We start from the raw sequence: 144179 nt of genomic DNA on the forward strand, positions 1-144179 counted from the left end.
ATTACATTGACTTTGAGCTGACCTAGGTAGCAAAAGATGAACATATTTGCTTTGTAAATTTGATCAAGTTTGAGGGCAAATTTTACTTACAGCACAAATGACTTTAATAATATTGAAGCTAATGAGGTTTGCCTTCAAGCTTTGCCAAATCTTTAGAGTCAACTTTTAGCAATGAAGTTTTCTAACTATAAAACACCTTTGGATACAAATGTCAGCTGCAGATAAAGCACAGCTGCCAGAAGAGTTTGCCACTAAAAGAGTTTGACTCAGTCATTATATTTCCAGTGATTAATACATATTAGTTTTATTTATGTGCACACATATGCAAATGTGTATATATAGACATATGTGCGTCAATATTTTTGATTTTATTCTTGTACTTTAGATTTCAATTTTCTATTTTGAGTGTATTTTTATTTTTTATTTTTTTATTTTTTTAAATTTAAATTTATTTATTTTAATTGGAGGCTAATTACTTTACAATATTGTATTGGTTTTGCCATACATCAACATGAATCCACCATGGGTTTTTTTATAAATAGAAAAAAAAAGTATTATTTTAATGCATAAGACAGAATATTTGAGACTTGTGGAAGTATATCAGTTGTGGAAACACGAAGTACAGAATCTTACTTAGTGATATTTAAATACAATCGTTTCTTTTTGGAAAGGGCAACTCTAATGTCATTAAGCACTTTAAAAAATCCCAGCAAATCGAATTAAACACTATCTTCTCTCTAACCAGAATTCTTAGATAGTACCTTAGTAGAATTTTTTTTTTTTTTTTTTAATGTGTACTAGGAAATTTGTACGGGGATTTGTCTATAGTGGCACTCCTGCAAATACAAGTATCTGGACACTACCCAAATTACTGTCAATAGAAAAATAAGTAGATCACCTCCAGGACACATTATTGTGCAGTGGCAAAGATGAATTCACTTTAGCTAAATTCAGCCAGAGAATGATGAAAAGTGAAAAGAGCAAGTCATGGATTTTATATGAATCCGTTTATACAATGTTTAATATATACACCACAAAATATATCATTTAAAATACCAATCTATGCAGTTAAAAATATTCAGAAGTCAGAGAATGATAAACAAAAGATTTAATAATAATGGTTAATGGAGAGAAAAGGAGAAGAAACTAGATTAAGAATCAGGGAAGTTTACACAAGAGAATACACATGTAAAGTAATTTTCTCCCTTAAATTGATGCATGTTCCTGTATTGCTAGCCTTGTACTTTACACATAAGTTGTAAGCAGTTTTTGTTTGCTTAATATTTATAAATATTTATGTAAAAATCTTAAATAATTAAAACAATAGGATCTGTGGGCATATACTAATTGGGTAAGATGCAGTATTGTTTAAATATATATTTTTTACAATTTTGACCCCAAAGCCTTAACTGTTATTATTTTCATTTTTATTTTCCACTGTTTTAGAAGATTTTTGAGTAATTAAAAAAAATGTTTTGATAGTGACTTTGGGATTCAAGTTCTATTATATGGTAGTACAAAAATGCAAACATATTTGCCCTTGAAAATTTATCAATATATTTCTTTTAGGTTAATACATGGTCACATTTCCTATATTTTTCCATGAGGCTATTATTATGGGGATACAAAATATATTTTATATACTTGTTAAATCAAATTTTATTATATTTCCAGATAATCTCCATTTATACTTAATTTTGAAATCAATTAATGCTCAGTGAAATATTCTAAGACTTCTACATTTATGATTTTTTTAGTTTCTTTTCATATCTAGCACTTTTAGATATTTATATATTTTATTGATATATGCATAAAATTCATGACTGTTACAGCATCCTCTTGTATCTTACCATTTGTCCTTCTTTTATGTTTAATAATTTGATCTTAATTCTAAGGCAGCTGTCAGTTATAGACACCATTTATACTTTTCCTGCTTATTTCTGTTTGTTCCTATTTATTTTTGCTGCTGCTAAGTCACTTCAGTTGTGTCCAACTCTGTGCAGACAGACGGATAGATGGCAGCCCACCATGCTCCTCTGTGCCTGGGATTCTCCAGGCAAGAATACTGGAGCGGGTTGCCATTTCCTTCTCCAATGCACGCATGCATGCTAAATCGCTTCAGTCGTGTCCGACTCTGAGACGCTATGGACAGCAGCCCCCCAGGCTCCTCTGTCCCCAGGATTCTCCAGGCAAGAATACTGGAGTGGGTTGCCATTTCCTTCTCCTATTTATTTTTACCATTTATAGATCAGTTGCAGTTCAGTTCAGTCCCTCAGTCTTGTCTGATTCATTGTGACCCCATGGACTGCAGCATACCAGGCCTTCCTGTCCATTGCCAACTCCTGGAGTTTACTCAAACTCACGTCCATTGAGTCAGTGATGCCATCCAACCATCTCATCCTCTGTCATCCCCTTATCCTCCTGCCTTAAATATTTCCCAGCATCAGGGTCTTTTCAAATGAGTCAGTTCTTCGAATCAGGCGGCCAAAGTATTGGACTTTCAGCTTCAGCATCAGTGCTTCCAATGAATATTCAGGACTGATTTCCTTTAGGATTGACTGGTTGGATCTGTTTGCAGTCCAAGGGACTCTCAAGAGTCTTCTCAAACACCACAGTTCAAAAGGATCAGTTCTTTGGTGTTAAGCTTTCTTTATACTCCAACTCTCACATCCATACAGGACAATTGGAAAAACCATAGCTTTGACTAGATGGACCTTTGTTGGCAAAGGTCTCTGCTTTTTAATATGTTGTCTAGGTTGGTCATAGCTTTTCTTCCATGGAGCAACTGTCTTAATTTCATGGCTTCAGTCACCATCTGCAGTGATTTTGGACCCCCCAAAATAAAGTCTGTCACTGTTTCTATTGTTTCCCCATCTATTAGCCATAAAGTGATGGGATGAGATGCCATGATCTTAGTTTTCTGAATGTTGAGTTTTAAGTCAACTTTTTCACTTTCCTCTTTCACTTTTATCAAGAGGCTCTTTGGTTCTTCTTTGCTTTCTGCCATGAGGGTGGTGTCATCTGCATATCTGAGGTTATTGATAATTCTTCCAGCAATCTTGATTCCAGCTTGTGCTTCTTCCAGTCCAGCGTTTCTCATGATGTACTCTGCACATACGTCAAATAAGCAGGGTGATAATATACAGCCTTGATGTACTCCTTTTCCTATTTGGAACCATTCTGTTGTTCCATGTCCAGTTCTAACTGTTGCTTCTTGACCTGCATACAGATTTTTCAGGAGGCAGGTCAGGTGGTCTGGTATTCCCATCTCTTGAAGAATTTTCCAGTTTGTTGTGATCCACACAGTCAAAGGCTTTGGCATAGTCAATAAAGCAGAAGTAGATGTTTTTCTGGAACTCTCTTGCTTTTTTGATGATCCAACGGATGTTGGCAATTTGATCTCTGGTTCCTCTACCTTTTCTAAAATGAGCTTGAACATCTGGAAGTTCATGGTTCACATACTGTTGAAGACTGACTTGGAGAATTTTGAGCATTACTTCACTAGCGTGTGAGATGAGTGCAATTGTGCGGTAGTTTGAGCATTCTTTGGCATTGCCTTTCTTTGGTATTGGAATGAAAACTGACCTTTTCCAGTCCTGTGGCCACTGTCGAGTTTTCCAAATTTGCTAGCATATTGAGTGCAGCCCTTTCACAGCATCATCTTTTAGGATTTGAAATAGGTCAACTGGAATTCCATCACCTCCACTAGCTTCATTGGCAGTGACACTTCCTAAGGCCTACTTGACTTCAGATTCCAGGATGTCTGGCTCTAGGTTGGTGATCATACTATTGTCATTATCTGGGTCTTGAAGATTTTGTTTGTGTAGTGTGTGTATTCTTGCCACCTCTTCATAATATCTTTTGCTTCTGTTAGGTCTATACCGTTTCTGTCCTTTATTGTGCCCATCTTTGCATGAAATGTTCCCTTGGTATCTCTAATTTTCTTGAAGAGATCTCCAGACTTTCCCATTCTATTGTTTTCCTCTATTTATTTGCATTGATCGCTGAGGAAGGCTTTGTTATCTCGCCTTGCTATTCTTTGGGACTCTGCATTCAAATAGGTACATCTTTCCTTTTCTGCTTTGCCTTTCACTTCTCTTCTATTCACAGCTGTTTGTAAGGCCTCCTCACACAACCATTTTGCCCTTTTGCATTTCTTGTGGATGGTCTTGATCCCCAAAATAATAAAATAAATCAGTTTATTGTAGTTTAACCTTAAATTGACATTTTTATTTGAAGAGTGAATCATAAATTGGATTCTATGCTGTTTCAATTTATGTTCATTAAATCTATCAATATATTCTTAAGTTTATAGCATGTAAATTTCAACTTTTTCTAGCATCCATTGTAAGTTTTCTATTTTACCTTTCCTCTCTACTCTTTTTGTCAAATCATTTGGGACTTGAATTGTACATATCCATAAATATTAAGCAGACTGAGGAAAATCCAGTACAGTGCATGACTTGTATTTGGGTATCCACTTCATTTGCTGGACACTGTGTGCATTCTGGAATATTTAAAATATTAATCTTGCCTCAATTACCTGGATGTAGACATGTAAGTATTATTTCAATTATGATGCCTTTGAGACAAAGTTTAATTACATACTACATATCAATACTGGATTCATGACTCAATCATTAGTGGCTATTTCTTTGACCACAATGTCTAGTTATTTATTTTTCAACTTAGTTTTCTTGAAGACAGCTCTTATACTTTGTAAGTCTTCAGAGGAGCATGCTTTTTCCTCCACCAAATTTCCCTTTCTTCTTGAGTCTTTCTCAGTTGTCCTCTAAATGTATCCAGTTATTTTAATAAAGACAACAAGCCTTTTAACTTTCTCTAATTGCTTGCCCCACCCTGTTCATATGCCTGTATTTATGCTTTAGGCTTCCTGTTGCTTTAAATTTGGTTGTTTGAATCCATAATCTACAAAGATAAGGGCCACATCATTCCTTTGCTTGGTAGTTTACCAAGCTGTGTTTGGACTGATAGTGATTTAGATGGACTAAGTAAACCGAATTTCTGGCAGTGGGAATCAGATTCCTCTCTCTCATCTCTGTCTCTACGTCTACTTCTGTGTCTATCGTCTCTTTTCTCTCTTGCCTTCTTTCCAGACTCAATTCCCATTCAGACCACGACCCATATGAATTGATATTAGATGCCCAAGGAAACATCAAATATGGCTTATTGATATGCATTCCAAAGTGAATCTAAAGACTTCAGGAAAGCAAACCTTTGTCTTTGATTAAGATTCTAGCCATATAAATCAATGAGAAAGAGAAAGATCCAGAACTTTTATGGTGTAGCCTTCTTCACAGAAATGAGAAATGGCTGCCAACCTAGCTGGAGAGTGTTGCATAAAGCAAATTGAACATTTTACTCCTCTAATTTTATACTTCACTTCAATAATCTATTAAAAAAAAGGACCTTCTGTAGCAAGTTAAGTGGAGCCACTATGGTCACAGTGTGGCCTGGCATGCTGCAGTCTATCAGGTCATGAGGAGTCAGATGGGACTTGGTGGCTAAATGACAACATCGACAACTGCTATAGTCACTTAACGTGTTTAGTGTCATTTTTAATTGAAACTCTAAAGTAGAAAATAGTTGACTTTTTGTTAAAAGGTACAATATCTTAAAATGTAAGGAAAATAAAGAAATTAAATATAGCTAAGTATAGATAACTCTTCACATTACAAAATGATGAATTAATGTGTGCTTTCCCTCTTGACCTATGCAACCTCTGTAGTGACATTAAACTCTGCCAAAATTAATTGTCCCACTTGATGTTTACAACTTATATATTGAGTTGTAACAATACATCCACAGTATATTGACAAGCTTGTCACTTGCATCTCTGCTGAACAGTGTATAAAGCCTTTAACTAATCCTTCTGAGCTCTGAAGAACAAACTGCAAAAAATCAGTCAATATTTTGTCATTTCAATATTAGTACATTTGCCCACAAAATCCTACACAGATGGAGATAAAAGCTCTACTACACGCAAAGAGGGCATTTTTTTCCCTTTGCCACAAAATATTGATGAAGTGCTTTATTGAGGTGGAGATCTCATTAATTATTTGATTTACAGAAAAAGAAGGCAGAGGGAAATGAGTGCCCTGGCTAATACCATGATGTACCATCTTGAGACTTAAGATCTTTTTAATGTATTCATCAGGGGTACATCTGAAAGAGGAAAGAGTGAGCTGAATGGGTCCATTAATTTAATTGAAGCAAGCTCAAACAAGAGATAAAACATCCCAGCCGGCTTCTTTTCATACAGCATGAGTGCTGTAGTAAACAGGCAGAGATCCAAACACACCAAAAAGAAATAAAGGTACGTGGAGACTCTAGAGACTTCAAGGCCACATAATATCAACAGATGCAGAGGTGAATACACCCGGAAGAGGCTCTCTTTTCATATACCACCATGTCAGTGTTCCGCGGGCACTGTCTAGGCTTTATTGTGAAACTCTGAACGACTCTGAGGTTACATGTAAGTAATTTAGACTTCCTAAGGCAAAGTTGAATTTGTTCTTTTTTTTTTTCTCAAACTTCTGAGAAGTAGACTCCGTCTTCTGCTCTTGATGGAAGCGGGGAAATGGATTTCCACTGATCTCAGAAGCAGCTTTAAATGATGTTGCTCTCTTTCAGCTATATGTTTTGGAAATGTAGCAGTCAGAAAATTCTTTTAGTCCTGAAGAGGTTGGGGCCTCTCAGCGCACTCAGCATTTGTCTTTCAGTGGTCAGCGTGATTGTACACAGCACGTTAATTCATTCCCTGGCTCACTCGAGAACACAAAACAGTTGAGGAGAGTCTCCCAGTGAACAAACACAAAGCCTGTCTATCGTAAATTATTTCATCTGATAAAAAAAACAATTTAGTGTGTTTAATCAAAATTTTATTACATTCAGATATCCATACAAGTCTTTAACATCATCACTTAGAGGCAAACCATGATATATGCATGAAAAATCATCATTGACTATCAGACTAAATATATAGTTTTCACAAAAGTGTTAGAAAAAGTTACCATTAAAAAGTGCTGCCAACTAGTTTTCAATGTGTGAAAATAAATGAGCAATTTGTAAGAGAAATAGTGTCTTTTAGTCAAATTAGATTCTACCTAATAATATAATTTTAATGACAATAATAAGCATGATGAATAAAAAAGCTTTGGTGTGTTGCATGCAAATTTAAAATAGTGACAAAGCATTGGCATATTCATCAAACAACTAAGGGATATTTTAAGACCTCTAAATCATGATTAAATTTTGGATACCAATTTTACAACTCAGTAAAAACAGTAGAAATCCTGAAAAAACAAGTAGTTTTAGGAAAATGGGGTGCACTATAGTGATTAAAGTTATTGATTTTTCATATTTTTTAGTGTCTATGAGGCATTTCAGTTTTTGTTTTTAATTCTCCTTATCTCTTTATTCTTCAAATGTGGATATTATATTTTCCCTAAACTTTCTTGTTTAGAAATTTATCTTATTATAATTGATTTTTTTCTCAAATAAATGTTTATGTGGATCATTAGTACATAAAATAGTTGAAAATAATATTTTCATGGGATTATATAAATGTATTTGTTAAGTTTGGTAATGTTACAAGGGAGTTCTAATAAGTTAAATATATATTTTATATTTGGGTGTATAAGTAACTTCTCAAATGAGAACCAAAGTAAGAAGCAGCTAATACCATGTTATTTTAGACCTAGATGGGGTTTAGCAGAATCCTGTCCCAGGACATGGGAGGAACAATACCTGTGCAATGCTGCCCAGAGCAAGTGTACCCACCCCTTCCAAATGACACTTCTCAGGACCAAGCAGCTTCCTTCTCAGAGACAGAACCACTGAACAATTCTTGGTAGATTTTATACTAACAGTTATTTTATTCATATTGGTGGTTCCACTTAAATATAAGATTTTCTTCTACCTAGCCTTGAGTCACCAGAAATTAAAAAAGAGAGAACACCTGTGCATCCATATTAAAGTTAGCATATATTTAACATTCATTCAATATTGCATTTGAGAATGAAATAAGGAAATATGTTCTATAAGTAGCATAGCTTTTGTTACTCATAAAACTAAGGTATTTAATTTGATTTTATGAAATGTAAGAATAAATTAGTAACTTAGTATTGAGTCACTAGTACAGATTCTATACTAGATGAGGCAATAGATGAAATATCTTAGTAAATCTTTTCTTTGTTCACAATTCTTTAAATAAGTATTTTTGTATATAGCTACTTTCTAGAGAAAATTATATTTAAAAATAAATTTACATAGATTTCTTGTTGATAGCTTGTAAAGATTATTGTGATAAATACATATTAATAAAAATATGACTACTTTAAGACTGAATCAAGACTATGAGTTATTTTCATTATTTGCACAGTTAATCCAGTCTGCTATAAAACAATGTGACTAGAGCACAGCAATGAGCATTGGCTGAATAAATGTCCAAAACATACTTCTCTTTGGACAAATTCCTCCTAAATCATCAATGTCATTATCATAATATGTACTAATAATAGATGTAGAAGAAAGCAGTCATTTTTATATTGCCTAAATATTTTTTTTATTGTTAGATATTTTGCCAAAAAACAATACAATGTTTAAAAGAATAGGTCTTATAATCAGTCTGTCTGGGTGAAAACTTGACCAAATTATTTAGTTTTTGTGTATCTTAGTTATCTCATTTATAAAACAGTAATTATGTTATATACCATATAGGATTCTTGTAAGGATTAAATGAGGTGAGGAATGCAAAATTTCATGGCTCTTTTTTATGGAACATACACACACATATTCACACATACAACACACTCACACACACACTCGTTCTTTGGGTTTCCATGACACACTAAAATGCTGATTTTAAAATTGTTTTGTTATGAAAACTCTATAGTGATACATTATTAACTATTTTTGTTTATATATTTTTACTCCATACCAAGAAATGAGTGTATTTGCTTCCACAATATTTAATCTATACTTTGTAAGAAATAATATTATACTTAATTTGGAAAAGACAAATCACAGAAGATATTTTGTCAATATACATATTTATTATTATTATTATTACTATTAAACCTCTGGCCAAGTTTATCATTACTTTTATAAGACTGTGTGTAAATAGAACTAAAAAGCAGAGCAGTAGAGCAGTTAGGTGCATAAACTTTGAAGAAAGCCACCACTTATTAACTATAGAATAGGTGAAATTTAAAGTGTCTGTTATCAAAATAATAATTCACGTAGTCAATTGGATTTATTCTTCTGGGACTTAGGAGAAAACTCTGAGCAGGAGATACAAATTTGGGAGTGCTTTGCAAATGGATGACATTTAGAATGAAAAGCTTGGACAGGGTCACCAAGGGAGTAATTATAGAATTGAGTGCTGAGACTTTGGTTACTCCAACATCTAAAGGTTGGAAAGAATAAGAGGAATGAAGGAAAGAAGACTGAGAAGAAATTGTAGGAGAAGTAAACAAAGAGAAGAAGGTATATGAAAGAAAAGATATCAGCCCATCTAAACATTATTATTAATAGTAGGGACAGAAGAAGAATGGCTAGTGACCATTAGATTTAACATAGGAATATTATCTGTCACTTTGACAAAAGAAATTTTGGTAGAATTTTACTGGTGAAAATTTGATTTGATTGAGTTTAAGAGTGAGTGTGTGAGGGATAAATTAGGAGTTTGGGATTAACGTATACACGCTACTATATGTAAAATAGAGCTTCCCAGGTGGTGCTAGTAGTAAAGAACCCTCCTACCATTGCAAGAGACTTAAGAGACATGGGTTCAACTCCTGGGTCAGGAAGATCCCTTGGAGGAGGAAATGGCAACTCACTCCAGTATTCTTATTTGGAGAATCCCATGGACAGTGGAGCCTGGTGGGCTACAGTCCATAGGGTCACAAAGAGTCAAAGACGACTGAAGTGACCCCACTCATATACAAACAGATAAACAACAAGGACCCACTGTATATCACAGACACTATGTTTAATATCTTGTGATAACCTACAGTGGAAAGAATCTGAAAAATAATGCAGATATTCTTTCAATATATATTCAATAAAAGTTTTAAAATTTTGAAATGTAAAATCTTACACTGGCAGCTTTGCCGTATCCAATTAAATGGCCGTAAAAAATGAAAAATAAACAGTATACATGTACAAAAAAAGAGTGATAATGTGTGTAGATAAATACTTTAAGGCAATAGAGTTCTCTTTACCAAAGCAAAACAACAAAAACAAACACAATAAATAAAATACCCAAGAGTAAAAATTTAATTATTGCAATTGAAATAGGGCTATCCTCTCAGCACTGGTACCTGATATCATTTTTTAGTTTTAGCAAAGCAGTAAGAAAAGAAAGTGAAATAATTAACAAAACAATGGTGAAGAAGATACAAATTTATTTTTGTCGTGATATGACTAAATCCCTGAAGACCCAAGATGTTGCTATAGTCTAGCAATTAGCACTCAAAAATGTAAATAGAAAACTTATTTATAGTAATTTAAAAATTAATAAAGCAAATAGAGATAATTTTAATTAAAAAATGACAGCATCTCCAATAAAGAAAACATTTAAAAGACTAAAGTATAACTAAAAAATGGAAAGAGAGACCGTAATCTTAGAAAGGAAACATCATAAAGATGACAATTCTCCAAAAGATTTTAGCATAACATTTTTAATCAAGTATATTTTTTCAAGTTCCTAATAAGAATAATTTTTAATGATTTTCACTGAAGAGAAACCACAGCTATCGGGTCTTTATTTTAGCAGGTAATACTATAAAGCTACTATATAATGTTCTATTTGATATTGCCATTGATTCTAGGAATAGAGAGAGACTATAGCAACAGATCCCATTGTAAGTAAAAATGTACATGGTCGTGAAATAAAGCAAGAACATTTACTATTCTCCTTTAAAATCGGAGGATAAAGGAGATATTCAAAATGAAGTCTGGAAGCTATGTAGAATATGTAATGTATATAATTTTGTATGATAAATGACAGCATTAACAGATCTCATAGATAATGGATTTGGAGGGAACGTACCTGCAACATACTGAGAATTTCAGTGATAACCAAAAATCTTTTACAAATTAGATAAAATACAGAATACAGAGGTAATAAAGAAGAATTTTACAAAGGAGGAAATACAAATAGCTAACAAACATTTGAAAAGCTATTCAAATGCAAAACCAGCCAGGGAAACACAAATTAAAGAAAGACTGAGGTATTAACTTATAGACAGTTTAGGAGAAAGTGAAGTGTTATTGGTACAGATGTGAGGAAGTCAGCATTCTCATAAATTGATACTAATGTGTGTTAAGAAAATTTTTTAAAATCCCAGTTTAAAAATGTCTATGGCAGTTAGCCATGTAATGATGTAAACAATTTTGACCTGTCAATCATACTCCTGGGAATCTATATCTCAGAAATAAAAAACTATTAGCACTCAATCACAAAAGGCAAGTATGGTAACATTTTTTGTGGGAGCACAAGTGGAACACATGAGCCCAAATATACACATCAAAACCTAAAATTAAAAGATTTGGGAAATATCTACAACATTCACACTATGGAATAAAAGGCTGCCATTAAAAAGAATGAATTGCAAATGTCTGATAATTTGGAAATTTTTCAACAGATATTGTTGAGTGAGGAAAAAAAGTCACAAAATGTGTATGTGATAAGGCCCCATTCTGTAAAACAAACTGACAGAAATATTACTGGTATGTGTCATAAATAAATTTAGAGAACAATTATGAAGGTTATTAACACAGGATTACAGATAGAGCAGTGAAGCAAAGGAAGGCTGTGTTTTTATTGTTGTTTTAGCAGAAAAGAATGAAAAAGTCAGAACTGCAGCAATGTTTAATATGATCATATTAATTCAGCTTTGTAATAATTTTTAGTAAATGTATAGACAAGAGTTTTTTAATAAAATGAAATAAAAACTCTGTACCTGATTAATTGATGCAGTTTGAACTATATTTTACCTCTAACCCTTTAAGAATTTTATGAGACAACTATTGTTTTCCTTATAAATCTGCTTGATCATGAAGATAAAAAGGTTATATTAACCTGGTTTTGTGGAATTATCTTGAAATTGATTGAAAATATACTTTTTAACCATTTGTGTAATGCAACATTGGGATTCCTTTGGCTCTGATTTCTTTGGCAGTTTTTTAGCACAATAATTCTCAGAAATCTGGATTATTCATAGGCTAAAACATTTTTAGCCAATATATAGATGCTATTATTAATAAATTAGTGCCCTGTTAGGCTGCTATTACAAACACATGGAGTGAATAATTAAATTATAATGTTATAAACAATTTTTCTTTTGCTCTCTTTAGAGTATCTCCAAAACTTGGGACAATTGACTAGTTTTAAGACTGTATATGAAATAACCTGGTTTCTAATTTCCTTTCTACTACCAACCAGCTATGAACCTGGATTCTAATTCTCCTTCTACCACTAACTAGTTAATTGTGTCAATTAATTTTTCACCTTTATTGGGCAGGATTACTAATATTTAAGCTACGTAAGTTCACAGGGATTTTTTTGGAGTGTGGCATCTTTGAAAAGGAAAAGAAATCTGGTATAATTCTTATAAAATTGTTATCGTAATTAGTCATAAAATTAAAAGTAGAAAATGTATTTTTAACAGCAAAAAACATGTGTTCAAGTAGACAATATTATACTAGCAAAGGTGATTTTTATATATTTTATTTTTATAGAAAAATGTATGATCTACAGTATTTTATAATAAATTTTATATAAAGCACAATTTCTCTGGGATATTAGTTAGATATTTATGGTAGAGAAAAAATGGCTTGTAACTAAATATATTTACACTAACTCCTGAGTATATTCATATTGAATAGACATCATTTTTGTAGGAAATCTCTGAATTATTATACTTTCTGTTATTTTCTCAGAGGAGACTTGAGGATGTACTTCACAAACCTATTTCATTACCAAAATTTTATCCTCCAGAGTTTCCAGGTTAAGCACTCTTTAAAATGACATATGAGGAAATGTTGAGCAAGATGTCACATTTTCAAAGTAAAATGTAAAGTAAATAGAAACAAACAACAACAAAAATACTTTTTAAACACTGAAATACAATCCCAAGCTGTTTCCTTATTTAAGAATAATTATTTCTGCAAAGTTACACATTTTAAATAATATCAGTTCCTCTACCAAAACATCACTTAGTTTTTTAACTTCTATGCAAAGATAGAGGCTAAAAAATAAATAGGAGTAGTTTCACATATTTTTATAAATCACTTCTGTGAGAGAAAATCTTTCACAAATCAACCTAGATATTTAAAATTCATTAGTAACTTTACACATTGTTTTTGTTATCCAGAAATATTTAACTTAACAGACCTCATAATTTATACCTCACATGTATTATAACCCAGGGTTCCACATAAAGTTTTAATAATGAAGAACCTGAATATTATAAAGATAAACTAACATTTTGACAATAGAATAAAATATTGTTAATTTTTAATTAAAAAGAATATTGCTGACTGCTATAATTATTTACTTAAGGAAATAAAGATAACATAGTCATACTTTAAGTAGGTTAGGAGAAAATAGGAGCAGTACCTGTGAGAAATTTAAATTTATTTTCTACACTTAGAAGTATTATATGTAATGGATATTATTTGGAATGGAATAGCTTAGGGGAAAAGATTCAACCACCTGGGACCACAACTTTTCCTTACAATAACTGCTTTAAAATCATTTTAGGAAAAAAAATTATGGATTAATTCAAGGTATTTCTTCTTTATTTTGAAAAGTGTCTTTCAAAGATAGTGGGGTGAAACAGGGATCATAATATTGAAATATAAAAAGCAAGTGCATGCATGCTAGTAAATTTACCTCTTGGAAATGTAATCATCCTCTCATCTGGCATTTTTGTTTCAGCTCTTATGTCTTCAATTGTTTCACTATATTTTTATATCATGTACTGTTTGTTCTAAAGGCACTGTGGGTGCTCAGAAAGTCATGAATAGCTGTAATAAGAAAATTAATAATACAGAATAGATTTTTATATAGGATAAACCATGAGAAGGAATCAATGTATCAATCAATCAGATCAGAAATAAAATGTATCAGAATTATGAAGGCTTCATTTTGAAAAGAGAAGAAATAAACCAGTCTGTGGTACTTGAGTTATCTCATTTAGCATCAGTGTTGAGAGGTCCAAGGCTGGAGATAGCTGCTTGGAGGAGGATGTTGAAGCTTACCTTTCTAATATAATCTGTATTTAAGGCCCTGATAGCTCAGTTGGTAAGAATCTGCCTGCGATGCAATGAGGGAGACCTGGGTTCGATCCCTGGAGACCTGGGTTTGATCCCTGGGTCAGGAAGATCCCCTGGAGAAGGGAAAGGCTACCCATTCCAGTATTCTGGCAAGAATTCCATGGACTATACAGTCCATGGGGTCACAAAGAGTCGGACACGACTGAGCGACTTTCACATACTTAAGGCATGGGGTTAGGCCCTTTTGTTAACCAGGTGCTGATGGAAAATCTTCACATATCCTTGGTGCATTCTAAAAAGAACGAATTGTTACACCGTTAAACATAAACCCTAGCAGAACTGTATTCACAGTAGCATTATAAGGAATATATGTCAGTGAAAGTCACTCGGTCATGTCTGAATCTTTGCGACCCCATGGACTATATAGTCTATGGAATTCTCCAGGCCAGAATACTGGAGTGGGTAGCCTTTCCCTTCTCCAGGGGTTCTTCACATCCCAGGAATCAAACCCAGATCTCCAGGGATTGAACCCAGGTCTCCCTCATTGCAGGCAGATTCTTCACCAGCTAAGCCACAAGAGAAGCCCAAGAATACTGGAGTGGGTAGCATATCCCTTCTCCGGTGGATCTTCCCAACTCAGGAACCGAATCAGGGTCTCCTGCGTTGCAGGCAGATTCTTTACCAACTGAGCTATCAGGGAAGCCCTACAGTGGCATTACTAGTGAACATTTTCATTTTCAGTATTGTAATATATTGAAAGTAGATGCCAAGGCATTGATATAAAGGCGTGTTACTATTAAATGAGCATATCATGTAGTTCATTATAGTCTTTTAAAAATGAAATTAAGCTAATTTTCCAGTCTTATTATTTTCTTATGAACATTTTAATTTCCTGTGCTGTGAGTATATTGAAAGTGGATGTCAAGGCATTGATATAAAAGTGTGTTACTATTAAATGAACATATTATGTGGTTCATTATAGTCTTTTAAAAGTGAAATTAAGCTAGTTTTCCAGCCTTATTATTTTCTAACAAACTACTAATTTGGAGATAGCATAGCTAAAGATGGTAGAGACAGCATCTGATCATTAGAAGAGGGCCTCATAATGACACAGATGCTCAGAGACTGAGAATGGCCAGTTATGGGAGTTGACAAAGACATGGAAAGGGATATCATAGGACATGTTAATGGGAGATTTTTTCATGAAATAGTATTTAGTTTTCTCTTTTTATTTTGTATGTTAAGATGTATTTAAAGTTTTTGTGTACTACTTTAGAATATATAGCCTACAGTTATGGTCCCGAATTTATATTTCTGATTTCATAAGTAAACAAACTCCATGTGTATGGCTCAGTGTTAGTAGCTCAGTAGTGTCCAACTCTTTGTGACCCCATGGATCGTAACCCGCCAGGCTCCACCATGCATGGAATTCTCAAAGCAAGAATACTGGAGCGGGTTGCTGTTTTCTTCTCCAGGGGATCTTCCAAACCCAGGGATCAAACCTGGTCCTCCTTCATTGCAGGCAGATTCTTTACCATCTGAGCCACCAGCATGGTCCATCAAAATGTTGAATTGTAGAACATTTTTTATTTTGTTGTGATTTTGAGGCATTTTCTTTGCATATTAATCTTACTGGGAGGGGTAATTTTTGATGGGAGTAGGGCAAGTTTTTGGTGTTTGTCTAAGATCCCTTGTTTATATAAGAAAGTAGTAGTAGTGTTAGTCACTCAGTCATGTTCAAATCTTTGCTACCCCACGGACTGTAGCCTGCCAGGGTCCTCTGTCCATTGGATTCTGCAGGCAAGAATACTGGAGTGGGTTGCCATTTCCTTCTCCAGAGGATCTTCCCAAACCAAAGTTTCTATTAATTTTCAAAGAATAATTTTATGTGGTATTTCATCAATGTATTGAAAAGTTTTATGAAGTATTATGTACATTGGAATCTATAGCCAAATGTCTTAATGTTTATGTTTCAATATTTCCTTGAACTGAATAAACACTAACTCCTTAATCTTGGGAGCTTTCCATTTGCTTTTATTGATAACGACCCTTCTAATGAGAATCCATCACATTCTCACAGTGAATACGACATTATGAATTAAACTACTGTTTTCTTGAAACGCAGTTTTTGGAAACTGTGTTTTATTTATCCAAGCACCAGACTGTTCTGAGATCTGGAAGTTAGCTGGTTGTTAACAGACCTAGGATAGACTCTGCTCGAATTACCTGGAAGACTTGAGCGTGTCCCATGTGCATCTCTCCTTCCAACAGGTAACTTCGGGGTGTCCTCATTGTTATGGCAAGAAGTAAGAGAACGTAAGCTCAGTTATGCAAGAACTTCTCAAGAATCTACATTTCCTACCATTCTATTGGCCAAAACAAGTCACATGACTGAATCTAGAGTTAACATATGAGTCAGGATGCTCCACTCCTCTCATACTACACAAGGTGCTACACAGTCACTTGAAAAATGTTCGTCTATTCAAGGCTATGGTTTTTCCTGTGGTCATGTATGGATGTGAGAGTTGGACTGTGAAGAAGGCTGAGCACCCAAGAATTGATGCTTTTGAACTGTGGTGTTGGAGAAGACTCTTGAGAGTCCCTTGGACTGCAAGGAGATCCAACCAGTCCATTCTGAAGGAGATCAGCCCTGGGATTTCTTTGGAAGGAATGATGCTAAAGCTGAAACTCCAGTACTTTGGCCACCTCATGGGAAGAGTTGACTCATTGCGAAAGACTCTGATGCTGGGAGGGTTTGGGGGCAGGAGGAGAAGGGGACGACAGAGGGTGAGATGGCTGGATGGCATCACTGACTCAATGGACATGAGTCTGGGTGAACTCCAGGAGTTGGTGATGGACAGGGAGGCCTGGCATGCTGCGATTCATGGGGTTGCAAAGAGTCGGACACGACTGAGCGACTGATCTTATCTGATCTGATAGAAAGTAGTGAAGAGCTTGGGCCATTTGCGCAAGTTACTCCAACTCTTCTAGTTTTACTTCCTTCATGGTAATTTATAAAAATCAGATATTAGGATTAAGGTTTAACTAATATGTGTTACGTTCTTCCTGGAAGAGCATTTTTTTCCTCAAAATATAAGTATTTCTAAAATACATGCTAAATATACACTTCTTAGATATACACTTAAAAATAGTAGTTATTGAGGGAAAGAATTCCTGCCTTTAGATATCCATATTGACCCTGCTGCTACTAAAATGAGTATACTGTTATCATAACATATTACTATCTTGTTAAATGGCTAAAATAATGATTTTCAAATTTTAAACATTAGTTCAATGCAAAAATATAATATGCAAGATGAAAGCAAAGACAGACAAGTAAGAAAGTATAAGATAATCAACAGGAAAGATTATTCTTTGACACATATGTGGTTAAGTCACTTCAGTCGTGTCAGACTCTTTGCGACCCCATGTAGCAAAGTAACTCTGCCAGGCTACTCTGTCCATGGGATTCTCCACCTAAGAATACTGGAGCAGATTGCCATTTCCTCCTCCAAGGGATCTTCCTAACCCAAGGATTAAATCCCAGTCTCTTATGTCTTCTTCATTTGGAGGTGGGATCTTTTACCACTAGTGCCACCTGGGAAGCATGAATATTAATACAACAATTTACAGAGTAATTTTCACTCATTGAATAGAACATCAATAAATTTGGTGTCATACAAATGGTATCTATTTTTATATATAAGTGCAGCAGTAAAGCATGCTTGAAAGAAAGTGAAGTCACTAAGTCGTGTCCCACTCTTTGTGACCCCATGGACTGTAGCCTACCAGGCTTCTCCATCCACGGGATTTTCCAGGTAGGAGTACTGGAGTGGGTTGACATTTCCTTCTCTAGGGGATCTTCCCAACCCAGGGATCGAACCTGGGTCTCCCACATTGTAAGCAGACGCTTTTACTGTGAGCCACCAGGGAAGAAAGCATGCTTAACTGGTACTAAATAATTAAAATTAAAACTATGTAAGCATAATCTATCATGGACTATTCTGCCATTGGAGAAAAATAACATGTTCTGTTGGAAGACTCTACACATGGACATCACCAGATGGTCAACACTAAATCAGATTGATTATATTCTTTGCAACCAATGATGGAGAAGCTCTATACAGTCAGCAAAAACAAGACAGGGAGCTGACTGGTTTAGATCATGAACTCCTTATTGCCAATTTCAGGCTTAAATTGAAGAAAGTAAGGAAAACCACTAGACCATTCAGGTATGACCTAAATCAAATCCCTTATGATTATACAGTGTTGTATTTACAAAGTGGAAGTGAGAAATAGATTTAAGGGACTAGATCTGATAGACAGAGTACCTGATGAACTAAGGATGAAGGTTCGTGACATTCTACAGGAGACAGGGATCAAGACCATCCCCATGGAAAAGAAATGCACAGGAGCAAAATGGCTGTCTGAGGAGGGCTTGCAAATAGCTGTGAAAAGAAGAGAAGGGAAAAGCAAAGGAGAAAAGGAAAGATATACCCATTTGAATGCAGAGTTCCAAAGAATAGCAAGGAGAGATAAGAAAGCCTTCCTCAGAGATCAATGCAAATAAATAGAGGAAAACAACAGAATGGGAAAGATCAGAGATCTCTTCAAAAAAATTAGAGATACCAAGGGAATATTTCATGCAAAGAAGGGCTCAATAAAGGACAGAAATAGCATGGACCTGACAGAAGCAGAAGATATTAAGAAGAGATAGCAAGAATACACAGAAGAACTATACAAAAAAAGATCTTCACGACCCAGATAATCATGATGGTGTGATCACTCACCTAGAGCCAGACATCCTGGGATGTGAAGTCAAGTGGGCCTTAGAAAGCACCACTATGGACAAAGCTAGTGGAGGTGATGGAATTCCAGTGGAGCTATTCCAAATCCTGAAAGATGATGCTGTGAAAGTTCTGCACTCAGTATGCTAGAAAATTTGGAAAACTCAGCAATGGCCACAGGACTGGAAAAGGTCAGTTTTCATTCCAATCCCAAAGAAAGGCAATGCCAAAGAATGCTCAAACTACTGCACAATTGCACTCATCTCACACGCTAGTAAATTAATGCTCAAAATTCTCCAAGCCAGGCTTCAACAGTATGTGAACTGTGAACTTCCAGATGTTCAAGCTGGTTTTAGGAAAGGCAGAGAAATCAGACGTCAAACTGCCAACATCTGCTGGACCATGGAAAAAGCAAGAGAGTTCCAGAAAAACATCTATTTCTGCTTTATTGACTATGCCAAAGCCTTTGACTGTTTGGATCACAATAAACTCTGGAAAATTCTGAAAGAGATGGGAATACCAGACCACTTGACCTGCCTCTTGAAAAACCTATATGCAGGTCAAGAAGCAACAGTTAGAACTGGACATGGAACAACAGACTTGTTCCAAGTAGGAAAAGGAGTACATCAAGACTGTATATTGTCACACTGCTTATTTAACTTATATGCTGAGTATATTATGAGAAACGCTGTGCTGGAAGAAGCACAAGTTGGAATTAAGATTGCCAGGAGAAATATCAATAACCTGATATATGCAGATGACAGCACCCTTATGGCAGAAAGTGAAGAGGAACTAAAAAGCCTCTTGATGAAAGTCAAAGAGGAGAGTGAAAAAGTTGGCTTAAAGCTCAACATTCAGAAAACGAAGATCATGGCATCTGGTCCCATCACTTCATGGGAAATAGATGGGGAAACAGTGGAAACACTGTCAGACGTTATTTTTCTGGGCTCCAAAGTCACTTCAGATGGTGATTGCAGCCATGAAATTAAAAGACACTTAGTCCTTGGAAGGAAAGTTATGACCAACCTAGACAGCATATTAGAAAGCAGAGATATTACTTTGTCAACAAAGGTCCGTCTAGTCAAGACTATGGTTTTTCCAGTAGTCATGTGTGGATGTAAGTTGAACTGTGAAGAAAGCTGAGCACCAAAGAATTGATGCTTTTGAACTGTGGTGTTGGAGAAGACTCTTGAGAGTCCCTTGGACTGCAAGGACATCCAACCAGTCCATCCTAAAGGGGATCAGTCCTGGGTGTTCATTGTAAGGACTGATGCTGAGGCTGAAACTCCAATACTTTGGCCACCTCATGCAAAGAGTTGACTCATTGGAAAAGACCCTGATGTTGGGAGGGATTGGGGGCAAGAGGAGAAGTGGACGACTTCTCCTCTTGAAGAGGATGGGATGGCTGGATGGCACCACCGACTCTATGGACGTGAGTTTGAGTGAACTGCGGGAGTTGGTGATGGACAGGGAGGTCTGGCGTGCTGCAGTTCATTCGATCACAAAGAGTTGGACACGACTGAGCGACCGAACTGAACTGATGACATTTTTATCTTATGTAAAATATAAATGTTTAAAAATCTACAAAGACAGTTTGATAGTGTTTATTTGTAAAAGACTACCAAAGATAAGCGACAAATAGAACAAAAATTGGTGATAGTTAAGGATGACTATTCAAATTATTATAGAGAGCCATAATGAGTATACTACCCAAAGCAATTTATAGATTCAACGCAATCCCTATCAAGCTACCAACAGTATTCTTCACAGAGCTAGAACAAATAATTTCACAATTTGTATGGAAATACAAAAAACCTCGAATAGCCAAAGCGATCTTGAGAAAGAAGAATGGAACTGGAGGAATCAACCTACCTGACTTCAGGCTCTACTACAAAGCCACAGTTATCAAGACAGTATGGTACTGGCACAAAGACAGAAATATAGATCAATGGAATAAAATAGAAAGCCCAGAGATAAATCCACGCACATATGGACACCTTATCTTTGACAAAGGAGGCAAGAATATACAATGGATTAAAGACAATCTCTTTAACAAGTGGTGCTGGGAAATCTGGTCAACCACTTGTAAAAGAATGAAACTAGACCACTTTCTAACACCATACACAAAAATAAACTCAAAATGGATTAAAGATCTCAATGTAAGACCAGAAACTATAAAACTCCTAGAGGAGAACATAGGCAAAACACTCTCCGACATACATTACAGCAGGATCCTCTATGACCCACCTCCCAGAATACTGGAAATAAAAGCAAAAATAAACAAATGGGACCTAATTAACCTTAAAAGCTTCTGCACATCAAAGGAAACTATTAGGAAGGTGAAAAGACAGCCTTCAGAATGGGAGAAAATAATAGCAAATGAAGCAACTGACAAACAACTAATCTCAAAAATATACAAGCAACTCCTACAGCTCAATTCCAGAAAAATAAACGACCCAATCAAGAAATGGGCCAAAGAACTAAATAGACATTTCTCCAAAGAAGACATACAGATGGCTAACAAACACATGAAAAGATGCTCAACATCACTCATTATCAGAGAAATGCAAATCAAAACCACTATGAGGTACCATTTCACACCAGTCAGAATGGCTGCGATCCAAAAGTCTACAAATAATAAATGCTGGAGAGGGTGTGGAGAAAAGGGAACCCTCTTACACTGTTGGTGGGAATGCAAACTAGTACAGCCACTATGGAGAACAGTGTGGAGATTCCTTAAAAAACTGGAAATAGAACTGCCTTATGATCCAGCAATCCCACTGCTGGGCATACACACTGAGGAAACCAGAAGGGAAAGAGACACGTGTACCCCAATGTTCATCGCAGCACTGTTTATAATAGCCAGGACATGGAAGCAACCTAGATGTCCATCAGCAGATGAATGGATAAGAAAGCAGTGGTACATATACACAATGGAGTATTACTCAGCCATTAAAAAGAATACATTTGAATCAGTTCTAATGAGGTGGATGAAACTGGAGCCTATTATACAGAGTGAAGTAAGCCAGAAGGAAAAACATAAATACAGTATACTAACGCATATATATGGAATTTAGAAAGATGGTAACAATAACCCTGTGTACGAGACAGCAAAAGAGACACTGATGTATAGAACAGTCTTATGGACTCTGTGGGAGAGGGAGAGGGTGGGAAGATTTGGGAGAGTGGCATTGAAACATGTAAAATATCATATAGGAAATGAGTTGCCAGTCCAGGTTCGATGCACGATACTGGATGCTTGGGGCTGGTGCACTGGGAAGACCCAGAGGGATGGTATGGGGAGGGAGGAGGGAGGAGGGTTCGGGATGGGGAACACATGTATACCTGTGGCAGATTCATTTTGATATTTGGCAAAACTAATACAATTATGTAAAGTTTAAAAATAAAATAAAATTAGAAAAAGAAAAAAAAAAAGAAAAAATTCAGATGATAAGGAAAAATATAAGCCATACACATGGAGTGATTTTCTTATTATAAAGTTTCATTAAAAAATTTTTTATCTTATAAAACATCTCTGGCTCAATTTAATTTATATCTAGGAAAATTTATATATTTTCTCTTTTAGTCATTTTTGGCTTCACATATGCCTAAGCAGGGTTGAGTCTAATTATGTTCTCTGGTTTCAATCCACATTAAACACAATTACATTGATTATATTATCTGTCTATATCTACTTATACCTTGGACAAATACACATCATAAAAGAAACTTATCCAACATAAATAAACTTCTACTGCAGTAGAGTTTGTGCATATGTGCTTAGTCACTTCAGTTTTGTCCCACCTTCTGTGACCCTATCACAGGGTCACAGAGAAGAACCCTGCCAGGCTCTTCTGTCCATAGGATTCTCCAAGCAAGAATACTGGAGTGGGTTGGTTGTCATTTCCTTCCCCAACAATAGAGCTTATTTACGTATAACAGCACCAGAAATATTATGCATAACTTGTTAAATTAATTGCATCACTCTAGATTAAAGGTATTTATAGAGGAAGTTAAAAAGTATTTTAAAGTGTTTGTTACAGGTATTCACAATAAAATACTTTTTTAGAAGACAAAATAATGGAAAGGAATAAAGAATAGGAACTTAATAGAATAGACGGGAAATTGTGATACAGAAAAGAAAGTATGTTGAAGAAAAGTAGCCAGTAAACATGTACAATCATGAGATCATAAAGTACTAATATGTGCTACATTATTCTTTAATGAATAGCATATATATCATGTTGAGTTTAACTTAATAGGGAAAAATTACAAATGCTTAAATAATTTTAGAGTAATTCTTTCATATGTCCAAAATACTCTTGGCTACCAAAGAGAAACACACACACACAAACACACATTTGACTAAGACAATATTTTAAAGCAGTTTATGTAAAGAAAATAACTTCTATACATCTCATGTATATCATCATGAGCATTTGTTTTATAAAGGCTTTACAGAGGAAATGAAGATTCCAGTTATGCACTTAATTGTTCAATCAGCTTTTAAAATGTGTCCAATTATTTATTATGGAAGCTAAATTAAATTACAAATAAAAATATTCTCCCTATTGATGACTTCCTTATATATAGTCATCAATCTGAAATTAGGAAAGATCATGGTTTTGAATGTATTACATATATTTATATATTTTGTCTAATGAAATCTAAATGTGCTGTGCATAATTTAGACATCTTCAATCCTCTTTGATTTCTCAAAGTAAATATTATCATGCTATGTACACTGTGAGATACCCAAGAAATCCATGGTAAATTAGAAGAGGAAAGAAAGCAAGGAATAAATAGACAAATAAAAAATGTTTGCATCAATAAAATCTGAACAGTCTTTTGAAAATGTGCTTGTATGAGACAGAGTTAGTAGGATAACTTTAAATATGAGATTAAAATAAATTTAACAGTGGGAACTAGCATGGAGGAATGAGTACTATCTTCATTTTTATATCAAATAATAAAATGGCTTGTGTAGCAAATCTGTAGGAAGTGATATATACATTATAGCTTATTCTGGTAAAAATTCATAGTTGTCAAGGTCTACTTTTTTATATAAAACCTTTATTATTCTCTTTTTATTATTCAAATAGGTTGCTATGGAAACATTGATTTCTGACACTTTATTATCAAAACACATCCTTTGACACTACAAAGAAAATAAAATTTCAGTGAAAAAATAAAGTTTTGAGGTAAAATAAAAATATCTAGTAGAAACTATAACATATACTATTTAAATTTTGATTTGTTTTTAGAATAGAAATTAAAATATTATGGTGTTTGACCTCAAATGCAAAACTCTTGATATTCAAATGTATATAACATTAAAATAGATAGCATTATTCAGACATACACACACAGACACATGGTGGTGCTTTTTTCCCACAGTTAATTATGGGAAAGTTAAACAGGCTGCTTCAATTAAACGTGTATTTAAAATAGTTACAAGTATATTGCATAGGTTTTATATGAATTAAATGAATCATCTTTATAAAAAAACAAATAAAATAATTAATAAAAAGTATCCCATGAAGTAAAAATATAACAAATCAAAGAACTAGATAAATGGAAATTATAGTTGACTCTCAGTTACTTATATCCAGCCAGCTACTATTTTGCTAAAGCTGAAACTCCAGTACTTTGGCCACCTCATACGAAGAGTTGACTCATTGGAAAAGACTCTGATGCTGGGAGGGATTGGGGGCAGGAGGAGAAGGGGACGACAGAGGATGAGATGGCTGGATGGCATCACTGACTCGATGGACGTGAGTTTGAGTGAACTCCGGGAGTTGGTGATGGACAGGGAGGCCTGGCGTGCTGCGATTCATGGGGTCGCAAAGAGTCGGACCCGACTGAGCGACTGAACTGAACTGAACTGAGCTGAGCTACTATTCATCATCAAAAGCTTAGAACATTATGATTGCCTCAAAATATCTATTTTTTAACTAAATTTATTTTTTAAAATTATTTAATTGAAATCTCTTACTTGTTTTTTTCCCTTAGCTTTATTGAGATATAATTGGCAATGAAAAAGTGTACATATTTAATAGTACATATTCAATATTTAATAGTAATAACAAGCAGTGATCATAAATAGGTAAATATTTACCATAGCTGAAATAAACAACATATCCATCATTTCACATGTTTACAATTTTCTGTTTTTGTGGTAAGAACATCATGATGTGATCCCTTAACACAACACTTCATTTGTCCATACGTTATTGTTACTTTCAAAATAATACATTGTACTTTTACCTGTCTTCCTTAGGTTAATGCTGTTAACTCCTTTACTAACAGACTGACTGAGGAAAAAAATAATTTTACTGAAAATAAATTTATTAAATGGAACAACATTTTATTTTTGGAATTTTTCTAGTTTTAATTTTAGAGCTAGTTGTCATTGTAATAATATAAATGCTCCATTTTTCATATACTATCCACACTGTAAGATTTTTTCCTATAAATGCAAAATAAGAATTTAACAAGGGTTTTGTAGACAAATCTTTAATCTTTGAACATTCTACCTATAACTTCTCATTTTGGGGGGAGAAAATCAGCATACTTTTTTCCTTTCTGAGTCATTGAACTAGAAAAAATAAGATACATATATAAATTTTTACAGTTTTAAACAGTGAAAACATTTCAATAGACATTTAAGTGGCAGAAGAATTTTAAAATGAAATATATATGAATACCAATGTTGACTAGAATGTATAAAAATGGGTATGTCCTAAAACTGCATATGATTTAACTACTTTAACAATTATTTGAAACTATTTAGTGAAATTAAACGGAGAGGGCAATGGCACTCCACTCCAGTACTTTTGCCTGGAAAATCCCATGGATGGAGAAGCCTGGTAGGCTGTAGTCCATGGGGTCGCTAAGAGTTGGACACGACTGAGCAACTTCACTTTTACTTTTCACTTTCATGCATTGGAGAAGGAAATAGCAACCCACTCCAGTGTTCTTGCCTGGAAAACCCCAGGGATGGGGGAGCCTGGTGGGCTGCCGTCTATGGGGTCGCACAGAGTTGGACATAACTGAAGCGACTTATTTCTCACTTCCACTGTATAATCATAAGGGATTTGATTTAGGTCATACCTGAATGGTCTAGTGGTTTTCCCTACTGTTTTCAATTTAAGTCTGAATTTGGAAATAAGGAGTTCATGATCTGAGCCACAGTCAGCTCCTGGTCTTGTTTTTGTTGACTGTATAGAGTTTCTCCATCTTTGGCTGCAAAGAATATAATCAATCTGATTTCAGTGTTGACCATCTGGTGATGTCCATGTGTAGAGTCTTCTCTTGTGTTGTTGGAAGAGGATGTTTGCTATGACCAGTGCATTTTCTTGGCAAAACTCTATAGTCTTTGCCCTGCTTCATTCTGTATTCCAAGGCCAAATTTGCCTGTTACTCCAGGTGTTTCTTGACTTCCTACTTTTGCATTCCAGTCCCTTATAATGAAAAGGACATCTTTTTTGTGTGTTAGTTCTAAAAGGTCTTGTAGGTCTTCATAGAACCGTTCAACTTCAGATTCTTCAGCATTACTGGTTGGTAACTACTGGTTGGTAAAGACTTGGATTACTGTGATACTGAATGGTTTGCCTTGGAAACGAACAGAGATCATTCTGTCGTTTTTGAGATTGCACCCAAGTACTGCATTTTGGACTCTTTTGTTGACCATGATGGCCACTCCATTTCTTCTGAGGGATTCCTGCCCCCAGTAGTAGATATAATGGTCATCTGAGTTAAATTCACCCATTCCAGTCCATTTTAGTTTGCTGATTTCTAGAATGTCAACATTCATTCTTGCCATCTCTTGTTTGACCACTTCCAATTTGTCTTGATTCATGAACCTGATATTCCAGGTTCCTATGCAATATTGCTCTTTACAGCATCGGACCTTGTTCTATCACCAGTCACATCCACAACTGGGTATTGTTTTTGCTTTGGGTCCATCCCTTCATTCTTTCTGGAGTTATTTCTCCACTGATCTCCAGAAGCACATTGGGCACCTACTGACCTGGGGAGTTCCTCTTTCAGTATCCTATCATTTTGCCTTTTCATACTGTTCATGGGGTTCTCAAGGCAAGAATACTGAAGTGGTTTGCCATTCCCTTCTCCAGTGGACCACATTCTGTCAGACCTCTCCACCATGACCCGCCCATCTTGGGTGGCCCCACAGGCATGGCTTAGTTTCACTGAGTTAGACAAGGCTGTGATCCTAGTATGATTAGATTGACTAGTTTTCTGTGAGTATGGTTTCAGTGTGTCTGCCCTCTGATGCCCTCTTGCAACACCTACCCTCTTACTAGGGTTTCTCTTACCTTGGACATGGGGTATTTCTTCACGGCTGCTCCAGCAAAGCACAGCCACTGCTCCTTATCTTGGATGAGAGGTCTTTCCTCACTGCCACCCCTCCCAACCTTGAACGTGGAATAGCTCCTTTAGGCCCTCCGGCGCCCGCGCAGCCACGGCTCCTTGGACGTGGGGCAGCTCCTTCCAGGCGCTGCCCCTGACCTCGGGCTGGGGTAGCTCCTCTAGGCTGTTCCTGCACTGTCACAGCCTGGCACTCTCCGCTGCTGCCCCTGACCTCCGACGTTGGGTAGCTCCTCTAGGCCACCCGTGCTCAGCACACCGTCGCAGCCGCCCGCGCTCTGCTATTAAGAAGAGGTGGCAAGAATACACAGAAGAACTGTACAAAAAAGTTCTTCACAACCAAGATAATCACGAAAGTATGATCACTCACCTAGAGCCAGACATCCTGGAATGTGAAGTCAAGTGAGCCTTAGAAAGCATCATTATGAACAAAGCTAGTGGAGGTGATGGAATTCCAGTTGAGCTATTTCAAATCCTGAAAGATGTTGCTGTGAAGTGCTGCACTCAATATGCCAGCAAATTTGGAAAACTCAGCAGTGGCCACAGGACTGGAAAAAGTCAGTTTTCCTTCCAATCCCAAAGAAAGGCAATGCCAAAGAATGTTCAAACTACCGCACAATTGCACTCATCTCACATGCTAGTAAAGTAATGCTCAAAATTCTCCAAGCCAGGTTTCAGCAATACATGAACCGTGAACTTCCTGATGTTCAAGCTGGTTTTAGAAAAGGCAGAGGAACCAGAGATCAAATTGCCAACATGCGCTGGATCATGGAAAAAGCAAGAGAGTTCCAGAAAAACATCTGTTTCTGCTTTATTGACTATGCCAAAGCCTTTGACTGTGTGGATCACAATAAACTGTGGAAAATTCTGAAAGAGATGGGAATACCAGACCACCTGACCTGCCTCCTGAGAAATCTGTATGCAGGTCAGGAAGCAACAGTTAGAACTGGACATGGAACAATAGAATGGCTCCAAAAAGGAAAAGGAGTTCGTCAAGGCTGTATGTTGTCACCTTGCTTATTTAACTTATATGCAGAGTACATCATGAGAAACGCTGGGCTAGGAGAAGCACAAGCTGTAAACAAGATTGCTGGGAGAAATATCAATAACCTCAGATATGCAGCTGACAACACCCTTATGGCAGAAAATGAAGAGGAACTCAAAAGCCTCTTAATGAAAGTGAAAGTGGAGAGTGAATAAGTTGGCTTAAAGCTCAACATTCAGAAAACGAAGATCATGGCATCTGGTCCCATCACTTCATGGGAAATAGATGGGGAAACAGTGGAAACAGTGTTAGACTTTATTTTTTGGGGCTCCAAAATCACTGTAGATGGTGACTGCATCCATGAAATTAAAAGACATTTACTCCTTAGAAGAAAAGTTATGACCAACCTAGATAGCATATTGAAAAGCAGAGATATTACTTTGCCAATAGTTAAGGCTATGGTTTTTCCAGTGGTCATGTATGGATGTGAGTTGGACTATGAAGAAAGCTGAGTGCCGAAGAACTGATGCTTTTGAACTGTGGTGTTGGAGAAGACTCTTGAGAGTCCCTTGGACTGCAAGGAGATCCAACCAGTCCATTCTGAAGGAGATCATCACTGGGATTTCTTTGGAAGGAATGATGCTGAAGCTGAAACTCCAGTACTTTGGCCACTTCATGTGAAGAGTTGACTCATTGGAAAAGACTCTGATGCTGGGAAGGATTGGGGGCAGGAGGAGAAGGGGAGGACAGAGGATGAGATGGCTGGATGGCATCACTGACTCGATGGCCGTGTCTGAGTAAGTCCAGGAGTTGGTGATGGACAGGGAGGCCTGGCATGCTGTGATTCATGGGGTCGCAAAGAGTCAGACACGACTGAGCGACTGAACTGAACTGATTGAACTGAGGCGACTTAGCAGCAGCAGTGAAATTAAAAGTGTGCAAATTTTATAACTTTTCAATTTTACCTTTAAATATTTATCCTGCCATATATGCTCAAGGAAATTTGTATAATGGTTAATTTGAGTGGAAAAATAAGATAATCAGAGAACAATATAAGTATCTCTCAATAGGGGAATGGATAAATTAACTGTCAGTTTTGTATGATGAAAAATCTTGAGTACAGTGGGGAAAATAATGAGACTTCACCTATATGGGAAAAACAATTAAATGGCAGCACATTTCTCATAAGAAATGGTGGGAACCGAAAAGAAGTGGCACATTTTCCCAATGCTGAAAGGAAAATTCTGTCAACCCAAGTTAGTTTTAGGAAACCCTCTGAATGGAAAGGAAGTGAAAAAAGAAGAATTCTTGGAAAATCAGGAAAAATGGGTGAAAAAAGAAATGAATTTTCTAAATTATATCTGAGAGTTGAAACAAAAGCTAAAATACTCCCTTAAGTCGTAACAAATATATGTAGGAAAAATATTTAAGAAAACTATGTCATATGGAAGAGAGGGTAAATGTAGATACAGTTTCTATATTCCCTATAACTGCCAAAATAACAACAGTAGACAATAAGAAGCTATGAGTATATTATGTAGTACTTAAAACAAACAAAAGCCATACAAAGAAATATCCTCCAAACACTATGAAGAAATTAAGATGATATCCTAAAACCCACAATAATATAAACAGATGAATGAGTCACAGAAGCAAAAATCATTACTCACTAAATGATAAAGTGAGAAACCTATGCTTTAATATATTATAGTCACATTAAATATAAATGGTCTAAATATACCAAGAGACACTGATGTATAGAACAGTCTTATGGACTCTGTGGGAGAGGGAGAGGGTGGGAAGATTTGGGAGAATGACATTGAAACATGTAAAATATCATGTAAGAAACGAGTTGCCAGTCCAGGTTCGATGCACGATACTGGATGCTTGGGGCTAGTGCACTGGGACGACCCAGAGGGATGGTATGGGGAGGGAGGAGGGAGGAGGATTCAGGATGGGGAACACATGTATACCTGTGGCGGATTCATTTTGATATTTGGCAAAACTAATACAATTATGTAAAGTTTAAAAATAAAATAAAACTTAAAAAAAAAAGAAAAAAAAGGGATTAGCTGAGTGGATTAAAAATAGCTAAGTGATATATGTCTATAAAAGACTTGCTTAAAATATAATAATATAGGAATTTGAGATTAAATGTGAAAAGATATATTACTACACAAATATTAATTTAAAAAGCAATAAAGATTATAATAATATCAAAAAATGTAGACTTTAGGGCAAAGAAAATTACCAGAGACTGAGTGAGGATGTTGCATAATGATGAAAAGTCACTCCATCAAAAATACATAGCAGTTCTGAAAGTGAAAGTGGCCCAGTCGGGTCCAACTCTTTGTGACCCTATAGACTATACAGCCCATGGAATTTTCTAGGGCACACTGAAATGGGTTCAGTTCAGTTCAGTTCAGTCGCTCAGTCGTGTCCGACTCTTTGCGACCCCATGAATCGCAGCACGCCAGGCCTCCCTGTCCATCACCAACTCCCAGAGTTCACTCAGACTCACGTCCATCGAGTCAGTGATGCCATCCAGCCATCTCATCCTCTGCCATCCCCTTCTCCTCCTGCCCTCAATCCCTCCCAGCATCAGAGTCTTTTCCAATGAGTCAGCTCTTCGCATGAAGTGGCCAAAGTACTGGAGTTTCAGCTTCAGCATCATTCCTTCCAAAGAAATCCCAGGGCTGATCTCCTTCAGAATGGACTGGTTGGATCTCCTTGCAGTCCAAGGGACTCTCAAGAGTCTTCTCCAACACCGCAGTTCAAAAGCATCAATTCTTCGGCGCTCAGCCTTCTTCACAGTCCAACTCTCACATCCATACATGACCACAGGAAAAACCATAGCCTTGACTAAACGGACCTTTGTTGGCAAAGGAATGTCTCTGCTTTTGAATATGCTATCTAGGTTGGTCATAACTTTCCTTCCAAGGACTAAGTGTCTTTTAGTTTCATGGCTGCAATCACCATCTGAAGTGACTTTGGAGCCCAGAAAAATAACGTCTGACAGTGTTTCCACTGTTTCCCCATCTATTTCCCATGAAGTGATGGGACCAGATGCCATGATCTTCGTTTTCTGAATGTTGAGCTTTAAGCCAACTTTTTCACTCTCCACTTTCACTTCATTAAGAGGCTTTTGAGTTCCTCTTCACTTTCTGCCATAAGGGTGGTGTCATCTGCGTATCTCAGGTTATTGATATTTCTCCTGGCAATCTTGATTCCAGTTTGTGCTTCTTCCAGTCCAGCGTTTCTCATGATGTACTCTGCACATAAGTTAAATAAGTAGGGTGACAGTATACAGCCTTGATGTACTCTTTTTCCTATTTGGAACCAGTCTGTTGTTGCATGTCCAGTTCTAACTGTTGCTTCCTGACCTGCATACAGATTTCTCAGGAGGCAGGTCAGGTGGTCTGGTATTCCCATCTCTTTCAGAATTTTCCACAGTTTATTGTGATCCACACAGTCAAAGGCTTTGGCATAGTCAATAAAGCAGAAACAGATGTGTTTCTGGAACTCTCTTGCTTTTTCCATGATCCAGCGCATGTTGGCAATTTGATCTCCGGTTCCTCTGCCTTTTCTAAAACCAGCTTGAACAAATGGAAGTTCACGGTTCATGTATTGCTGAAACCTGGCTTGGAGAATTTTGAGCATTACTTTACTAGCATGTGAGATGAGTGCAATTGTGCGGTAGTTTGAGCATTCTTTGGCATTGCCTTTCTTTGGGATTGGAATGAAAACTGACCTTTTCCGGTCCTGTGGCCACTGCTGAGTTTTCCAAATTTGCTGGCATATTGAGTGCAGCACTTTCACAGCAACATCTTTCAGGATTTGAAATAGCTCAACTGGAATTCCATCACCTCCACTAGCTTTGTTCATAGTAATGCTTTCTAAGGCCCACTTGACTTCACATTCCAAGATTTCGGGTTCTAGGTCAGTGATCACACCATCATGATTAGCCTTTCCCTTCTCCAGGGGATCTTCCCAAACTAGGGATTGAATCCAGGTCTCCACATTGCAGGCAATGTCTTTACCAGCTGAGCCACAAGGGAAGCCCACATAGCCATTCTAAATCTATATTAATCACAACACAGAGCTGTAAAATATATGAAGCAAAACAGATAGAACATAAAGGAAAACAGACAAATATATAATTACAGTTGATGACTTAAAAACTCATCTCTCAAAAATCAATAGAACAACTAGATACAAATTTAGCAAGAACAGAAAATTAAAAAAAATAACAATAACAATAGGATCTAGTGGGCACTTATTGAATACTCCACCCCCAAAACATCAGAATAGTTTTTTAATGTCCACAGAACATATACCAAGGTAAAGTATATCATGGGACATAAAACAAAACTAAACACATTTTAAAAGCAATAGCTGAGAGATAATAAGATTATCTCTGGGCAATTGGAATCTAAACAACACATTTATAAAGAGCCTTTCAGTAAAAATGAAAGTCTCAAGGGAAATTAAAAAACAAAACAAAACACACACACTGAACTGAAACAAAAATGAGAGTATATCAGAATTTGTGGGGCACTGTTACTAAAATGCTTACATTAACAAAAAGAAAAAAGAAAAGGAAAAGTCTCAAATTAGTACTATAATCCCACCTCAAAAAACTAGGAAGAGGAAAATAAAACCAAAGTAATCAAGAGAAAAGAAATAATAATAGATAAGAGCAGAAATCAATGACACTGAAAATAGAGAAAATAAATGAAGCAAAACCTTGTTCTCTGAAAGATCAATAAAACTGATAAAACAGACAAAGAAAAAGAGAGAAGACACAAATTTCCAAAATCAAGTGTGAAAAGGGATTACCACTGCAGATGCTGCAGAGCGGGGAAAATGATCAATAAAAAAACACTGCGAATAACTCTACATACATCAGTTCAGTTGCTTGGTCATGTCCGACTCTTTGTGACCCCATGAACTGCAGCACATCAGGCCTCCCTGTCCATCACCAACTCCTGGAGTTTAAGAAAACTCATGTCCATTGAGTCAGTGATGCCATCCAACCATCTCATCCTCTGTCATCACCTTCTCTTCCTGCCCTCAATCTTTCCCAGCATCAGGGTTTTTTTCAAATGAGTCAGCTCTTTGCATCAGGTGGCCAAAGTATTGGAGCTTCAGCTTCAACATCAGTCCTTCCAATGAACATTCAGGACTGATCTCCTTTAGGATGGACTGGTTGGATCACCTTGCAGTCCAAGGGACTCTCAAGAGTCTTCTCCAACACCACAGTTCAAAAGCATCAATTCTTCGGCGTTCAGCCTTCTTCACAGTCCAACTCTTACATCCATACATGACCACTGGAAAAACCATAGACTTGACTAGATGGACTTTTGTTGACAAAGTAATGTCTCTGCTTTTGAATATGCTGTTTAGGTTGGTCATAAATTTGACAAATTAGAAGAAATCTATCCATAGATGAAAAAGCAAGAGACAAGAAGAAAATATTAGGAGATTACATATATAATGTTGTTGTTCAATGGCTGAGTTGTGTCTGTCTCTGTGACCTCACGGACTGCAGCAATTCAGGCTTCTCTCTCCTTCACTTTCCCCTGGAGTTTGCTCAAACTCAAATCCATTGAGTCAGTGATACCATCCAGTCATCTTATCCTCTGTTATCCCTTTCTCATCCTGCCCTCAATCTTTCCCAGCATCAGGGTCTTTTTACAATGAATCAGCTCTTTTCATCAAGTAGCCAAAATATTGGAACTTTAGCTTCAGCATTAGTCCTTCTAATGAATATTCAGAGTTGATTCATTTAGGATAGATTGATTTGATCTCTTTGCTGCCCAAGAGACTCTCAAGAATCTTCTGCAGCACCACAATTCAAAAACATAAATTCTTCAGTGCTTAGCCTTTTATAGTCCAAATCTCACATCCATACATGACTACTGGACTACATAGCTTTGATTATATGAAACTTTTGTCAGCATAGTGATGTCTCTGCTTTAAGTCTGCTGTCAAGATTTGTCATGGCTTTTTTCCCAAGGAGCAAACGTCTTTTAATTTCATGGCTAGACTCACCATCTGCAAGAATGGATAGAAGAAATACACAAAAAATATATTAATGGCCCAGATAATCAAACGGTGTGATCAGTCACCTAGAACAGAGTCAGACATCATGGAGTGTAAAGTCAAGTAGGCCTTAGGAAGCATCACTATGAAGAAGGCTAGTGGAGGTGATAGACTTCCAGCTGAGCTATATCAAATCCTAAATATGATGCTGTTAAAGTGTTGTACTTAATATGCCAGCAAATTTGGAAAACTCAGCAGTGGCCATAGGACTGGAAAAGATCAGTTTTTATTCCAGTCCCATAGAAGGGCAATGCCAAAGAATTTTCAAACTACTGCATAATTGCACTCATTTCACATGCTAGCAAAGTAATGCTCAAAATTCTCCAAGCAAGCCTTCAACAGTACATGAAATGAGAACTTCCAGATGTTCAAGCTGGAAAAGGCAGAGGAACCAGAGATGAAATTGCCAACATCTGTTGGATCACTGAAAAAGCAAGAGAGTTCCAGAAAAACATCTACTTCTAATTCATTGACTACCCTAAAGCCTTTAACTGTGCGGATCATGACAAACTGTGGAAATTTTTAAAGAGATGGCAATACCAGACCACCTTAACTGCCTCCTATGAAACCTGTGTGAATATCAAGAAGCTACAGTTAGAACCAGACATGAAAAAATAGATTGGTTTCACATTGGGAGAGAAGTGTGTCAAGGCTGTATATTGTCACCCTGCTTACTTAACTTATACATAGACAAAACACCTTATGCAAAACACCAGGCTGGATGATGCACAAACTGGAACCAAGATTGCCAGGAGAAATATCAATAACCTCAGATATGCAGATGACACCACCCTTATGGCATAAAGTGAAGAGGAACTAAAGAGCCTCTTGATGAAAATGAAAAAGGAGAGTGAAAAAGCTGTCTTACAATTCAACAGCATTCAAAAAACTAAGATCATGGCATCTGACCCCATCACTTCATGGCAAATAGATGGGGAAACAAAGGAAATAGTGAGAGAGTTTATTTTCTTAGGCTCCAACATCACTGCGGATGGTGACTGCAGCCACAAAATTTAAAAATGCTTGCTCCTTTGAAGAAGAGCTATGACAAACCTAGACAGCATATTAAAAAGCTGAGATATCACTTTGCCGACAAAGGTATGTATGGTCAAAGCTATGTTTTTTTTCCAGTAATCATGTATTGGATGTGAAAGTTGGTCAACAAAGTTGGACCACGAAGTACTGATTGTTTTGAACTGTGTGTTGAAGACTCTTGAGAGTCCCTTGGAGACTGCAAGGAAATCAATCCTAAAGGAACTCAATCCTGAATATTCATTAGAAGGACTGATGCAGAAAGCTGAAGCTCCAATACTTTGTCTAACTGATGCAAAGAGCCAACTCATTAGAAGACCCTGATGCTTGGAGAGACTGAAGGCAGGAGAAGAAGGGGATGACAGAGGATGAGATGGTTGGATGGCATCACTGCCTTAATGAACATAGGTTTGAGCAAGCTCTGGGAGATGGCAAAGGACAAGGAAGCCTGGTGTGCTACAGTCTATGGGGTCTCAAAGAGTCGGACATGCTGAGTGACTGAACAACAAGAACAGTCACCATTTGCAGTGATTTCAGAGCCAAAGAAAGTAAAATCTGCCACTGCCTCCAATTTTCCCCTTCCATTTGCCATGAAGTGATGGGACCAGATGCCATGATCTTTAAGTTTTTGTAACGTTGGGTTTCAAGTCAGTTTTTTCACTCTCCTCTTTCACCCTCATCAGTAGGCTCTTTAGTTCTTCTTCACTTTCTGCCAATAGAGTGGCATCATCTGCATATCTGAGGATGTTGATCTTTCTCCCAGCAATCTTGATTCCAGCTTGTGATTCATCCAGCCTGACATTTTGCATGAGAGGGCTTCCCAGGTGGCGTTAGTGGTAAAGGACTTGCCTGCTAATACAGAAGACATAAGAGATGTGAGTTTGATCCCTGGGTTGGGAAGATTCCCTGGAGGAAGGCATGGCAACCCACTCCAGTATTCTTGCCTAGAGAATTCCATGAACAGAGGCGTCTGGTGGGCTTTGGTCCATAGGCTCGCAAAGAGTCAAACACGCCTGAAGCAACTCAGCATGCACTTCCTCTGCATAGAAGTTAAATAAGCAGAGTGACAATATACAACTTGTACTCCTTTCCCAATTCTGAACCAGTCTTTTGTTCAATATGCTGTTCTACTTATTGCTTCTTGATTTGCATGCAGGTTTCTAAGGTGGCAAGAAATGTGGCCTGGTACTCCCACTTCTCTAGGAATTTTCCACAGTTTGTTGTAATACATACAATCAAGACCACCTAGAGAAGTGAATGGCTACCCACTCCAGTATTCTTGCCTTGTGAGTTCTGTAGACAGAGGAGCCTAGCAGGCCACAGTCCATGGGGTCACAAAAAGTTGGACACTACTGAGTGGCCAACACTTTCACTTTTTTTCCAAGGCCAAAGGCTTTAGCATAGTTAATGAAGGAGAAGGAGAAGTTTTTCCAGAACTTCTTTAGTTTCTCTATGATGCATCGAATGTTGGCAATTTGATATTTGGTTCCTCTGCCTTTTCTAAACCTACTTCTACATCTGGTAGTCCCTGGTTTATGTTCTGCTGAAGCCTGACTTGAAGGATTTTGAGCATAACCTTGCTAGCATGTGAAATGAGCACAATTGTATGAGCATTCTTTGGTATTACCCTTCTTTGGGATTGGAATGAAAACTGACTTTTTCCACTTCTGTTTCCATTTCTATGTATTCCAAATTTGCTGACATTTTAGGTGCAACACTAACAGCATCACCTTTTAGGATTTCAAATAGCTCTGCTGGAACTCTATCACTGTGAACTAGCTTGGTTCATTGTAAGGTTTCTGAAGGCCACTTGACTTCACACTCCAGGATGCCTGGCTCTAAGTGAGTGAACACACCATTGTGGTTATCCAGGTTGTTAGGGCCTTTCTTGTATAGTTCTTTGGTGTATTCGCCCCACCTTTTCTTAATCTCTTCTGTTTCTGTTAGGTCCTTACCATTTCTGTTCTTTATTGTGCCCACCCTTGAAGGAAATGTTCCCTTAGTATCTCCAAATTTCTTGAAAAGATCTCTAGTCTTTCCCATTCTATTGTTTTCCTATATTTCTTTGTATTGTTCATTTAAGAAGACTTTCTTATCTCTCCTTGCTATTCTCTGGAACTCTGCAATCAGTTGTGTGTATCTTTCCCTTTCTTCATTGACTTTTGCTGCTCTTCTTTCCTCAGCTATTTGTAAAGCCTCCTCAGTTAACCATTTTGCTTTCTTGCAATTCTTTTTCTTTAGTATGTTTATGATCACTGCCTCCTGTACAGTATTATGAATCTTTGTCCATAGTGCTTCAGTCACTCTATCTACCAGATCTAATCCCTTGAATCTATTCATTACCTCCACTATACAGTCATAAGGAATTTGATTTAGCTAATACCTGAATACCTAGTGGTTTTCCCTACTTTCTTCAAATTAAGCCTGAACTTTGCAATAAGGAGCTCATGATCTGAACCACAGTCAGCTCCTGCTCTTGTTTTTGCTGACTGTATAGAGCTTCTCCATCTTTGGCTGCAAAGAATATAATCAATCTGATTTCATGATTGGCCATCCAGTGATGTCCATGTATAGGGTTGTCTCTTGTGTTGTTGGAAAAGTGTGTTTGCTATGACCAGTGCATTCTCTTGGCAAAACTCTCTTAGCCTTTGCCTTGCTTCACTTCTTACACAAAAGCCAAACTTGCCTGTTATTCTGGATATCTCTTTACTTCCTACCTTTGAATTCTAATCCCCTATGATGAAAAATACTTTTTTTTTTTTTTTTGGTGTTAGTTCTAGAAGGCCTTGTAGGTCTTCATAGAACCAGTCAACTTCAGTTTCTTCAGCATTAGTGACTGTGGCATAGGACTTGAATTATTGTGATGTTGAATGGTTTGCCATGGAAATAAACTGAGAACATTCTGTCATTTTTGAGATTGCACTCAAGTACCATGGTCTTCCCCTTGTGGCTCAATGGTAAGGAATCTACCTGCAGTGCAGGAGCTGCAGAAGACATGGTTTCAGTCCCTGTGTTGGGAAGATACTCACGAGGAGGGCATGACAACCCACTCCAGTATTTTTGCCTGGAGAATCCCATGGACAGAGGAGCCTGGTGAGCTATAGTCCATAGGTTTGCAAAGAGTTGGAAATGACTAAAGTGACTCAATGCGTACACATACACACATACACTGTATTTGGACTCTTTTGTTGACTGTAAGGAATACTCCTTTTCTTCTAAGGAATTCTTGCCCACAGTAGTAGATATAATGTTCATCTGAATTAAATTTGCCATTTCCCATCCATTTTAGTTCACTGATTCTTAAGATGTCAGTGTTCACTCTTCTCTTGCCATCTCTTGCCTGACCACGTCCAATTTACCTTGATTCATGGACTTAACATTCCAGCTTCCTATGCAATATTGTTATGCACAACATTGGACTTTACTTTCACCACCAGACACATCCACAAGTGATCACTGTTTATGCTTTGGCTCAGGCTCCTCATTCTCCCTGGATCTGTTTCTCCATTCTTCCCCAGTAGCATTTTGGACACCTTCTGACCTGGGAGACTCATCTTCCAGTATTTTATCTTTTTGCCTTTCCATACTCTCCATGGGATTCTCGCAGCAAGAATACAGAGTCTGTTGTCATTTCCTCCTCCAGTGAAGTACAGTTTATTAGAACTCTTCCCTATGACCCATCCTTCATGAATGGCCCTGCTTGGCATGGCTCACTGCTTCTTTGAGTCATGCAAGCCCTTTCACCATGACAAAGCTGTGATCCATGAAAGCTAATGTTCATACAAAAACCTGTATAGACATGTATAGAAGCTTTATTCATAATGGTCACAAGTTGGAAACAACCCAGATGTATGTACATAAATGAATGGTTAAACAAACTGGTCCATACATACCAGTGTATACTATTTATCAGTTGAAAAGAAGGAATAATTGACACAGACCACAACCTGGATGAATCTCTAGAGAATCATTCTGACTGAAGAGAAGTCAATCCCAGAGGCTTCAGTTCAGTTCAGTTCAGTCGCTCAGTCGTGTCCGACTCTTTGCGACCCTGGGAGGACCAACCCTATGTCCAAAGAGCTGTGGCTGTGCGGGCGCAGGAGGGCCTAGAGGAGCTATCCCACGTTGAAGGTCAGGAAGGGCTGCGGTGAGGAGATACCCCTCATCCAAGGTAAGGAGCAGCGGCTGCGCTTTGCTGGAGCAGCCGTGAAGAGATACCCCACGTCCAAGGTAAGAAAACCCTAGTAAGAGGGTAGGTGTTGCAAGAGGGCATCAGAGGGCAGACACACTGAAACCATACTCACAGAAAACTAGTCAATCTAATTACACTAGGATCACAGCCTTGTCTAACTCAATGAAACTAAGCCATGCCCATGGGGCCAACCAAGATGGGCAGGTCATGGTGGAGAGGTCTGACAGAATGTGGTCCACTGGAGAAGGGAATGGCAAACCACTTCAGTATTCTTGCCTTGAGAACCCCATGAACAGTATGAAAAGGCAAAAGGATAGGATACTGAAAGAGGAACTCCCCAGGTCAGTAGGTGCCCAATATGCTTCTGGAGATCAGTGGAGAAATAACTCCAGAAAGAATGAAGGGATGGAGCCAAAGGAAAAACAATACCCAGCTGTGGATGTGACTGGTGATAGAAGCAAGGTCTGATGCTATAAAGAGCAATATTGCATAGGAACCTGGAATGTCAGGTCCATGAATCAAGGCAAATTGGAAGTGGTCAAACAAGAGATGGCAAGAGTGAATGTCGACATTCTAGGAATCAGAGAACTAAAATGGACTGGAATGGGTGAATTTAACTCAGATGACCCAGAGGCTTACATACTATTAGATTCTATTTATATAACATTGCCTTAATGACAAAGTTATGGAGAAATAACATGTGTTTAGAACTTCACAGTGGTTACCAGGTGTTAGGACAGTGTGGGAGAGTAAAGTGGATGTGGTCTAGCAACATCTTTGCAGTGATGGAAATACTATTTTGACTGCATCAGTGTCACCCTGGGTGTGATAGTGCAGTAAATTTTATAAGATGTTACCACTGGGGAAAATTGAGTAAAGGGTACATGAGGTCTTCTTACATCATTTCCTCAATTATTTCTTACATTGAAGTCTGTAGTTATGTCAAAAACATTTAATTAAAAATGTCTCTTATGTACTCAAAGGGATATTTTCTCATATACACTCAAAGAAACATGACAGTATTATTCATTGAAATGGAAAAAAAGCAAACCACCAGGGAACAATCCTTATATCATACTATAGAGGAATACATTAGTTGTAATGTATTTACATGATAGAATATTATTTAGTAGCTAAAATGAATTGTATCTATGTGTATCCAAATGGATAATGTTGAAAAAATTAACAATGAAAAATAATATGATACAGATAAAAAGACTTACATATAAACATGTTATCAAATTTCACATAAATTAGTTTTGTTCCTTCTAGGTACATATATATCTAGCCTGGAGAATCCTAGGGACAGAGGAGCCTGATGGGCTGCTGTCTACAGGGTCACACAGAGTCGGACATGACTGAAGTGACTTAGCAGCTGCAGCAGCAGCAGCAGGAACATGAAAATACATAAATGTAAAAAACATATGGCATTGTGTGTAAGACATATAAATATGCCTGATTCATATGTATATAATTCCCATATGTCATGTAGTATGTAATAATCCATGTACAATAATGGTACAGAGAAATTAAAAAAAAAAGTCCCTAGGACGACTGGATGGTGGTTTTAAAAATGATAAGACTTCAAGTATTTCTATGATGTTTATTTCTATCCAGTGATTCTCAGTTGTCAGCATTACTCTCTTACTTAGGTGTTTTTAGAAATACTTGAATGTATATTTATGTGTTTTAATAACCAGAGATGCCATTGAAATTTAATGTCCTAGAGGAAGGGTTTCTATATGTACAAAGTGCCCAGTGAATAACTGTCATTTTCTAAATGCTAATTATGTCTATTGATATGTACAATCTCAGTTGTACTCATAGGTCAAACACATAACATAAGTTTGTGCGACACCTGGGATTACAGTAGTTGATGCTGATGAATATGCAGGAATTTGGATTAACTAAGGCATTTATATTATTTTTTTAAATAGCCAAATAAAAAAATATGATTACTCTTTGTCACCCAATTTGCAGTCTTAGGTTCATTAAAGAAAAAATTATAATATTAATTAATTTAAGAATCATTCTAATTGCAAGGGAGACAAATTGGAAGGTAGAAAAGTAAAACCCAAGCAATTTCATGGGTCTAGGTGAGTAGTAATGAAAGCATAAATGGAGACAGTGGCAGTAGAAAGTGTGGAGAATAGGCTAGAGATTTATGAGATTTGAGATAAATTCTTAGTAGGCAGAATTTATTGACTTGGAGACCAAAGTGAACATTCCTAATGTCATTAGCAACCTTTATTATCTTTGGTGGGAATGGTAAGCATTTCAGCCAGAGACAATCTCATATTATTCCTCCAATCAGTCTTTATCAAGCAGGACAAAATTAAAATGAGTGTTGATTCTGGGACATGATTTTTATCATTGATGCTGTTTTTCTTGGTTGTTGTTTGGTTTGTTTTTCTTTCTTATGACAAATCCCCTACGTGTTGTCACTGGGTGATTAGTGGGTTCAATTTCCCTGGGAAATTATTCTGGTTACTCCTCAGTCATGGGCAAATCAGAATGGTTGGCACCATAACAGAATATAATATCCAACAGTTAGAAATAATTCCCATATGGCTTAAAGGTTATTTTACATTCTGTCTGTATTGAGAAACATGCATAAATATGCCGTATAAATTTTATAGCTACTATTTGCCCTAATTAAGTAAATTTACAAGGGAAAGCTCTAGTTTTAGGTGGTATAAACCCATTTGCTGAAGCAAGTTCACTCATTCATTGACTTGAAGTATGCATCTTTCATTATCTCACATGGATATTTACATAATAAATTTCCTTAGAGAAGATAGTAAGTATAAGTTTTTAAAAATTTCTGCATGATATAAACATTTTAGAGACATGCTTATGACAAAGTACGTAAATATCAGCTTACAGTTTTATTTGTGTGAAGTGTGGGTGTCAATCAACACTGTAAAGATGAAACATTTATGTATCTTGAGCGAGCTTTGGTGACAGGCTGTGGTTATGAGTTATAGTTTGATATAAAATAATTGTCTTCAAATTCCTTTTTGAAAGGTTTTTTACTTTGTATTATGAAAAGAAAGGCTTTTAAAAAAAATCAGTCTGACTGCTCTTATTTTCCTGACTTTACTAAAATGTAACTGTAAGATCATCTCTGATGTAGGATTTTGTTTATGCCTCTTTGACTGGTCTGCTTCTTCCTTCTTTCATTGGCCAACACATGGGCTTTGTCACTTTCATGATCCCATTGACTAGAAAGCATTCAAAAGAGAGAAAATGTACACGTGTTCCCAATCCTGAACTCCCTTCCCACCTCCCTCTCAGATGATGTATGGCAAAACCAATACAATATTGTAAAGTTTAAAAAAATAATAATAAATAAATAATCAAAAGAGAGAAAATGCTTTCTTTGGGAATATGTGACTGGTAGAGCTCAGGAAATGAAGAATCAGATATATATACATATGTATATATATACATATATATTTAGTATATTTAATATATAACATATAGTATTTTTTAGTAATTTGAATGACTTTATGCCACATTGGCTATTCATGATTATAAATGCTTGCATTGCTAATTTAATATTGTCATTCTATATTTCATCTATAAGATTATTGATTTAGAAATACAACACATCTAAGTGCTGTATTCATTAAGGAAAATATGACTCAGTTCAGTTCAGTTGCTCAGTCGAGTCTGACGCTTTGCGACCCAGTGAACTGCAGCACGCAGGCCTCCCTGTCCATCACCAATTCCCAGAGTCCACCCAAACCCATGTCCGTTGAGTCAGTGATGCCATCCAACCATCTCATCCTCTGTCGTCCCCTACTCCTCCTGCCCTCAATCTTTCCCAACATCAGGGTCTTTTAAAATGAGTCAGCTCTTCACATCAGGTGGCCAAAGTATTGGAGTTTCAGCTTCAACATTAGTCCTTCCAATGAACACCCAGGACTGATCTCCTTTAGGATGGACTGGTTGGATCTCCTTGCAGTCCAAGGGACTCTCAAGAGTCTTCTCCAACACCACACTTCAAAAGCATCAGTTCTTCGGCACTCAGCCTTCTTCACAGTCCAACTCTCACATCCATACATGACCACTGGAAAAACCATAGCCTTGACTAGACGAACCTTTGAGGGCAAAGTAATGTCTCTGCTTTTGAATATGCTATCTAGGTTGGTCATAACTTTCCTTCCGAGGAGTAAGCGTCTTTTAATTTCATGGCCGCAATCACCATCTGCAGTGATTTTGGTGCTCAGAAAAATAAAGTCAGCCACTGTTTCCACTGTTTCCCCATCTATTTGCCATGAAGTGATGGGACTGGATGCCATGGTCTTAGTTTTCTGAATGTTGAGCTTTAAACCAACTTTTTCACTCTCCTTTTTCACTTTCATCAAGAGGCCCTTTAGTTCTTCTTCACTTTCTGCCATAAAGGTGATATCATCTTCATATCTGAGGTTATTGATATTTCCCTCAGCAATCTTGATTCCAGCTTGTTATTCCTCCAGCCCAGGGTTTCTCATGATGTACTCTGCATATAAGTTAAATAAGCAGGGTGACAGTATACAGCCTTGATGTACTCTTTTTCCTATTTGGAACCAGTCTGTTGTTCCATGTCCAGTTCTAACTGTTGTTTCCTGACCTGCATACAAATTTCTCAAGAGGCAGGTCAGGTGGTCTGGTATTCCCATCTCTTTCAGAATTTTCCTGAGTTAATTGTGATCCACACAGGAAAGGCTTTGGCATAGTCAATAAAGCAGAAATAGATGTTTTTCTGGAACTCTCTTGCTTTTTCCATGATCCAGTGGATGTTGGCAATTTGATCTCTGGTTCTTCTGCTTTTTCTAAAACCAGCTTGAATATCCGGAAGTTCACAGTTCACATATTGCTGAAGCCTGGCTTGGAGAATTTTAAGCATCACTTTACTGGCGTGTGAGATGATTCAGTTTGCTACAAATTTTATTTAGCAATAACTGTATATGCAATTGTCTAAGGTGTATTTTGAATATAATTTAAATATTTTGGATTGCTGGTTTATTTTTAATGTTTACTTCAAAGAATTGCTTTCTTATCATTTTCACAAATCAGGAATTTTTAAAATCATGCAACTTTTAGAATCAGCAATTTCCTTTCATGTATATTTTGGTTATATTTCTATTTTGCAATCAAAAAGACAAATTTGGGATTGAGAAGTACAATTTATATACTCCAATAGTAATTAGAAGAGCTGAAACTTCACCAGACTACCCGATATTAGTTTAGATATAGAGTAGCTGCTAAATATTTATCTTAAATAGCTAAATTAAGTTAGTAAATAGGCCACATATAATGTAGATATTACAGAAAAAGGACTATACTCTTGGTTAGTTTCTCTCATTAATAGGTCAGCTGTTTATTCATTTATTCAGCCAGTGTTTAATAAGGGTCTCCAGAAAACGAAGATCATGGCATCCGGTCCCATCACTTCATGGGAAATAGATGGGGAAACAGTGGCTGACTTTATTTTTCTGGGCTCCAAAATCACTATAGATGGTTACTGCAGCCATGAAATTAAAAGATGCTTACTCCTTGGAAGGAAAGTTATGACCAACCTAGATAGCATATTCAAAAGCAGAGACATTACTTTGCCAACAAAAGTTCGTCTAGTCAAGGTTATAGTTTTTCCAGTGGTCATGTATGGATGTGAGAGTTGGACTGTGAAGAAGGCTGAGCACCAAAGAATTGATGCTTTTGAAGTGTGGTGTTGGAGAAGACTCTTGAGAGTCCCTTGGACTGCAAGGAGATCCAACCAGTCCATTCTGAAGGAGATCAGCCCTGGGATTTCTTTGGAAGGAATGATGCTGAGGCTGAAACTCCAGTATTTTGGCCACCTCATGCGAAGAGTTGACTCATTGGAAAAGACTCTGATGCTGGGAGGGATTGGGGGCAAGAGGAGAAGGGGACAACAGAGGATGAGATGGTTGGATGGCATCACTGACTCGATGGACATGAGTCTGAGTGAACTCCAGGAGTTGGTGATGGACAGGGAGGCCTGGCGTGCTGTGATTCATGGGGTCGCTAAGAGTCAGACACGACTGAGTGACTGATCTGATCTGATCTGATCTGCTGTGTCATCACAGGCATGAGTACTAGCAATATTATGAATATCCATAGTCACTATCTACATAGGTCTTAGAATTTAGCTGCTTTGTCATGGCAGCCCTAGAAAATTTACACAATATCTATATCAGTATCTGTATCTTTAATTTTATTTATATATTTATGTCTGCAGCTGCTGCTAAGTTGCTTCAGTCGTGTCCAACTCCGTGCGACCCTAAGGACAGCAGCCCTCCAGCCTCCTCTGTTCACAGGATTCTCCACGCAAGAATACTGGAGTGGGTTGCCATTTCCTTCTCCCATATTTATATGTAATTTAACCTATATCCTCTGATGGGAGGAAAAGCTTGTGAAGTTCTCTGAACAGTTCAATGTACAGTATTCAAATTAAGGTGGCAATCACAATACAAGTAACTCAGTCTTTCTCTGTTTTGCTGTTTTGTTTTATACTTTCTACTTCTTTGAAAAACAATAATCTTTTGATTTAGACATGAGAAAATTTATCCTCACATAAGGATGTCTTCTTATTTTCTTTAGAGTAAAATAAGGAGTTTGATAAAACATTATTTTTCCATTGGAAATTCCTAGTTCTGTGACTTTCTTAATCACTATGCTTTCTATAGAAATATGAAATATCACAAATAAAAATATTTAAGTATCTTTAGGGGTTTTTTTTCATAATCACTGATGAGGTAAGAATGGGATTTGTTGAACGAATGAAGGAATCAAAAAAATTATTAGTGAGATTAGAAAGAAACGTAGCTCAACAAAGTGACCTCTCATCTTTCATAAAGACCACTGCACAATTTTCCCTCCTGAGCCTCTACTTTCATTATTGTCCCCTTACAACTGATCGTTCATGTCAGTGGTAATATACTTCTGTATATTCAATTATATCTTTAAAAATATTAAAAGAAAAAAAAGAAATTAAAATATGTTCCATTGCCATCTTGCCACAATAATATCTGTTGGAAGAAAATTTTTTAAAAGTGGCGGGTATGGCCAGAGAGATTCAGATGCAGCAATACTGACAAATCTTTGATGATATTTAACTTTAGTGATGGTTTGAAATAGTTCCATTAATTATTCTACTTTGAGTATGTCTGAATTTTTTTCAGGATAAATTTAAAATATATATAAAGTGAATAGTGAAGATTATAATAATTAAATATTTTAAAGAGGTGAAATATGAAAAGTTTCCCATTGGTCCAAACACTCCAGACATCAATTTCATGTAATTTCGAATCAAAAAATGTATGTAGTTACATGTATGTAGCCACTTATATGCTCCTTTTAAAATAATTATGCAGAGGGAAATTTAGGTTCCATATTTTCCTGCACTTCGCCATAGCTGCATGTTTTTCTGATTTTTCTTGTTTGCTTATTCACATAGGTAAGAGTTATCCCTATCAGTTAAATAAAACTGCAACATGATTTTTTATGGATGTATCATGCTTAACTGAAACAGTTACAAATTATTTATAGTTTGCTATTAAAGGCTATAATGTAATAAACTTTCTTCTGCTTAAAAGTCAGTGAAATTCTGTGAGTAAATACTTTAATTCATAGCAGTGAGGTCGCTAGACACATACATTTTGAATTTTGATGGATGTTACTAATTTTTATCCATGTTGAGAGCATACTTGGGTAAGGGAAAATATCAGAAGGAGGGAACCTTTCACTGCAAAGCTCCTGTAAAGAGATGATGGTGTCTTGGACTAGAGTGGAGGTCATGGTAGTATTAAGGAGTGATTGGAATCTGTATATACTCTGAAGCCAGAGCCAAAAGATTTGTTGGTAGTTTTGTTACTGGAAGTGAAAGAAAGAGAGGAGTCAAGTAAGACTCAAAAATATTCAGCCAGAGCCTCTGGAAGTCTGATACTTTCTTTTAAGGAATCAGCAGAGACTGCTAAAGGATTAGACTTGCCAGGAACAGGAATCAGGGATTTGGTTTGGGCATGCTTAGTTTGAGATATTTAGTAGATATCTAAGTCAAAATATAGAATGCTGAATGGAATAGGGAGAGAGAAAAACTGAGTCGTGTTCAGCCATAAAATTAGATGATAGCACCTGGATGAGTATGTTAAGAAAAAAACAGGTCAGTTGGTAAAGGTGAGTAGCTGGAGTCGGGGAGGGGAAGGTAAAAAACAAAACAAAATTAAAATTCTCAAGAGACAAGGATTATGTCAGCTTTTGGACTGCGAACAGTAGAAATAGACATACTCTTCAGAAGGTCCTTAAAGAGTGCATTAAAACAAACCACTTATTTTCCTTGAATTATTGGGCTCAATTTTCAAATTTTGAGGGAAATTTTATGATTGCCAGGAGACATTAGGGAACTTAGGTTTACTCACACTGTGTTCAGTTAAATTTTCTCAAAAAGAATATTAAGGCTTTTTTTCCTGACAAAAGATGGCAAAAGGGATAGGTGGGGAAAAAAACAAAAACAAAAAAAAAACAACTTGAGATGTAAATTACAGCTTTATATTTTACTCTGAGCAAAATTTAAACATCTTAAAATAATCTACAGGGCCCTAATAAGCTAGAGCATGACTTCCTTGATTTTTCCCATGTAATTCTGGGCCCTTGCACTACGATCTAGTCACTCTGGCCATGACTAGATTGTAGTGCAAGGGCCCAGATTAGTTTTCTTCTTTCATGTTTCAAGAATCTTTATATCCACCTTCTTGAATTTCAGGGCTCAACTAAAATACCATCCTCTGCTGTGGATCCTATCTAAGCTAACTAGTCCCCTCTCCACAGGGTTTTTTGTTTTGTTTTGTTTTTAACACATTATGCTTCAATTTCCATGTTTGTGGATTGGAAAAGTTAATATTGTAAAACTGGTCATACTACCCAAATCAATCTATGAATTCCATGCAATCCTTATCAAAATGCCAAGGACATATTCTATACAACTAGAACAAAGAAGTATAAAATTTATATGGAACCACAAAAGACCCCAGATAGCCAAAACAATCGAGAAAAAAGAGCAAAGCTGGAGTCATGATGATACTAGCATAAAAATAGACACAAATGAATGGAAGATAATCGAGAGCCCAGAGAAAGCCTTTGACTGTGTGGATCACAATAAACTGTGGACAATTCTGAAAGAGATGGGAATACCAGACCACCTGATCTGCCTCTTGAGAAATTTGTATGCAGGTCAGGAAGCAACAGTTAGAACTGGACATGGAACAACAGACTGGTTCCAAATAGGAAAAGGAGTTCATCAAGGCTGTATATTGTCACCCTGTTTATTTAACTGATATGCAGAGTACATCATGAGAAACGCTGGACTGGAAGAAGCACAAGCTGGAATCAAGATTGCCGGGAGAAATATCAATAACCTCAGTACGCAGATGACACCACCCTTATGGCAGAAAGTGAAGAGGAACTCAAAAGCCTCTTGATGAAAGTGAAAGTGGAGAGTGAAAAAGTTGGCTTAAAGCTCAACATTCAGAAAACGAAGATCATGGCATCCAGTCCCATCACTTCATGGGAAATAGATGGGGAAACAGTGGAAACAATGTCAGAGTTTATTTTTCTGGGCTCCAAAATCACTGCGGATGGTGACTGCAGCCATGAAATTAAAAGACACTTACTCCTTGGAAGGAAAGTTATGACCAACCTAGATAGCATATTCAAAAGCAGAGACATTACTTTGCCCACAAAGGTTCGTCTAGTCAAGGCTATGGTTTTTCCTGTGGTCATGTATGGATATGAGAGTTGGACTGTGAAGAAAGCTGAGCGCTGAAAAATTGATGCTTTTGAACTGTGGTGTTGGAGAAGACTTTTGAGAGTCCCTTGGACTGCAAGGAGATCCAACCAGTCCATTCTGAAGGAGATCAGCCCTGGGATTTCTTTGGAAGGACTGATGTTGAAGCTGAAACTCAGTACTTTGGCGACCTCATGTGAAGAGTTGACTCATTGGAAAAGACTCTGATGCTGGGAGGGATTGGGGGCAGGAGGAGAAGGGGACGACAGAGGATGAGATGGCTGGATGGCATCACTGACTCGATGGATGTGGGTCTCAGTGAACTCTGGGAGTTGGTGATAGACAGGGAGGCCCAGCGTACTGCGATTCATGGGGTCCCAAAGAGTCGGACATGACTGAGCGACTGATCTGATCTGATCTGTTGGGAAGTTAATGTATGACAAAGGAGCAAAGAACCTACAGTGGAGAAAGTACAGTCTCTTTAATACATGGTGCCAAGAAGACTGGACAGGCACACACAAAAGAAGGAAACTGGATCAATCTCTTAGCTTATACACAAAATTAATTTGAGATAGATTAAACACTTGAATTTAAGATCTGAAACCATAAAACTCTGAGGAAAAAACATAGGCAGAATGCCCTTTTGAGATCAGTGTTAGTAACGTTTTTGTGGATCTGACTCCAAAGGTGAGGGAAACAAGAGCAGAAACAAACAAATGGACTACAGCAAAAAAAGAAAGAAAGAAAGAACGAAAAACTTCTGTATCACGAAGAAAGCCATCAACAAAACAAAAAGGCAACCTCCTGAATGGGAGAAAATATCTGAAAGTCATATAACTGATAAGGGGTTAAGATCTGAAATATATTTAAAAACTCATAAAATTCAACAATGGAAAACAAGCAACCTGGTTAAAAAAGGGCAGAGTTTCTTAATAGACATTTTTCCATAGAAGAATACAAATGGCCAACAGGCATCAACATTACCAATTACCAGGGAAATGCAAATCAAAACCACAACACCTCTTACCTATTTGAATGGTTGTTATCAAGAAGACAAGAAATAACAAACACTAGGGAGTATGTGGAGCAAAGATAAATCTTGTACACTTTGGTGGGTCTGTAAATTGGTGCTGCCACTATGGAAAACAATATGGAAGTTCCTCAAAATATTAATAATAGAAGTACTATGTGAGCCAGCTATTTCACTTGTGCTTATTTATTTGAGAAACACTTGAAGAACATTTGGAAAGGAACATGCACCCCTATGTTCACTGCAACACTCTTTACGATAGTCAAGATACATAAACCGCATAAGTGTCCACTGATGGATGAATAGATAAAGGGGATATGATGTGCTACACACACACACACACACACACACACACACACACAGGGATACTCCTCAGCCATAAGAAAGAATGAAATTCTGCACTTTGTTACAACATGAATGGATCTTGAGGGTATTAAGTGAAATATAAGTCAAAAATAGAAAGACAAATACTGTATTTTTTCACTCATATTTGGAATCTAAAAAAACAAACAAAAATAGAAGAAAACAAACTCCTAGATACAGAGATCAGATTGAGAGTGAGTGAAGTCACTCAGTCGTGTCCTATTCTTTGCAACCCCGTGGACTGTAGCCCACCAGGCTTCTCCATCCATGGAATTCTCCAGGCAACAGTACTGGAGTGGGTTGCCATTTCCTTCTCCAGGGGATCTTCCCAACCCAGGGATTGAACCCAGGTCTCCCGCACTGCAGGCAGATGCTTTAACCTCTGAGACACCAGGGAAGCGCAGATTAGTGGTTGCCAAAGGGGAAGAGGGTCATCTGTATGGTGATGGATTGTGACTAGACCTATAGTTGTAACCACTCGGTAGTGCTTACAGATGTTGAACCACACTGCTGTGTACTCACAACTTATGTGATAAAAAAATATAATTTATTTTTGGAGAAGGAAATGGAAACCTACTCCAGTATTCTTGCCTGGGAAATCCCATGGACAGAGGAGTATCTTGGGCTACAATCCATGGGCTTCAAGAGTCAGACATAACTGAATGACTCTACCACATAATTTATTTAAGTAAAATATATTTAAAATATTACCATTTCATTATGTAATCATTACTAAACTATCATTATTGAGATATTTTAAAATCTTTTTGTTTATAATAAGTCTTTGTTGTACAGTGTGATTTTTCACACTTACAGCATATCTCTATTTGTATTAGTCACATCTATTGTGTTCAATAGCCAAATGTAGCTACTATATTGGACTTAAGAAGGCTAGAACCTTACCTTTGATTTTGAAACATTCTGATGTTAGACTTTTTCTATTATATGTTATTTTGAGGTAGCACTTGTTTTGAAAAAAATCAGTAGTACCTAGTTTGAATGAAGCACAAACTTATACATGTATTTTTATTCAATACTATAATACCCATAGGTGGGTATTATGAGTTTGTAATCCTCTCTGTCATAGGGGAAAATATGGGAATCTTTTTTATTTTCCATATATCATCTTACCCTGATCTTGTGGCAACCTCTGTAATTGACATTGACATCAGGTACACGCAGATATATACAACATGCAACCAAAATCTGATATTTGAAGACTAATTTGGCACTTTCTAACTCAAAATGATATTTTTTTTGTAGTTCACTCAGAGTTAACTGGGCTTCTTCAGGATTTATTCTTGACTTCCCTGTTCTTTTCCTTTGAGGACATTCAAGTCTGCATATAACTTACATTCCTCATGGTGAAGAAAATGAGCTGCTCCTCTTGTGCTTTTGTTCTTTAGTCTCCACTTCATCCACTATCTTAAGTCCTTAGCTGTTACCATCTGGTGTGATATCAAGAGTATGACTGAGTCCGATCTGTTCCACTTGCCTTCTTGTTTCTTGCCTTGGCTTTTCTGGCTATCCTTTATGTTGTTAGGCCCAGTGCAACTGCCATTTGATTTAACTAAGAAATAATGCCTCACCCATCTCCATGGACTTTTCCCCGATGGACTTGATGGAAATATCCTGTAACTTCCTCATCACTCTGCAACATGTAAGAAACTTAGAATTCCACCCCTTACACCCTAAAGCAGTGAAGGGCTGTAGCACTATTTCAGATTCTGCATAGTAACCTCCTTCAACCACTGAAGATGCCATATTAAATGCAGAGTTCTACTAAACATGGGCTTTTGCTCTAAATGAATAAACTGAATGGGAAATGAGGAGGGAGAATACCTAAGACATCATTTAAAAAATATTTTCCTAACACTGAATTTAACTGGCAGTTATAAGAGTTGATAGACATAAGATCCATGGGCAAAATGACTGTTTTCACAAAACAATTGTTTCACGTTAAATTTTCCCTCAAAGTAATATTATTTTTGGCTGATTGTATAAAGTTTTAAGAAAAAATAACACCAGAGAGACAGAAAAAGAGAGAGAGATGGAGGGGACTTTTTTTCTTTTTTTGATGCATGCTCTTAAAAGTCTTATTAACTTCAATCCATTTGGGGCTTTGGTAATACTCCTAACATTTTTCTTAAAATGAAGATATTTTTCCATCTAAAATTATCTTTAGTGCTGAGGGACAAGAATAAATCAATCTTTAGCTATAATGATTGAGAGTCTTTGAACTTTTCAAACTGAATCAAATGTCACATGAGTTATCTTTCATCTTATAGCTATTATTCTAACACAGTTCACTTTAATGACACTCTGTCCACAGAATCATCATCTATTTTTGATCCTTTTAACTTAGAACTTACTCATTTCTTACTAGAAAATTATTCCCCCTCTTCCAAACGATCATTTCTAGAACTAGTATTTTCCTGTTTTATAGAAGCCTGTCTGAAAGTTGTTTCCCTTGAGCTCTCATGAGCTTTAACGTTATTATTTCAACTCAGGGCAATGCCAAGTCCAGAATGGTTTTATGACATTTTTATATACAGAAAATATTAGTACTTTAAATATTTTTTAGGATATGAATAAACGTAATTATAATTATCAGTGTAATTTTATTTGTTCTTTTGATATTTTGATTTATATATTTTACTTATTTTTATACTAGCCATTCTTTTTCCTTCCCAGTTGTTTTGAGGAATAATTGACAAATTAAATCCTCAGATTTAAAGTGCATAGTGTGATGATTTGCTATACATATATACTGATTCCCCTCATTGAGCTAACACATCCATTACCTCACATTTTATCTTTAGTTTTGGGGATCACATTTAATTTCCACTCTTTTAGAAAATTTTATGTTTTTTAATGTATATGGTTTTATATACAGAAAAATATTAATCATCAACTCATAAAATAATATCTTGGATTGTAGCCTACGAGGCTCCTCTGTCCATGGAATTCTCCAGGCAAGAATACGAGAGTGGGTAGCCATTCTATTCTCCAGAGGATCTTCCCAACACAGGGATTGAACCCAGGTCTCCCAGATTGCAGTCAGAACCTTTACCTTCTGAGCCACCTGGAAAACCCATAAAATAAAACACAGATGGTTCTAGTGCCTCTCATTCAGGATCTTAAATGCATGGTATCACTGTAATGAAGACCATTATCAAACGCAGAGAAGTTTCATAAAGTTCATATAGTTAAAAATACATATGTTGTGCTTAAGATTAGTTATAACTTTGAACCACAAGCAAAATCTCAACTTTAAAAGGAAAGTGTTTAATGAATGTATATCCATGCCACTTGCTTTCAAACTGTGTTGCTGGAAAAGACTCTTGAGAGTCCCTGGGCATCTAGGGGATCAAACCAGTCAATCCTAAAGCAAATCAACCCTAAATATTCATTGGAAGGACAGATGCTGAAGCTCCAATACTTTAGCCACCTTATGTAAACAGCCAACCCACTGGGAAAGACATTGATGCTGGGAAAAATTGAAGGCAAAAGGAGAAGAGGGCAGCACAGGATGAGATGGCAGAGGATTGGATGGCGTGGCCAATTCAATAGATATGAACTTGGGTGAACTCTGGGGGATGGTGAGGGACAGGGAGGCCTGGCACGCAGCTGTCCATGGGGTCAAAAAGAGTCGGGCTTGACTTAGTAACTGAACAATAATCACTGCTAGACCTAGCATAGCATTTTGTGAACTAAGGTTCATTACTAAACTAAGCTACATTCCATTGTCATCAGAGAAATGCCAAATAATCTATTGATACAGATTTACTAATATGACACTAATATTGAAAATGGTAGTGGAGTTATTCTCACAATTACACAGAAAAAAGATGATGAGGAGTCTTGATTAAGCCAGATCATTTATACATATTAAACATATAAAGAGCTACCTCATTACTTGGTAACATCTATTCAAATTGGGGAAAAACGCATGATTTTGAGTAAAAGTGTTCCACTTGTTTTATAAAACTTACACATGGAAAATATTAGAATTTACATAGTTGGCTTTACAAATAATTCAGTTTCTTCAAATAGTTAATATATTTACTTACATCATTAAAATTTAGACTAATACCTGCTTCTAGTCTTCTCCAGAAGGCAAGTATATGCAGTCATTATTACTTTGGAGATTTCATAGCTGCCTCATTGGATCTTTGATATATCTTGGACTAAATAATTCACATTGCTTATAATAATCTGTCATTTAGTCTACTAGAGTATCTGTCCAAACTGTAAGATTCAGCATATAGTTACAGTCAGTGTTGATACTATTATATGAAAGTGAAAGGAAGTATTAGTGGCTCAGTCGTGTTCAACTCTTTGTGACCCCGTGGACTGTAGCCCACCAGGCTCCTCTGTCCATGGAATTCTCTAGGCAAGAATACTAGAGTAGATTACCATTCCCTTCTCCAGGGGATCTTCCTGACCCAGGGATTGAACACTGGTCTCCTGCATTGCAGGCAGATTCTTTACTGTCTGAGCTATCAGGGAATTATTATATGATTGATTTTAAAATATCAGGAGAATACCATTCTCACACCCTTAACACTTAACAGTGAAATGCTTTGACAGCAAAGATACTCTCAATTTTAAGATTGCTTCAACTCATCCCATTCTAAGTGAGGTTAAGTATCTTTATTTGTTGCCTAGGATCACAACAAATCCTAGACTTCACAACAAATCCTAGACTGCATGACTTTTTATTACTTGGAAGCATGCAAATTTTAATGGTAAAACTGTCATTAATTTTTAAAATAAAATTACTAATAATTTTTAATAACAATATGTATAATTTTGAAATTATAAGATATTTATAAGCACTTACTAATCCAGTGTTCTTATTCCTGTCATCTTTAAGCCGTGATTCATCAGACTGTAGCCTACTCTTCTCTACAGTTGAATGTCATGCAAATATTCTTTGACCATTTTCAATAGAGGCCAACCTAGTGAGCATGGAGCTCTTATGAACTCTGAGTCAATAACTGCTTTTATCTTTCTATATAATTCCTCTGGTAAGTGTTTTTGCCATTCTCTTTAGGCTCCTTAACCTTCATTCAGGCTTGTACAATATTAGGGATTCAGTTTCTTGGTGGCAATATCTTGTCTCCCTAATTTTATGGTTTCTCATATACATTAATACATTTGTTCAGGATTAAGTATTTTTAAAAAGCTTCACTATCATACTATTATTATAAAATATTACATAATTTCACTTATGTGTTTTCCAAATGAATGTATTTTAAGTACTTTTTAAAGCTGTAGTCATCTCTTTGCCTCTTCTTAAACAGATGTGATTGTTTTTTGAGAGGAACAGCTCTTCTATCATTTCCCTATTAAGTAGATTTCCCACATTATGAAACAATGGACACGTGAGATTTTTTTCATTCATTCCTTTTCACCAATGTGAAATTTGTACATGATATCCTTCTCTATAGAGAAGGAAATGGCAACCCACTCCAGTATTCTTGCCTGAAGAATCCCATGGACAGAGGAGCCTGTCAGGCTACAGTCCATGGGATTGCAAGGGTTGGACATGACTTAGCAACTAAACCACCACCACTACCATCCTTCTATAGTCAGCCCAACTGATATTTTTACTAGTTCTTAGAGATCAAATCAGTCAATCCTAAAGGAATAAACCCTAAATGTTCACTGGAAGGATTAATGTGAAAGCTGAAGTTCCAATATTTTGGCCGCCTGATGCTAAGAGCCAACTCATGCTGGAAAAGACTGAAGGCAAAAGGAAAAGGAGGCAGCAGAGGATGATGGTTAGATAACAGCACCGACTCAATGGACATGAATTTGAGCAAACTCTGGGAGATTATGGGGGACAGAGGAGCCTGGCAGGCTATAGTTCATGGAGTTTCAAAGGGTCAGATAGGACTTAGCAACTGAACAACAATAGTGTTTTAATAATTTAAGATCCAACTGCACAAAGATCTGATTAAACATGTTCTTCATTATGCACAAAGAAAGGATGTATGGATCCAGTCTAATCTCTGCTTTTAAACATTGGATTCAAGCCTTTCATGAGTCCATGGGGCATTGCTGTCTAGTTCCCCTTCATTGTGCTGTGAGTGCTGTCAAAGGAGAGCTCAGCCGTCAGATTCTGTGTCAGTGGCAGAGACCTGTTTTGCCTAAGGTCACATCCTTTCCTGGGACAACCTGCATTCAATAACTCATGAACAGGTGGAATGAAATTTCTGTTTGCTTGGCCCACTGAGTCTAATTCTGAAGGCCCGTTTTATTTCCAGGTGTCTTTGTGGGATTGACCAAGTTTCTCATTAGGTCTGAATTGCAGTTTGACTTCTTTCTCCACCCAGTCATGTCAATCCTCCCCTGCTCCCTAACCTGCAAATCTGCAACACTTGGTAAAGCCCAATTTTGTGATTTTCATATGCAAATATAAGAGATGTTAGAGAGTTACCTCATTGGAATGTCACAGAAAGAAATCAAGATTGTATCAATACTATATTTTCTGTATGTTTCTCCTCTTGGAGCAAATTCAGGTTTAGGCATATAGAATGAGCTCTAACAGGTCTCCATAGACACAGGTCTGGATTATAGGAGCAACCAGGGAGGTGGTATATTTGAATGGCATGTCTAAATACTATAAGTCTGAGGTGATTAGAATCTAACAGATAATCTTTGCAAAGCCACCTTATAAATTAAAAGAAGTTAGTTCTTCGAGAGTGACTTATTTCAACCTCAGTTACTTCCAATCACCAATAGATCTATAGTATTTTACAGTCTTATAATAATAAATTAGCATTCAAGGGCTTTTCCTTTCCAGGTTTCTACGGCAACCTCTGTACCACGTATTCATTAGAAAGAAGTTCTGTTTAATTGATCTACTAATGTATTGCTTAATAGTAACTGTTAAGCAGTCTTTTGTTTCCAGGTCATATTTAGGGTTCACATATTTGCATAAAAGCATTTCGTTAGCTGAAACCAATCATTACTAGTAATTTTCTTCCTTTAGTTTAAAATAACTAAACCTTCATTGAGATTTTCTGAATAGCAAATATTTATATCTTGGAGAATAGGCTTTCTGTTTGAGCTTGGCTTGCTTTGTTTCTGTGAGCAGCAAGAAAATTACAGAGCTTGAAAATGTTAATCAGTGAAGACAAAAAGAAGGTGTCTTTTTCTCTAGTTGAAATGCAAATTTACAGTGACGCTAACTATAGGCCATATCCAATATTTGATGACAAAGTTGTAATGGATAAATATAATTTAGAATACACAGTAGTTATCCACTGCATAACTTTCACTAATTAGGATTTTCATATGTTCCATTCAGTGCTATTCAGATGTTCTTAGCTGAGTGGTTTTTTTGTATTTCAAGCCCATCCAAAGGAGCACACTTGAGAATGCTCTGGTCATAAGCTTTAAGTTAGAGTAGAAATAAACTCTAATACATATGCTAAGTCCCTAAGTTAATTGAGGGTTTTGGTCAGGGTAGGGAGCTAATATTTATTGGAACACAACATCGAGTATATTCTAAACAGTAGACTAGGAATTTGAAATATGTTCAGTCACTCAGTGATCGGAAACATTATTTCTATGTCAGAGACAAGGAAGATAAGTCTCTAAAATTTTTTAAATCAACTAATTAGTTCATTCAATAAATATTAAGTTTTTATTGTTCATTAACTAAGTTATGTCCCACTTTTTGTGACCCACAGGACTTCAGGATGCGAGGCTTTCCTGTCTTTCACTGTCTCCTGGAGTTTGCTCAAATTCGTCTCCATTAGATAAATACAATATGCCAATTATATTAAAATTAAACTAATAAAGAAGACAAGCAAGCATTTATACTCATGAAATTTATACGCTAGTTCCATTACATTCAAAAAAAGGATTAAGCAAATATCTGAAAGCTGTGGTATGCCAGACAGGTGCTGGGCAATGTGACATCATGTCATAGCGTGACATCGAATGTGATTATGCTAATTACTTGTGGAACCAGGCTTTATACTCAAGTCTTTGATTCCAAACCTTATTTTCTATCATAGAATGTTTATTTTATCTAAATAGAAGTGACATCACCATCTCTGGTCCATCTCTACTATAAATACAACTCATGTTAGTAGTTGTTCTTCCAGAGACCTCACTTCCCGAAGCTCATAATCCTGCCTCTCACTGGGAAGAGACTAGTTTCCCACTACATTGCTTCCATTAGTCAGAGCTGCCTGAGATGCTAGTTACAATATAAAACAACTAATTGCCCAGAGGAAAGAAGATAAAGTGAAGGGAGAAGTAGTTTAGGGCATGAAATTGTGGTTCAGTATCTCTGAGAAAAAAATGTGTGTTCTTTAGCTGTGCAAACTAGAAAAATAATTTCTCAATTTCCTTTATCTATAAAATGGCAGTAATCAATATTGCTTATTATAGTGCCTGGAATATCATGAGCATTGCATAGTATTTGCTGTTTTTTTGTTTGTTTCTTTATTTTTGTTACCATTATCCTTCCCTTAGACTTATGATATTGATGAACAAGGAGCAGAGTGTATATTTAGAAGGAAATTCTTGATCTGCATTTTCCTTAGGAAAAAAATTACAAAGAAATACCAAGTCACTTCAGTTGTGTCTGGCTCTTCGCGATGTTATGGACTATGGACTATGGCCTCCCAGGCTTCTCTGTCCATGGGATTTTCCAGGCAAGAATCCTGGAGTAGGTTGTCATGCTCTCACCCAGGGGATGTTCCTGACCCAGGGAATGAACACGCATCTCCTGTGGTTCATGCATTATATGTGGATTCTTTATCACTGAACCACCAGGAAAACCCATACAAGAATCCTTAAAAATATTAAACAAGTTTTAAAAAGTCAGCAAAATATTTACATGTCACTCTAAGTTTGAGTAACAAAGAAAGCAGCAAATACGGATGAGTTGGAGAGGACCTAGAGTACCTGAGTGACTCAGTCATTCAGTCAGTTCAGTCACTCAGTCATGTCCCACTCTTTGTGACCCCATGGACTGCAGCATGCCAGGCTTCCCTGCCCATCACCAACTCCTAGAGCTTCCTCAAACTCATGTCCATTAAGTCCGTGATGCCATCCCACAATCTCATCCTTTGTCCTCACCTTCTCCTCCCACCCTCAATCTTTCCCAGCATCAGGGTCTTTACCAGTGAGTCAGTTCTTTGCATCAGGTGGCCAAAGTATTGGAGTTTCAGCTTCAACATTAGTCCTTCCAATGAACACCCAGGACTGATCTCCTTTAGGATGGACTGGTTGGATCTGCTTGCATTCCAAGGGACTCTCGCGAGTCTTCTCCAACACCACAGTTCAAAAGCATCAATTCTTCAGCTCTCAGCTTTCTTTATAGACCAACTCTCACATCCATACACGGCTACTGGAAAAACCATCGCTTTGACTAGACAGACCTTTGTTGGCAAAGTAATGTCTCTGCTTTTTAATTTGCTATCTAGGTTGGTCATAGTTTTTCTTCCAAAGGAGCAAGCGTCTTTTAATTTCATGGCTACAGTCTCCATCTTCAGTGATTTTGGAGGCCAAAAATATAGTCTTTCACTATTTCCATTATTTCCCCATCTATTTGCTGTGAAGTGATGGGACTGGATGCCATAATCTTAGTTTTCTGAATGCTGAGTTTTAAGCCAGTTTTTTTCACTCTCTTCTTTCACTTTCATCAAGAGGCTCTTTATTTCTCCTTCACTTTCTGCCATAAGGGTGGTATCATTTTCATATCTGAAGTTACTGGTATTTCTCCCAGCAATCTTCCCTTGAGTGACTCAAGGGAAGCTCAAAAGTGACTGTAGTAATTAACTTTCTTTTTCTGAATCTTGAATCTGGCAAGTGGAGTGAAATAATCTGTTATCAACTGAGGAGATAACAGGAGAAAATGTAAAATATTTTATAGTAGTCACAGGATCTATTTTAATAGTGGACCGTCTTACATGAAGTTATCATTGAGGAGGTACAGGAGGGAAATACCTCAGTAATAATTTTAGAATACCATGTAGATAATGTTCTAAACAATCTTCTACCAACCACAAACCATGTCCAAAGTGTTGTAAGTTTCACCCCTCCAATATCTGGTGTTTGTGTGTAATTATTCACAAAATTAAAATACAAAAAGTATAGTTACTTCCCTATATCAGGTTCTTACTGTCAATATTCTGGTCTATGGAAATTGATTCTTTCTTGAAAGTTCTGACTCTAGTTTATGTCCATTTCAGTTCATTCTGCAGAGATTTCAAAATTCTGTTTCTTTTTAGAAATTGTGATTCAGGAAAATTCTACATTTCACTAAAGTTCAATCCAATTACCAAGAGAATTTTTTTTTTCCAAAATGAATTTTGTTTTCTAAATTTGAAAGTAATGCACATTCAAATTTGGAAGGTGTAAAGAATCAAAAACATAAGAATCATATCTAATTTTATCATCCAGACATGTATAATTAATAAACTTAAATATATTTTTCAGGCTAGGATATGCTGCTCTACATCTTGAACACAATTATATGTTCAATATGATTATTGAAAACATGATACAAATGCATGATGTTTTACAATCTCTTTTTTCTCTTAACTATACATCAGAGACAGATTTGCATGTCAATAAATATACATCTTTATTTAATAGTTGCATACTTATTCAATAGATATTCAATGATTATGACCTCTGTGATATGCTCCAGTGAACAAATAGTGAAAAAATTAAACAGCGTTCCTGTCCTTGGTAAATTTGTCATGCATATAAATTGGTATTCTTATTTTCTAGAAGAAGCATACTATTGGATTTGTTCAAATTACTTCAATTTCTGATATTTATAGAGTCTGGGGGAGGCATAGATAATTACAAAAACATTAATTACAGTTCTCTTAGATTCTATAGAGGAAAAATATAGGGCAGTCTACGGATATGCAACTAAGGGGTTTGAGCTCCTGTGGTGCAGGGGTTTGCTCTGAAAGCTGAAGGATGAATGGCAGTTGGTACAGGGTTAAAGAGACTGGTCTGCAGGTGGAGGACAGAGAGAACGTGAAAGAACAGCAAAAGCACAGTCATCTCATGATTTTTCTGGATTTTACTTAAGATTTGTGAAATTATAGAGAGGAGAAGCACCACCACAGAACTCAATACATTAGTCACAGACTCATTGGCATTTAATTTGCTTTCTAACTCTTCTTTCCTCCAGATCCATTCTGCTCCAACTTTGCTTTTCTTCCAAAACTTCTTATTTTTATCATATAATTCTCTCAGGAAAATGTTCATCATCCTGGAACTTTAGAATAGTCTCTAACTCTAACTGATTTTCTTATAGGGAAAATGGAAAACTCAATTCATTGAAGAGACTATATTTTGACCTTGGTAATTAGATTGATGCTATTAAAGCATTATTTTTGCAACTTTAAAGATTATTACTCATTTAAAGCTATTTTTCAAAATACTGGAGAAAATAAAAATCAATAAAGAAGAGACAAAAAGCAAATTGGAAAAAAAAAACATGCTAAACAAACAAAAGAATATAAAAAAACCTTTCTGTAAAAGTGAAAAAGTGAGTTAAGTTTTCCTTGTAAGAGACAATGAATCTTAGATTAGCGCAAAATATGTCCAAGTTTATGATATTTACAAACAAAATTGGTGCAAGATAACTGAAAACATTTTTAAAAGGAATGATATGTGCAAAAAAGGAGGAATTGCAAACTTTGAATCAAAGTGAATGGAAACAAGATATGCTAAAAAAGATATGTGAAAAATCGCATATACTAAATAACATTATATTGCAATATATAAATGAAAATTATTAGAAAAATAAAGTTGATCAAATCACAGTAGTTTCAGCAGAGTTAACAATTCCTCTGAGTTTGATATATGAAGAATATAAAGATGGTTTTGAACATTACAAATATTGCCCCTAATGGTAAAGTTTCCTACCCACCCACATGTTATGCTCTACCATTTATATAAATACACAATTGCACATATACATATATAGATCTTCATAACACATGATACATATTACATACCATACAAGTTACATAATAATATATAAAAATTTATGGTTTAATTTTCTAGTATATATATTTTCTTATATTATTATATGTTATATACTACTACATTTTATATTTCTCATTTGGAGTCATGAATTAAAAAGTGTCCTTTCTTAGTAAATAGTATATTTATAATTATACACATGATTAACAGAAAACATTATATTGATGCATTTATGAATATGTGCTTATAATTATATGCATGTACATATGAAAGAGAAAGAGGTAGTCTTACAAATAATTATTTAGAAAGAGAAAACTGTAATAGAATAATACAAAATATAATTACATTATATGATCTCATGTATATAAAAATGAAACAAAATTTTCCTTGGTAGTAAATTTTGCTATATATTATTATATTATGCTTTTTATATAATTATATAGTATTATAAATTATAAATAGCCTAAGTAATATAATTAAACAGTATATGTTGAATATATATAAATATTTAGTAGATATATACATATATAAATGTATTATATTGCATGTCTATTACTAAAGAATAATTGCTACTATGAATGAATTGTATATTTATTCATTTATTTGCTTATTCATTTTTCAAGGGAAATAGTTTCTTAATCATGACTTTAAAAAGTGAGGAAAAACCATAACTATAAACACTAAATTGAAAATTACATGTCACAAAAAACATTAAAATTTGAAAACTTAGATAAAAATAAAAATGTTATATATATAATGGCACATATGTGAGGATTTGACATTAAATCCTTAATATAAAGTGTTATCTTTAAAATCAACATTTAAAAAACAGTAGTCCAGTTGAAAATTGGGTAATATTTACATATATGCTCCTAATTGAAGCAGTTAATTTGAACACACTTGTTTAATTTCTAGCCTTACTGAATACTTCTACATGCTCATGTAGGTATCCTGCACTTTTACACTTCATAGTGTTTCTGATATTGAATTGAAATTTGTTTTCTTCCTTCTCCATTAAACTATTGACTTCCCTAATGTGTGGTCTGTATTTGAATGATCATTTTATCTGAATGGCCTTGCCTGGTATCTGATCTACTAATGTAAGAAAGAGAGATGAAAAAGACGTGAGGAAAAGAGATTGTGATGAGAAGTTATTGATCATTGTACTTTTTTTTTATTTTTAATGGCTTTTTGAGTAAAATAAATGTGAGCTAAAAATTAAAACTATGTGAAAGTAATATTTCAGATATGTTCTTTGTTTTCTATTTTCTTCATATATTATATATATATATATATAAACATATGTGTTTATCGGTGTATATATTCAGGTCCAATGCCTAGTTTACTATGCATATAAATTAGCTTTAGTCACTGGTAGATACATACTATTGGTTTCAGTCAAATTACTTCAATTTCTGGAAATAAATGTATTTTTACATTTAAATTCAAATTGTTATTGACATAGTTATGCTGCATTCAAAAAGAAATTGAAATGTGCTTTTTAAATGTCTGTCTTTCAATCTGTCCCTAATAGAACAATCTTTATTCCTGGAGTTGAATCATCTAACTACTCACGACTCCCAGATATTTTCCTACCACATTTCTAAAAACTATTTTTGCAGCTTCCTTATTCTAAAAAAATATTCTTTAGATATGGTTCAGCATAATTGACAGTGAAAGTGTATTAAAAAATGAAAGAAATGTGTAGCATAATTCAACCTGCTTGGATATTTAAAAGCTTTTCAAAAAATATGTTTTAAAAAAGTGTTTTAGATAATTATTAGAGCTTCACATAGTTACAGACTGTCTACCATTTCAGTATTTTTCTTTTCTTTTATCAAAGTGTTATTTCAAAACATTCTTTACAATATTCTTTAAAAATTTGATTAGTTCCCCTGGACTTGGAACATGAATTATGGTATAGCATAATTCCACTTCAAATTACTAAAACTAAACATATGTCTAATTATAGGTATTAATTATATATTATTATTTATCTAAATAAAGTATAGTAATTATTTCCTTTGCAAAAAAAAAGATTAATCATTTATTTATTTGGCTTCACTGGGTCTTAGTTGCAACATGCAGGTTCTAGTGCCCTGACCAGGAATCAAACCCCCGCACTGACAGCATGGAGTCTTAGCCATTGGACTACTTAAGAAGTCCTTTTCCTTTAATTTTTAATTTAAAAGAACATCTTTTATATTACTTAGGATGTCAATATATTCATATAAATGTCTATTTCCTCTTCCAGCACAATAAATCATATTCCCTTTGCATCCTTAAAAATTTATTGTTTGTAATGAATATTTATTTGCTTGATTTATTGCAATATCATTCACAGCACATACAAGAAGAGTTCAAGTAGTTTAATTTTAAATGATGCTTTTTTTTTTTTTACATTTAAAAAGTGAAATTCCTGTATTATAAGGAAAAACAAAAGGCTATTTGGTATAAGTAATCTTATTTAAATAAGCTGTTGCAAACTTTTTTATAACATCTGATATTTCTACTACTTTATGTTTGATGACCTCACTATTCAGAGATGACCAGGTAAAAACTCAAGTTCTTAAGCAATTATTTAATATAATCTAACATTTCCTTATTGAAAAATTAATAACAGTGGGAAAGAGTACAACCAAAACACAAATCTCCTTTTCTCTGTGCCCCTCAATCCCATTCTTCCATTATAACCACTGTAAATAGATAATTCTGTATGTTTTTAAATCATAGCTAGTTGAAAAGTGACGCCTTTTGTTTTCCTTAAACCACAGATGAGGGTTCTTGGAATTCTTAATTTTATAGCCTGGTTAAAAACAGACATGGACAGAGGAGCCTGGCAGGCTAAGTCCATGGGGCTGCAAAGAGTCGGACATAACTGAGAGACTGAGCCAGCGCCCGCGCGCGCACACACACACACACACACAGACACAATACCTGGTTAATGGAAATTGACAGAATTTATAATTGCATGGTGTCCTCTTTCTCTGGGTTCCTGTGCCTCTACCTATCTGTGCCTGCTTTTTCACATCATACTTTTTATTATTAACTCCATAGATACTATCAGAAGGTCTGAGCTTCCCTGGTGGCTCAGACGGTAAAGTGTCTGCCTGCAATGAGGGAGACCCGGGTTCCATTCCTGGGTCGGGAAGATCCCCTGGAGAAGGAAATGGCAATCCACTCCAGCAGTCTTGCCTGGAAAATCCCATGGATGGAGGAAATCCCGTGGATGGAGGAACCTGACAGGCTACAGTCCATGGGGTCGTAAAGAGTCGGACACGACTGAGTAACTTCACTTTCACTTCATTTTATAAGAATTACAGACTGAGAGACTGACAAGAAGTTAACAGGACAAAGGCAGAAATGGAATTGTTCTTGTTCAGTCATTCAGTCATGTCTGACTCTTTGCGATCCCATGGACTGCAGCACGCCATGCTTCCCTGTCCTTCACCATCTCTCAGTTTGCTCAAACTCATGTTCATTGAGTCAGTAATGCCATCCAACCATCTAATCCTCTGTGGTCCCCTTCTCTTCCTGCTTTCAATGGTTCACAGCATCAGGGTATTTTCCAGAGTCAACTCTTCACATCAAGTGGCCTGGAGGAGGGGATGGTAACCCACTCCAGTATTCTTTCCTGGAGAGTCCCATGGACAGAGGAGCCTGACAGGCTACGGGTCCATAGGGTCTCAAAGTTATGGACGCAACTGAAGCGACTTAACATGCACGCATGCACTTCATCAGAACCATGATTTTTCTTTCTCACACTCGAAATCTCTCAGACTTCTTTTTCTGCTATATATCTCTGTGCTCAAACAGAAAAAATGATCTCTGCTTTTAAGGGCTCAAGGGATTATATTGAGGCCACCAGGGTAATCGAGGACCTATTTTGCAATGTCATCTTAATTACATCTTTAGAATCCCTTTTGCCATCTAATGCAACATATTCACAGATTTGAAAGGAAGAAGTTGACATGAGGGGAAGAGGTCATTCTGCCCACCACACCATCCAAATGGATATTTTTTATAAGCAATCAGACCTATCATAAATAGTATTTATGGGAAAAGTCCATAAAAAGTGGAGAGGAAAATCATCAGCCTGTACATGATATATCAAGCCACAACACTGAGGGTTATTGTGGTTTAGTTGCTAAGTCATGTCTTTTGTGACCCCATGAACTGTAGCCCTCCAGGCTCCTCGGTCCATGGAATTTCCCAGGCAAGAATACTGGCATGGGTTGCCATTTCTTTCTCTAGGGGATCTTCCTGACCCAGGGATCAAACCTGCATCTCCTGCATTGGCAGGCAGATTCTTAACCACTGAACCACCTAGGAAGCTAACAATACTGGAAAAGCTCAGCACCCCCAACTCCCCCACCCCCCAAAAAAATACAGGTAGATAGAAAAGAAAATATATCTAAGGATTGAACACCATATTATTTCACTGTTGAGAAATGTGGGAACCAGGAAGAAACTGCAAATGAGGAAAGGAAGTACATGTGGGCAGAGGCAGGTTAAAAAAAGAGTAGATGAGAAATGTCTGTCTTCTGATTATTTCTATATTCTCAGTGAATTAGCAAAGTCATGGGCTAACCTGGAGGGTAGAAAAGGAAATGTTACAGATTAGAAAAAAGAGAAAAAGAAATAAAATAACCAACTTACGTAGAGTGGAAGAATAACTGGATTAAGAATATATAGTTTGTTTAAAATTATTAAATCAGCTGATCAAATTTTACCAGTGTTAGTGTTTATATTGCTTACAATTTCTTTACATTGCAACAGGGATTTTCCATAAATACCTTTCCTTTCTCCCTATTTTAGCTTACTTATATTTGCATTGTTCTTCAAGGATGCCTCTTAACTCTGATACAAAATTTGCCCTTTCCAACTTCTTCTGTCCTTCGAATTTGCCTAAATGTCAACTTCTCAAGGAGACCAATCACAAATTTCCATTTATCTCTCCTGATTTTTATTACCTGGCTCTAGAGTTCCTTGTTTTCATAGCACTTTATTCCCTACATACTAATTTTACTATTTTTGTTCTTACTATTCATCACTTGCCCACACAGCTCTACAGTATAAACCCTACAAGGGTAGAGATCTTTGGTCACTGAAATATTTAAAATCCTTGAATAAAGCTTAACACTCAACATGCCAGCAAAATTTGGAAAACTTCCCAGAGGCCAGAGGACTGGAAAAGGTAGGTTTTCATTCCAAGCCCAAAGATAAGCAATGCCAAAGAGTGTTCAAGCTACTGCACAATTGCACTCATTTCACATGCTAGCAAAGTAATGCTAAAATTTCTCCAAACTAGGCTTCAACAGTACATGAACTGGAAATTCCAAATGTTCAAGCTGGATTTAGAAAAGGCAGAGGAATCAGAGATCAAATTGCCAACATCTGTTGGATCATAGAAAAAGCAAGAAAATTCCAGGAAAAATATCTACTTCTGCTTCATTGAGTACAGTAAAGCCTTTGACTGTGTGGATCACAACAAACTGTGGAAAATTCTTAAAGAGATGGGGATATCATACCACCTTACTTGCCTCCTGAGAAATCTGTATGCAAGCCAAGAAGCAACAGTTAGAAACAGACATTGAACCAGACATGGAACAATGTATTGGTTACAAATTGAGAAAAGAGTATGTCAAGGCTGTATATTGTCACCTGCTTATTAATTTATATGGAGAGTACCTCATGCAAAGTGCTGGGCTGGATGAAGCACAAACTGGAATCAAGATTGCCAAGAGAAATATCAATAACTTCACATATGTAGATGACACCACTCTTATGGCAGAAAGGGAAGAGGAATTAAAGAGCCTCTAGATGAAGGTGAAAGAGGAGAATGAAAAAGCTGGCTTAAAACTCAACATTCAAAAAATTAAGATAGTGTCATCTGGTCCGATTGTTTCATTTGAATGCAGAGTTCCAAAAATAGCAAGGAGAGATAAGGAACCTTCCTCAGTGATCAATGCAAAGAAATAGAGGAAAACAATAGAATGGAAAATACTAGAGATCTCTTCAAGAAAATTAGAGATACCAAGGGAACATTTCATGCAAAGGTGGGCACAATAAAGGACAGAAATGGTATGGACCTAACAGAGGCAGAAGATGTTAAGAAGAGGTGGCAAGAATACACAGAAGAACTATACAAAAAAGATCCTCATGACCCAGATAACCACAATAGCGTGATCTTACCTAGAGCCAGACATCCTGGAATGTGAAGTCAGTGGGCCTTAGGAAGCCAAACTATGAACAAAGCTAGTGGAGGTGATGGAATTCCAGTTAGGCTATTTCAGATCCTCAAAGATGATGCTGTGAAAGTGCTGCACTCTATATGCCAGCAAATTTGGAAAACTCAGCAATGGCCACAGGACTGGAAAAGGTCAGTTTTCATTCCAATCCCAAAGAAAGGCAATGCCAAAGAATGCTCAAACTACTGCACAATTGAACCCATCTCACTTGCTAGCAAAGTAATGCTCAAAATTCTCCAAGCCAGGCTTCAACAACATGAACAATGAACTTCAAGATGCTCAAATTAGTTTTAGAAAAGGCACAGGAACCAGAGATCAAATTGCCAACACCCACTGGATCATCAAAAAGGCAAGAGAGTTCCAGAAAAACATCTACCTCTGCTTTATTGACTATATCAAACCCTTTGACTGTGTGGATCACAACAAGCTGTGGAAAATTCTTAAAGAGATGGGAATATCAGACCACCTGACCTGCCTCCTGAGAAACCCATATGCAGGTCAGAAAGCAACAGGTAGAACTGGACATGGAACAACAGATTGGTTCCAAATCGGGAAAGGAGTACATCAAGGCTGTATATTGTCACCTTGCTTATTTAACTTATATGCAGAGTACATCATGCGAAATGCCAGGCTAGATGAAGCACAAGCTGGAATCAAGACTGCAGGGAGAAATATCAATAACCTCAGATACAAAGATGACAGCATCCATCCTTATGGCAGAAAGTGAAGAAGAACTAAAGAGCCTCTTGATGAAAGTGAAAGAGGAGAGTGAAAAAGCAGGCTTAAAAGTCAACATTCAGGAAACTAAAATCATGGCATCCAGTTCCATCACTCCATGGCAAATAGTTGGGGAAATAATGGAAATAGTGAGAGATTTTATTTTGGGGGGCTTCAAAATCATTGCAGATAATGACTCCAGCCATAAAATTAAAAGATGCTTGCTCCTTGGAAGAAAAGCTATGACTAACCTAGACAGCATATTAAAAAGCAGAGACATTACTTTGTTAGCAAATGTCCATCTAGTCAAAGCTATGGTTTTTCCAGTAGTCATGTATGGATGTGAGAGTTGGACTATAAAGAAGGTTGAGTGCCAAAGAATTGATGTGCCATAGAATTCAAAAGTGTGGTGTTGGAGAAGACTCTTGAAAGTCTCTTGGAATGCAAGCAGATCTTACCAGTCTATCCTAAAGTAAATCAGTCCTGCATATTCATTGGAAGGACTGATGCTGAAGCTGAAGCTCCAATACTTAGGCCACCTGATGTGAAGAACTGACTCATTGGAAAAGACCCTCATGCTGAGAAGGATTGAAGGTGGGAGGAGAAGGTGAGGACAGAGGATGAGATGGTTGGATGGCATCACAGACCTAATGGATATGAGTTTGAGCAATCTCTGGGTGTTGGTGATGGACAGAGAAGCCAGGCATGCTGCAGTCCATGGGGTCACAAAGAGTTGGACATGACTGAGTGACTGAATTGAACTGAATGAGATATGGAAACAATGGAAACAGTGAGAAATTTTATTTCTTGGGCTCCAAAATCACTGCAGGTGGTGACTGCAGACATGAAATTAAAAGATGCTTGCCCCTTGGAAGAAAAGCTATGAGAAACCTAGACAGCATATTAAAAAGAGGAACCGTTACTTTGCCAACAAGTTCCATATAGTCAATGCTATGGTTTATCCAGTAGTCACGTGTGGATGTATTGGACCATAAAGTTGGACCATAGAGTTGGACCATAAAGAAGGCTGAGGGTTGAAGAATTGATGTTTTTGAATTGTGGTGTTGGAGAAGACTCTTGAGAGTCCCTTCGACTGTAAAGAAATCAAACTAGACAATCCTAAAGGAAATTGGTCCTGAATATTCATTGGAAGGGCTGATGATGAAGATGAAGCTCCAACACTTTGGCTACCTGATGCAAAGAACTGACTCATTGAAAAAGATCCTGATTCTGGGAAGGACTGAAAGTAATAGGAGAAGGGGACAACAGAGGATGAGAGTTCGATGGCATCACCGACTCAATTGACATGAGTTTGCGCAAGGTCTGGGTGTTGGTGATGGACAGGGAAGTCTGGCATTCTTCCGTCCATGGGGTAGCAAAGAGTTGGACACAACTGAGCAATTGAACTGAACTGAATGCTTAACATATGAAAGAAAATTGACATATATATTTTGAAAGAAGAAAAATTTTGAGATGCCCATGAAGTCTAAAATGAGCTTGGATTACAGAACTTAAGTACATATTTAGATATGCACCTCTAGGCTGCATAAGACTAGTTGACCTTTTCTGTACTTTTACAAGTCATCAATGTAAGCCATTTATATTGATACAAAACTATTAAATGTGGAAAATAAAATGAAATCTAAGCATAAATATGTGCATGCTTGCTAGTCTTCAGTTGTGTCCAACTCTTTGTGACTTTATGGATTTTATCCCACCAGGCTCCTACATCCATGGGGATTCTCCAGGCAAGAATACTGGAGAAGGTTGCCATGCCCTTCCCCAGGGCGTCTTCCTGACCCAATTATCGAATTCATGTCTCTTATGCATTGGCAGGTGGGTTCTTAACCACTAGCACCACCTGGGAAGCTCCTAAACATAAATATAGAAAGCGAAATAAAATCTAGTATGCAATTTTAGAATTCTGGATAGTACTATCATTGATAGATGGGAAGTGGAATAAGATCCCAGTGACATGAGAGTTATTGTACCTCACCCTGCAGGTTATATTTCCAGAGGATGCTCTTGATTGGCAGACAAGTTCCATCAGAGGATAAGCAAGGCAATGAAAAGTCTAGAAACAAGTTCAACAAAGTGTGGAAATTAAACTTGAATGAAATAAAATTCCCCAAGAAGATAACAAAGTGGTTTAAAATTTTAGATAAAAGAAGGACTCTCATTAGGACTAATTGGTGATGATTCATGGGATTCAGATATGCAGTTAATAAAAGGAAGATTTTGATAGCAATTGGAGATGCCCCACTATAGAAGAAGAGATTCCCAAACACGCTGTGACTATCATTAGCTGTTTGAGTTAGTGACAACTTATCGGCTAGATCAGAGGTATTGTTTGATAGGTTGAGGATTTGCACTAAATAACAGCTAAGATCTTTTGTACATTATAGTTTGACAATTATGTAACACAAAAGTTAGCTTTATGTAATGACTCAACCTATTCTAATTTTTATTTTCTTTTGTATGCTTCTTTAAGCATTTGCTTTTTTATATTTTAAAATACTTTTCATTGAGAGATTTTCATCATAATATAAAAACTGCATAATTTTACATTTACTAGAATTAAATAATTATAAAATGTGTTTTTCTTTCCCTGCATGAATTCTTAAAATTTGAAATATCAATTAAATTTTACTTTGGAAAATTTATTGAAGTGGGCAAATATTTCACTCTTCTGTTATGCTTGTACTTTTCATAGAAATCCACCTCTTTAAAATAGCACCTATATGACACTATTATTAACCATGTAGACTATGATGTTTACCCATCACTTGTATATTTCTCTGACAGTCTTGCAGTAGGACATATGTGATTCAAATTCTGAATTTTGAACCTCTATTTTGGTAAGAATTTCTTGTGAAATCACTAACAACTCCTAAAATCACATCAAAATGAAACGCTACAAAACTCCTGCACTTTGACTGTGGTAATTGTGTTTTGCTCTGCATTCCTATATCCATTAGCCATGAAGTTAAACTAGATTTTAAACCTTCCTTTGAAATTAAGGTAGAATCTAGAATCAATAGAATCCTGCTCCTGGAAAAAAAAGAATCAAATGTGAGCATTGATTCTAATTATTTTAAGATCTCATCTTTGCCCATAGTTAACTTCATTATTATTTAAAGTGATAAGTTCTCCTAAGTACTACAGGAGGAAAAACATTTTTAAAAGTTTTAAAAATTGGGGGTGACTTTTTCTTGAATAAAATACATGTTTCTATCTCTTACAAATACTATCAGCCACAGAAAACTGAGTGATGAGGAATTTTGGCATTTATTTTTTTAATTCGTAATTCATTAATGAAAAGCTTTTGAATACTCATGTGTCAGACATTGTGGGGAATACTGGGGAATCAAACATGACTGCATGAGGAGTTAAACATGGGCAATGAACCCAGTTACTAAGAGCCACATCCTCATTCCACCTCATCTCATCTGCCTTTACCAATTGACAAGCAGAAGAAAATAAATCTATCTACTTTGCCAACTTTATGTTCCAAATATATTAATTAAAATGCAAATTTTGATGAAAAGACATTTTAAAAAAGAATAAAGTAATACAGAAATTTACGAAGCCTCAATCCTTCGGCAGTAAGGGCAGAGTAAAAACCCTACCCTACCCTGCTTTCTCCTTAAGCTTCAAGCTTAAGATTGTTGGCACCTTTATCTTTCTATTGCAAGTTACCTTAAACCATTTTAGAAACAGGTCAGACAAAAGTAGTGGCATTTTAATGTTGGTATTCTATGTATCTAGTTCTAAGTAGTAATGTCTCTTCTTGAGTATTTCATTCAAAACATCAAATACTGCCTGTTGCTCAATCAAGAAATATTGTTTTTATGTGGTTCCAACTATCTGTGTCTACTGAGTTCACCTGAGCATTCCATTTTGCTTATTAAATTAATCCACCTTACTTCATTTGGGCTTTCTTGGTGGCACTAATGGTAAAGAAGTCGCCTGCCAGTGCAGGAGACGTAAGAGACAAGGATTCAACCCCTGGGTCAGGAAGATCTCCTGGATGAAGGCAACTTACTCCAGTATCTTAAAGGAGAATCCCCATGGACAAAGGAGCTTGGAGGGCTATAGTCCATGGGGTTGCAAAGAGTCGGATGTGACTGAGCAATTAACACTTACTTCATCTGGAATAATTTTGTATTGATTTTTTTAAAGCATGTGGTTCAATAACAAGAATTGAAGTCAAAAAATGTTCTTTCTATTGTCACATGAGATCTGTTTAGAATTATTAGGCATTTAGGTTATTATAAATTCTGTTATGCTGAAGGAGTATATTATAGTAGAATCATCAACTGTAACCTTGCTTTTTTCAATTAACTAAGGGAATATTGTGTAAAGTACAGAATAAGTTACATTAAACAGTGTCATTCCATTCATTATAGTTGGGTATAAATTGGGCATCAGTCATTTGAAATACTGCTGGTGATATATCTTTAACTCCTTTCTTTTTTTCCCTTTTGATATTGTGCACGTCTGGAAAGCTGGCAGAAGCCAATTGTGTAGCCTGAGCGAGACTAATGATGCCCTAGTACTCTGTCTCAGCTTTTGCATAGTCTCAGCCCCCTTAGAGGAACAATTCAATAAGCACTGTTGTTCTGAAACATTTCCACTTAATGAACTACTTAGAAACCTTTTTCTATTGCTTGTTTTTATCTCTGTTCCTTTCTTAGCCATCACACTTCCATTGTGAGATAAGAGTGAAATATGTTCAATAGCTATAGCTGAAAGAAAGGCTCTGCCAAATGCATGTGTCCGCTGGTACTTTCAGAAGGTTTAGAGGGAGAGGTGGTAACCTGATTAGCAGTAAACGCCATCTAGGTCACAACTTTGCCACTGCTGCTGGCACAAAGATATTGATTCTGTACTTCCATGGCTCTTTGATGTTGCCTAAGAGCACTGATGTAGAAAAAAATATATCGACCCATTTTGCCAGACGTGCAGTGCAAGGTATTTCTCTTGGTGGGAAGCATACGAATGGAATTTTCTTTTTATCTGAGTATTGGAAAATAGGGATGCCCTGGGGGTTCAGAAATAACCTCTCCTATGATGCTATATGGTTGCTTTAGATTAATTCTGTTCAAATTTTGTGGATGGATATAGATTCTGTAACTCATATAGTATTAACCTTTTCATAGTAAGAACTTTAATTCCTTAAAAACCCCAGAACTCAAAGACTGGATTTTTTCAGTCTTTATTTAAAAATCTAGAAGAAATTTTACTGCCATGAATGTTTCCATGTCTTTTAAAAGAAATCATAGTACATTGTGCAGAAGCTCCTAAAAAGTTTGAATTCTACATGAGCTTTCATTCCAAACTTTAGCTTACATGAGAGTCCATTTCTTTCGAAATGCATTAAGATTTGGGGGGCTTGTTTATATTAATGAAATTCTTTTTACTGTTTCTCCTCTGCATTTCATGGCCAAGCATATATCTACAGATTTATAAGTCTCTGAAAATACTCTGTCAGAAGAGCCTGAAAATTTATTTATGAACTACTTTCCACAAATGGGTTAAATGTTACTGATGTGCTCTACTTTCAGTATGCAATAATTCTTTGACGTGTCAGTTTTGTTAATCAAAATTGCTTTAGCCCTCTTTTTGGAAAACAGAAGCAAATGTCATTCTTTTACTAGAAGAAGCTACTTATGAGATTTACATTTTCTCTAGTCAACACTTAAAATCAGCTTGAAGACTGAGAAACCTATCTAGAAGAACATACAATAAAATCAGACTCAGATCTTTTTATAAAACCAGTTGGCACCCTTTTCGTTCTGACTGGAGCTGCTAATCTACTAAACAGATGCTTAAACAGATCCCTCAGAAGCAGCATGGCTTTTCACTTCCTGCTTGTTATTATGACAAGTTAAACTCAGTTGAAACATAGTTGAAAGAGATCGTGTGACTTTGGGCTTTCTATCACAACTGTCCACCATTATTTAATCATAGGCAAGTTTTCTAAATTACTATTTGACTATGTATTTCACATTTGTGGCATTTTGACACTAAAGTATTTTACTATTTGCCAATGTCTTCCTCTTTAAATTGATATACAAAGCTTGAATCACCTGAATTCTATTTGAATTGCTTCAATGAAGGAAAAAATGAAATTATCTAGCAGAAAACAACTTGTGACCCAGAACTCTGATAGCATCTCTATGACGTGAGTTGTAAACACTGGAAAGAAACTAAAATCTCAAGAGTGGGCTATACCCCTGGGTTCCCTAACATGTGATCATATGCATGCTTAGCTGCTAAGTCCTGTTGACTCTTTTCAACCCATGAACTGTAGTTCCTCTGTCTATGGGATTCTCCAGGCAAGAATACTGGAGTTGGATTTCCATTTCCTCCTCTAGGAGATCCTCCCAACCCAGGGACTGAACCTGAGTCTCCTGCATTGGCAGGCGGATTCTTTATTACTGAGCCACCTGGGAAGCCCAACATGTGATTATATCATAATAATTTATGCTTAAAGTTTCATCTAAGGGCTCATATTTATGGTAAGATTTCCTGGAGAGTAAAATTTTAGAGACCTATACCAGGGCCTTATGGACCTAGAGACTATTTGGTAAAGTGCTAAGATACTGTTTCTAAACTGTTCTTAATTTATTTTTAATTAAGATTATACTATCATTTGATTAGATTTTAAAAACTAATGAACTGAGAGAATTTTATGACTTTGCAAACTTTTCACTTTTCTAGTCAAAGAAGGAAAACATGCTTATGAGCAATTTAACTAAAATTTATAATTCATAATTGGGAACTCCTTGAAAACAGTCATTTTGAGATTTTCAGCAACAGCATAAATAATGCACAGTAATTTTCCAAATGCAGAATGAACTACCGTATTTTTTGGTCAAAATTAGCTGTGATTTCCTAGAGGCAACTTTGTTTTATTTGAAAAAAACAAACAAACAATGTTTTATATTCTTTATTGAAATGAAACATATATGTATATAGATATATGACGGTATAGTAAAACAAGACCTGGAGCTGACTGTGGCTCAGATCATAAGCTCCTTATTGCAAAGTTCAGGCTTAAATTGAAGAGAGTAGGGAAAACCACTAGGCCACTCAAGCATGACCTAAATAAAATCCTTTGTGAATACACAGTGGAGGTGACAATAGATTCAAGGTATTAGATCTGGTAGACAGAATGCCTGAAAAACTATGGACAGAGGTTTGTAAGATTGTACAGGAGACAGTGACCAAATAAAAAGAAATGCAAGCGAGTAAAATGGTTGTCTGGGGAGGCTTCATACATAGCTGAGAAAAGAGGAGAAATGAAAGGAAAGGGAGAAAAGGAAAGATATACCCAATTGAACGCAGAGTTCCGGAGAATAGTAAGGAGAAATAAGAAAGCCTTCTTAAGTGAACAATGCAAAGAAATAGAGGAAAACAACAGAATAGGAAAGACTAAAGATCTCTTCAAGAAAATTAGAGATATCAAGGGAAGATTTCCTGTAAGGATGGGCACCATAAAAACAGAAAGGGTAAAGACAAACAGAAGATTAAGATAAGGTGGCAAGAATATGCAGAAGAACTATACAAAAAAGGTCTTAATGACCCAGATAACCACAATGATGTGGTCACTGACCTAGAGCCAGACATCCTAGAGGATGAAGGATGGGACTTAGGAAGCACAATTATGAACAAAGCTATGGCTTTTATACTATGTGAGAGGTGGACCATAAAGGAGCCTGAGCTTGAGGCTGAGGCTGAGCCTCAGAATTGATGATTTCAATTTGTGGTGCTGGAGAATACTCTTGAAAGTCCCTTGGTCTATAAGGATATCAACCCAGTCCATCCTAAAGGAAATCAACTGTGAATATTAATTGGAAGGACTGATGCTGAAGCTAAAGCTCCAATACTTTGGGCACCTGATGTGAATAGTTGACTTATTGGAAAAGACCCTGATGCTGGGAAAGATTGAAGGCAGGAAGAAAAAGGGGCTACAAGGGATGAGATGGTTGGATGGCATCACCGACTCAATGGACATGAGTATGAGCAAATTCCGGGAGACAGTGAAGGACAGGGAAGCCTGGTGTGCTGCGGTCCATGGGGTCACAGAGTCAGACGTGACTTAGCGACTAAACCACAACAACCATATGATGGTGTAAGGATGTGGTTCATTTGGTTTTAAAAAACATAATTGTGTAATCATGAATAGAAAACATTTTGAAATCATGAAAAACATAAACTCTGATTCATCCTTGGACAAAATAATTCTCCTCCAACATTTTTATTTTCAATAATATGAAGATTGCCCTGGTGTGAACCTTATAAAACTGTCTAAGAAATGTGTCAATAGATGTTTTGTTTCATTTGTTCTCCTTCAAGAGGCTATTATTATATATGTGACCACTGTGAATTATTTTCATTTGTCAATATTCCCAGCACAAAGCAGGGATCTATTTACAATCATTTGGGTGACATCTTGATCCCTAGCTTGTACAGTGACTGGACACTTGACACATCACAGAATTAAATTAGGGTATTTTTAATTCTTTATGTTATTTTCTTATAAGTAAAAATAAAAACAAAGAATACCTCATGTTTAGACTTTATAAATAAAGTTTAAATTTAATAGAAAAGTTTCATTTTGATCTGGATGAAAAAATGTATCAGAAAATTACATTTTAAAAAACTCAAAACACTGCTTAGACAGTAAGCCGATGATGGAAGGGTGACTTTTCCCCTGATCTTTTAAACGAAATAGCCAGTACCCAAATGTGTAATCAAAAAAAGTGGCTGATATTATATTAATCATGTTTTATTGATTCAAAACAACCTAATAGAGGATTTTTGGAGTCTCAAGGGTGACTACTTTTTAATGCTAATTCTCATTTAAACATTTTAAAAAATATTTATTTATTTATTGGCTGTAGTGGGTCTTTGCTTCTGAGTGAGGGCTTTCTCTAGCTGTAGTGAGCGGGCCTAGTCTTCGATGTAGAGCGTGAGTTTCTCACTGCAGTGGCTTCTCTAGCGGAGCACAGGTTCTAGGCTCCTGGGCTTCAGTAGTCGTGGTGCACAGGCTTAGTTGCTCTGTGGTGTGTGATTCTGAGGCCAGGGATTGAACCAGCGTCCCTTGCATGCAAAGCAGATTCTAAACCACCAGACCACCTGGGAAGCCCTCATTTAAACATTTTACATCTTTAATCTGTTAACATTTTTTTTTTTTGGTTTGTGCTTGCTCAGTCATCTCCTATTCTTTGCGACCCCATGGACTGTAGCCCGCCCGGCTCCTCTGTCCTTGCTATTTTCCTGGTAAGAATCCCTAATTTGGAATTCAAAGCTTTAAACCTCCCATCTTTGGTCTCTTTTATGATCTCCTTGTATTAAACAAAAGCGTGTTTCATACGTGCAATATTAAACATATATTGTGAATTTTTTATAACTCTTTAACTGACTGTAATGAAGAGTACTTGATATAATCTATTAAAGTATAATTTTTAGGTAATATAATTTACCTGGTTCAGATGCATAGTTCTATGAGTTTTTGCACATACATTTCTATCACCACTAATAGCTCATGCTCCTATCCTTAGACTCTGGGTACAATTCATCTATTTTCTGTCCTTTATAAGTTTGTGTTTTCAAAAATGTAAAAGGAAATAACATATACAACCATTTGGGTATAAATTCTTTCATTTAGCTCAATATATTTGAGATGCATCCATCTCACTACACTTCAGTAGGTTGTGTTAAGATTTATTTCTTAATGGTATTGTATCACATAGATGTGCAACATATGTGTTTTTAGATCAATACTTGTGTTCTATGTTTCAAATAGACTCTAAATGTAAAATAGTGTTTTAAGTAAACAGAAGGATACAGGAAGTTTATTTTTCTTTTCGTGTTGTATATTTTAAGAAGGCCTTCAGAATAGAAAACTGCATATGTTAACCCTCTAAAAACATGATCAGTTCTTTTGTGGAAAAGCCCTACAATAAATAGAAAGTGCATAGACTTTCTAATCAACATCAGAATTTGCTTTGAGTATGCTTAACTTTGAGTCCATCAGAACTGACTTTGACTTGGCCACTGCCAGTGAAATATACAATCTAATTAGGAAAAAGCTGATTCAGCATAGATAACTCCAGAAAAGGCTGTCCAAGACCTTTCTGTACCCTTGCAGGCATCATAAGCAAGATTTCTTGGCTCCGGACTCCGTTTTTTCCTCCAGGGCCAGCCAGTGCTCTTGATTCTTCCCTTTGGCATTGTTCCTTTTTGTAGACTTGTTAAAATGTCTGACTCAAAAATATATATTTTTTTTACAACTTGTTACTGTGTTTACACCTGAACTGCTAAACACACCTACCCCTTAAATACTGTTAAAGAAACAGTGATCTATAATGACCATCTTATACCATGAAAGCCCTGAAAAACACTAGTGATCACTGCCAAGTTTGACTCTCCTTGTAGAGCCTGTCATGTGAATTACCATGCTGAAGACTGCAGACTCCAAATTAAATTCTCCAGCTACATTATCCAAAGCTAAAGGGACTCCATTTACCTAGTTCAACTCTATGCCAATGTCCCTTATGCTTAAAAGCACAGCATAGGTGTAAGTCCTCCTGCCCAAACCAATTTTACAATTTCAAAGAAGGATTTTCCTGCCTGCTTACAATGTTATTATTACTACTTATTAGAACTGTGTAAAGCATTGACCTTGATATGCTTAGAGTGCTTTTTTTTTGCACTGTATTGATTATTATAAATGCTTATTTATGTCATGTATGGTAGAGGTTATCTATCACATAACTTGTATGCCATACCACCAACGATATGACAGCATACAGTTTCAGATTAATTTTGCAAGGCAAGCTACCTTTAGACAGTTATTTAAATTTTGGAATTAAAGACAAAATAGTTTTGGAATGAGAGAAAAATAAAACAAAGGAATTTCAGAATTTCTCAGTGCGTTGCAGCCTATTAACAATTAATAAATCCTTTTAAATATGAGATGTATACCATTAGGTGCTTCACAATTTTGATAGACTCTTCCATGCCCTACTTAAAAAAAAAATATATATATATATATATAAAACACTAAATCTTATTACCTATAGGGAGATTGATCAATTACATATCACTGTTATCAATTACCAGCTTGATAAATTTACATTTTAATAAAATTACTGCTTGTTATTTCCCCAAAACCTCAGGAGATTTTCTTGATATTTTTGCAAAATTTGCAAAGTTTCCTGAGTCAACCAATATTCTTTCTTGGAACTTCTTTTCCACGAATAACTCTGATTAAGTCACATTTATCATAGTTAAATCAGTATTAACTTCTTAAGTTAACTCATTATTGCAAGATTGGTGGGCATAATGAATGATAAGAGTGACTCCAGAAGAGAACAGTTAGAAGACAGTTGATTGCATTCATGGCAATCTATTCAGTGTTCCAAAGCTCCCTGTAAAAATGGACAATGGAAATATTAAATCTGGTTTTTGTTCCTAGGTTAACTTTGGCTCACGCTTCCCTTGTGGCTCAGCTGGTAAAGAATCCGCCGGCAATATGGGAGACCTGAGTTCAATCCCTGGGTTGGGACGATACCCTGGAGAAGGGAAAGGCTACCCACTCCAGTATTCTGGCCTGGAGAGTTCCGTGGACTGTATAGTCCATGGGGCCGCAAAGAGTCGGCACGACTGAGCGACTTTCACTTACCTTTGGCTCAGTAATGTTCCAGAGCATTTCTGGGCATTAATTTAAATCTAGCAAAATACACAGTATACGTGTTATATTAAATAATTGAATAGTTGAACGTAGGGAATTAAAATAATACTACATTTTTAAAAAGTTCCTTTAAGGGAGAAGAGATACAGAGGGAGAAGTAATTTCAGGTGGGTGAGTGCTAGGTCGCCTCAGTCATATCCAACTCTTTGCGACCCTAAGGACTGCAGCCTGCCAGGCTCCTCTGATCATAGGATTCTCCAGTCAAGAATACTGGACTGAGTTGCCATGCCCTCCTCCAGGGAATCTTCCCAACCCAGGAATTGAATCTGTCTCCTGTGTCTCCTGCATTGGCAGGTGGGTTCTTTACCACTAGTGCCACCTGGGAAGCCCGTAATAATTTCAGGGAAGTATTTAATTTTGATTTTTTTCATAAATAAAAAAAAATAAGACCTCAGTGAAATAACTCTATATTTACATATGCCACAGCACCTTTTTCCATAACTATAAAATTAAGTACAGTGTAAAGCTTAGAAAATATTTTGCAAACTTAAAGGGAAACTCAAAGGTGAAGGAAAAATGACACATGAATATTTTTCTCTAAAATATTCAAATTGATAATTGATTTTGGTTGAGTTTCATTATGAAATTGCTCAGTCTTCATACTATCAAGAAGATTATATATTTTATTTATACCCTTACTATAAGGTTGCTTGTATGTGCATACATAAATAGAGAAATTTTCTAAGAGGAGATGAAGAAAGTCTTCTTGTAAATAAGCTGATTCAGCATATTTGTATCAAATGTTTGACAAATTACCAGTAGAATAAAGAGCTGAGGAATGTAAATTTAAATCTAAGGCTTCCATAAATATAGCGAGAGAGAAATCAAATGAGAAAACATAGTCAATATGCATATGGATACTCTAACATTAATAAAATTTCAGGGACTACTTGGGTAATATATATAGTACATCAGCAATAGCAGTATGTCATGCAGGATGCTTTAAATATAATAATAATACTTTATTTTTATGTGTAAAAAATTGTACATGGGTATTTTGTCCATAGTGGCTTATTAATTATTTGTGTAAACATTCATTTTACTATTGTATAGAGTAAAGCAAGGTTATTGCATTGTTTATTTTTTCTTGATCATGTTTATTAATTTAAATTTTATAATTATTTTTAATAAGAAAACTGCTTTAACAGTAGCTATTTTGCTCATTTTATATGTTTAAAAATGCAATAATAAATGACAATTATTAGGTCAAATATCACTCTTCATTAGTAAAGTATCAACATTATTATTTTTGTACTTAAAATTAAGTATGTTAACTCAGAGTAAGGCAATAACATGATCTAGTTGTCAGCTAAGCTGTGTCCTATAAAATAATCCTCAATATTCATTGGAAGGACTGATGCATGGTGAAGCTGAAGCTTTGGCAATCTGATGGTGACTCATTAGAAAAGACCCTGATGCTGGGAAAGATTGAATGTAGGAGGAGAAGGGGACAGCAGAGGATGAGATGGTTGGATGGCATCATCGACTCGATGGACATGAGTTTCAGCCAGCTCCGGGAGTTGGTAATGAACTGGGAAGCCTGGCATGCTGCTGTCCATGAGGTCACAAAGAGTTGAACACAACTGAGTGACTGAACTGAACTGAACTGATTTCTTTAAGATAATTATATTTTAACATTTTTCTTCTAAAATTTGTTTTAAATCCATTTTTAATATTATGTTGCCCCCAGATCTTAGTTTCTGATAGTATTCTCCAAATAAAGGAAGCCAGAGTTCCTTGGAGGAATGGCTGATCCTGGGACTAAGATAATTTCAAAGATGAGTCTGGAACATCTTGTAGTGAAAAAAAAATGCAGAAAACTGCTATAAACACACGCGCACACACACACAAATAATATCAAAAGAGGAAGAAATACAAGACCGAACTTAAAGAGCTCCCAAGAGCCAAAGCTAGAAAAATTTGAGCAACAAATTAAATAATATTGATTACAACCCAAATTATAATACTAATGTAAATAAATGATGTTATTTAGTGATATAAATAAATTATTGAATAAATAGACTAAAACATTCCAATCCCTTCACATGGGTAAAAATGATTCTAACAAAAAATGTTAAAAGCAAAAATGATAAAAGTCTTAGAAATAAATATAATCATTTAAAAAATACTTAAGTGGGAAATAGCCTCCAAAACACAAACATGTTTCAGAAATGATAAAGAAAAAATATTGATTTCTTATATAAAGATGAAAAATAACCACAGACAGAGCTTCAAATATAAAAATAACAACCAAATATAGAAGTAAGAGTATATGTCAAGTCAATGTTCGACTTCACTATAATTTAAACAAATGAATTTTAAAAGACAATACAAAATCATTATGTCCCATTAGATAAACACACATACACACGTGAACACACAAAATATTAGAATAGTGTGTAGAGCAACAATCACTTATATACAATATCTCAACAATTGTAACCTAATTCAGTCTTTTGAAAGTATAATTTGATATTGCTTATAATTTTAAATGAACACATCTCTGAACCAAATAAACCTTTTCTAGTAATTTACCTAATGAAATACTGCATTTGAACTCAATGATAAATCTCAAGAAGAGTCATACAGCATTTTTACAACCAAAAAATTAATAAATAAATGAAATACTACTTATGTATTCTTCAATGGAAATAAAATAGAAAAAATAATGAAAGACCACTCAGAGATATTTTGTAGCTCTTAAAATATTAGATTTATAACACATACCAAGAATTCTCATCGTAATTGAAAAAATGTTTTAAAAAACCACTTCAAGTGTAAGAAACTAATTGTTAGGAATGGTGACCTTTGTAGAGACATGTGGAAATGTGCGTGTGAACAGTTTAAACAATTCACTTTTGATTCTTCTGTATCTTCAGATGTGAAATTTGTTTTGTATTGCATATGTAATATAAAAGGAAATGACCTAAATGTAAATTATTTTATACTTCTTTTGTGGTTTTGTGGTAAAAGTGGTTCTTTTACTCTTATTTTGTTTCCATGGTAGCTCAGATGGTAAAGGATCTGTCTGAAATTCAGGATACCAGGGTTCGATTCCTGGGTTGGGAAGATCCCCTGGAGAAGAGAATGGCAACCCACTCCAATATTCTCGCCTGGAGAATTCCAAGGACAGAGGAACCTGGTGGGCTAAGTCTATGGGGTCACAAAGAATCAGACACGACTTAGTTATATAATAATATAAGGATGAGTAGCTAAATATTAGATATTCAATTATTGTTTTTAATAATCCAATTTAGATGATCATAAGAAAGATATCAGCTTATGACATATTTCTCTTTCTGCTAAAGAAAAGTATATACTGTTTTTGTTGATTAAATTCAGAAGCCAAAAAAGTGTTGCTTTAAAATAAATAATGGTATGTGCTAATTTCATTTAATCACTATTTATTCAAAAATTTTTTATTTTTATTGATACACTAGTTTCTAAAAGTTTACTCAAAACCCTTTGAAAACATTTGTGCATTTTAATTAAAACAGCTCATACCAATAGCACAATTCTGTATCAATCTATATTAATCTTTATAAGAATCACACATCCAAACAAACAAAATTTGCCTGCATATTAAAGTAATTTTGCCATTCTAGGCCTAGAAATTTGCTTGTCTTTCCTATCCTAAAAATACCTTGAAAAGTATGAGTTTTTGATACTAATGATCCTGCTTTATTCTAGTGTACAAGCTTAAGTAAAGAGAGTTGAAATGAGTAGACTATCAAGTTCCCAGATACTCCCTTACTTCTCTGCATAGCTCACTGTTTATTTTGTCTTTAAGCATTATAAAGATCCAGAGAAATGGCCTTACATTAAAGATTAAATATTAATGAATCAGAAGTAATTATATCTACCAAAATAGTGAACATCATTATAACACTGGTATAGAACGCTTCCAAATAGACTCTGGGGAAGAATAGAAGCATCTATCAGTTACTCATCTGCCATTAAATTCTGTGCCTTTCTGTATTCAAGAGTCTTGCTAATGATTTTACATAAAATATAAATGTACACGTGTAATATGGATTATCCATTATTACTGGAGTCTTGTCAATGTATTGCAATGAAGAAAGAAAACAATAAATATACATAGACTAAAAAGAGACATAAGTTACACCTTTCATGCTTTATATTTTGATTTACTGACACCTCTGAAGTATTGGCAGTGAACAAGAAAGAAAATACACACTAAATTAAAAGTATCTGTTCAAATTAAAAGCATAGTGACAAAGAATAATAGTATTCATTCCTGTTAGGTCTCAGTGCTGACATCATATTTAGCTTGGTAATTTTAGCAAGGGACATTGAATCAATAAGTCAATGATCTCAGCTTTGTTGATGTACAATTTTATCTTATATCATCTATAAAGCATTTATCAACAGCAATTCATAATATGAATGCTTGATTATGAAGCATTTGGGTACAATATCTATTGAAATGATAAACAGCTCTTAGTTCATACATATCTGTTTAAGTAATGGTAAAAGTAAACTCCTAAATGAATACTGCAGAATCATTCAACACCATATGCAGAGTACATCACTTCAGTATATTTTTGGCAGTCACAACACCAGACTAATTCAAATTCCTGAGAATTCAACCACACATCTATCGAAACCTGGATTTTTATTAAAATTAAGTGTTAAGTTATTCTAAAAAAAAAAAGAAAACAAAGAAGGAAAACAATAACCAGAAGCACTATATTCTTATAAAACTCAAACATATTATATTCTGATCCTAATTTGGACATAACTTATATTAAAGGTATATACATGCATATGCATGCATGCTCAATCACTAAGTTTTGTCCAACTCTTTGAGACCCCATGGACTGTAGCTCACCAGGCTCTTTTTTCCATGGGATTTCCCAGGCAAGAATACTGGAGTGAGTTGCTATTTTCTTCTCCAGGGCATCTTGACTCCCCACTTCCAAATACTATACCATTTTTCCACTGATTCGTATCATCCTTCCAAAGATATATGTTTTGACTATCTTCTATTAACAGTGCTTTTAAACGCTTTTTCTATAAGACCTGTTTTCCCTAAAACCAGTAATAAATGTTACAAATTTTATAAATTTTCCTAAATGTTTATTTTTTACTTATTTTCCTTTCCAATATAGCATACCAATATTCATTTCTGTTTAATAGTAAAAGAACAGAATCGAACATTTAAAAATATAAATATAAATTATAAATGTATTTATATTGTGAATTTACTTTAAATGTAAGTATGTTGTATAATTTGCTGATTGAAATTAATATTTGTACTCTATTAAAAATCAGGGCAAAATAGGCAAGACTTTATTTGGTATTGCGCTGCTGCTGCTAAGTCTCTTCAGTCGTGTCCGACTCTGTGCGACCCCATAGACGGCAGCCCACCAGGCTTCCCCGTTCCTGGGATTCTCCAGGCAAAACACTGGAGTTGGTATCTCTAGAAAAATATAAATTGTGTGCCAGTTTTTTAAAAAATTATAATAACAAGATGATTAAAAAATAGATTTCTAAGAGAACCAGAGGAAGCAAGGTAATAGAGGGCCGGGTCTGCTATGTAAGTAAAGGCTCTTATATTTCATGATAAATTAGAGAACTGATCTAAAACCTTATAAGAATGGGACACATTTCAAAGAGGTGGAATGAACTTGGGTATTGGATATTTGATATTTTCCAATCGTCTCTGTTCTGCCACGTTGGACAAATACAGCATGTAAAATGAACAATCAGAGGTATAGGATTCCAAGGTTTATGATTAGAAAACAGATTAAGAAAAATTAAAATAAAAATCATAATCCATATTACTCATGAAAATAGATATAAACAATTTCAACAATATGGTAGCAAAGTCATTCCAGCAATTTGCATGATGTAATTGTTATATGATTGAACATTTTAGGGTATCAATCAGTATAATTAAAAATGTAAGTTATTGAAGGGTAAAATAATATAAATATTTGATATTTGTAGAAAGAAACATTGGAGAAGGCAATGGCACCCCACTCCAGTACTCTTGCCTGGAAAATCCCATGGACGGAGGAGCCTGGTAGGCTGCAGTCCATGGGGTCGCTAAGAGTCGGACACGACTGAGCGACTTCACTTTCACTTTTCACTTTCATGCATTGGAGAAAGAAATGGCAACCCACTCCAGTGTTCTTGCCTGGAGAATCCCAGGGATGGGGGAGCCTGGTGGGCTGTAATCTCTGGGGTCACACAGAGTCGGACATGACTGAAGCAACTTAGCAGCAGAAAGAAGCATATGATGAAATTCAACATTTGTTTATATTAAAAAAACTTTTGATAAACTAGAAAGAGAATGTCACAAATAGATAAAGCATTCTATTTGAGTTTCTGATCAAGACAATGAAACAAATAGCTGCAGTATATTGTCAATAATTTCTTATTTTGTATATTCAGAAATTATAGAGCTTATTCCAAGAAAATATCATTCACCAAAGAGAAACTCATAATGCAAATGTGAATAAATATTTGTATATACAATAATGAATAAACCACATGGTTCTTGATGTCCTAATAAGTACAAGAAGACAAGAAAAAATAAGATATGATTGTCAAAGAGTATTTGAAACTAATCATGGATATGATACAGTTGACTGCATCAGTTCAACCGCTGTCATGTCCAACTCTTTGCGACCCCAGGACTCCCCGTCCAATACCAACTCCTGGAGACTACCCAAACCCATGTCCATTGAGTCAGTGATGCCATCCAACCACCTCATTCTCTGTTGTCCCCTTCTCTTCCTGCCTTCAATCTTTCCCAGCATCAGGGTCTTTTCAAATGAGTCAGCTCTTCGCATCAGGTGGCCAAAGTATTGGAGTTTTAGCTTCAACATCAGTCCTTCCAATGAACACCCAGGACTGATCTGCTTTAGATTGGACTGGTTGGATCTCCTTGCAGTCCAAGGAACTCTCAAGAGTCTTGTCCAACACCACAGTTCATAGAGAATAATAAAACTTTATGGAGATCTCTTTATACATATTAAGAAAATTTAGCAGAATGACTAGATTTAAGAAAGCTGATAAAAATCAATTATTCTTTTGTATATTAAGAAAAATTAAGGGCAACAAAAACTAAAATATCAATTGTTTAGACATAGAATTTATAAACATGAAGAGAACTTTGTGTAAAAAATTAAGAAACTTTTTTAATAGACACCAAAGGAAATGCACACAAATAGGAAAACTTACCATAAACATAAAGAGGAAGACTAGGTCATAATTACATTAAATTCTGTAAAAATGGATCAAAAACTCAGAGTAGTTGCAATGAGAATCTCAACAGGGATTTAGGTGAAAGTCAGCAAACTGATTCAAAAACCTGCATGGAAATTCAAAGATCCAAGAACAGTCAAGACTTCCCAAAAGTAGAAATGGATAAGGTGAGGGAAATGCCATAAGAGGCAGCAACTTCTTATAAATTGATAGCTATCAAAGTAGAGATATAAATACCAGCATAAGAAGAAACAAATTCACAAGTAGACACTAACAAAAATCACAAAAACAAGGATAGAGGAAGCAGAAAATAATTTTCAGTAAGTTGACAACTAGTTATCTATTTGGAGAAGAAAAATAAGTGTCTTATTCATACCCCAGAACAATAAATTAATTTCAAATATATTATTTAAATGCAGAATTAAAAAGTTAAAAAAAAGGATTAGCAGAAATTGGAAAAAAATATCTAAAGAACTTCTTAAGACACAAAATGTGTAACCTTTGGATAGAAAGTACAGTTTTACAATAATAATGTTTTTTTATCTTAAAGGCAGCATAAAAATTTTAAGTCTGCATATTATAAATACTTCCTTCACTCTCTGAATAACTTCTTTGTTTTGTATTTCTTCATAACAATTATCATCTTCTAATTACTACTGGTTCACACATTTGTGTATTGTCTATAATCCTTCACTAAATGTACCATCTATGAAGGAGGCATTTTTGCATATTTTCTTTCATATTGTGTTCCAGTAATGAGAAGAGTGTCTGGCAAGTAGTATAGGATCAATAAATATCTGTTGACTGATTACATTAACAAATCAATGCAAAAAATATAAAGCCAAACATCTCAACAGAAAAATGACTGAAAGTAATGTGTAGCATTTTATAGAAGATGAAAGGTATACAAGGCATATAAATCAACAATGGAAATATGTTCAAATCTACTAATAATCAGAGAAATGCGAGTTGGAATTACAATGAAAACATTTTATACTCACTATATTTGGTCCCATCACTTCATGGGAAATAGATGGGAAACAGTGGAAACAGTGTCAGACTTTATTTTGGGGGGCTCCAAAATCACTGCAGATGGTGACTGCAGCAATGAAATAAAAACACGCTTGCTCCTTGGAAGAAAAGTTATTACCAACATAGATAACATGTTAAAAAGCAGACATTTCTTTGCCAACAAAGATTCATCTAGTCAAGGCTATGGTTTTTCCAGTAGTCATGTATGGATGTGAGAGTTGGACTTTGAAGAAAGCTGAGTGCCGAAGAACTGATGCTTTTGAACTGTGGTGTTGGAGAAGACTCTTGAGAGTCCCTTGGACTGCAAGGAGATCCAACCAGTCCATCCTAAAGGAGATCAGTCCTGGGTGTTCATTGGACGGACTGATGCTGAAGCTGAAACTCCAATATTAGGCCACCTCATGTGAAGAGTTGACTCATTGGAAAAGACCCTGATACTGGGAGGGATTTGGGGCAGGAGGAGAAGGGGATGACAGAGGATGAGATGGCTGGATGGCATCACTGACTCAATGGACATGAGTTTGGGTAAACTCTGGGAGTTGGTGATGGACAGGGAGGCCTTGCACACTGCAATTCATGGGGTCGCAAAGAGTTGGACACGACTGAGCGACTGAACTGAACTGATATTTGTTAAATACAAATAGTATATTTTTTCAAACATGGATGAAAAGGTGTGCCAATGGGAATCCTATATACTGTTTATTGCCATATAAATAAGAGTTACCCTTGGAAATTAATTAGGCACTTTTCTGAAAAGCCAAACATGCATAAACTTTACAAATGAGGAATTCAATTTCAAGGTGTATACCATAGACAGTGTCCTGCATAAGTATGATACACAAAGTACTAAAACTATTATAACAGCAAAACAATAAAGGGAGAAATTCAAATGTTCTGATATAAGAATATGCATTTTAATTTAGTTATATTGACAGAATGAAATAGTAGACAACTATTACAATAATTATTGAGTTGCAATCATATACAACAATAATCATAACATAGACAAAATATTGAGAGAAAAAAACAAATTGGCAGAAACTTGCTGCTTTAGGGCTGCTGCTGCTGCTGCTAAGTCACTTTAGTTGTTTTCAACTCTGTGTGATCCCGTAGACGGCAGCCCACCAGGCTCCCCTGTCCCTGGGATTATCCAGAAAAAAAAAAAAAAAAAAAACCACCAATAGGATGGATTTTTTCAATGCTTTTTGAAGAGAAATATCAATTTATAGATATATACACATAATTTAGTATATTTATTATTTATTGTAAGGATTGGCTTATGCAACTATGGAAACCAGCAAGTCCAAGACTTGAAGTCAATGTCTCTTTTTGAGTCTGGAGACCTGAAGCTGCTGAAACACAGAAAAAGTGGCTCAGTGGTGAAGAATCCATCTGTCAATGCAAGAGACACAGAAGTGGGTTGGATCTCTGGGACAGGAAGATACCCTGGAGGAGGAAATGGAAACCTCGTTCAGTATTCTTGCCTAGAGAATTCCATGGACTGAGGAGCCTGGCAGGCTGCAGTCTATGGGGTACCAAAGAGTTGGACACAACTGAGCACACACACACATACACACACAATCTGGTTTACTCTGTTAACCCAATTTAACTGTTACTCTCATCCAAAAACACTCTCAGAGAGTCATCCAGAATAATGTTTGATCAAATATCTGGATACCTTATGCCCTAGTCACGTTGACACAAAAAATTAAACATCATACCTGTGTATAATAAAACTCCTTTTTATGAAACTTAAAGCAAAATAATATTAACCATTCAGTCCAATTCAGTTCAGTTGCTCAGTCATGTCTGAACTTTTGTGACCCCACGGACTGCAGAAGGCCAGTCCTCCCTGTCCATCACCAACTCCCAGAGCTTAATCAAACTCATGTCTACTGAGTCAGTGATGTCATCCAACCATCTGATCCTCTGTTGTCCCCTTCTCCTCTTGCCTTTAATCTTTCCCAGCATCAGTAAAAGAGGAGAGTGAAAAGTTGGCTTAAAAGTCAACATTCAGAAAATGAAGATCATGGCATCTGGTCCCATCACTTCATGGCAAATAGATGGGGAAGCAATGAAAACAGTGGCAGACTTTATTTTGGAGGGCTCCAAAATCGCTGCAGATGGTGACTGTAGCCATGAAATTAAAAGATGCTTTCTCCTTGGAAGAAAAGCTATGACCAACCTAGACAGCATATTAAAAAGTAGAGACAATACTTAGCCAACAAAGGTCTGTCTAGTCAAAGCTATGGTTTTTCAAGTAGCCACATATGGATTAAACATTAAACTCTTTAGAAAATAAAAATTGCATGTCATAAAGCTATAACTGAAAAATCTCTATAGCAGTCAACACGAACAGACAATGGAGCACAGTACACAAATCTGAAGGGAAGCATTATGAACCAGATTTGGGAAGCAGGGAATAGGGAATCCACAATCTGGGGAAATTGTACTGTGTAAAATAAACACACATTATATTAATTTTTAAAGGACGATATTGATAGAGAGATAGATAAAGAGACTAATAGGATGAAATAGAGAAATCACAAAGAATTTGGTAAGCCCCAAGTTAAACATATTACATATACACAGATATATACATTCATACATAAACATGTAGATACAATACTGGACCACCTGATCTGCCTCTTGAGAAATTTGTATGCAGGTCAGGAAGCAACAGTTAGAACTGGACATGGAACAGACTAGTTCCAAATAGGAAAAGAACCGCATCAAGGCTGTATATTGTCACCCTGCTTATTTAACTTATATGCAGAGTTCATCATGAGAATCACTGGGCTGGATGAAGCACAAGCTGGAGTCAAGATTGCTGGGGGAAATATCAATAACCTCAGATATGCAGATGATACCACCCTTATGGCAGAAAGTGAAGAGGAACTAAAGAGCCTCTTGATGAAAGTGAAAGTGGAGAGTGAAAAAGTTGGCTTAAAGCTCAACATTCAGAAAACGAAGATCATGGCATCTGGTCCCATCACTTCATGGGAAATAGATGGGGAAACAGTGTCAGACTTTATTTTCTTGGGCTCCAAAATCACTGCAGATGGTGATTGCAGCCATGAAATTAAAAGATACTTACTCCTTGGAAGGAAAGTTGTGACCAACCTAGATAGCATATTCAAAAGCAGAGACATTACTTTGCCAACAAAGGGCCGTCTAGTCAAGGCTATGGTTTTTTCCAGTAGTCATGTACAGATATGAGAGTTTTACTGTAAAGAAAGGTGAGCGCTGAAAAATTTATGCTTTTGAACTGTGGTGTTGGAGAAGACTCTTGAGAGTCCCTTGGACAAGCAAGGAGATCCAACCAGTCCATCCTAAAGGAAATCAGTCCTGAATATTCTTTAGAAGGACTGATGTTGAAGCTGAAACTCCAATAATTTGACTACCTGATATGAAGACCTGACTCATTGGAAAAGACCCTGATGCTGGGAAAGATAGAAGGCGAGAAGAGAAGGGGACAACAGAGGATGGATAGTTGGATGGCTCACTCAATGGATTCACCGACTCAATGGCTCACTGACTCAATGGACATGAGTTTGAGTAAACTCCAGGAGTTGGTGATGGACAGGGAGGCCTGGCGTGCTGCAGTCCATGGAGTCACAAAGAGTTGGACATGACTGAGCAACTGAAATGAACTGAACTGAACATATATATGAACATATATACATATAATTTTGCATATTTTATAGTTATTAAATATTCCTGGGGGAAAAGGAAATTAGGTCACATCTATTCTTTCTACGAGGTTTATAATCTGTCAGAGCTATTAACAAATAAACATTGTTTAATAGATATCTTGAGGGAAATAAACTGTTGCATATACTCATATTCCAGAGTAATTAAGTAACAGCATCATACAGTTTGCTAGTGAAAATTGCTCAGTTGTGTCTGACTCTTTGTGACCCCATGGACTATACAGTCCCAGGAATTCTCCAGGCCAGAATACTGGAGTGGAAAGTCTTTCCCTTCTCAGGGGATCTTCCCAACCCAGGGATAGAACCCATGGCAGGCAATTCTTTACCACCTGAGCCACCACGGAAGCCCAGGAATACTGGAGTCAGTTGCCTATCCCTTTTCCAGTGGATCTTGTCGACCCAGGAATGAAACTGTGGTCTGCTGCATTGCAGGTGGATTCTTTATCAACTAAGCTACCAGGGAATTTATACAGCCTGGGAGACGTTTATCAATAATGCTGAAAATTAAGAAAAAAAGGCTAGCTGTAGTCACTTAAGTAATTGAATAAAAGGAGCATTACATGTCTAGAAAAGAATTTTTTTTTGGAAAAAAATGTTTCACTCTTTTTTCCCCCCTTCAAGATCAACATCTTTGTCCATGGAATTCTCCAGTTAAGAATACTAGAGTGGATATCATTTGCTTCTCCAGGAGATCTTCCAGACCCAGGGATCAAATCCAGCTCTCCTACATTGCATATGGACTCTTTACCATCTGAGCCATTAGGGAAGTCCAAGATATATATCAGATATATATTTTTCATAATGAAGTCTCAAGTCCAGTATTAATACTGGATTATACAGTTTTGGTTCCCAGGAATCACAATTATAACAACCATGTGAAAGCAAATATGTTTTATCATTAATTATCGCTTTGATGCCAGATTATATTATGTACAAAACAACTATAATCTCTATCAATTTGGTAACTGCAATTAAACTATGGCTCATGTAAAACATGAGTTTAATATTTAAATTAAGAAAATATATTCCAGAAAATAATGAAACAGACAATTATAGAAATAGCAAAAATATGTAAGGGAAAATGAAAAAAGCTTATAGACAAAAAAGATATTTCCTTATTTATAAACCATTTGTTTTTACTAATACATGTATCTACAGACGCTTTACCATCTGAGCCACCAGGGAAGTCCAGAGAGAGACTCTAGGCCTTACTAACTTTAAGTATTGGAGTCATTCAGTGATTAATCAGCATTTTAAAGAGTCTTAGTGGAATAGTTTTTGATCAGTTCATTCCTTATTTTCACTCAAAATGCTTATTATTAATAAAGATGTTCCATGATTTGTTTACCATTTGGAATATATAAGAATGGACTTAGCCTCAGAGTACCTCATGTAAAAATCATCTACATTCTTATGTAGAATAAAATGACAAGAACACATCAAAGGATATGCTTAAGTCAATGAGCACATGTATGTAAGGATGCAGTATGGGCTTCCTTGGTGGCTCAAACGGTAAAGAATCTGCCTGCAATGCGGGAGACCTGGGTTTGATCCCTGGGGTGGGAAGACCCCTTGGAGGAGGGCATGGCAACCCACTCTAGTATTCTTGCCTGGAGAATCCCTATGGACAAAGGAGCTCAGCAGGCTAAGTCCATGGTGTCACAAAGAGTCGGATATGACTGAGCAACTAAGCACAGCACAGCACAGGCAGTGATACAAACACAAACATATATCTTCAGGTTTCAGTCAGAAAGCATTTGTTTAATGCTTATAGGCAGAGGAACCAGAGATCAAATTGCCAACATCCGCTGGATCATGGAAAAAGCAAGAGAGTTCCAGAAAAACATCTATTTCTGCTTTATTGACTATGCCAAAGCCTTTGACTGTGTGGATCACAATAAACTGTGGAAAATTCTTCAAAAGATGGGAATACCAGACCACCTGACCTGCCTCTTGAGAAATCTGTATGCAGGTCAGGAAGCAACAGTTAGAACTGGACATGGAACAACAGACTGGTTCCAAATAGGAAAAGGAGTACGTCAAGGCTGTATATTGTCACCCTGCTTATTTAACTTCTATGCAGAGTACATCATGAGAAATGCTGGGCTGGAAGAAACACAAGCTGGAATCAAGATTGCCGGGAGAAATATCAATAACCTCAGATATGCAGATGACACCACCCTTAGGGCAGAAAGTGAAGAGGAACTCAAAAGACTCTTGATGAGAGTGAAAGAGAGTGAAAAAGTTGGCTTAAAGCTCAAAATTCAGAAAACTAAGATCATGGCATCCGGTCCCAACAGTTCATGGGAAATAGATGGGGAAACAGTGGAAACAGTGTCAGACTTTATTTTCTTGGGCTCCAAAATCACTGCAGATGGTGACTGCAGCCATGAAATTAAAAGATGCTTACTCCTTGGAAGGAAAGTTATGATCAGCCCAGATAGCATATTCAAAAGCAGAGACATTACTTTGCCAACAAAGGTCCGTCTAGTCAAGGCTATGGTTTTTCCAGTGGTCATGTATGGATGTGAGAGTTGGACTGTGAAGAGAGCTGAGCACTGAAGAATTGATGCTTTTGAACTGTGGTGTTGGAGAAGACTCTTGAGAGTCCCTTGGACTGCAAGGAGATCCAACCAGTCCATTCTGAAGGAGATCAGCCCTGGGATTTCTTTGGAAGGAATGATGCTGAAGCTGAAAGTCCAGTACTCTGGCCACCTAATGCGAAGAGTTGACTTATTGGAAAAGACTCTGATGCTGGGAGGTATTGGGGGCAGGAGGAGAAGGGGACAACAGAGGATGAGATGGCTGGATGGCATCACTGATTCGATGGACGTGAGTTTGAGTGAACTCCGGGAGTTGTTGATGGACAGGGAGGCCTGGCGTGCTGTGATTCATGGTGTAGCAAAGAGTCAGACATGACTGAGTGACTCAACTGAACTGAACTATGTATGACAAAGTGTGTTGTGGAGAGTTATTAGAGATTACAGTTATGAATAAAATGCAATGGACGTTTATGTGTCTGTTTACTTTTAATTATTTCTAACACTTGTGTAGTGATTCACATATTCCAGGTGCTGTTACCTCATATCACCTTGAAATTGGTCTTATCATTATCCTCAATAGAAAGAGAAGAGGGTTTCCCAGATAGTTCAGTGGTTAGATATATCTGCCTGCCAACACAGGGGACATGAGATAGAGCCTTGGTTCAGAAAAATCCCACACATCACGGCATCACTCAGTATGAGCACCTAGGACCTATGCTCCACTACAAGAGAAGTTGCCACAACGAGAAGCTTGAGCACCGCAACTGGAGAGAAGCCCCCACTTGCAACTAGAAACAGCCTGTGCAAAGCAACAAAGACCCAGCATAGTAAAAAATAAGTAAAATTTAAAAGAAAGGAAAACAGGAAACTGAGGCACAGAGTGATCAAGAAATTTCCCAGTGTTGGGCAGTGTCAGTGGTAAAATCTGCATTGTCTCACTTAGAACTTTCACTATGAGCAATGGTATGCATTGTTTCTGGTATCATAGTTATAATAATGGCTATTGGGACTTACAATAATGCATATTATTCCCCTTTATTAAGACAATATTTGAAAAACACAAAAACAAGAAAAATGCTTGCACAAGTCTAGACTGCAGAATTAGAATATTGCTTTGTGACTTCAAAATTTTATATTAATAAAATCAAAGTTATAGTATTAACTTTAAAATTTGCATTATAATCTATCTAGATTTTGTTACTATCTTTCTCTGTAAATATTAATCATTACATTAAAACCAGACCCATATCATTCTTTTACTAACAGTCAAGTATTTAATTCAATAGATATATACTATATTTCCTAACCCACATTGTTAGACATTAGGTTGATTAATATTTTTTTTACTAAGATAAACAATGTTTTCAAAGCTTCAGCATGAAAAGCATAGTTTGAAAAATCTATTTGTGCTTTTTTTTTTTCATAGTGCCCAAATGACTAACCTTGCAAATGACCAGGCACAAAGAATGGATGTACTTCCTCTAATAGCTAATACCTAGACTGGAAAAGCATCTCCAGACTTCTTTACTTAGTTATTTTCACATTCTTCTCATATCTAAACTGCAGTGATCAACATCTACTAAAAAAAAAAGTTTCATTTTGGTGCTAAAGGCTTTAGGCAATGCTAACAAGAGTTAGATAAGTCCTTACACCAAGAGATTAAAAAAATATATCTACACAGAAACAGGAGATCAGCCCTGGGTGTTCTTTGGAAGGAATGATGCTAAAGCTGAAACTCCAGCACTTTGACCACCTCATGCAAAGAGCTGACTCATTGGAAAAGACTTTGATGCTGGGAGGGATTGGGGCCAGGAGGAGAAGGGGACGACAGAGGATGAGATGGCTGGATGGCATCACAGACTCGATGAATGTGAGTTTGAGTGAACTCTGGGAGTTGGTGATGGACAGGGAGGCCTGGCGTGCTGGGATTCATGGGGTCATGAAGAGTCAGACACCACTGAGCCACTGAACTGAACTGAACTGACACAGAAACATAAAGATACAATGTGCTTAATTATAAGTCATAATTGGTAAAGACTATGTGTTTGTTAGTTGTTCAGTCATGTCTCTTTGTGACTCCATGAACTGTAGCCTGTCAGGCTCCTCTGTCCATGGGATTCTTCAGGCAAGAATACTGGAGTGGGTTGCCATTCCCTTCTCCAGGGGATCTGCCTTACCCAGGAAGTGAAACCCCTGCATTGCAGGGGGGTGCTTTACTGTCTGAACTACCAGGGAAGTCCAAAGACTACATACCTTTCAGGAAAACATGGTGTAGTTCTTTGCATGTAGCAGTTATCCATTAAATACTGTTGAACTAGATCATAAAAGAAATATAAATTGCATACATAAAATAAGCAAGATTAAGCATGACTGGTGCTTACACAAAAAGAAAAATTATAATTTTTGCTAAATGTCTCAAGTGTTAAACCAAGAAACTCAGCCATCATGCTGCAGAAATGGAGAGACACCAGTCGTAATATTCAGGTTAAATCCAGAGAATGATCGCCTAGATGCAGGGTTTACTATAACTGTGGAGTGTTTGATCATGCTGGATTCATTCAAATTTTAAAAATCAAGCAGGGAAAAAAAACAAATGGAAAAGCATTAAGTGGGAATAATCAAGAAGAAAGATATATGGAAGATGGCAGACTCAAGATGGTTGTCAAGAAGAGTGGTAGTCCTTGTGGGTGATTAAGAAGGAAATAGTGAAAGTGAAAGTGAAGTCGCTCAGTTGTGTCCGACTCTGCAACCCCATGGACTGTAGCTTACCAGGCTCCTCTGTCCATGGAAATTTCCAGGCAAGAGTCCTGGAGTGGGTTGCCATTTCCTTGTCCAAGATAACCCCAAAGAGTAAGTTAAGGTTCTTCCTCTCTCTGAATCCCAGGGTATTTATCAGAATGTATACTAGTTGAATAGGTCATCCCAGTGGCTTCAAATAAAGAGGTTCTTCAATGCTCTAACATTCATTATATCTTGGTAAACAGAAGCAAACTATCTATTAATGAACTAATTCCTTTAGAAAATTAATCCCCATGCAAATGTCTCCTGGTTAAGAACTGAATTTATACATGCACATTATGTTAACTTTTGTTCATTCTTTTGATGATTATTAATATTATAAACACCAAATAATAAAATATGCAAAGCTGTGCCTTGTGTATGCTGCTGCTGCTGCTGCTGCTAAGTCGCTTCAGTCATGTCTGACTCTGCGACTCCATAGACGGCAGCCCACCAGGCTCCCCCATCCCTGGGATTCTCCAGGCAAGAACACTGGAGTGGGTTGCCATTTCCTCCTCCAATGCATGGAAGTGAAAAGTGAAAGTGAAGTCGCTCAGTCGTGTCCGACTCTTCTCGACCCATGGACTGCAGCCCACCAGGCTCCTCCATCCATGGGATTTTCCAGGCAAGAGTACTGGAGTGGGGTGCCATTGTCTTCTCCACTTGTGTATGCTAACCATTCATAAATGTTTTTCATAATCCTGTATCAGTCTTTTGAATCCCAGGATCTGGTATCCAATGCATGTTTTGTATCTTTGTTTAGATTTTGTCATAAAATTTTGAAACTCATAATACTTTTCCTTCCAAGTCAATGTCACTTATCAACTCTGGCTCATGTTGGAAATCTAAGACTTTTACTTGACACTCTCCTCTTTCTTTCAGGCCCCACATCCTGCCCATCATAAAGATTTGCTCTTGCTAAAATATCTCAAATTTATATACATATTTCCATTACCACTACTATGCTACTCTCTTCCCTGAACATATGCAGTTGGCTTAAATCAAACATCCCCAGAGCCACTTTAAATCCTTCTCCAGAAACTTTCTCATCACAGATGACACATTAAAAACACAAATCTGACTGTATAAATCTCAGCCTCTTACTACCAGACTTTCCAGAGTCATATTTGCACTAGGATGAATACATTCATTATGAATAGCAAAACTCTTAATCTTACCTTTTCCTAATCTTACCTTTTCCTAATCTTACCTTTAAACTTTTTTTCCTCCCTCTTCCTATTCTTTTTTATGCTCCAAGGGCACAGGTCTTATACTTGCTACTAATAACCAATCTCTATACTGCTTCAGAGCATTCTCATATGAAATCTTTTACTCTTTCCTCACAAAATGTCCACATGATATACTCAACATATGGACAGTTTTTGTTCTGCCCTAACATTTAGTGTACCTTTTTTAAAGAAGGATTTTCTGATTATTTAGTGTATGTATGTCTCTCCTATTATGAGTAACCTCTTATCTTCCTATTCATACTTTTATTGATGATACTTACCACATCTTATAGTCATATAATATTTGTATAATGTATTAGTTTAAAATATTTTATCTGCTTAAAGTAGAATACCTTCTAAAAGTGAATTAAAATATGAGGACACTTAGAATTTGGTTAATAAGAGTCTAGAAGTGGTTGATCCTAAGTTTAATTAGGTAACTTAGTGATATCAAGGCTCTGGAGCAGCATTTCTGCAATTCCATTGACCATTCCTTCAATTTCCTGGAAATTTTCTATTTCCAGGAAGAATTGTAGCCAATTACAGTTACAAACATTATGGCCACACATCAGCTATCCATATGCTAAGAAAGAAAATTATATTCTTCTGACAAAACTTTTCTCCTTACCAGGAAAGAAATAACTCTTACCTTTTATATAAGAATCCTTTATATCTTCATAGTAGAAACTGATAACATAACCATCTCAGGAGTAATCAATGGCAAAAAGGAATGAGAACACCTTGATTGGCCTAGTTCCAAACATGAGAGCATTCTACATAGGGACTTGTAAAAATGTCTACCTCGCCTTAGTTAAAGGACAATAAAGAACATAAATCGTATGGACCTAATAGAAGCAGAAGATATTAAGAAGAGTTGGCAAGAATACACAGAAGAAATATACAGAAAAGATCTTCATGACCTAGATAACCACGATGGTGTGATCACTCACCTGGAGTGCTGCAATGAACACTGCGGTACATGTGTCTCTTTCAAATCTGGTTTCTTCTGTGCGTATGCCCAGCAGTGAGATTGCTGGGTCATATGGCAGTTCTTTTTACAGTTTTTATAAGGAATCTCCATACTGTTCCCCACAGTGGCTGTACCAGTTTTCATTCCCACCAACAGTGTAAGAGGGTTCCCTTTTCTCCATACTCTCCAGCATTTATTGTTTGTAGACTTTTTGATGGTGGCCATGAGATGATACCTCATTGTGGTTTTGATTTGCATTTCTTTAATAATAAGTGATGTTGAGCATCTTTTCATGTGTTTATTTGCCATCTGCATGTCTTCTTTGGAGAAATGTCTGCTTAGGTCTTTGGCCCACATTTTGATTGGGTTGTTCATTTTTCTGGTATTGAGCTGAATGAGCTACTTGTATATTTTGGAGATCAATTCTTTGTCAGTTGTTTCATTTGCTATTATCTTATCCCATTCTGAAGGCTACCTTTTCACCTTGCTTACAATTTCCTTTGTTGTGCAAAAGCTTTTAACTTTAATTAGGTCTCATTTGTTTATTTTTGTTTTTATTTCCATTACTCTGGGAGGAGGGTCATAGAGGATCTTGCTGCGAATTATGTCAGAGAGTGTTCTGCCTATGTTTTTCTCTAAGAGTTTTATAATTTCTGGTCTTACATTTAGATCTTTAATCCATTTTGAGTTTATTTTTGTGTATGGTGTTAGACAGTGTTCTAGTTTCATTCTTTTACATGTGATTGACCAGTTTTCCCAGCACCACTTATTAAAGAGATTGTCTTTTCTCCATTGTATATTCTTGCCTCCTTTGTCGAAGATAAGGTGTCCATAGGTGCGTGGGTTTATCTCTGGGCTTTCTATTTTGTTCAATTGATCTATATTTCTGTCTTTGTGTCTGCATCATACTGTCTTGATGACTGCAGATTTGCAGTATAGTCTGAAGTCAGGAAGGTTGACTCTTCCAATTCCAATCCTCTTTCTCAAGATTGCTTTGGCTATTCAAGATTTTTTGTGTGTTTCCATGCAAATTGTAAAATTATTTGTTCTAGTTCTGTGAAAAATACTGATGGTAGCTTGATAGGGATTGCGTTGACTCTATAGATTGCTTTGGGTAGTATACCCATTTTCACTATATTGATTCTTTTAATCCACAAACATGGTATATTTCTCCATCTATTTGTGTCGTCTTTGATTTCTTTCATCAGTGTTTTATGGTTTTGTATATATAGATCTTTTGTTTGTTTTTCTTTGTTTCTTTAGGTAAATTTCTTCCTAAGTATTCTATCCTTTTCATTGCAATGGTGAATGCAGTTGTCTTCTTAATTTTTCTCTCTGTTTTTTCATTGCTAGTGTATAGGAATGCAAGGGATTTCTGTGTATTAATTTTATATCCTGCAACTTTACTATATTCATTGATTAGCTCTAGTAATTTTCTTGTGGTATCTTTAGGGTTTTCTATGTAGAGGAACCTGTCATCTGCAAACAGTGAGAGTTTTACTTCTTTTCCAATCTGGATTCCTTTTATTTCTTTTTCTAGGAGCACCCTGATACCTAAGGCAAATGTTAACAAGTATGAAAGGGGAAATTAACAGTAACACAATAATAGTGGGTTACTTTAATACCCACTCACACCTATGGATAGATCAACCAAACAGAAAATTAGTGAGGAAACACAAGCCTTGAATGATACAAAGGACCAGTTAGACCTAATTGATATCTACAGGGCATTTCACCCCAAAATAATGGATTTCACCTTTTTCTCAAGTGTACATGGAACATTCTGCAGGATAGATCACATCTTGGGCCACAAATCTAACCTTGGTAAATTTTTAAAAACTGAAATCATTTCAAGCATCTTTTCTGATCACACTGTGGTAAGATTTGATATCAAGCACAGGGAAAAAAACTATAAAAAATACAAACACATGGGGGCTAAACAACACGCTTCTGAATATGGATTTTTAGATATAAAATCTGTCATCAAATATGTTTATAACCTAGTTTTGAATGCAATCTGATAAGCGGTACCTTTTTAAACTCTGTGGAAATTGTTGATTAGATGTTGACAAGATAGGGCCAGTGTCTGTGGTAAGTCACTTGAGACTACTCTCCCAAGTAAGAGTGATCCATTAATCAATACCAAATGGGCATTGCTTTTCAATAAGCTTCGTATTCACAATCTATATTATTAATCATTTACATTTTCCCATTTTTCTATAATTAAAAGTAATACATGTGATCATTTGACTTGCTGAAATGAAAATACATGCATTTTAGACCATTCCTTAGATATGCAAGTTTAGTAAAGTGACTGTAAATAAAAAGAGAAGGAGATTTGGTAGGACCTGGTGTTAGTGAATTTCTCTGTTAGAGTTATACTTTACTAATTCTTCCAGAGATTAGTGTTAGATAACCTTAGCAATATACAGAATTCACCTCTTTAATATTAAGAGAGAGACAGAAAGAGGATTGCCTTCCCTCATGACTCTAATGGTAGAGAATCTGTCTGCAGTGCAAGAGGCCTGGGTTTGATCCTTGGGTCAGGAAGACCCCTTGGAGAAGGGAATGGCAACTCACTCCAGTATTCGTGCCTGGAGAATTCCATGAACAACTGAGCAACTAACACTCACTTTCACTTTTCTTTCTTCTGCTATAATTCCAAAACATTATCATTCTTAAAAATTATCAATAATGGCTTCACTGTAACATCTGTAAATTCTTTCAGAGTTCTAGAGTTTGAAAGCCTAGGTCTGGCAGTTCTATCCCATCATGAATTTATTAAAAACATTTGCTTCACTCCCTTGTAAAAGAAGCCAAAACATGTTTTTTTTTATTTTTAAAAATTTATTTATTTTTTAATTGAAGGATAATTGGTTTACAGAATTGTGTTGGCTTCTGCCAAACCTCAACATGAATCAGCCATAGGTATGCATATGTCCCCCACCTCTCTACCCATCCCATCCCTCTAGGTTGTTACAGAGTCTTGGTTCGAGTTCCCTGAGTCACAGAGCAAATTCCAATTGGCTATCTATTTTACATATGGTAATGTGGACTAATTTTGACTAAAAGTGCGAAAGTAAAAGTGTTAGTCACTCAGGCATGTCTGACTCTTGGCAACACCATGGACTGTAGCCCACCAGGCTTTTCAGTCCATGGAATGTTCTAGGCAAGAATACTGAAGTGGGTTGTGATGTCCTTCTCCAGGAGATCTGCCCAATCCAGGGATCAAATGCAGGTCTCCCACATTGCAGGTGATTCTTTACCATTTGAGCCACAAGAGAAGCCCCAGTGTTGATAAAATCTCCCCCTTTTAAAGAGTGGGAGTGTTTCTCTGCAAAAAAAAAAAAATCAATTGTATCTAAAAATCATGTGTCCTATTCTTTCTCACTTCACACACCGTGCTGCTGCTGCTGCTGCTAAGTCGAGTCAGTCGTGTCCCACTCTGTGCGACCCCATAGATGGCAGCCTACCAGGCTCCTCCGTCCCTGGGATTTTCCAGGCAAGAGTACTGGAGTGGGGTGCCATTGCCTTCACTGTCAGACTTCCCTTAATAAATGACATTATAACAACATTGCCCATCACGATAAAGTGCAAAGGCATTGTTTGTCTATGAACCTATTAATATTTTCCTTTTTCCTGATTTAGGAAAATATACAAAAAAAAAAATCTGAAGAGGTAGAAACATAACAACACATTTAAAAAAGAAACAGATAATAAGAAATGCAGCTTACCTATGCTTTACCTGACTGTGACCAAATTCAACCACTGCCAAAACAGGTTATATGATTGAAAGTATACCATGCTATTCTATGGGTTACAAGTATTTCTAAGATATTAGTAGAATATAAAAATGAACTGCAGTGAGTTAGATGGAAGGGATATGAGAGTTCTTCACAATCTATTGCTCTGTTCATAATTAGCAATAATGGAGTTTGGGATGATAATTAAGCTCTAAACAGATTGGGGAGATGGAAAAAATTGGAATCAAAAGATACATTCCTAGCTCTACCTTTACCACCAAATGAAGTGAGTGAAAGTCGCTCAGTCGTGTCCAACTCTTTGAGACCCCATGGACTGTCCATGGAATTCTCTAGGCCAGAACGCTGGAGTGGGTTGCCTTTCCCTTCTTCAGAGGATCTTCCCAACCCAGGGACAGAACCCAGATCTCCCACATTGCTGGCAGATTCTTTACTAGATGAGCCACAAGGAAAGCCCAAGAACACTGGAGTGGGTAGCATATCCCTTCTCCAGAGGATCTTCCCGACACAGGAATCAAACCAGGTTCTCCCACATTGCAGCAGATTCCACTCAAACTTAAAACCAAATGTAGCACTTTAAAGACCTTAGTTACTTTGTTTTCAAAATGTGAGGTCTTTAAAAATAATTCTGTTTCCTCCTGTCTCTAAAATCTGATAATTCTAAATTCTCAGCTCCTTTCACTTTTAGTTTTCTGATCTATTTGTTGGATTATATTGACTTTCTGAATAATAAAAAATGTAACAGGTTAAATATCATGTATAAAAACAAAAATACATCCTGTTCCTGATTTCTTTTTTTTCCCCATATTTGACCACTACATATCTGAACTGATGAACTGAATTAATCTATGGTACCTAACACATTCTTGCCATCTTTATCAATCACCAAAGTTTGTTGTGCTAACTTTGAAATAGCTGTTGATAGTGTAGTTATTTCATCCAATTCTAACAAAAAGAATTTAATGAGTGTTTAAAGTATGTGTGATTATGCTATTTGAAAATTATACATTTTCCAAGATAAGGATTAAATACAAATCAAAGGAAGTCGATATTTCATTATGAATGGAAGTGATTATATGTAGTCGGCAAACTTTGAAGCCTTCTGCACTAGCATACTGGATAATCAGCACTGTTGTTTTGTCATTATCAGTAGGGTTGCACTTTCGTAGCTTTTGAAATGCTTGCTGTTTGCATAGTTGAAGGTAAAGAGGAAAGTTTGTTTTCCCACTAACACTTCATTGATTGTTTGCTCTTCATTGATAGTTTGTGACACTTTATCTCCCTGGCAGCTGGACTTTTTACCTGGCTTATATGGAGTGTTTTCATTAGAACCTAATTGATTTTGAAATTGATGAACGCGGTGCTAGTATGGCTCTTATAAACTATTTCCTACACGGACTTTCTTTCTCCTGGAGTTATCAGAATAATTGCTTGGTATTTAAATGACAACATACTGAGAAACTGAAAAGTTACTTTGAACCAGTTCCGATGTGGTATTTATTCCTTATCTAAAGCAAAGATTTCCTACATCACTCCTTGCCAAGTTTTACCTCACAAGAGTTGATTATTAAAAGAAGTGATGAATGTTTATGTAATTCACTTTAGATATCAATGTCTTTACAAAATGGGAGACAATTTTAAAGCATGCAATCTAAAAACAGTGTCATGAAACTTTGATGAGTTTCAGTTCACTGTTTTTTGTTAAGTAAGCTATAACATTTCTATGTCTCTAACTCTATTCTAAATATTTTGTGTGTGTGTGCGTATTTTTTAAGACTGAACTGTTCCTCAGTGACTTTTCAACATTTAGACAATATTTTTGGTTCTTTTCTTTATTAAAATGGTTTTTAAATAAAATTACAGCTTGATATTAGGTGGTCAAACTCAGTATACTTACTGCCCTATTGTAAGAAAAATACAGCATGTTTGCCTTTCTATAAGAAAGCCCCAAGACTTAATGAGCTAAAGAAAGTCCTAAGTGAAATCCACTGGCCTATTGTTTTGTTGTCCATAGGATTTAATAACCATGTGGAAAGCATTGTTCAGTGTACTAGAGGGTGGCCCCTTCAGGTGAAATCTTAAATGTACTAGGAAACACAATGGGGACCTCCTCTCTCCATTCAATCTTAATCTCTTTCTTTCTGGGGCACTAAATTCATAGCTTCAAGTTGATTAAATTAAAAATTAAATTAAATACATATTTTTAAGTGGACACACTAGCTTTGGATGGAGCAACATCTTTGAATTATAATCAGTTTTCAGAAGTAATATTCATCTGATATAGCCTTTGCTATTTTCTATAAGAAGCTATTTAGCATGTTTTGAATTAGAAAATTTAATACACACTCCAGAGATCAAAGGACCAGTAGTTAAAAGCTAAATATGAATATCTTAGTGTAATTTTCATTTTTCTGTTATATCGAGGATAAAAGACTATACAGAGTGTTATGTCCAAAGAAGAATCCTTTTATCATTTCTATATTTTTAAACTTTTCCCCAAACCAATTATTCTGTAATGCTTTGCCCTTATTATTCATTTTAAATCACAGTCCACAATATGTAATTATTTCACAAAATTCTTCATTATAGGAAAACATCCTACACTTCTAACATCAAGAATTACATTAAAAATAGATGAACATTATTTCTATCTTGACATCTGAAGTAATATATCAATACATCCAAGAGGAAAAAATACTCAGAAAAACCTACTTGTCTGAGGTTGATGTTCCCAGAACTGATAACATAAATTAAGCTAAGGTTTTCAGATACTTGGATGAACAAACAACATTCTGAAATATATCCCCTATCAATCACTTCCATCTGGGAGATGGAAAGTTTCAGCTTTCATCACATCCTGTCAAGTGGCCTGGTTTATTGAAAAGTCTAAAGTAGATGTACTACAAAGCTAACACCCTGAAATACACAGAATTTAGTCACTAGATGATCAAAAACTACACCTGGACTTTGCAATTTTAAGGACAAGAATTATGTCCTCTATTTGAATTCCTAGCACTTAGTATATTACTTGGGATTTTCTATGTGATCAATGATCAGTATACATTTATTATGTATGTTTTTGTTGAACTAGTAGCTTATTCCCATAAAGCTATAATACTAAAGCAGAATTTAAAAAAAAAAAGAGCTGGAGTACATGGAATTTCTCTGTGCTTGTGGGTGATTTAATCAGGTACAATATGCTATACTTTAAGACTTGGTTAAGTGATCAGTCCATATTTCTGTATTTATTCTATATCCTGAGAATCACAATATTTATTATCTTTCTGAACAATAATGAGGGGTACATCTGCTAACTTTGAGTTACTGAGAGATCTATACCATCTTGTGGACTAGTTTTCAATGACATCAAATACTGTCATTGGTTGGTTTTATAAAAATGAACTGAAAGTCAGAGAGTGATATTCACTTATAAATTAGTTTTTTGGTTCTGAGTATTCAGTTCAGTTCAGTCGTTCAGTTATGTCCGACTCTTTGCGACCTCATGAACTGCAGCATGCCAGGCCTCCCTGTCCATCACCAACTCCTGGAGTCTACTTAAACCCCTGTCCATTGAGTCAGTGATGCCATCCAACCATCTCATCCTCTGTCGTCCCCTTCTCCTCCTGCCCTCAATTTCCCCATCATCAGGGTCTTTTCAAATGAGTCAGCTCTTCGCATCAGGTGGCCAAAGTATTGGAGTTTCAGCTTCAACATCAGTCCTTCCAATGAATACCCAGGACTGATCTGCTTTAGGATGGACTCTTTGGATCTCCTTGCAGTCCAAGGGACTCTCAAGAGTCTTCTCCAATACCACAGTTCAAAAGCATCAATTCTTCAGCGCTCAGCTTTCCTTATAGTCCAACTCTCACATCCATAGATGACTACTGGAAAAACCATAGCCTTGATTGGACGGACCTTTGCTGGAAAAGTAATGTCTCTGTTTTTTAATATGCTATCTAGGTTGGTCATAACTTTCCTTCCAAGGAGTAAGTGTCTTTTAATTTCATGGCTGCAGTCACCATCTGCAGTGATCTTGGAGCCCAAAAGAATAAAGTCAGCAACTGTTTCCACTGTTTCCCCATTTATTTCACATGAAGTAATGGGACCGGATGCCATGATCTTAATTTTCTGAATGTTGAGCTTTAAGCCAACTTTTTCACTCTCCTTTTTCACTTTCATCACGAGGCTCTTTAGTTCTTCCTCACTTTCTGCCATAAGGGTGGTGTCATCTGCATATCTGAGTATTCAGGCATCCTAAAAAGATATGATTTATGACATTTTACTTCATGTACAGGCAATAAAGATATCCTTTTAGCTAGGAAGAATGGAGTAATATAAAAGTTATTCAGGCAAGATTATTTGAAGGAGATTTAATTGAAATTTTGGAGAAGGCAATGGCACCCATTCCAGTACTCTTGCCTGGAAAATCTCATGGGCGGAGGAGCCTGGTAGGCTGCAGTCCATGGGGTCACCAAGAGTCAGATACGATTGAGCAACTTCATTTTCACTTTTCACTTTCATGCATTGGAGAAGGAAATGGCAACCCACTACAGTGTTCTTGCCTGGAGAATCCCAGAGACAGGGGAGCCTGGTGGGCTGCGGTCTATGGGGTCGCACAGAGTCAGACACGACTGATGTGACTTAGCAGTAATTGAAATTTATAATTAGTATTTATAGTTTAAAATTCCTATGTTCATAATACATAAAATAAATGATTATTAACAACAAGCCCACTCAAAAATAATTGAAAATTCTATTACAATAATTTTTAAACATCCTCTTTTATTGTTATTGCTACCAAAAAACCCTGCTCATAAAAATACAACCAAGCATTTATTTTCTATTCTCTTCTTATTTTTTCTCACATATTCTCTGAGCAGGTGAAATATTGTTATTCCTTCAAAAGAAACATTGATAGAATCTTCTTTGTCTTAATTTTAAAAGAAGTTTTTACAGAAATTTCTTGATTATAAAGAAAACATGCACAATGTATTATTTTTAGCTTTCTTAAACATTGCTGGTATTTAAGAATTTTGGTTGTTAACTTACACATCTTCAAAATATGATTTAGTTTAAAAATTACCTAAACTTTTATTTTCTAAGTAAATGCATTGTATCCTAAAATGAGTATATATGTCCTACGCCTCTTGTTGTTGTTCAGTCTCTCTGTTATGTCCGAAACTGCGGATCCATGGACCATAACACGCCATGGTCCTTCACCATCTATAAGTGTTTGCTCAAACTCACATCCACTGAGTTGGTGATGCCATCCAACCATCTCATCATTTGTTGTCCCCTCCTCCTCCTGCCTTCAATCTTTCCCAGCATCAGGGTCTTTTCTAATGAGTTGGCTCTTCACATCAGGTAGCCAAAGTATTGGAGCTTCAGCTTCAGCATCAATCTTTCCATTGAATATTCAGGACTGATTTTCTTTAGGTTTGACTGGTTTAATCTCCTTGCAGTCTAAGGGATGCTCAAGAGTCTTCTCCAACACCACAGTTCAAAAGCATTTCTTCAGCACTCAGCCTTCTTTATGGTCGAACTCTCACATCCATACATGACTACTGAAAAAAAACATAGCTTTGACTATATGGACCTTTGTCAGCAAAGTAATGTCTCTGCTTTTTGTTATGTAAAGTTTGTCATAGCTTTTCTTCCAAAGAGCAAGCATCTTTTAATTTCATGGCTGTTGTCAGCATCTGCAGTGATTTTGGAGCTCAAGAAAATAAAGTCTGTTACTGTTTCCATTGTTTCTCCATCTTTTTGCCATGAAGTTATGGGACCAGATGCCATAATCTTCCTTTTTTGAATGGTTCCATGCCTGTTACAAAAGCAATTTAAAATTTTATATGTTTGCAAAAAGTATATCTGTCTCCTCTCTCTTTTTCTCCTTCTTTCTCTCCCTTAGATACACACACACACACACACACACACACACACACACCTATTAAGGTTAAGTTTCATCATGGAAAGCAAAATAAGAAATATCACACCCAGAAACACACAGGGTTTATTTCAATATCTTAGAGATAGTGAATCGTAAATCAAAATACTTGTTGATTAGAACTGTACAAAATATTTTAGCCTTTCATATATTTAAATCAATTTTAGTGAAAAATAAATTATTTACAGACTATCATAAATATATATATTTTATATACTATGTATATTGTAATACTTTGATTATACATATATAATGAAAATATACCCAAAGTATGAACTTGTGCGCATGTAAGCTAAGCTGTACATCAAAGAATAGAGACAACCAACAGATTTCATGTACAGAGAATATTTTTAATGAACGTTGCTGGAATGCTTCCCATTCTCACTTCCTGTTAATCAGAGTTGAATGAGGATAAAATTTGAGTAGTGCTAGATAATATTTTGAAACTTCACAAGCGCCGCACCACTAAAATTCCACCTTTGACCTTTGTTATATTGTATGAGAAATACCTAGAAAAGGAAATCTCTTTTTTCCCACTGTTTCATAATGTTTTTATTTTTGTAAACTTTTACTTTCTATTAGAATGTAGCCAATTAACAATGCTGTGATAGTTTCAGGCGCACAGCAAAGCCACCCGACCTTATATATACATGTTTCCATTCATCCCCAAACTCCTCTCTCATCCAGGCTGCCGCATGACATTGAGCAGAGTTCCTTTGCTGTACAGTAGGTCCTTGTTGATTATCGATTTTAAATGTAGCAATGTGTACATGTTGATCCCAAACTCTGTAGCTATGTTTTCCCCCACCCTTTCCCTGTGATAACCATAAGTTTGTTCTCCAAATCTGTGTTTTATAAGTAAGTTCATTTGTAAAGAAATCTATTTTTAATGAGAAATTTATTTTATGAATCTGCTCTCCAGTATATAAATAAGATGTGGCTACTGTTACAGTATGCATATTATGTCTCATCATAATATGCAGTAGGACAGTACAGGGTCAAGAAGAGAAAATTCTTCAGTAAGACATGTGCATGTGTGCTAAGTAACTCCAGTTGTGTCCAACTTTTTGAGGTCCTACTGACTGAGTCTGCTAGTCTCCTCTGTCCATGGGTTTCTCCAGGCAAGGATACTGGAGTGGATTGCCACGCCCTCTTCCAGGGGATCGTCCCCACCCAGGGATTGAAGCATAGTCTCCTGCATCTACCTGCATTGGCAGGAGGGTTCTTTACAGTTAGTGACATTAAGACATATGTAAGTTCATTAAGCCCTCATTAAGACATGCTGCTGCTGCTGCTAAGTCACTTCAGTCGTGTCCGGCTCTGTGCGACCCCATAGACGGTAGCCCACCAGGCTTCCCCGTCCCTGGGATTCTCCAGGTAAGAACACTGGAGTGGGTTGCCATTTCCTTCTCCAATGCATGAAAGTGAAAAGGGAAAGTGAAGTCTCTCAGTCGTGTCCAACTCTAGCGACCCCATGGACTGCAGCCTACCAAGCTCCTCCGTTCATGGGATTTTCCAGGAAAGAGTACTGGAGTGGGGTGCCATTGCCTTATGTAAATTCAAATGTAGCTTATTTTAAATATTAATATTTCTGATACTTGAGCTCCATTTCTTTTATTATTGTTGCTCCAGAGCTGTGTGGTTTATTAAAGAGGGTGAGTCGGTATTAGATTCTCAATTCCCAACTTTTTTTTTTTTTTAAACTTTACAATATTGTATTAGTTTTGCCAAATATCGAAATGAATCCGCCACAGGTATACCCACGTTCCCCATCCTGAACCCTCCACCCTCCTCCCTCCCCTCCCCTCCCTCTGGGTCGTCCCAGTGCACCAGCCCCAAGCCTCCAGTACCGTGCATCGAACCTGGACTGTCCCAACTTTTATTGTTCAAAATTTTTTTGTATTCTCTTGGAAATTTGCTCACAAGAGATACTTTGCTTTTCTAATTGGATACATTCTCAGATCTGGGAAAGATCTTAGTGAACCCACTGACTCACTCCTTCAGGAAAAGAAAAAGAAAAATGAGTCCAGGAAGGTTGGCAAATATAAAGGATGATAGAAGGAGGTAGTCAAATACCTTGAAACAGAGTAATTGTAATACTTCATCTTACTTTTAGATATTTTTCCCCACAATACCAAACATGTACTAAGCCTTATTAAATGCTCAAATGATTTCTTTTGTGAAACGTTAAATACTTAATTTAAATTAATAACCTTTTCTTTTCCTTCTTGCCTTTTCCATCCCTGGGTTGTGAAGATTCCTCTGGAGAAGGAAATGGGAACCCACTCCAGTATTCTTGCCTGGAGAATCCCATGGACAGAGGAGCCTGGCAGGCTACAGTCTATGGGGTCACAAAGAGTTGGACACGACTGAGCGACTTCACTTTCTTGTTTCCCTGCCTATTAGACTTTGTCACTGAGGACTCAATGTTTAGGGTCTTTTTCCTACAATTAAGGCATTCTGACATCAGAATTTATATAAACTTCTACTGAACATTTCTTAAATGTATTTACTTTCGTTCAAATTTAGGTGATATTTTAAGTACTATTTAAATTTTGAAAATTAAAATAACTTTTAATATTAGGATTGAAAATTTTTTTTTAATTAATGGACTTTATTTTATAGAGCAGTTTGAACCTTACAGAAAAAATGAGTAGGAAATACAAAAACTATAAACTCACTCTCCATTCCCCTCACCACAGTTTCCTCTATTATGAACCTCTTGAATCCGTGTCAGTCACTCAGTCATGTCCAATTCTTTGTGATCCCATGAACTGTAGGCAACCAGGCTCCTTTGTCCATGGGATTCTCCAGGCAAGAATACTGGTTGCCATGCTCTCTTCCAGGGAATCTTCCTGACGGAGGGATCGACCCCGAGAATTCCTACATCTTGTCTCCTGCACTGTCAGGCAGTTTCTTTACTGCTAGCGCTACCTGGGAAGCCCTTGAATCGGTACATTTGTTATAACTGATCAACTGATATTGATGCATTATTATTAAAGTCTGATGTTTACATTAGAGCTCATTATTCATACTTCTAGTTTTATGGATTCCTCCAAATGCATGATATCACGTACCCACCATTATCATACTATAGTCTCAACAAAATATTTTTGTGTCACTAAGACTTCCCTGAATTCCACAGCCTTCTCCACATCTTCTGTCAATCACTGATTTTTTTTTTCTTACCGTCTCTACAGCTTGCCTTTTCCAAAACATTATGTAGTTGAAACCATTATGTCTACTCTCTTGAGGTTAGGTTATTTCGATTAGCAATAAGAATAACTTAAGGTTCTTCTATGTCTTCTTGTGGTTTGATAGTTTGTTTACTTCAGTTGCCCAGTACTTGCCATTTTATGGATGCACCACAGTATTTTGTCCATTGGCCCACTGAGGACTATTCTGCTTACTTCTGATTTTGTTGTGAATAAGGCTATTATAAACAGTTGTGTGCAAGTTTTGGTGTGGACATAAGTTTTCAACTCCTTTGGGCAAATACTTATGAAGGCAATTGCAAGATGGTGTGGTAGACTGTTTAGCTTTGTTAAGAAACTGACAGTATTCTTGTCAGAGTCTGTACCATTTTTCATTCTCACCAGCAGTGAATGAGGCTCCTCCACATCTTCATCAGCATTTGGTGTTGTCAGTGTTTGGGATTTTCAGTTCAGTTCAGTTCAGTTCACTCGCTTAGTCATGTCCGACTCTTTGCGACCCCATGAAGCACAGCATGCCAGGCCTCCCTGTCCATCACCAACTCCCGGAGTTCACCCAAACTCACATCCATCGAGTCGGTGATGCCATCCAGCCATCTCATCCTCTGTCGTCCCCTTCTCCTCCTGCCCCCAATCCCTGCCAGAATCAGGGTCTTTTCCAATGAGTCAACGCTTCGCATGAGGTGGCCAAAGTACTGGAGTTTCAGCTTTAGCATCATTCCTTCCAAAGAACACCCAGGACTGATCTCCTTTAGAATGGACTGGTTGGATCTCCTTGCAGTCCAAGGGATTCTCAAGAGTCTTCTCCAACACCACAGTTCAAAAGCATCAATTCTTCAGCGCTCAACTTTCTTCACAGTCCGACTCTCACATCCATACATGACTACTGGAAAAACCATAGCCTTGAGAGTCCCTTGGACTGCAAGGAGATCCAACCAGTCCATTCTGAAGGAGATCAGCCCTGAGATTTCTTTGGAAGGAATGATGCTAAAGCTGAAACTCCAGTACTTTGGCAACCTCATGCGAAGAGCTGACTCATTGGAAAAGACTCTGATGCTGGGAGGGATTGGGGGCAGGAGGAGAAGGGGACGACCGAAGATGAGATGGCTGGATGGCATTCACTGACTCGATGGACATGAGTCTCAGTGAACTCTGGGAGTTGGTGATGGACAGGGAGGCCTGGCGTGCTGCGATTCATGGGGTCGCAAAGAGTCGGACACGACTGAGTGACTGAAATGAACTTAACTGAACTGACTAGACAGACCTTTGTTAGCAAACTAATGTCTCTGCTTTTGAATATGCTATCTAGGTTGGTCATAACTTTCCTTCCAAGGAGTAAGCGTCTTTTAATTTCATGGCTGCAATCATCATCTGTAGTGATTTTGGAGCCCCCCAAAAATAATGTTTGGTATTTTAGTCATTCTCAAAGGTATGTAGTGGTGCAGTGGTAAAGAATCTGCCTGCCAATACAAGAGATGTAAAATCCACGGATTCTATCCCTCAATTGGGAAGACCCCCTGGAGTAGGAAATGGCTCCAGTATCCTTACCTGGAAAATTCCATGGACAGAGGAGCCTGGCAGGCTACAGTCTATGGGGTCACAAAGACTGTGCTCACATGACTTAGAACCGCAAACACATAGATATGCAGTGGTATCTCTTACTGTTTTGTTTTGAAAATCCCTAATCACATATGATGTTAACCCTCTTTTTATATGTTTGTTGTCAGTTGTATATCTTCTTATTGAGATGTTTGTTCAGACACCAAAATAGTATGCTTCATGAAAAAAATTGTTAATTCAAACTTTATTAAAATTAAATACTTCTGCTTTGTGAAAGGCACTTTTAAATGAATGCAAATACAAGCTCCAGATTTGGAGAAAATTTGACAAAACACAAATCTAATAAAGGAATTTTATTCAAAATATACAATGGACTCTTTAAAACTCACAATAGGGAAACAACCTAATTAAAAGGTGGATAAAACATCTGAACAAACAATTTTTGAATAAAAGTATCCATTCTATACTTGTAAATATAAAATTGATTATATAATTTCACACAAGTACAAATTTACTTAGTTTGACACATTTATCAGTCCTTAATTTTAAAAAGATTGTTTTCAAGCTAATAGCAAATGAAATGAACCTCTCAAAGTTATTTAACTAAAAAAAGTAACTCTAACACAGCATTAATAAAAGCTAGAAAAAACTGTCTTAGTATATGTTATTATTAACATAGATTAAAAGCAAAAGAATATTGGTAATTTTAAAATTATTTTTAAATTGCAGCTTTATTGAGATATTCACCTATCATAAAATCCATTCTTTTAAAGTGTGTGATTCAGTGACTTTCAACATACTTACAGAATTATGCAACATCACCATTTAATTTTAGGACATTTAATTACCTCCAACTTGCCCCCCACCCCCACCCCACCACACACACAAAAAACATATCCATTAGAAGACACTCCCTGCTTACTTTCTCCTAGTCTCTATGGACCTAACAGAAACAGAAGATATTAAGAAAAGGTGGCAAGAATACACAGAAGAATTATACACAAAAGATCTTCAAGAACCAGATAACCAAGAAGGTGTGATTACTCACCTGGAGCCAGACATCCTGGAATGTGAAAACAAGTGGGCACCACTATCAACAAAGCTAGTGGAGGTGAAGGAATTCCAGATGAGCTATTTCAAATCCTAAAAGATGATGCTGTGAAAGTGCTGCACTCAATGTGCCAGCAAATTTGGAAAACTCAGTGGTGGCCACAGGACTGAAAAGGTCAGTTTTCATTCCAATCCTAAAGAAAGGCGATGTCAACAAATGTTCAAACTACCACACAATTGCACTCATCTCACACACTAGCAAAGTAATACTCAAAATTTTCCAAGTGAGGTTCAACAGTACATGAACTGAGAACTACCAGATATTCAAGCTGGATTTAGGAAATGCAGAGGAACCAAAGATCAAATTGTCAACATCTGTTGGATCATAGAAAAAGTAAGAGTTCCAGGAAAACATCTACTGCTTTATTGACTACGCCAAAGCCTTTGACTGTATGGATCACAACAAACCATGGAAAATTCTTAGAGATGGGAATACCAGGCTACCTGACCTCCCTCCTGAGAAACCTGTATGCAGGTCAAGAAGCAACAGTTAGAACTGGACATGGAACAACTTGTCTGGGTAATTTGAGTGCTATTCTGAAATACAAATGTAATTTTAAATGCTATACATGTAATCATTTTAGTAGATTAGAAACATTTATTTGACCAATCTAATTAAAATAATTTTAATGCATTTAATATACTGAAACTGAATATTTTCCCTCAGTCTCTATCCATTAATGAAAAATATAAAGTCCAAAGAGAATAAAGTTGATATGAGATTTATACTAAAGCTGATTTTGGCATTTATAAGAAAAGTTACAAAGTTATACAGAAATGGGCTTTGTTGAGAACACACTAGAAACTGTATTAATTCTTCCCCAGTGGACTTCTGTCTTCGATCCTGTTGCCATTATGTTGATTTGACACATTTACCTGTTTTTATAGGTTTTTATTGGGTTGATATTGGCTGATGATTCTAGATTATTTTAGGGAATTTAACATTGAGAAATCTTATTGCTGCTGTGTTATGTAGCTCCCTTGATGTGACCATAACTCACCTACATTATGAAATATGTTATCCTAAATTAATAGATAGCAGATTAACTTTTAGCATTTACATTAGTAATTATAACTAGTTAGCCACCATTTCCAACCATTGACTTCTAGCGATCAGTGTTCAACAAGGTTGAACATTCACCTTGTTTTATCTTTGTCTGCAATTTTAGCACTAGAAAAAAACAAACCACAGTATGATTTGGACATAGTACAACAAACTAAGAGTGCTTTGCAGATAAAGTGAAGAATGCTGATTATCAGTACTTTGAAATCTAAAATCTGAAAATCATGTGTTTTATATGCTCCTTATAATACAGACTTGCTCCTCTCAGAGAAAAGTAATTTAATTTTGCTGTTTGTTGTTGGTTAGCCCCTAAGTCATGTCTGACTCTTTGCAACCACATGAACTGTAGCCCATCAGATTCCTCTTTCCATGGCATTTTCCAGGCAACAATAATGGAGTGGGTTGTCATTTTCTTCTCTAGGAGATTTTCTCCACCCAGGGATTGAACCCTGGTTGACAGCTGGATTCTTTACTGCTCAACCACATATAGATCCTTTATTGTTTTATTAAGAAAATAATTTTATTGCAATAATTTAAATAGGAAAAATTTTCTGACATAGAAGACTAAATTCCTTATTAATTCAATTCAGTTCAGTTGTAGAGTCGTGTCCGACTCTTTGCGACCCCAAGAACTGCAGCACTCCAGGCCTCCCTGCCAATCACCAATTCCTGGAGTCCATCCAAACCCATATCCATTGAGCTGGTGATGCCATCCAGCCATCTCATCCTCTGTCATCCCCTTCTCCTTCTGCCCTCAATCTTTCCCGGCATCAGGATCTTTTCAAATGAGTCAGCTCTTCACATCAGGTGGCTAAAGTATTGGAGTTTCAGCTTCAACATCAGTCCTACCAATGAACACCCAGGAATGATCTTTAGGATGGACTGGTTGGATCTCCTTGAAGTCCAAGGGACTCTCAAGGGTCTTCTCCAACACCACAGTTCAAAAGCATCAATTCTTTGGCACTCAGCCTTCTTCACAGTCCAACTCTCACATCCATACATGACCACTGGAAAAACCATAGCCTTGACTAGAGGACCTTTGTTGGCAAAGTAATGTCTCTGCTCTTCAATATGCTGTCCAGGCTGGCCATAACTTTCCTTTCAAGGAGTAAGCATCTTTTATTCCTTATGAAATTCCTTATGAAATTCCTTATGAAAAAACTGTAAATAACTTATTGAAGATCAGTTATTATTATAATAGTCTACATAAATCAAGATACTTCCAAAAACAATTGCAGAAAATAATCATTGATATTGAAGTCAAAAAGACATTTGCCAGGAGTGGGAAGAGATCTACCTAATACTTTATATCAGAACAATCCTTGATAAATCTATGGACCTTCAGAAAAAGTTACCTCAGTCAGTAATGACTCTTAGACAATGTATTGATGATGGATGTATTTAGTAGTTGCTTTGGGGGAGCTTCCCCTTTGGCTCAACTGGTAAATAATCCACCTGCAATGCAGGAGATCTGGGTTTGATCCCTGGGTTGGGAAGATCCCCTCGAGAAGGGAAAGGCTACCCACTCCAGTATTCTGGCCTGGAGAATTCCATGGACTTTATAGTCAGTAATGACTCCTAGACAATGTACTGCTGTAAAACAAACATCTAAAAATATATTGAATATCAAAAGTCTACAATAGATTCTAAATTCTGTGTCCCAACATTCCTTTATATGTCTATAGATTTTTGAATTACATTCATATTCTCCTAGTATCAAGTGTTAATTTGAAATCATTTTAGGCATGCATATTTTCATTATAATTACATGAGTGATATTTAATTGAATGTATATACAGGTTCAATTAGTCAATTAAATTTTGGTTATGATTGACTTCTGCAATCAAGATATGTGGGAAATCCCAACAGTGGTAAGCATAAAAACTAAAATTATTGACAAAAGATCAAGCATATGACTCAGTGGGTGAATGGAGAGTCATTCACAATAGAAGAGAACAATAACATTCATATGAAGAAATAGCTCATTTTAGCACAATCAAGAGTCAAAGGGAAAATCATCAGCTTCCAATTAGAAAAGAGAATAGGAAACTCTGACAGAAAGGGCAGAATACATCAATGTATTACATGTTTCAGTCTCTTTTGGTAATAATGTTACCTAAGCTTGCTGAAACAGGGTAGAGAAAGAAGCTGGGTAATGGGTTTTTATTCAGCAAATCAATCAAGCATGTGTCAATAATTTTAGTTTCTGTGCTTACCACTGTTGGGATTTCCCACATATCTTCCACTTTTGTGAAGATCATTTTTATCATATAGCAAAAAGTCAATGATTATATTTTTTAGCTATTAGATTTAGTTTGATTTTAGATTTTTGTACTCATTTAAAATTTATATTCAAATAATATTTTAAATTAAAAAACCAGTTAAGTTACTATCCCAATAGAGATGAAAAAATACAACTATTTTAAAATGAAAATATGCATGTTTCATTTGTTAAGGTAATTAAAATATATGAAAAATTTATACAAATGTGAATAGAGCATAACAACAAATTAAGAGATTGTCTAAAATTTATTCTATATGATTAATTTCCCATTTACCTAAATTATGTTTTTTTTGTGTAATGTTCTATAAAGTTATACAAATGGACTGATGTACATTTCTTGATTTTGTTAAGACATCATTTACAAATTAAAATTTTATTCCAAAGACTTGAGTTCCAATACATAGATATTTTTCTGACAACAAATAATAAAATAAGTTAATTACAGATCAAAATTAAACTATATTCGTTCCATTCAAGTCCACTATAACTTTATCAAAAGAGTTATCAAATGTGAAACTGTTTTACTTATGAGAGATAACCCAGTAAAAATGCATTGATATATTTATAGGTAACTTTTTAAATAAAGAACTCTCAGATTCCTAAATCTCTAACTTAGTTTTCCTTTTTTTAATTTGCCCTTTCAGAATTCCTAACAGTTTGTTATCTTTTGATTTTACATTAACATGGAAATTGAATCAAGAGGAATAATTTAAAGTAGAAATTATGTAACCAAAATGACAAGTAGCTTTTCTTTTCTACAATTAAAAAAAGGTTATACGCATGACCTACCACATAATATTTGTCCTGATTAAATGTATCATTTCAGTTTATTCAACTTTTGCAAAATCAATTATGAGCATTTTCTATCAGCTGTTTTCCACCCTATTTTTATTTATAGTTTAAATATTTTATAGAATTTTGTTACCACACAAACATGAGTGTAATTAATTAAGTAAAGTTCTTTGAAAATAGATTTTTGGCAGGTACAAGCAGACCTTCAATTTGAAAAGCATACTTGAACAATAATTATAAATAATAGTTTAGTGTCCCAGAGGGTCTTGTCAGGGCAATCATTTATCTGTGTAAGAGTCTGTCGTAAATTTTGAATGAAAACCAAGGCACCAAATGTCTGGCTTAAATACTGACTTCTCTGAAGCTAAAAAGAGATGGCTCCTGAATTCAGTTGCCTTCCTTTTGTTTGGCTTTCATACACTGTTTCCCCTTCGTGTGACCGTCTCAAGCAGACAAAGGAAAGTAGGTGCTACACTTCGAGAGCACAAGCGACAGACGTTAGGACCTCTCCACCGTGTGTCTTGTGGTCTGGGGCATCCAGTGTACTGCAGGTGGGGATTACACAGGGCTGAGGAACATCTGCTTTGCCCTGATGAGAGCTGATGATAGCACTCTGTGTTATCCTGTAACAAGCCTACCATTTTTTTTAAAAAGGTTGGAGACATTTCTATCACAAACAGAGCTAATATGCCAGCAGAAGAGAGCATAGCCCATCTGTGCATGAAGAGCTACCCAGTCAAATAAAATCTTATTTTCCTTTCATGTAATCCACAAAGATGAAGGGCAAAAAAGTGTCATCTTGGATAACACAAAAAAGATAGAAATAATACAAAACTGATATATGCTCGATAGCACTACACTGTCACTTCTCAGAATATGTATTAAACACCTCATTTCAGCTAGGCATGGACTGAGCTATCACTAAGAGCCACTGTGACCAGGTCTGTTGTAAATATTATGCTTTATGAATTGATTAGCAGGAGAGATTTATCTCGGGAATTTAAATTAATATGTTGGCTTTCTGAATGTTGTCACCTTTTGGCATATTAATCTTATAACTGCTAGGGTTTATTATTCGTAACACATGCAAATTTCCCTTTCTCAATAGACTACAGCATTTTTGAGGCTGGAAAGGTGTTTTAGAAATCTCTAGTGACTATCATTTATGCCTGACAATAAGTGTTTCCTAAATTAATCTAACAATCATAGAAGAAACTGCTCATATTTCTCGGTGACTATTTTGTTCATCGGAAAGTCAATGCAAATAACCTTGAATGTGAACCTGAAAAGATTTTATTTTACTGAAAAACTGAAGGCAAAATTTATTAAAGATTTAATTTTATTGAAATATGACACTTCTTTAGTGTTCTTGTTACAGCTAACTTGGGTTTCTGTGAGAGGCTTGATGTTTTGAGTCAGAATGTCCTGATCATCTACGAGCAGCTTCCAAAAATATGAGAACTGCTCTTGTCAAAACTGACATTGTAAAGAATTCTGTGAGTTCTTTGATATTCCAGTGACCATTGGCAAGTCCTATTTTAGCTGTCTTGCACATTGATAAAGAACTGAAAATGAGGACTAAAGAATTTTTCTAAATTGATGAAAACAGGTAGAAACTCGTTATAGATTTTCAAACTATATTAATATTTTAACACTCAGAAGAGGATATTTATAAATTTTAAGTTAAGGTAGCATAGCAGTATCTTTTTTTTTTCATTGTCCAACATATTTTTTCTCACACTAAAACTTCAAAGACATTGTATTCTTTTAATACTAACATTGAGTAATTAGGTTCAGCTGATATTTTTATACAGGATAGATTTTTAAAATTGTTTCAACTTACAAATATCTTTTTGTTTTATTTTTAATCACTTTTTTAATATTTTAGATCAAATTTCCAAAAAGCAGATCTTAATTTTTGCAGGGGGTTGCAAGGGAGGTGCCGATTCTGAATATTTCTATGTCTTTGAACATATTAAAATGACACAATCTGAAATGTATTCTCTGAGCCTTTAAAGCCAATTATGAATTAAGGAAGCCTGTCTCTTCTTCCTGACCAAGAGGAAGTCACCCAAGCGCAATATTCTATCTCCTTAGAGAGTAATTTTTCCTTAATGGGTTTTACTTCAGTGACTCATACTGATTATGTAAGATGCAACACAATAAAATAGGCTTTGCACGCATGTACATGTGTATCTGGAACAATGCAATGACATTTGCAGTTGCTTCTTTAAATAGCTTTAAATAAAGGAACAAGCAACAGCATAGGGATTACAGAGAGCCACTTGAGTGGAGAAGAGCTGGAAAGGACAAGAACTTCAGCAGAGGGAAACCGCCAGGCTCCCGAGAAGAGGCTGATTGTTTCTGTGAGGTTAGGAGTCAGAAGGCAGACAGGAGAGATGGGGGCTAGAGATGCGATTTGAAAACAGTCAATTAAGTCCAGAGAGGCAGGGAAGTGGTTCCAGATGGCAGGTAAAACACAGGAGAAAGAGAAAGTGGTGGAGTGGATAGAGGTGAAGAAGGCGAGGGGTGCCTGGAGAAAGAGCCTAGGGAGGCTTTTAAATCTGAATTTAATGATAGAAGAAAATAAGTACAAAGAAGTGAATGTTCTGAAACAACTTTCAATCACAGTCTAATGTAATTGAAGATCAGAGATTTAAGTATATTTGCAGCTATTGATGGAGTCCAATAGCATTAGTCTTTATAGGAACCTTCTCCTTTATGCCCTGGCATCACCTGTCACCACCGAAGTCTATGATCTCCTTACCAAGAAACTTACATCTTAAAGGCTTATAGTCCACATTTTAAAATGTCCCGGTATACTTTTCAAAATTATTTAACTCTATAATCATGAGTTTACATGTATTAACAAGAAACAGAAAAGTAAGATATAAATTTGCATTTTCCAGAAATTCCCTTGCCAACCTAACAATTTTCTTTTGGGGGGTTAAGATGTAAGAGAGTAAGAAACCTCTTATAAGAGGGCCCTTGATCTCTGTCTTCTGTTCAGAAAATGGTGATGGCAACTCTTAGAATGGCAGAGCTTTCCCAGGATAACACAGGATCTGTTACTTCAAATAGCAAATTAGAAGCAATGGGAATCAAATATCTTTTTATTCCTGTTCTCGTGTGAGGAGCTCTTTCAGCAGCAGTGAAGAAAGTTGGTAAATGTTGAAGCTTATTTATTTATTAAATACTTACTTGGTTGCAATTTTTATTGAGCATGTATTATGGATTAGAAACAGTGCTGTGTACTAAGAATATAATGATTAATCAGGCAAAGTCGCTACTCTTCAGAAGTATTTACAAAAGTGAAGGCATTGAATTCAAAAGAACTACAAAACCAAATTGAAAAAAAAAATAAAACAAAAAACAGAGAAATTCAGGGAAACATATAAAATCATGCCTCATTAGTTGCTGAGACATCAAAGATGGCTCCCATGGCAGGTGGATCCCAGAGCTGTAAGTAGCCATGTCATGCCCAAAGCATTGTCATAGTGTTTCCTCTAAGGGGAGAAACAAGAGTTCCAACGAGCTCCCTGTAGCTATTCAAGTTTTCTAATCTCACAGCAGTGTAATTTAGTTCCTTAACAAAAATAAATTAAGCCCCTGGAGGTGTTACTGAAAGTTGGGTCTGGCTGCTCACTGCTCAAAAGCCAATATTTGAGAGGCAAGGTTGGTAGAAGGGAAAGTTCGCTTTATTTTGGATGCTAGCAAATGGGAAGAGGGCAAATTTGTGTCCAAAGGCCAACTACCCTACTGACAGCCAGTGGGCAAGAGCTTTTAAAGGGGAGTTTCAGGGGCATATAGATAGAGGGAGGGGTCTACATGCAGAAACAGTACAGTCAGCTCTCAGAGTCATCTTGAAATTGGTCATGCAGTAGTCTGATCAGTGTCATCTTGATTATTTTAAGTACAGTTAGTTTTCAGTTCCAGGGTTGGTTTGTTCCCATTTCTTTGAGGCAAATTCTCTGAATTGTGGCAGCTTATGTCATGGCTACAATCTGGTCATAGTCTTTTTCCACCCGGTAAGGGTCTCAGCATCTATAAGACTGCTCAGAATATTATCTGATATGGCTCAGAATATTATCTATAGCCCTTGAGGAAGAACTAAAGGACCTTTTCTTTGCTTAATGACAAAACTATTATCATGTTGTCTTGTTTAACTACTTCCCTTTGATTCTGCGTTTTCTCACTTCTGTGATTAAATGTATTCTTTAGCTAAAATTTTTCTATAGACAGAAGGCAGGCAGAGGACATGGGGGATAAGGACCATACATACAGTCTCGCTGTTTCAGTAACTGGTCCATGTATCTTATTACTTCACTCAAAATCATTCAGTACTGCTACTAGAGGGCAGGGTGCTAGAACTTGTCTGAGAAGCCCTTGAATAACAAAAATAGTACTGCAACCAAAGTAACAAAACTTTTCTTAAAGAAATAATCTTGTGTAAGGCAGGGTAACATCAATATTTTAAAAGATCTATCAGTTTCCTTTCTTGCATGGTCTAGATTGGTGGTTCCAAAACATTACTTCACCATGTAATTGTCTGGGGAGATTCCAGTAAGAAGACACACTTACACACACATCACAACCATCTCTTGGAGACCTACCAGATACCCATGGTCAGTGATGAAGCAATTTCTGTGCATATATATATATATATATATATATATATATTAGATTACATATACATTAAGTTCCCCAGATGGCTTTCTTGTATAAAACAATTTGAGATTTTGAAATATTAGTTTAGAAGGAAACGACTGGCATTTGGAGCCAATGATAAGTCCTCCATCCATCAGTAAATAGCTCTGTTCCCTTCTCTGTGACTCATGAGCTACCATTCAGCCCTGGCACAGAACACCTATGCCCACAACCTTTTGCTCTCCTAACCCACATGATTCAGGCTCCAGGGCACTGCTTCTCCATATCTCTTGCCCAATACACTCAAAACAAACGGCAGTTACATCCAGTACCATCCATGAGGGTCTGTGAGTTTTGCTGCTGCCAAATTCAGAGATGGATCAGGTTTCAGAATGCGAGGAGAGCTTGAGAGGCAGAAGAGCCTGAGTAGGAGAAAATATAAGTTAATTAACCTTTCAAATCATTCCTTTTAGAGAGCATAAATTCAATAGAAACTTGCATAATGAGATACTATTTTCTTGCGTTTTTTGTGTTCTGATTTATTGTTCAAGAGATACCTACAATTTAGTATGGTTTTTGCAAAACTCACATGTCTGAGGAATTTTGCAATACAAAATAATTTATATTCTTAAATGTATATGTGCTGAGATATAGCATGAAATGTAATTCTGACCCTTTATACTCACTACTAGATTGATATTCAATGCTAGAACTCACTAGAGGACATACATGAAAAATGTACAAAAAAGTTTACATTTACTAAATTACATTCTTAATAACAACATATAAAATTTGTAAATTTTGAATGCAATTACATTTTCATTATTTCATCTGTTAGGTTATAGATTGGCAAACTATAGCCCACTGATTTTTTTTTGTAAATAAAGTTTTATTAAAACACAACTTCCCCTTTTGGTTTACTTTTTGTTGATGCTGCTTTAGTGTTAAGGCAAAATTGAGTCACTATGAAAGACTAAATGCCTTTCAAAGATAAAATATATACTATCTGGCTCTTTATGGAAAAGTGTGTTGACTCTGTTTATGGAATGCAAAATATGTGAAGATTTTAATAAAAGAATATAATATTTGCACTGGAATTGAGTAAATATAAGAAATTTATGGAAAATGCAATCATTGATGAATTATCTGTGTTTTTTTTTTCCTTGGGTCATGTCTGGGTAGACTTTTGATTGGCAAAAGCCTACCTTTTAGGAGTATCTTTAATGTTTTGGTAGTATATTAGCAATATGTAATAATTACATCCTAATTTCTCAAGCAGAGGGAGTCTATTGCAAGGAACTTCTTTTGCTGTCAGTTATCATAGGTTTTTTTTTTTTAAGTTAGAAAACTGAATAGCAATGCTAAATACTGTAGAAATGCACTTTGGTCAGCAGTACTTGAGTTGTTGCAATATTTGATTATCCATTTGGTTGTTAAAGAAAAGTCCTTAACCGCAATTGATGGTTGTTGTTATAATAGTATATTGCCTATATTTCTACCTCTAGTAATGGGCTTTATGTGCTAGATTTTAATATCCTTGAGCCTGCGAAAGTGTGCAAGTCTTTTTAAAGGAAACATGATTTACTTGCACAAAACTGATCAGTTTTGAGAGATCATAAATGCTTTTGAAATAGTCTTCATGGGTATGAAGCAGATAATGAGAATTTGAATTGGTCCCTCTTATTATAGTTTTGAAATTAAGTCTACCTAGTTTATCAAGTTAAGTTCATGCCCTGATTTTATATACATGTATCTATCAATAAATATTGTGATACTTGATAAAAGACGTCTACCCAGACATGAAAAAGAATAATTAAATCAGAAACTCTTTAAAAATTTTATGAATTATACAAAAATATTGACACTTTTGGTTGCTTGTTATAAACTTAATTATTTAGAAATATGCTATAGGACCCCATTTGCATTCCATCATGAGCTCCTCAAAGTTACCACCAGGGCCTCTGGGCCGTACTTCACCCCTCACTCATACAGAGAAGAGTGCCATTGTGTAGAATGAACCAGTTGTCAACATCTGTCAAGTCCAGAGTGCAAGGTTTCCAGATTTCCAGAGCATCATCAACCAAGAAGGATATGTCTTTTCCTTTTTGCTCCAATTCTATATGGAACTTGAATTCAGTTTCACTGACCAGAGTCACAGGTAGGGAGAGAAGACAGTGGTTGGCCATGCCCTCCTCCCAGCCCACTCACACACACAGCAGACAGCTAGTGGGCTGTAGGTCTGATGACATTGAAGGGAGGAATCCTCCACTTCAATCAAATTTTGAGTTTTTGAGTTCTGATTTTTGCCTGAGATTTGACATTTTAGTAACTGAATTGAGACTCTATTATGAAACTTAAAACAAATGAACACATTTTTTGTTACTTAAGAATGACGAGAGTGTTCTGCCTATGATTATTTCTAAGAGTTTTATAGGTTTTGGTCTTACATTTAGGTGTTTAATCTGTAGTCTTTTATACAGAGTCAAGTAAGTCAGAAAGAGAAAAACAATATCATATATTAATGCATATATATGGAACCTGGAAAGATAGTACGGACGATCCTACTTGCAGGGCAGAAGAGGCCATACAGATATTTAGGACACAGTGGGGTAAGGAGAGGGTGGGATGATATGAGGGAATAGCATTGAGTATACATTACCATATGTAAAACAGATAGCCAGTGGGAGTTTGGTGTGTGAGGCAGTGCTCTGTGACAACCTAGAGGGGTGGGATGGGGAAGGAGGGAGGTTGGGAGTTCAAGAGGGAGGGGACATATGTTTAGTCTGTCCTGCTTGGAATCTTCACAACAATTAAATCTTAAAGCATTCACTCCTTGAAGTTGGGCTACTTTTGCCCATTTTCTTTTTCTTCTGTGAGATTTATCCTTTTTGTTGCAAGGAGAGTAGTCATTTCTCTCACTGTTTCATAGCCTTTTGCTGTATAAATTACCACTTTTTACAGTAGTTATAATGTTGATGGACCTCTGGGTTGTCTCTAGTTTTCAGCTGAAAACTTGCTGAATTGTCTAATACACATGAAATGGTTTTGTCAGAAGCATTCCATTTACCTGGATGGAGACAATTTAACTCCCACAAGCCACATATGAGGGTTCCTGTGGTTCTGCTGTCTAATCAAAACTTGGTATTGATAGTCTCTTGAATGTTAGCCTTTCTGATGGAAGTGTAGAGGCATCTAAAAGGAGTTTTAATAATGAAAGTCTTCAAACTGAAAGCTTGAAGCTTAAAATCAAGCATGCTTATTTTTTACTTGGATATCCTTTTTAGGGAAGAGCCTGATCAAGTTTTTATATGTTTCATTTGGAATATTTGTTCTTTTCTTTTTAATGTGGAGAAGTGTGTATCTATTCTGGTTGTAAAGTCATTTTGAATATATCTATGTATGTATAGCACATAAATCCTCTCAGGCAATGCTTGCCTTTACAGTCTCTTAAAAAAATGATCTTTTAAAATGAAGAACATTGTCCTGAATATTAACAAAGTCAAATGTATTACTTTTTTTTATGGTTAGTTCTTTTGTCTCCTGTAAGAAATATTTTCCTACTCCAAGGTCATGGAAAGACTCTCCTTTATTTTCTTATAGACAGTTTGTTGTCTGACCTTTCATATTTAAATCTGTGATACTTCTTAAATATTACATATGGTGAGATGAGTTCAAAGTTCATTATTTCAAGGTTTGTTTTTATATCACTTTATATAATTTTTTAATCCAAATGATTCAGCACCAATTGATTAACTAGACCACTCTTGTTCAATGCACTGCACTGTTCAATGTATTCTTTGTCATCATTCAGGTGACATATATATGTGGCTCTCTTTCTGGGCTCTCTATTTTGTATCATTTATTTGCTTTCCTTTTGTTATACTAATCTCAACATATCTTAATTAGAACAGTTTTGTGGCAAACTTGATTACTGATAATTTAAGTCTTTTAGGTTTGTTCTTCTTCAAAATCGCCTTGCTTTCCATAGAGACTTTAAAAAGAACTTTTCAATGTCCATACATACACACACACACATGTGTACAACTGGATTGATATTGAATTTATTCATATATCAATTTCACTTGATATGCCAAAAATATTGATTCTTCCAACATGATATATTTCCACTAATGAGACCTTTGTTAATTACACTCATCCATATTGCTTAATCTTAAGTATAATGCATTGCAAGTATTCCCTCAGAACTAATACAAGATGGTTACATTTTTATACCTTTGTAAACCATATGGTTTTAAAATGTTTTCTGTTGACCACTAACATACACAAACATGCACAATTGCAATCCTCTCACATGCTAACAAAGTAATACTCAAAATTCTACAAGCTAGGGTTCAACAGTACAGGAACTGAGAACTTCCATGCAGTCAGGCTGGATTTAGAAAAGACAGAGGAACCAGAGATTATAATGCCAACATCCATTGGATCATAGAAAAAGCAAGAGAGTTCCAGAAAAACATCTACTTCTGCTTTATTGATTATGCCAAGGACTTTCACTGTGTGGATCACAACAAATTGTGGAAAATCTTCAAGAGATAGAAAGACCAGACCACCTTACCTGCCTCCTGAGAAATGTGTATACAGGTCAAGAAGCAGGAGTGAGAACCGGACATGGAACAATGGACTGGTTCCAAATTGGGAAAGGAGTATGTCAAAGCTATATATTGCCACTTTGTTTATTTAACATATATGCAGAGTACATCATGTGAAATGCTGGACTGGATGAAGCACAAATTGGAATCAAGATTGCCAGGAGAAATATCACTAACCTCAGATATGCAGATGACACCAGTCATATGGCTGAAATTGGAGAAGAACTAAAGAGCCTCTTGTTGAAAGTCAAAGAGGAGAGTGAAAAAACTGGCTTAAAACTCAGTATTCAAAAAACTAATATCATGGCATCCCGCCCCATCATTTCATGGACAATAGATGGAGAAACAATGGAAACAGTGACAGACTTTATTTTCTTGGGCTCCAAAATTAATGCAGATGGTGGATGCAGCCATGAAATCAAAAGATGCTTAGGCCTTGGAAGAAAAGCTATGACAAACCTAGAGAGCATATTAAAAAGCAGAGACATCACTTTACCAACAAATGTCCCTCTAGTCAAAGCTATGGTTTTTCCAGTAGTCATGTATGGATGTGAGAGTTGGATCATAAAGAAAGCTGAGTATCAGAGAATTGATGCTTTTGAATAGTGGTGTTGGAGAAGACTCTTGAGAGTCCATTGGACTGCAAGGAGATCCAACCAGTCAGTCCTAAAGGAAATCAGTCCTGAATATTCATTGGCAGGACTGATGCTGAAGCTCCAATAATTTGGCCACCTGATGCGAAGAACTGACTTATTGGAAAAGACCCTGATGCTGGGAAAGATTGAAGGCAGAAAGAGAAGGTGATGACAGTGGATGAGATGGTTGAATGGCATCATCCTCTTGTTGAACATGAGTTTGAACAAGCTGTGAAAGTTGGTGATGGAGAGGAAAGCCTGGTCTGCTGCAATGCATGTGGTACAACTGAGTGACTGAACTGAACATACATAAATACTGTATGTCCAAATCCTCAGCAATCTTGCTAAAGTGCCGTTTTAGCTAAAATAGATTGTAGGGGTTTTTTTTTTCTTCAGATTTTCTTCATCATATAGTTATATCTTCTGCAAATACTGACATTTTTACTTCTTGTTTAATATCTATGGCTTACCTTTAGATGGTTTGGAATTTTCAGTACACTATTTAATAGAGGAGCTTGCTGCTGCTGCTACTGCTGCTAAGTCACTTCAGTCGTGTCCGACTCTGTGTGACCCCATAGATGGCAGCCCACCAGGCTCCCCCGTCCCTGGGATTCTCCAGGCAAGAACACTGGAGTGGGCTTGCACTTCCTTCTCCAATGCATGAAAGTGAAAAGTGAAAGTGAAGTTGCTCAGTTGTGTCCGACTCTTAGCGACCCCATGGACTGCAGCCCACCAGGCTCCTCTGTCCATGGGACTCTCCAGGCAAGAGTACTGGAGTGGGATGCCATTGCCTTCTCCAATAGAGGAGCTTATGGTAGAGTTATTCTGTTTTTTTTTTTTTTTTCCCCCAACTTGAATTAAAAAAATCAATACTTCTTCCTTCAGTATAAGTTTAGGTGTGTTCTAGCCACCTTTATCAGACTAACGATGTTTATTTTAATTCTAGTTTTCAGAGATATTTCATCACCAATACATGTTAAATGTTACTGATTTTTTAAATTAACCTCAAGATAAGCCTATACATTTCTTCTCTATATTGTTAATGTAGTAAGTTATAGATGCACATATACCTGTATAATTGTATAATTGCTATGTAATTACATATGCTATGTAATTATATATGCTATATATGCTATATAAATGCTATGTAATCTGTATAATTGCTCTGAAAATGAAAAGTTATGCTAGTTAGTACTTGATCTTTTTATTTACTGCTATTTACAAATTAGAAAATTGGCATTAAAATGTTTAACAATTTTGTTAAATTATTAGTTGAATTAGTTGAATTTTGTTGAATTATTATTTTAAACATTTAGTCAAAATCTGGTCTGACTCCAAAACTCTTGCTTATAATTTTAATACTATTCTGTGTCTATGAATGTGTATGTGTGTGTATATCTCATGAATAATTTATTATTTTATGCTACAGTTGCACTTTACAGATGAAGTAGAAGATACTCAAAATAAAAAAGTCAGCCATATTTCAACACATACCAGGCTTCCTTTTAAAAAAAAATCAGTGAATATAATATAGGAAATAACAATCAGATTTAGAGTACTAAAAAGGCAAAAATGGAACTGTGGTATATCAGAGATAATAATTACAACAATAACTTAGCAGCTATAGGACTGAGGGGAAAGGGAAGAACTCAGAATTATCAGAACATAGGAACTCAGAAAAAGAATTTGCAGAGTTAAGCTCCAGAGAGCAAGCACAAGGCTAAATTGATGTTAGTATCTCAAGGAGGTCGGGTAGGAGCCCTGTGGAACTGGATCTTAGACAATAAAAAAGGAGAATTATCCATTGTGCTAATATATCTGAGACTCAGACTATGAATGTAGACCTGTAATTGTTACCTTTTATGCTGCTGCTGCTGCTAAGTGGCTTCAGTCGTGTCTGACTCTGCGTGACCCCAGAGACAGCAGCCCACCAGGCTCCCCCATCCCTGGGATTCTCCAGGCAAGAACACTGGAGTGGGTTGCCATTTCCTTCTCCAGTGCATGAAAGTGAAAAGTGAAAGTCAAGTCATTCAGTCGTGTCTGACTCCTAGCGACCCCAAGGACTGTAGCCCACCAGGCTCCTCTGTCCATGGGATTTTCCAGGCAAGAGTATTGGAGTGGGGTGCCACTGCCTTCTCCTTACCTTATGTGGAAACATATTAGATGAGATTATAGATGAGATTATAGATGAGATTATAATTATAGATGAGATTAAGTTAAACATCTCAATAAGGAGGTATCATTCTGCCTTACCTGGATTGGCCCTAAATTAAATCACAAATGTCCTTATAAGAGAGAGGCAAAGGGATGTTACCCACAGAATATGAAGAAGGCTATATAAGGATGGAAGAGGAAAGAGATATGAAGGTGTTCTGCTATTGCCTATGAAGATGGAGGAAGGGCCAGGAGCAGGAGAATGCAAGGAATTCAACTCTAAAGTTTGGAAAAGAGAAGGAAACTGATTCTCCCCTAGAGTCTTTGAAGGGAGTACAACCCTGCCAACACCTTGTTTTCAGGCTAGTGAGACTATTTCAGACTTCTGACCACTAGAATTACAAAAAATTGTATTATTTTAAGTAAATAAATATATATCATATTTGTTAACATAAATCTAATACACAATCTGTTTTTAAAAATCATAAGGTATATAACAATCACAACAAAATTATTTTTGTTTTGAATTCAATAGATTAATGAATCAATCTTTCTGAAAATTACATAAGGCAAAAGTGACACCATTAAAGCTAAAAACATGTTGGGAAGGTAAATGGTACATCCATTGTGGAAAACAGTATAGAATTTCCTCAAAAATTTAAAAATAGAACTACCATATGATCCAGTAAATGATCCAGTAATCTCACTACTGGGTATATATACAAAGGAAATGAAAATAAGACATCGTAAAGATATCTGTACTCCCATATTCATTGGTTCATTGCTGCATTCTTCATAAAAAGCCAAGATATTTTGTTGTTCACTCAGTCATATCTGACTCTTTGTGAACCCATAGACTGCAGCATGTCAGGTATCCTTGTATTTCACCATCTCCAAGAATTTGCTCAAATTCATGTCCATTGAGTCAGTGATGCCATTCAACCATCTCATCCTCTGTTGTCCCCTGCTCCTCTTGCCTTCAATCTTTCCCAGCATCAGAGTCTTTTTGAATGAGTCAGTTCTTTGCCTCAGGTGGCCAAAATATTGGAGCCAAGATATTAAGACAACCTATATTTGTGTTCCTTGGAAGGAATGATGCTAAAGCTGAAACTCCAGTACTTTGGCCACCTCATGCAAAGAGTTGACTCATTGGAAAAGACTCTGATGCTGGGAGGGATTGGGGGCAGGAAGAGAAGGGGATGACAGAGGATGAGATGGCTGGATGGCATCACCTACTCTATGGACATCTGAGTGAACTCCGGGAGTTGGTGATGGACAGGGAGGCCTGGCATGCTGCGATTCATGGGGTCACGAAGAGTCGAACACAACTTAGCAAATGAACTGAACTGAACTAAATGTCTATCAGGGGGTAAATGGATAAAGATGTGATATATAGTTAGAGAGGTAGATAGGTAGAGAGATAGACAGGCAGACTCAAGAGGAGATCAGGAAGTGAATGTCACAGCACAGTCCACATCTGTAAAGAGTCTACAGTTGTTCCTCATGTTCCAATCACTATTGTGTTCTACATCCTTGAATCTGCAATCCTAGCCAAAACTGACTGGATCAAAAATCAACAGCCGTCCATGGAATGGACATAAAAGGAGCCAGTTGACTGTAAAGAGGTCTGATTTGGAAACTCTGATCCCCAGGAATTCTCCTTGAACTTTCTTGTTGGAGAGACTGAACAGGAATCACATAGAGAAGCAGTCTACACTAAACTAGAATAGTAGGTAGAAGATGCATGAAAACCCATAAGCAGAAGCCCTCAGGAAGAAGCAGTAGTGAAAGCAATAGTAATAAAATGGCACGGTTGCATGGTTCTCAATAGGTAGCTAATGAGAATCATGGCATTTTATTACTGCTGTTTCCACTGACTTTACAGCAGAGGAAACTCTTCTCAGTGCTCTGTGGTGACCTAAATGGGAAGGAAATCCAAAAAAGATAAAATATATGTATATGTACAGCTGATTCACTTTGCTGCAGAGAGGAAATCAACACAACATTGCAAAGCAACTATACTCCAATAAAAAATTCAGTGACTCTAGAGAACATGAAGAAGAACTAGCTCAAAAAGTTGGTGCATCACATGAGGTTGCCCAATGAGACGCAACTGTCGCTGAGGAGTTTATGTTTCCTTACAACGTCATGTAGTCCACTTCAGCCCACAGTAAGATGAACATCTATTTTTTTCTTAAAATCTAAAAGAGTCCTACTAAATACTGTACATTATACTGTACAGTATACTGTATACTGTATACAGTATACTGTATACAGTATACTGTAATTATAATTACAATGTTTAACTCTGAAAGCACTTGCAACATTTGGAGCAATTTAAATAATTGAAGATAAGAATGCATAACCTTGTCTCTGTCCATCAGCTCATCTTTTCAGAATTCTTTGTTGATCCCTAAGAGACAGATGGAAAACAATCTCAGCCTTATGAAGGGCCAAACTCAATTTTAGTATATTTTAAATTAGCACTGAAGAGGCATTAAACTTTCAGAATAAAGATGTTTCAAATGGATCTGATTAACTACATTTCATTGATCCCTTTAGATGTTGATGAAGGCACAGCGGGATAATTGCTAGTCCTATAATAAATGGTGTGTTTTTATTATGTTCATTCTTTGGAATCATAGTGTCAAATCAAATCTTATAATAACAATTATAATGCTATTAGGAGTAGAGAAACACTCCTGAAAGAATCAGAATGCCACTAAATTGGTTAGTGTTCTAATGTATAGTAATTTTGTAGCTCTTAGCTTGGAATTTCTTTGTTATCATATATTGTGTCTTGACCCAAAGGACACAGATTTGGTCTGAACACCAAATGATTTAAAAAGATGTTAAAAGATTTTATTCTTAACATGGTTTAAAAAAGCACCATATTTCTTGAATTAAGGTCCTATTTTTCAGTCTCAGGGGATTTTCTTTGTGAAACATTTACTGGAAGGAAAAATGTTAATTGAATCTTCTCATTTACACCTTCCATCTGTTTTCATTCCAGCTGTGTCTCCTTAGATACTTGAGAAACCAGCCTGGTTTGCACTTAATGGTTTTAACTAATTAGAATTGTAATTTAATAAAACTGTTAGAATCAAATAAAATGTGAAGAAATACTATATATTTTATATTAAATGTACATAGTAATGATTCTATATTTCTTGGTTTAGTTTTGCATGAAAAAAATCCAGCATGTCAATATTTTTCTTCTATAGGTTACTTGAAGAGCCATTGAGCATGGGGCACTTATATTTAGTTTCTATAAGTTAAGGTCTTGCAACCTTGGCACTACTGATGCTTTGGACCCAGTTTTTTTTGGTGATGTTGTTGTATGCAGTGTAGGATATTTAGCAGTATCCCTGCCCTCTACTCACTGGAAACCAGAAATACTCACCCAACTCTCCAGTCATGATAATAAAAAAAGGCTCCAAACTTTGCCAAATGTCCCCTGGGAGGCAAAGTCCTTCTAGTTGACAGTAACTGATCTAAGTGAAAAATGAAAAGTATCAAGGGAGATTGGGTTAGATGGACATGGAACAATGGACTTGTTCAAAATTTGGGAAGGATATGTCAAGGCTGTGTATTTGTCACCCTTCTTATTTAACTCAAATGTGGAGTGCATCATGGGAAATGCCAGGCTGGAGGAAGCACAAGCTGGAATCAAGATTACTGGGAGAAATACCAGTTAACTCAGATATGCAGATGATACCATTCATACGGCAGAGAGCAAAGAGGAACTAAAGAGCCTGTTGATGAAGGTGAAAGAGACTGAAAAGTTGGCTTAAAATTCAACATTCAAGAAACTAAGTTCATGGCATCTAGTCCCATTACCTCATGGTAAATAGATGGGGAAACAATGTAAACAGTGATAGACTTCATTTTCTTGGGTTCCACAATCACTGCAGACAGTGACTGCAGCCATGAAATTAAAAGACATTTGCTCTTTGGAAGACAAGCTATGACAAACCTAGATGGCATAATAAATAGAAGAGCCATTACTTTGCCAAAAAGGTCCTTCTAGTCAAAGATACGGTTTTTCCAGTAGTCATGTATAGATGTGAGAGTTGGACCATAAAGAAGGCTGAGCACTGAAGAATTGATGCTTTTAAACTGTGGTGTTGGAGAAGACTTTTGAGAGTCCCTTGGACTGCAAGGAGATCAAACTAGTCAATCCTAAAGGAAATCAGTCCTGAATATTCATTGGAAGGGCTGATGCTGAACCTGAAACTCCAATACTTTGACCACCTGATGTGCTCAGAATTCTTTATAGTCCAACTCTCACATCTATACATGACTACTGGAAAAACCATACCTTTGACTAGACAGACCTTTGTTGGCAAAGTAATTAATGCCTCTGCTTTTAAATATGCTGTCTAGATTTGTCATAGCTTTTCTTCCAAGGAAGAAGTGTCTTTTGGTTTTATGGCTGCAGTCACCATCTACAGTGATTTTGGAGCTCAAGAAAATAAAGTTTCTCACTGTTTCCATTGTTTCTCCATCTATTTGCCATGGAGTGATGGGACCAGATGCCATGATCTTCACTTTTTGAGTGTTGAATTTTAAGCCAACTTCTTCACTCTCCTCTTTCACTGTCATCAAGAGGCTCTTTAGTTCCTCTTCAGTTTCTGCCATAAGGGTGGTGTTATCTGCATATGTGAGTTAACTGGTATGTCTCCCAGTAGTCTTGATTCCAGCTTGTGCTTCATCCAGCCTGGCATTTTGCATGATGCACTCTGCCTATAAGTTAAATAAGTAGGGTGACAATATACAGCCTTGATGTACTCCTTTCCCGATTTGGAACAAGTCTGTTCTTCCATGTCCAGTTCTAACTGCTGCTTCTTGACCTGCATACAGATTTCTCAGAGGGGAGGTAAGGTAGTTTGGTATTCCCATCTCTTGAAGATTTTCCACAGTTTGTTGTGATCCACACAGTCAAAGTGTTTGGCATAATCAATAAAGCAGAAGTAGATGTTTTCTGGAACTCTCTTGCTTTTTCTATGATCCAACAGATGTTGGCAATTTGATCTCTAGTTCCTCTGTCTTTTCTAAATCTAGCTTGGACATCTGGAAGTTCATGGTTCATGGACTATTGAAGCCTGGCTTGGAGAATTTTGAGCATTACTTTGCTGGTGTGTGGAATGAGTGCAATCATGCAGTACTTTGAACATTCTTTGGCATTGCCTTTTTGGGGATTTTAATGAAATCTGACCTTTTCCAGTCCTGTGGCCACTGCTGAGTTTTCCAAATTTGCTGGCATATTGAGTGCAGCACTTTAACAGCATCATCTTTTATTTGAAATAGCTCAACCGGAGTTCCATCACCTCCACTAGCTTGTCCGTAGTGATGCTTCCTAAAGCCTACTTGACTTCACATTACAGGATGTCTGTCTCTAGGTGAGTGATCACACCATCATGGTTATCTAGGTCATGAAGATCTTTTTTGTATAGTTCTTCTGTGTATTCTTGCCATATCTTCTTAATAACTTCTGCTTCTGTTAAGTCCATACTATTTGTGTCTTTTATTGTGCCCATCCTTGCATGAAATGTTCCCTTGGTGTCTCTAATTTTCTTGAAGAGATCTCTAGTCTTTCCCATTCTATTGTTTCCCTCCATTTCTTTGCACTGGTCACTGAGGAAGGCTTTCTTATCTCTCCTTGCTATTCTTTGGAACTCTGCATTCAGATGGGTATATCTTTCCTTTTTCTCCTTTGCCTTTAGCCTCTCTTCTTTTCTCAGCTCTTTGTAAGGCCTCCACAGACAACCATTTTGTCTTTTTTCATCTTCGTTTCTTTTTCTTGCCTTTTTGCACTTTTTCATAATAACACGGGTATTTTTTTTTTAATTAAAGAGTGAAGTTGAAGAATAGGTTACAGTGATTCTATGACAGGACTTGACCCCTCATTGCTAGCTTCAAAGTGAGTGGAAGGCCACCGCAAACCAAGGAGTGCAGGCAGTCCAAAGCAGCTAGAAAGACGAGGGAAGGTATTTTCCTGTAGAGGAGCCGGAAAGCAATGTAGCCCTGCCAACACCTTGATATTAACTCAGTGAGACCTGTGTTAGATTCACACCTTCAGAATTGTAAGTTAAAGTCATTCTAAGTCATTAATAAGTAAGTCATTGTAAGTAATTGTGGAAGTTTGTTACAGCAGCTGTAGAAAACTAACATAGTTATATTATAGTGTTTTTATTTCCAGTAAATAAATCACTATTTACTCTTGATTATATGTATAGATTTAAAGCTATTTGTAAATTCATAACATATTTTGAGACCAATTCCTCTACCCTGTACCAGCAGGCAATATTTGTGCATGAGTGCATGCTAAGTCACTTCAGTCATATCCAAGTCTTTGCAATCCTATAGACTTTAGCCTGCCAGCCTGCCAGTCTCCTCTGTCCATGGGATTCTCCAGACAAGAATACTGGAGTGGTTTGCCATGCCCTCCTCCAGAGAATCTTTCCAACCCAGGGATAGAATCTGAGTCTCCTGCATTTCAGGAGGATTCTTTACCACTGAGCCACTGAGGAAGCTTCAATATTTGTGCAGGTAATTGCAAATAAATGTGGTTCATATATAAACAAAACTTTATTGTGAAAATTAGTATCTATAAATATACTCTAAGTCAAACTTCAGTAGAAATGGAATTTTCCACTGAAAATCCCTTTTTTCAGTGTAATGCCAAATGTTGTGAGAAGTAATAAATAGTTTATAATTAAAATTGTTCTGACTAAAAAGATGCAAATAAGTTTATTATAAAATATTGGAGAAATCTATATATAAATGCACGCAAACACAAATAAATAAGTAAGCTCAGATTTCCAAGTCTACTAATAAACAAATGTAACGTTTTTCATATATTTCATATTCCTTCTGCTAACACACATATATGCAAGTTTGCTTCATTCTGTAATAGTAATTAAAAGTGTATTCTAACATATTCCATAATGCACCTTTTAATAGCCATTCTGAATGACATATTGAATCATTGTTCAATTGATGCAAATTTACTTTTTTAAATTATTTGTTATTGCAAAACTTGCTTAAGTGAATATTTCATTACCTAACTTGGCATGTTGTGAAATAAATTCCAAGAGTTAAAAAAAACTGGTAAAGAGAACTTACAATTCCAGTTCTGACATTCCCAAACTCCCAGATCTAAGAACTGTGTACAGGAGTGTCTGTTTCATCCCACTTTCCAACAATATCTGTATCCATTTTCTGGAGTCTTTTAAGACCAAATGATAACCAGTCACACATATACACAGTGTCATATATCAGACTTCACATTAGAAACTAGAGCTTTTATGGTGACAGAAAGCACACAAATTTCTCCCCATATGAAGCTTATGGTATTTTTCTTTTAAAAATTAGTTTCTGGTTATATTATAATTTTGGTGCATTTTCTGTGAATTTCATAGTCAATTCTTAAGAGGCATTGGATCTGAGAAATGAAAGATAACACTGCACAATCTATGGGAAGATCTGGGAAAAGGTCATTCTGGCAGAAAAAAACACAATAAAGGATGTCTCTCTGCCTTCCTGTTTCTTACATTGAAAGGATAGAGACAAACAATACAATGATTAATAAAGAAGAAAAGTAAGAAAACAAAAAAAAGAGGAGAGAGAGATAGGTAATATTTGAAAAGAATCAGGTAGTTTCTCTTGGAAAATTAGACAATGGTGAATAACTAATTGCATATCTTAAACAACAAAATATTGGGGAAGATCTTTGACAAAATAGCATTCAAACTTAAACATAAAAAGAAAAAGTTATCACTCACAGGTATGGGTAAAAATGAAAAAAAAAATAAATTAACTGGGCCAAGGGCTGGAGGTGGTAAAGTGTGGGCTGGCAGGACTGTGCTGTGTTGTGTGAGAAGTACAGGAACACAGGATGGGGAAAATACCCATCCTGGAACCCAGAGTTGAAGGGCCTTTGGAATATTGTATAACATGTATTTATATGTTGTTCTTGAAGAAATGGAAGCCCCTGAATTTATCTAAGCATAACAGTTATTTGGTGGTATCCACTTTTTAAAGGGCTTCCCTGGTAGTTCAGCTGGTTAAGAATCCACCTGCAATGCAGGAGACCCCAGTTCGATTCCTAGGTTGGCAAGATCCCCTGAAGAAGGGATAGGCTACTCACTGCAGTATTTTGGGGCTTCACTGGTGGCTCAGATGGTAAAGAAACTGCTTGCAATGAACCTGGATTTGATCCCTGGGTCAGGAAGATCCCCTGGAGGAGGACATGGCTACCCCCTCCAGTATTCTTGCCTGGAGAATCCCATGGGCAGAGGAGCCTGGTGGGCTACAGTCCACAGGGTCAAGAGAGTCAGACATGACTGAGTGACTAAGCACAGCACTTTTTAAAATGGTATCTCTGGGTACATATCCTGACGCATACTTTTCTCTTCCCCTGGAGTGCTCTCCTTCAGCTATTTTCATAGGTCACCCTGGAACTTCCACCGAGGAAGCCCATCTCTGTCTATCCTGTTAAAAACTACACACCACAATTTCTCATTCACTTTCCATACTTTTTTTCCCAGCGTAGTTCCTTCAACCCTGTAAACTATATGTATTCTACTAACACTTATTATTTCTTGTGAATTTCATACTTAAAATTATAAGCTCCATGAAGGCAAGGTTTTTTGCCTATTTTGTTTAATACTAGGTTTCCTATACTTAGAACAATGGCAGGCACATAATAAATGTCTCTGTTATGGACTGAATGTTGCATCCCTTCCCAGCCAATGCCTATGTTGTAACAGTACCCCTCAGTATGATTGTATCAGGAGGTGGATACTTTAAGAAGGTAATTAGGATTAGATGGAGTTATAGGAGTGAAATGAGACAAGTGCCCAGGAGTCAGGAGAGAGCTTGCTTCATCCTCTGTTCTTTGCCAAGGGAAGATGCAACCAGAAGTCAAGAGTCTGCAACAAAGAAGTCCCCATGAGAACTTAACCATCCTATCCTGCCATCGTGATCTTGGACTTCCAGCCACCAGAACTGTCAATTTTACAAGTCACTCCATTCACGATATTTTTATATAGCAGCCCCAATCAACTAAAACAGCCCCAAATAACTACTTCTTGAATTAGAGAATGTGTGTGTGCTACACTGCTTCAGTCGCGTCTGACTCTTTGCGACCCCGTGAACTGTAACCTGCCAGGTTCCTCTGTCCATGGGAATTTTCAGGCAACAATACTGGAGTGGGTTGCCATTTCTTTCTCCAGGGGATCTTCCTGACCCAGAGTTCAAACCTGCCTCTCTTATGTATCCTACATTGGTAGGTGGGTTCTTTACTACTAGCACCCCCTGGTAATGGTGTGCAAAATTCAAATCAGGACAATCAGATAGAATTTGCATTAGTCCATCAGAAGGATTTGGGGCTTCCATGGTAGCTCAGATGGTGAACAATCCTCCTGCAACGTGGGAGACCTGGCTTCCAATTCTGCTCAGGAAGATCCCCTGGAGAAGGGAATGGTTACCCACTCTAGTATTCTGGCCTGGAGAATTCCATGAACAGAGTAGCCTGGTGGGCTACAGTTCATTGGGTTGCAAAGATTTGGACACGACTGAGTAACACACACATATACTCGAGAAGAATTTAACTGAATTAGCTTATAAAATGTCTATAGAATCGAAGGATTTACTAATAGATTTGAGATGAGGGAAGAAGAAAAGGGTGGAATCAAAGATAATTGCCTGATTTTGCCTGGTGATGTATTTCATTAAAGAGGGAGAGAGTGGCTAATGGAAGAGAGAAAGAAGAAAGACTGTTGTGTGGTCAGGTACTCTCTAGGCAAAGCATGGTCACTACGCATTCTGTTAATGTTAATTTGTACCTTGAAAGCATCTCTCAGTGTTTTGAAAAGTTGTAATCCAGGTATACATTTTACTTTGTGTAGCCATTCATATATGAAAATCCTAGGTCCAGTATCCTAAATATCTATTGTTCTTATTGCTCATAATCGGAAATCTCAACATTGGGAAAGTAATTTCCTACCTCTCTATCTTTTAAATCCCAATAAAGAATGCTTATTTTCAGATGTTGTGGCACTGAGCATTTCATGTATCATTTCTCACAGTCAGACCTTGTGAAGGGATTTGCCACAAAGGAAAAGCAATTGCAAACAAAAGAACTATTTCCTTTCAAGTTAAAATTCATTGTGGGGGAGGAGCCAAGATGGCGGAGGAGTAGGACGGGGAGAACACTTTCTCCCCCACAAATTCATCAAAAGAGCATTTAAAAGTCGAGTAAATTCCACAAAACAACTTCTGAATGCCGGCAGAGGACATCAGGCACCCAGAAAAGCAACCCAACTCTTCGAAAGGAGGTAGGAAAAAATATTAAAGACAAAAAAAAGAGACAAAAGAGGGAGGGACGGAGCTCTGTCCCGGGAAGGGAATCTTAAAAAGAGAGAAGTTTCCAAACACCAGGAAACCTTCTCACTGCCGAATCTGTGCCGAGCTTTGGAAGCACAGAGGGCAACATAACAGGGAGAAAAAATAAATAAACAATTAAAACTCGCAGATTGAGAGCCCTACGGTAACTCCCCCAGCGGAGAAGCAGCACAGACGCTGCATCCGCCATTAGCAAGCGGGGGATGGGCAGGGAGGCGCGGCGCGGGCTGCATCGCTGAGAGTAAGAATCTGGCCTGAATACCCTGAGCGCTATCTGAGCGAAATAATTTGGGCTAGCAAACCAGACTGTGAGATATCTACCACGCGAAAAGCCAGTCCTAACCTAAGACCTGCCAGGCCCGTGCACGGAACAAAGGACTGAACAGAGATAGCCGGCTGCAGACCTTCCCCCCTCCGGTGACAGGCAGCCAGAGCCAGAAGGGGGCAATCGCAGCCCCAGAGAAACATTATCTATAAAACTGTAAGCAGGCTTCTTTGCTAACTAAAACTTCTTGGGGGTCTGGACGGTCAACATCTGCCTGAGAAAGTGTGCCGGTTTTACACCCAGATAACCGAGTGGCGGGGAGGTGATAAGTCGCAGCATTGGTGCTCGCCAAACACCTCATCACCTGAGCTGCTCGGACCTGGGAAGAGCACAAAACGCAGGCCCAACTGAGTCTGCGCCTCTGAGGACTACCTGAGTGCCTGAACCTGAGCGGCTTGGACCTGGGAGGTGCATGCAACCCAGGGCCGGCCTCGGATTGTTCCCAGCGGAACAACCTAGAGCCCGAGCAGTATGG

Source organism: Bos indicus x Bos taurus, chromosome 20 (assembly GCF_003369695.1).
Source record: "Bos indicus x Bos taurus breed Angus x Brahman F1 hybrid chromosome 20, Bos_hybrid_MaternalHap_v2.0, whole genome shotgun sequence".
NCBI lineage: Eukaryota > Metazoa > Chordata > Mammalia > Artiodactyla > Bovidae > Bos > Bos indicus x Bos taurus.